The sequence below is a fragment of the Daktulosphaira vitifoliae genome, unplaced genomic scaffold (assembly GCF_025091365.1).
Source record: "Daktulosphaira vitifoliae isolate Bord-2020 unplaced genomic scaffold, ASM2509136v1 Scaffold_5, whole genome shotgun sequence".
Classification (NCBI taxonomy): Eukaryota; Metazoa; Arthropoda; class Insecta; order Hemiptera; family Phylloxeridae; genus Daktulosphaira; species Daktulosphaira vitifoliae.
This window is the reverse complement of record NW_026099576.1, coordinates 30,701,388-30,824,570: the sequence shown is the minus strand read 5'-3', so window position 1 is coordinate 30,824,570 and position 123,183 is coordinate 30,701,388. Positions and strand designations below refer to the sequence as shown.

The window sequence follows — 123,183 nt, the reverse complement described above, 5'->3', positions numbered from 1 at the left end:
GGTTTTGGTTCTGGGCCCTGCGGCACTCGCATACTCGATGACCCGGTCGTTGAAATACGACCGGATCATTCGGCGGAGGTACGGAGGCACCCGGAAAGCTTCCAACGTCGCACGGATGTGTGACCATCGCACGGAGTTGAAAGCGTTCCGGATGTCCAGGCTCACCGCAACGCAGAAGCCCGGTCCGTTCTCGGCCCTGACGGCCAACTGCTGGAAGAAGGAGGCCGCGTCATCCGTCGACCTCCCTTTCCTGAACCCGAACTGGCCGTCCGCCAGCCCACCGACCGTCTCCAGGTGGTGCTCTATGCGGGTGGCCAACAGCCGCTCGAGGATTTTCCCCACGTCGTCCAGCATACAAAGAGGCCGGTACGACGAGGGGACTCCCTCGGGCTTGTCGCCTTTCCGCAAGAGCACCAACCTCGCCCTCTTCCACCGGGGCGGGATTTCACCCTTTTGGAGACACACGTTTAAAACGGTGTCTAACCACTGCGGCGCGAGGTCGTGGACGAGACCCCACACCCGGTTCGGTATGCTGTCCGGACCGGGCGCGGTGTTTCTTCCCCGAACTCTCGCTACCGCAGCGGATATCTCCTCCAGGGTGAAATCCTCAACGGTCGCGTCGTCATCGACAGACGGCCAGTCTCCCAGGGGTGGGAGAGGCGGATGCGTCGGGAACAGCGCGTGGACCGTCTGTTCCAACGTTTCCGCCTCCAGTTGCCCCGAAGTCGGTGGGCCGCGCAGCTTGCGCATCACGACCCTATAGGGTNTCGAAGTCGGTGGGGCGCGCAGCTTGCGCATCACGACCCTATAGGGTTTCCCCCCAGGGTCGTGATTCACCGACTTCACGAGATCTTGTACAGCAACGAGCCTTGCTACGCCTGATGGCGAGCTTCAAACGTTTCCGGGCCTCCCTCAGCAACTCCCTGGGATCCGGATTATCCGGATCGGGTTCTGCCTGCCCACACCTGTTGGACCGCGTCAGGACTCTCCTCGCCCTGACACAGTCGCTTCTCAGGGCAGACACCTCCTCGTTCCACCAGTGAACGGGTGGTCCTCGGGTAGGTGGCGGACGCTTTCTGGGGAGTGCAAAGTCGCAAGCGACCTCGACTCTCCTGTCCAGCTCTTCCGCCACCTCGCCCGCGGAGACCAGTCGATCGGGCGGAGTGGGCGCCGTCCATCGGGCGATCAATAGACCGGCCGCGAATAGATCGGCGTCCGACTCCGGGCCGACTTTCCAGCCGACGCGAGCGCCGCGAGGCTGCAGGTCCGGCCCCGTCCGAGGACGCCTGCCGTCGGTGCACTCGAACGTGATGTACCGGTGGTCGCTCATGTTCTCCACGTGGGANGAACGAGCGAACGAGGAGCTCATTAGGTGCTGGCGCTAGTAAAAATTGTAGAATTTTCCTTTTAGCCTCATTGGAATTCTTTTATGTAATAAGACACCAGACGCTTCTCTCTACTTCAACCACCCGCACTTTATCCTGTGTCTTACATTCTCGTCAATACAACTATTCTTTTGCACTACTGCCGTCTTAGTATTTTTAAACAATTCGTTATGAATCTAAACGCTGACATTGCACTTGATTCAAACTTATCTCATCAGACGATGTGACAGAATCAACGCATTGTGGTTTACAGGTTGGAAGTCAGGAATTTTGTACTCCACAAAACACACTGGAAAACTTGACCAAGAAATCTACAGAACAAATGAATATTAACATCAATGATAACGTAGAAAATAAAAAGACAGTTAAAAGTTTTTATGAAACGTCCCATTATTACAACTGATACGGAGCTAAATGAATCTGTGCCTTCTAAAAAATCATTACACACACAAGATCTGTTAATTCGAAACACGACTGATATGAGTAAGTATTAATTATCAAAATTATCGTATTCACCCATTTTAAAAATGTATGTCACTCATATTCAAATTTTATAGTAAATAAAATCAATTATAAAAGGTTTTGTAAAACATAAATTTTTAAGTTATTGGAAAAAGTCACTACAATAAATTTCATTATGAATAATAAAATATTTTATGCTTATTAAATACATGATTTAAGTAACAAATTAAATCTAATGGCTTCATAAGTTACAATTATGAAGGCATCATGGCTTTAAACAAAAAATGTTCTTTTTAAACATTTGATTTCTCATAATTGTTGACAATTTAAATACGACAGTTTATCTTGTACAATTGCATTGGTTATCGTAATTTGCCACTCGGGTTTTGTTGGGACTTACGATTTAGTGGTTTCACGCAAGAGATATAAGCAAGAAAAGAAGAAGAAGACAAGATTTCGTATAAAACTACTTTTAGAACACTTCCCATTAGTTATTTTCCTGTATATCGCATTTAATAGTCATCTATAAAGTACATACATTTTTTAATACTTAACTATATGAATTACACTTCATTATCGTTATTAAAGTAACTGTGAGAATTAAAAAACTAGCGAGACGGCAAAAATAGCGTTGACTAATATATATATATATATGTATGTTAACGACTGCATTTAATAATTATTATAACATAAACACTTTTTAAGTGTCTTTTTATCACCACTTAAATTAATGTTTTAGTACAGTGATTTTCTCATAAAAAACTAATACACAGTTCTGATCTCTTATAATCAAATTACAATATTGTGTATATATTCAGTATAGTTAAAGAAATTAAAAAACGTTTGACTCTTTAAATTAGGCCATTTCCCTTATTATAAATTAAGATCATCCTTTCCAAAATAAATTAAATTATTTTTAAAATCCTATTTACTCCATTAAAACTTTTTTATTATACTTAAAAATTAATTATTCTAATTTAAGGGGTTATAAAGGATAGATCAGAGCAAAATTGTACATTGAAAATTAGATGGTAGTCTTATGGAAGGAGAGCTTACGACCCCTGATGAAAAATGCCGACACAGCAATTGTGTCCTAGTCAGTACAAAAACAAATTTTTTAGTTTTGGATAATAAAAAAATGTGTCATTTGTAATCCCATCACAACAAAACCCTTATTTACGACTGTTCTGTTTAATTTTCATATTTTAAATAAATAAGTATTTAAAATGCGAAAATTTTACTTAAAAACGACAATTTCGTTTCAAAATATGTTTTGGGAAAACAAAAATTCTAAAGGACCAAGGTGGTTACAGAGAGATGATTTAATTATTATGTTAAATTAAACATGACATAGTTATCAATATTTCTACATGGGTAATTTTCAATTTTTATATAATAGGACCCAAAGTTTTGTTATATCTCTATTAAAAAATGATTTATCAAAATTCGTCCATGTTAAGATGTAAATAATAATGTCATGTTTATTTTAACTTATTAATCATTTTTCTGCGACCTTTAGTCCTACAGACTTTTTGCCCTCCTGAGAAATTTTTTTCACTACTTTTTAAATTATTGATGTCGTTCTGTGGCGCACCTAACTAACTTCGTAACGCACATGTGACCGTCGACGGCTGTTTCGAAAACAGGTTTTGGCGACATTAGGAAATTGTTATCAGTCGTGTGCAGTTATGAAAAAAACAACAATTGTATACTGCATGGAATAATATTTTCTTATTTGTTAATTCTTGTTATTTTCCTGTACGGCTTACTGTAATCGTATATTACTTTTTTTTTTCATGAAAAATCGAATTCCTTTGTATTTAGAAAAAAATCACAATTCATTTTATATTGAACGATGATTTTAAATTTTACAACACTTTCAACTTCATTGAGATAATGCTAAAATAAATCAAAGATTTATTTGATTTTACGTTTATCCATGTAAATAATTTATAATCTTTCAATGATTTTATCGCACTTAGAAAAAAATTTAAATACCTTTTCAGTTTCGCATCGTAACTAAAGATAAATTTTGTAGTGTTTATTATTTTATTCGACAATACATTTAATTAGTCAAATAATGCTATTATTGTTGTGTTTAGACTAATTAAAATTAAAAATTTGTCCAACATTTCTATTTTCAATGTTTAAAAGGTCACTTATTCATACAAACATTAAATTTAATATTTAAAAGTATTTTGGAAAACATCTTTAATGTTAAATTATAGTTTGTGTAATATACTTAATTAAAAAAAAAAAAACTATGGACATATCTTCTATGTGCAAATTGGCGTCAAAGTTTCATTAACCTCGTAAAAGTTTTATAAATAATTTTACTAAACTTTTTAGGCAGAGTTTTTTTAAAAAATGTCAACAATGAGTGATGTTAATTATTGTCAGAGTTATTTTTGGTCCTAATTAAGTTAGGTCACGACTCAATTACAACTATATTTTCATATGTGTAATGTATATTGTAGTCCCTTAAATATATATTTATTTAAGGCTAACACTAGTAAATTTCATTGGAGGGGGAGAGATCAGTACCAAATTTTCCAGTAAACACAATAATGTAGGCTGCAAATTATCATATGCAAAAAACAATTTTAGTATTTTATTTTAGCTTTGATGCGAAGCTAAATAAGTAATGGTTTTACTATGGTGTGTTTTTTTTATGTTTGTTCAAAAATTTTCATCAAATTCTCAGCTCACGCAGAATTGATTTTGTTGCTCTATATATCAAAAAAACTCAATTTTAATTTAGTTGAACTAATCGTCGCTGAAAATTAAAATAAAAACCCCTTGATTTTAAAAATGTATAAAAATACAACATTACACAACCATAAAATTAGATATTTTCAATTTATTTTTTCTGTATTTTAAAACTGCTTTAAGTTTTTTCTAAAAACACTGTTCCTAATGAAATTTTAATAGAGTATACTAGAGAGCTATCTTTTAATATACTTTTATGATCCAATCGAATATCTAGTGAAAAACCTAAATACAGGAAAGAGACCATTCACGCATACACAAAAAAAATTTTAACTCAATTTTTAAATATGTTCCGCGTATCGATAACTACACTAAATTAAATTATTTTTAACGTCAGATATTATTTAAAAAAGGTACGACGATTTGTCTACTATGCGAAAATGTTGAAAAGCTAATTTTCAAAAAGATTTAAACGACAATGATTTTTAATTTTATCAAGACGTTATGTTATATTATTTTTACTTAAATAAATATTTTCTATACAAAATATTTTTGATGTTTCACAACTACTAAACTTTTGGTGACGGCTCACATTTTAATTATTCAAGTAATTATTATAAAAAAAAAAAGTCAAATTATTCAAAATACCTACTGAAAATTTTATGATTTATAATGTTAAATAACTCATAAAACTTAATTTCTATCGGTGTTCAAAACGGCAACAGCAAACAGCTTATTTTTTTAAATAACTTTGAATTATAAAGAGCTTCTTAGACTAAACTCTGATTATCACGTGATAGCCGTAAATTCACACGAATTTTTACTTCGAACTATTGATTACAATAAAATAGAATGTTAGCTTCGATTAGAAGCAAAAAATATATTAATTTTAATATAATGAATTCGTGGCGACAATTTTTTTTATAATTACCTAAGGTATTTCTCTTTGTTTTCTTGTTATTATTAGATAATTTTTATTTTATAAGCTAGTTAAATTTGTATATAGGAGTTTAAAATAATAAATTTTGTACCCTAGTAAGATTTAAGAATTAAATTTAAAAAAAAACTTAATATTTAATAAATAAAGAAATATATAAAATTAAAAATATCAAAAAAAATTATCTCAATATAATTATTATTTAAGAGAAACCAGTAGCTAATATTAAAAGAATCACATTATACGTAACATAACAACTTAATAACTATTTATAATTTCTCGGTATAATTTACAATATTATAATATCAGTCTAAATAAAAATCGGTCAAAAGAATTTTTATAATATTAATTTTATTATACATTTATGTAATTTAGTCTAACATTTTTGATATTTTATAAGTTAAATGACATCAAAATATTTTATTTTGAAATATAAATATGAGATTCTCCAACTACTCTAAATTCTAAATGTTATCTGAACACCCCCCCCCTTACAAAATTTCTTAAAACGCCATTACATTAATTAATATCATTAAATATTTGATTTTATTAGAATACTTAAATAACTTAATTAGTTAATGTTGAGCAAATTAAAGGTATACATATTTATAGTTTCATTTACTGTATTGTTAATTTTCTCACTTATGAAATTGAAATAACTTTTTTCATCTTGCTCATTAAATTCAGAATTTAAACTTTTTTTATTGGGTAAACATATATTAATTGAACAAAATTTTGATGCCGTTGAAGAAATATAACGAAATAATTTTTTTAACAGTTGAATGATTTCGTCCGGGTTATCATAATTTGGGTGAAATGTGTCGTTAAATGTCTCGTGAATTTTATTAAGTTGATGAACTAATGTTAAGCTGATGTAATATCCTGTGTCCATATCGTGAAGTATTGCCAGGACAATCATCATTTTATCTAATAGGAATTTAAAACGACTAATTGATTTTTCAATTAATTGTATTACATTGAGCTTTTCTATTATATCAATCGTGGTCAACGGTTGTTTATTTGGCATCATAAACATATTAATAAAATCAGATACTAGTAACCTTATTAAAGTTAAGATCACTTTTATTTTTTCTATGTACTTACATTTGACCATTTTGATAACTAACTCTAATATATGTCCGTAGTTAGCTTTAATGGCTGATTGATAATTACATTGTGTAGAGTTGCCTGCCATTTCGTTTTTATTATTGACCGTATTTTCAATACTAAAAAGATATTTAAATAAATGGACTACTGAATAATTACTATCTTTGAAATCATATAATAATCTAATATTGATGTTAGAAAATGTTTTCCATGAATCAGTAAACGATAATATATCATTGAGTTTTACGATAAGTTCTTGTGTATTTATTGACTTCTTTGATTCTCCCAAACAACTATTTTCCCGAAAATATAATAATATTGAAAGTAATCTATGTAAAATTTTTGAATAATCCATTTATGAATACACGATTTTATTAGAGTACAGTATTTCCTAATGCGTATTAGATTTAAACATATATGAAAACTAAAAAAAATTCACTAATAAAGATTTTATATTAGTTGGTCGTTATAAATACTTTATATTTGGCGATAAATATATAAGAGTAAATAAGTTTTAATTATGAATTATTGTTTTTTTTTATTTCCAACAATCTAAAAATGAATAATTTGTAGTTAACTTATATTGACTTTTTATTCATTTTAGCGCTGTAATATTGTAACATAACTTTTGTTCCTATAATACTCTAATAAATCAAAAGTATAGGCGAAGGTCCGAAAATTTTTACAACTCGCCCACGAACGTTTTGCAATCTAAGGTTTGAAATTTTGACCAGATTCGCTCAATGACATTTCTCAGATATCATACAAAAATCTATTGAATCCGTTTATTTTTCACCGTTTTACGACATTTTTTCACACGTTCGAGACGCCAAAGCGAGCTGTCTGTAATTCTTGTGACAATTTACGACATATTAATTTAAGTGCAAGCCCAGGGAGCTAATTTCTGCGTATATGTTTTTTTATGACCCTAAATTTGTAAAATATGAATTTTTTAAATTTTCTATTCAATTCATTATTAATATATGTTATTGTTGTTATATATGAATTGATTGTTTTAATTTATTAACTATTTTTTTTTCATTTTGATATAATGTTTGTTATTTTTATTTATTACGTTTAGTTTATTTAGCGTACTTTTATTAAGATACATTGTGCCGATTTCTATTAAATATGATGATAATGCAAATTTGTTAATATATTTAATCATGTTTATTGTTATATATATCTTTTGTTTAAACTTTTGCTTTATAATTTGCTTACTGTTCAGTTGAACTATTTTTCATTTGCGCATATTTTGTATATTTTATCAAAGAATGTTATATGTTACATGTAAATAAGTATTACATAAATTTCAGGAAGGTTTTAAGTATATAACATTGTGCATTCATTATCAGAATAGTACAGTATTAATAATTTTATGTATCTCATATGTGATGTATAATACTGAGTTATTCGTAATAATTGATATCCATCTTTGACAACTTTGCTGTCCAACGTAAAATCATGGTAACCAATATTTTTATCAAATTGAGTCCCAGATATAATAACCTGCCGAATTTTTTTGTAATTATTCTATAATATAAATACAACTATTATAATTAGAATATTAATAATTATCGTGTATACCAGGAGTGTATTTAAGGGGGATATAGGCGATTGCCTCTCTTGAACCTGCGCTATAAATTTTTTTTAGGCAACTTCTAAGAAATAATGATCTAATAACATTTTTTTTTATCATCACTTCGATTTTTAACAAACAAAAAAAAATTTAATAGCATGTTTAACAAAGTAATAAAATTAAAAAACCTCTTAAAGTAATTTTTGATTACGCCCAAGGCTACNTGTGTATACCAGGAGTGTATTTAAGGGGGATATAGGCGATTGCCTCCCTTGAACCTGTGCTATAAATTTTTTAAAAAACAATTTCATGAGATGGATTGAATTATTTTGTAATTGAGCTCTTCTATTAGTTTAGTATTTAATTATCTATCCGATTTAAACTACTTCTTTTTATTCTTTCATTGAACAATCATGCTAAAGATGTTCTTGACATATTTAATAAATTACTAATAAAAATCTTGGTCATTAGATACATAATAGAGTTACTATTGATTTTAAATCATAATTTTTTTAGACATCTAAATTTAAAAAAATAAACATAATTCAATAACTAATAAAACTCCTCTAATTCGTCCAGTCTTACCAAGATTGTTTCGAATTATGGAAAACATTATACTTCTAAGTTACAAACAAGAATTTTACACGATTGAACACTTAAAAAACAAAATAAAAAAAGTGCTAACTTAAATTTTTTTTATAGTGTAAATATTTGTTCTTATAAATTATAAATAATTTTATTTGTGACAGAAAAGAGAACTTAAACTAATCACTTCCGATTAATACAAAATTTCATTTTTTTAAGATTTATACTTGATACTTTCACTGATTTTCTTACATAAGTTTGTTTCAAAAAAGGTTTTAAGGTTATTGCTGAATGCATTTGCGACGACCTTCTCATCATCACTCGTCATTTTTGACCCAGCTGGAGGCTTAACTACAAAATTTGTCAAGACAACATCAGTTTTGCATTCAGTAGTTTTGAGTATATTGAAACTTAATATGATATCAATCCGAGAAATGGTAACATTAGAAACTCCTGTGAATGGTTTACTCTCTTCAATTTTTAAATTAAATTTACCGTCCAAATTGTGTGATGTAATACGGAATTCGACAATTGCACTTTTCGCCGCAGCCTTAACGGTTACTTTTTTCACTTTGTTCTCAGTGTTAGATAGACCATTTATCAGTATGTTATTAACTGTAAAACCCGCTTTAGAGGATAATTTACCGTTAAAAGATGGAACGTCTACAATGGAATCGGTTTTAAATACTATGACAGATTTTACAGCTTGTCGTATAGCAAATGTAATGTTATTATGCATATCTCTAGCCACGCGATCTGCCACGTGTTGAAAAACAATATCTTCCAAAAAGTACCTTTATTAACAAAAAAAAAACATAAACTTAATTACTTTATTATAAATACTTCATAAGTTTTACTGTAAAAGTATAAAAAACTAAAAATGTAATAATATACAGAGCGATTGATTTATTATCAAGCACTCAGTTACTCACAAAATAAATACAATAATGAGAAAAAAATTTTTGATTTTTTTTTGTTACGTATATTTCTTGATTTATCAAGTACAAATTACTTTTTAGAATCATTCCTTATAACTTATAGAGTTGTAAACTTTAATTTTTATTAAGGCAATACACATATTTTGTTGTCTTATTTATTAGTTTTGAACTAAATATGCAAATGAATAATAAAATTAGAAAATAAAAATTTTTGTATCAGTATTTCAAAAAACTATTTTAGTTATCGTTTATTTAATTAAAAATAAGTAAGAAATTATTAAAGATAACTTTCTTAATCCGACATAATAAGAGATTAAAGATAAAAAAAATACTGTAGATTTTCGTAACGTTTTAATACTATAACTGACAACTTTAAGTACAATATTATTTTAAATAAACATAATTCGCAATTTTTAAAATAATAAGCTCTTGTTATGCTCTTATTAATGTTTTTCGTCATGTTCCAAGGGAGTCGACCAGAACCTTATCATTCCCCAATAGGATCTTTTATTTATTATACTTAATGAATATATTGTAAATAGTTAAATAAACAAATCTTATTATATTAATAAAACATTATTCATTTGTTATTCATTTTATTAAAATTTTTTCCTATACTACTCTGTGGATATATTTAATAATGTGACAATTACAAAGTTTATTCATTTGCATTAAAAATGTTTAAATTTTATTATTAATTGAAAATATAATTCTAATTATATATTATTTTTTGTAAAAGATTTTCCAAATATAGTTTAACTTAATTATATTACGCTTTTTTCAAAATATAATTTAATTTTACAAAAATTAAATTTAATACAATGAAGTTTGATAACTCGAATTTCAGAGCGATTTTAAATATGGGTCTAGCCTTTTTTATTTATAATGATGTTTCATATTAATGATATAAATATTAAAACCATAAAACGTAAATAATTATAAAGAACTTATTATAGAGAAGGCAATACAAATGTTTAAAAAATAAAAAAAATGTAATTAATTAGAATAAATTGTATTGTTCTAAAATATTGAATGAATAAAATAATCAATTTTAATTACTTGATATGAGGATCATTGTTAATTTGATTTACATCGGGTAGACCACCAGTAAAAAATGCTTTGGCTGACTTGTATGACATGCTAGACTTAGGAACAGATAATGGATAAGCTGCAGTATTATCTGATAGTGGAGTGTTAGAAAGATATTTCATGTCTTGAATTTGAATGTGATATTTTCCTTGGTTAAAATAAGTACTGTTTATAAAAATATATTTTCCTCTGATGTTTGCTTCTTTCCATACTACTTCTGTCGTTACCTATTTATATGTTAAATAAAGGCAACCATCAGTATTAAAAAAAATCTGTAGTTTTTATTGTTTTATTAAATCAGTGAAAGTTGTTGTTACTTGATCAGGAGCCCATTGAAGGACAATCGAGTTTTTGCTATAAGTTAATAATCCACGAATATTGTTATTAATGAAAGCCAAATCTGATTGAGGTAGAACAGATCGAGTATTAGGTAAAGGCATTTCATCTTTGAAAAAACCCAAAGGAGATTCTGGATCTAACACATGACTACTATATTCAGTAATTATTTTCAAAATTGATTCGTATGATTTTGTCATAGCCTTTTGAATTTCTTCATCGGACTTTCCATACATTTTTTTCAACAAAAATCCTGGGAATGATTCAGGGTCCGAACTCCAATTTACCGTCGGATTGTCTTAAAATTATAAAATTAACTCATAAACCATACATCATTAATGTTTTTTTAAAATTTCAGTTTATTACCTGCAGCAAAAACTACGACAAAGCATAATACTAAAACAGCTAACTTTAAAGATTCCATTGTTTTTCTAGTACTATTCTGCAAAAATATTTTAAGGTTATAGTTTAAATGCGTTTTATATAATTTTAGATAAAAGAAAATGTTTTTAATTTTATTTCAGGGAAATTTTATAGGCTAATGATAATTTGTGTAAACAATAAGACATAATAGTTAATGATCTTGAAATTATTCAAAAATGTTTTAAAAATTTAGAGTTTTGTATTAAAAAACGGCAAATTGTAAACAAAATATCTTAAATCATATAAATATATTAAAATATACATTCAAAAAGAATTAGTAGCTTCTCGCTTTTTTTTTAAAAAATTTTTTTAAATTTAAGCCATAGATTAGGGCCCTATCCAGATTATTATTCAGAGAAAGATCCAAAAATAGTATATATAAAATGTTGAATTGATTAGAATATATATATATATATTAATTACAGGGGTTTAAACGGCTAGAACCCTGATATTAAAACATCTTTGTTATAGAATATAGATATTTATAGTCAGTAGTAAAAATTTATTTTTAAAAATATATAAGTATTCTTTAAACAAAATAGTCATGAGTTATTATGTTTTTTGTAACTATTGAATAAGTCAGACACGTATTTATGGATACTCATCCCTAAATATTTTTAAAACAACACTATAATTACAGAACTATGATAGTATTTTATAGAGCGAAAAATTATTTTGTTTAGACCTTCTCCTTTATGAATTCCTAGCTGCTTGTCTGTAAAAAGTCAATGATTAACATTTTATTACACATAAACAGTAATCAAAGGTTATTTTGTAATCGTTGTTATTGAATTTGTAAAATTTACGCATAATATGAGATTAAATGAAATTTAAACGGATAGCTATTTATTTTTAAATTTCAATTTAAATTAAATTTGCAATTAATAATTTATAAACATTTCAACGTTATTAAAAACACTCTTGAAATATTATAGACTATTTAAGCACAATACAGTGGCAGATTAGTGAGCAGCCTAATTATGTTTAAATCTAGAACCAAAAATATTTTAGGGGATAACAATTTAATTTTTAAAAGTAAAATTAAATATAATTAATACCTAAAATATTAGTTTAAACTTAGCAAAAATATTATTCAACTTACGGGCACTAAAATCTTAATAAGTTACTGGTAGTTGATTATTAAAGATGATTGAATTAAAAGAGCTTAAGTTACAATAACATATTTAACAAATAATACACCAATTGAACACTGCCTGATGTGTAGTATAATTTAGTTTCACGTTTTGTTGAATTTTATACATTTCCAGCAATGATTTATCTTATATTATGAATATTTTTTCATTTGATCTTTAAGATAAAACTACAGAATAAAAGTTTTTGTTGGGTTGGGTTTAAAACCACAAAGCCAAACAAAGACCATTAATCTATCATTGATATATTATTTATATCTAACATTTTCCATATCCAAAGTTCCTTTTTAAGATAAGATAAGATCTTTCTTATATTATTATTTAGTATTATGTCTGAAAATACTACCAAAATATTTCTCTAGTATTTCCAATAGTTTTAATTTTATTTCCCCTAAGGATATTAATATAAAAATTGATAAATATAAATTTATATACACAATATTTGTAAGTATGTATTATATACAATGTTAGTATACAATTTAAGAATCGAATATGATTATAAAATGTATATATGTATGATATGGCTTCTTTAAGTTTTAAATGGCCAAATTCTAAAATTGAAATACCATTCAATGGAAAACATGTTAAACTTAAAACGCTTGCTTACTTTGCTAAATTAATTTTTTTATATTTATTTTAATTAAAATTTTATGATTTAATCGATTTATTTAAAGTATTAAACTAGTTTTACGTTACTTATAAATCTATTTATAAATAATGCTATTAGTGAAGAGCTCAAGGCGAAACATCATAATAATTTAAGTCATAAACTGGTATTACTAACGTTAACTTGACTAACTCGTCTTATATAATATTATGACGTTTTTTTATGTTTGATAAATGGTAATATTTTTAAAAATTACATGTATTTTTCAATTTCAATAGAAATTTTATTACTCCTATAAATTATAGATTTATTTAATATTCATAACATTTAAAAATTATAAGTTTAACAATTTTCCAAATTAATAACAAATATTAATTTAGCTTAGAAGTATCAGTTTAGGTAGGTTCTATGGTGGTATTGTGATTTTATGAAAATATCTAAAATTAAAATTGTATCGATTCTCTTATCTTATATTTCCTTATTTTATCTTTTAATAAAATACATTAATTACTATTAAATTATATGACTTAAACAAAACACTATAATTTTGTAAGCTAATCAAATATGTATGATTACGTTTAAAATTCTAAAGTTGATACAAGTTTAAGAGCATAAATGGGTATAGAGGGTAGAACTATATATTTTGAGTTAAATTATAGTGTGCCGGATACTGATATCTTCTGAATAGAAAAAAATTTTTATCTATTACTTTTGAAGATATTGAGTGAAGCATAGCGAATCATTCTGTACATTACGAAAAATTATCGATAAATTTAGACACATTATAAAAGATCATTAGTACGGTTATAGACGACAATAAAAAATATTTCTAAGATAAACATTGTTTATCCCAGAAAGTAAAATATTAAATTTTACTATTCATTATTACTATAATGAATGTCACAATAAAAATAATTAGTATAATGTCATATAATAAAATACGATACACTGTTTAACTAAAATTTTACATCTAAAGTAGAGAAAAAGAAAAGTTATTGAAAAACATTGATTTTGAACAATGATATTAAAATCATATCATATCAATTGACATGGTAAACAATACTAAATACCCACTAGGGAATATGGGACATAAAAAATAACTAGTACTTCGGGACAATACCAGCTATGTATTTAACTTATTGGCGCCTTCTGGCTAAGCTAATTTTTATGCCTCCTCGATACTATTATTTTAAGAGTAGATTGTTTAAAAATAAAAATATTACACTTTCGAAATCAAATAGCCCTACACTGTTGCCATATAATGACCTAACGAAATATTACATTTATTAGTTTATTATTCTATCATTGAAAATTTTTTCAATGTAAAGACGTCATAGTTTAAATTATTCATGTAGTTTATTTTAATAAGAAAATATATATTTTTAATAACCTGCACCAATTATGAAATTTTTATTAGCTCTCCTGACAAATGGCGAATTTTTTAATGATTTTATTAAAAAAAGTTAAAACATTAATACAAAACCACAAAAAGCTATTGAAAAAACCAGTGGATATGTGTATTACAAATATCGGCACCAAACAGATTAATTTAATTTAATTTTTTTATGCGTTCATCAATGGCAAATTATTATTTTTAAGGAAATTCTTTATATATTTAAATGTAATTTTTTATACTTTTTCATAATTATGTTTTTCCTGGATTTTTGTCATAGCAAAAAAAGTTCTTTTTTGAATTCTTCATAAAATTATTTATTAATAGAAAATTCATAATCAAATCCAAAAATAGTAACAAAAATAAATTAAAATTTTTTTTCTTGAAAAATGTCTATAAAGTACAATTTTAAGGGTCTATAAAGACAGTTAAACTTGATGGATAAGCTCCAAATGTTGCATAATTATTTTAAACATAATCCAATTATGTTAAAAAGTTAATCGAATTTTTTTTTAGTTCTTATAACGATTTAATTGTTTAATTAAATACTTAATTACTAGTTAGTAATTATCTCAAAAACAAGATGTGTTGGAAAAAATCTGAAAGTAGTTTTGGAATTAACGTCCAAAGTCTATCAAGTGTTCATATAAATATTGTAGACAGTAAAATAACTGTTTCATTGAATAATTAACTGACAATTATTATTTTAAATAATATTATTTTAGATGCAATTTAAAATTAAATTTTCATATAATTATTACTTGTACAAAAACCTTTACCACTTTGGATTACAAATTTTCAAAAACAATATGCACAAAAATTTAAATTATTATAGCATAATTTGTTTTATTAATGTATTACTGTAAAAAATTTATAGACTTACCAAATAATAGTTTGTTCATGAATGATATTTGTACTAATCTTTAAATTACGAATTGAATCTGCTTTTATATGAATAATTTGATGCTATAATAAATATTTTTAATCAGTGACACTTCCAAGGTGTTTACAAGGAATCATTGATACAACTTTTTTGTTTTTTCCTTCGACTTGTCAAATTTATGTTCCAACAATTTCTTTTGCATAATAAATTGTTGATTGAATAAATTATTTTTATTTTAAAACACTAATCGACCAACTCTTTACTTAAATAATAATAATATAATTGTTAATACATAAAATTATATTATAAATAGTTACAAATTCATTATAATGACTAAGTTTGACCGATATAATGAAAATAAAATGAATAATTTTATTATATTAAATATTTCTATTGATATTCATCAGAATGAATATTTTTTACTTTATTATGTGATGATTTTACACTCAACTGTTGGTTAGTAAAACTTTAAATGCTTTTTTTGTAAAATTATTAGATATTATAAGCAAATAAAAAAAAAACATAATTTTAAATATAAAAAAAAAGTAGAATTATATTCTTAATAATAAGTCGCCTTAGAACAAAAATATTCTAACGAGAATTTTTACACATTTCAAGCGATTTTTTTTTGTAATATCTTATTAAAAATATTTGATATTTAAACTATATTTATAGAATGTAGTACTAAATAAAATAACCCTTCCAAAAAATACTTTAGTGTTGAATCATCACTGTTGATGCAATCGATAAATTCACAGTTAAAACAATTTCTTTATAATTACCATAAAATGGTCTCAATTTGGCTGTTATGTAACAATATGGCTACTTTGAATATAACTATAAAGCGTTTTGTAAATTTGAAAATATAAAATTGGTTAATTAATTAACTTTTATTCGAAGTAGACAATATCTCCAATTTCATTTTTTTTACCCGAATTATCCAAAGTTAAATAAAGAATTTGTAAGTGACCAATTTTATTCTTGATGATCATTCAGGTACATTTTACAATGGTATAAAATATATAAAAAAATAAAAGTAAAATGAATACTCCGAAAAAAGATTATTACAGTAACTTAACATCAACAAATTCAACATAGATAATTATTAATCAAAATTTGACATACATATATCTATTGCAGAATTGTCGTTAAGTTGACTGGTGCAAAATTTTCGTAGATTCTTGGATATTAATTTCAATATTCATATGTTGTTTATTATGACGATATTATACAGTTATAATGTAACATCTGTGATACATTTATTATTAACAAATTATATATCAACTATTTAATTGTTTTCAGTCAATATTAATAGTATTTGAAAGTTGTGATTAATTTGCAATGTTAAATTTTATAACATCACTCAATCGTGCGTTTAACATCTTAATGACTTTCTTACAAAGTCAAAAAATATTTATTTCAAAGTTAGAAGTTGACAAAGGGCTATTATGCTCGGAGAGAGAGAGAATTTTATTAAAAGATGAGGCAACCATTTTAAACCTAGGAACAGACTCACGTCTTAACATCTACACAAATTATTACTTTTAGCTGATTTACAAGAAGAAGGTTTTAATTTTTTAATTTTTATTCATGTTTCTTTATCGATTATTTATTTATTTATATGTACATTTATTATTTTTAAAACTTGTGATAAGAATTGAAATATAACATACCATTGTAATTAAAATTACAAGTTGAAATAATATTTTAGCATTTTATCATTTTTTCTAACATTGAAATTCTTGTTTAAATGGATTAATAATGCTTATAAATTCCCACTATCAAATCACTGTTACTCGATTACAATAATATTAAATAACTTAAAAAACTTTAGGTTATAAATTTTGTATATTTTTTCAAAAATATTTAAATAGGTTAGAACTAATAAATTAATTTTGAAAATTTGTTTATTTTTATGATTTTAAAGAGTATAGTTTGTTTATAACAAATTGATTTTTAGCGGAAAGTTTATTAAAAAGTCTAAAATAACTTCATTCTATATTTTTCTTTTGATATATACTCATATTAATACTTTTATTTCGATATTTTAGTGTTAACAATATTTATATTCGATAGCAGTATTGATATTTTCTTTCGATATTCTATTTCGAATTATTATTAACAGATAAATACTAATGATCTTCAGAAGAGAAATGCCAATTTTTAAATTATTAACATGTTAAATTTTTAACATGTTTACAAATCCTTAAAAACACAATTGTTAAAATGCCTAACCTGTTAAATAATTGGAGGAAATTATAATACATTTCTTCAATAGATGGATAATTAAATTTTCATTACTTAATGCAATATATTAATAATATCTACTTTCGGAGGTCATTATAATCATGGTTAAAACAATGTATAATTTTTTATTTTATTTAAATAATACTCTTTTATGATGGCTACTCTGTTTTTGTACACCTGATTTGCCTTTATCTTAATTTGTTAAATATATTTTGTACTGCTAAATGACTGTTGATATTGTCACATGGATTATGTTGAGGTTGTCTACCCGTAAAGTAGTGTTCAATGTCTGTAAAGATGGCTCCAAAATTTTACGCTTAGCGTTTCTGGTTCGTTAAATGTTGATATAGTTTTTGCTGAAGTCTGAACTTTTATTATATTAATGAATTAAATTTGATTGAATCAAGTCGCTTATTGTTTTGTTTCCGAACAAATTGTTTTTTTTGCTTGACTAAAGGCTAGTTTTTTTAGTTACTAAGGTATATTTATACTCCTAAAATGAATTATTAAATATTTTAATTGTTTTTAATATATTTCACAGATTAATCATTGTTTCAGAATCATTCAGAAACAAATCTGAAATGCCACCAAAAAAGAAGGTAGTTTCAAAAACTAAAGAAGCCTTGACAGCAAGTAATGAAAATTTGACTAATATTACAGTTAGGCGGCCGATCAAAAGTACGCATATAAGTTTTATATTAGGAAGTAATAGTTACAATATTCATTTTTCATACCTTTGATTCATAATTTTAAACATCTACAAGGTATTGTAAAATAGATATTTCTTTCTTAATATTTGTTTATTAAATTAAAATAAAATGCCAACTTTCAACAGTATATAATAAAAATTGTTCACTTGTGGCTAATTAATTAAGTAAAATTAATAATATTTTTAATATAGTTTTAATTTTACTTAAACAGTATATATATATATTTTTGATCATTTGATGATATTAAAATTTATGGTTATATTGTTATAAATGATATGTATCAATATACTATTAAAGCTAATTTTACTATAAAAAGTAGTATACTTTAAAATAACAGATTAGGATCATGAATGTAGAATTTTCTATAAACTGTAATCTTACAAATAAACACTGCTTTAATATAAGTATACAAGTGTGGCCGTAATCAAGTCTGAAAATAAATATTCCTTAATATTTATAAATCTTGTATCCGCATTATCTTTTAAAAATATTAGAGTCATTCAACTATTTTTTTTACTAACTTGTATTATGTATATGTGTTATATGCCATTTATCTACACAAAAAACTAAACTAAGTTTCCTCTTTATTAATATGAAGATGGTATATTTGTATAAATATTTAATAAATTATTATAACTTTTTTTTCACTAGGAAATATAAGATCAATATTTTAATTTTAGTATGATTTGAATAATGTTAATAAATAATAATTAAAAGATGAAATTGACTCTGTAAATAATAAATCAATTTTTACTAATTTCCTAGAAACATTTTTTCAAGTTCTAATATTTATTTTTCCTTCTAGTATTTAAACTATGCTTGATTTTTTTAATTTCAATGTTAAACTGTTTATATTTGCTTGAAGTGCTTGAGGATATATCCATGTTTACAGTTGAGTTCTAACTAGCAACCATCACTCTGAAGATGGACTCTGCAATGAGTCCGAAACGTCAGAACTCAACTGTAAACATGGATATATCCTCAAGCACTTCAAGCAAAAAAACAATCCATGAATGTTTATATTTGGTTTATATTTTTAAATATTTAAAAGTTGTATTGGTTAATAATTTTGACTATTTATCAAAAAAAAATTAGAAGGGTAGAATTTATTTTAATCAATCAATTTAAGTTAAATAATCTCAGATCATAGTAAATTAAAAATAACTTATTGACCTATTAGTTGCTTATTTCAAAATACTTTTTCAATAAATAAGTTTGATAGCCTGGTGTTTACATCTTGAATATTTTAAAGTAATTTTATAAATTTTAAAAGTTTATCTGGTAAGTGACTAGAATATCTTTACATTCAAAATTAGAGTACACATTTCTTTATTTTTCAAGTTTTACAAATAGTAAATTCATTTTTGTCTTAGAATATTTAGCAGATTTTATTTTAGATTGAGAAGTTCTTTATTTGTATTGTTATCATATTAAATGCAAGTTTGAAATTAAAACTTGTGTATTTATCTAAAAATTACACTAGTACACCCTAATTTATATTTTTGTATTTTTAAATTATAATTATATTAGGTTTAAAAATAAATGTAATAATAAAAATATATACATATATTTATAGACTATGTAGAAGAAACACAACCAATTGTCCAACAAGTATCAGAAGTTGAAAAGCGAAATTTGGATGTAACTGTAGTCATAGAAAAAATGCCCGAGTCGGGTGTATCTGTCTCCCTACCTATTGTTGAATCTGTTGAAATGGAACCAGAAAATGTTAAAAAAGTAGTACAAAAAAAAACAGTGAAATCAAAATCAAAACTCAAAACAAAACAACTTGAAGAAGAAGAATCTAAACCTAAAAAAGGAAGAAAAAGAGCTGTAAGCGAAGATAGAACTATTATATATCCTGAACAAAAAGCAATAAAATCTCGCAAAAAAGCACCTAGCAAAGATGTTAATGATACTTCTTCTGATGTTATATCTCCTATAAAAAGAGGCCGGCGTGCTGCAAGTGTTGATATTTTGTCTTCTGATATAATGGTTTCTACTCATAAAGAAATAAAAAAAACCCGCAAAGCCGAAAAATCATCTAATGACCAAGAAGAAGAAAATTTTAAATATGAAATTCAGGAAGATGATCAATTAAAACCAGCAGAAAAAGCTATAACAAAAGGTAAAAAAAATATTAAAAAAGTAGTTGAAAAACTAGATGAAAAAGAAATTTTTGAATCTGATCAAGGTATTCTGAATGATGTTCCTAAAACATCACAAGAAAAACCTAAATCAAAACGAGGTGCTTCTAAAAACGAACAGGTAATTATTATTTATTTTATAAGAAATATTATTTTTCTAATAATTAGTAGCGTGATGTGGTGCAGTGGATCATTCAGTTGCTGTCTTAGCATTGATATTTAGCTGCACTATTTGCTATTGGTTCTAAAGAGTTTTAACAATGACACACATCTTTGTCTTTTACTAGCTCTTTCAGCTATGTTTCAGGTTGCATCAGGTCTATAGCCGGTGTAAAAATCTGTCACATAGTTGGAATAAAGGCTAAGGTGATAATGATGATTGTTTTTCTTTAAATTTTTAATTTTGTTGTAGACTTCTGAAAGTATTGAAGAAATTGAGTCTACTGAAAAAACCAAAAAAGCAACAAAAACTATAAAGTCAACTCGTAGTGCTCCAAAATCAAAACTGACTGAAGAAAATGAAGTAGAAAAAAAAACAAAACGTGCTCCAAGAGGAAAACAGGTTGTTAAATCCTATTCAGAAGAATCTGAAGACAATGAACAGAACCCTGAAAAAGTTGAAGATTTAGTTATTGATACATTAGAGATATCTCCAGAAAAAATATCTAAATCAAAAACTAAACCAGTTAAAGCTAAAGAAGTCGAAAAGAAAACAAAACGTATTCCAAAAGCAAAACAAATTGCAAAATCCTCTGAAGAATCCGAAGACAATAATGATATAGATACAAATAAAAATAATGAAATAGTTAAAAAATTATCTAATTCGCCCATTGAAAATAATGAGTCAAAACCTGTTGCTCTTGTAGAAGAAAAAGAAGTTGAAAAAAAACAAAAACGTGCTCCAAGAGGAAAGCAAATTCCAAAATTATATGAAGAGCCTGATGATATTAATTTAGAGAAAATTGAAAGTGATAGTATTGATATACAGGTTGAAAGCCCAGAGAAAATTGAAACTAAACCTAAAGCAAAACGTGGGGTTCGTAAAGAAAAACAACAAAATCTAGCGGAATCGAAGCTCATTGAAGAATTGCATCAAAAATTTGCAGAAAAAAATTCATCACCTACTGGTGATGAAGAAAATACTGGAGACTTACCTAATGGTCAACCTAGTACCCCAGAATCTGGGAAAGATGAAGTACAACCAGTTGTTAAACGTAAACCAAAAGGAAAAACTGCAAAAAAATAAATATATTTTGTTTATTATTTATTTATTTTTATGTTATCACTATTGTCAAAAGTTTTATTTAAACATTTATTTTAATATAACTAAATGTTTATAGAACTTTTATGTTATTAAAATATTCTGTACATTTTTTTATAAAGAAAGAATACCTTTTGTAACCCATTAAAATTTTTATCTATAAAACATGTTTAAAACATAAAATTATGTACGATACTCATTATATGTATTGATCATTAAATAATTAAAGTCTAATTTTTTTTTTAATTTAGTTGTTACAATAAAGTTAATTTTGTATTATTAAACCTTTCATTTGTGGGGGTTAGAGCATAATGATATAAATTAATTTTAATAATACTTCAATCTTAAAAGGACTAATATAAATGTTGATTTTGAAAATGCAATTATATTATTTTATAGCATAATTTTATTACAGTCAATAATACCAAAGAAAGAGGTGTTAAGTTACAATTATTTATTAATAGGTTAAACTTATTTCAGTCAAATATTCAAATTATACCACTTTCCCTCTAACCTGCACATTTTGACTGTATTGGTAATTTATTATTTAATTTTGAAAAACTATGCCTATTTAATGTTGGAGAAAAATCTCATAGTTTTAGTCAAGTTTCTATTAAGGCAGCTAAATGTCAAGTTTTTCTATTAAGGATGTCTATCAATTATTAGCTTTATAAATCTTGATCTTGATTAAAAAATGATAAGTCTATAATTTGTAATATTTTCAATTGAGATTTTCATATTTCTTAATCTTTAATCAATTATAAAATATATATATTTAAAAGTTTTAAATATATTTCTTACTAAACTAAAAAAATAATTATTCTTTGGTATTGATTAAGTAAAAACTATGATAATATATGTATATATACATACATTTATTAACAAAATATATAATCAACAATATTACAAGCTAACTATAAAAATTTTCAAAGATTAGTATATATAAATTTTAACAATAAAAATAATATCATTCATTATTAATTTTCATTAATTATTAATAATTCATATTTATTTCTCGAATAATTCAAAACAACCATTTGTACGCTTAACTTTTTCACCCTTAGCTGCTAAAATGTCCTCAATATTGTTACCTGCACTATCAGGAAACCAACCTAAATTATCTGCAATTAAATGATTGTTTTTACAACCGTCACATTCAATAATGACAATTCCTTTTTCATAGGATACTTTGGAGAAAGTTCGATTGTTCTTGGTGTTACATACTGTACATTTAAAAAAAATTTGCATCTTAGCACTTTTAACTTCTTCTGATTGTTTCTTGTCACTGGTAGTGACTGGTAATGTTGTGCAAGGTCTAGTATTGATGAATTTAAACTTAGAGGAAACAGAAGTCAAATGATATTCTGTTGGAAAACTTTTAAGTAATGTGGAAAGCCTCGATACCTTGATACAATTTGTAAAACAGAATAACTTAGGTGCTGCAATCATTTTAAATATTATGTTTCACTAGCGGATTTTGATTAGTTACTTAAAAAAATATTAAAAAGATTAAGAATATAATTTTTTTTTATTTATAAAACTACTAAATTTTAATATTTTAATTATTACTATGTGTAATGAACCTTCTAATATTTTATTGATTTTTGTGATAAAAGAATGTGGCTTTATTGATAATAAAACAATTTTAATACACTATCCAGAATAGATAAGATCTTCGTTCTTGTCCATTATTCCGCTCATTAAGCTGAAACAATGATTATATATGACTATCTATAATCATGGTTGAAACTTTTTAGATGTCATTCGCAAAATCGTTGTTTTTAAGGAATTTGAGATAGAAAAGGGCAAAGTAATCAACATCGATGTTTGATGTATCGATACCATTGAAATAAAAATCATCCATTTTTTCTATATATCTGAGAAAAGCAACGATGTTTTAATATAATTTTATTTTAGTGCTGTTGGGTTAAAAATTAATTTAATTTCAGGTATTATAATCTTATTTATAATATTCGACATAATATTTCAGTTATATATGTATATATATTTAAACTTATATATCACAATATAATATTAATATTTAAGAAATATATATATATATATATATATATAAGGGTGGCTCTTATTTTATAAACTTTTGCTGATCGATCTCCGTGCCCACCAATTTTTTTCGTTATTATATGAAAGTTATTTGGATAAAATTTGGTTTTGATAACTTACCCCCCTTCAGCAGCCGAATCGGGTTTAAAAATTCACTCAGAAGGGTAATTTTTTAGTTTATGATCATTATTTCTAAAACTAACATACTTATTATACATAAGGTATTCACAAAAATTTTCTAAAATTATTTTTACTTGCTCAAAAAAATAAAAATAAAAATGACAGCAAATTTTTTAAAATTCACTTTTTGAACATAAATCATTTTTAACTTTTGAAATAATCACTTTACAATAAAATGTTTCGTAAAAACAAAAGTCTCGCATGTTAATCCTACTTTAGTGTTATTTTGATTTAAGTAATTTTATGTATTTTTTGCATAAATATATAATTTGTCAATTAACAAACGGTTAACCGTTTGTTCCAACCGAATTCCCTACCGAGTATAAATGTATACTCTGCGACTTTTAACTTTTATCTCTAATCATTAATTATGTATGCCTTATACGACATATTTATAATTTGATTGCATGCAAGACTAAATTAAATGTATATAATATAAATTTTGCGATAACAGGAAAACTAAATCTGACTAAAATTTTACATGAGACTAATGTTTTAGAAAATTTAATTTTACTTATTTTTTCACGAAACATTTTGTTGTAAAATGATTATTTCGAAAGTTAAAAATGATTTATGTTCTAAAAGTGAATTTTAGAAAATTTGTTTTCATTTTTTATTTTATTTTTTTGAGCAAGTAAGAATAATTTAAGAACATTTTTGTGAATACCTTTTTTGAAGAAAATATTAAAATTTATTTTTTATACACTTTTACCCTAAGTGTATTAGTTTTAGAAATAATTATCAAAAACTAAAAAATTACCCTTTTGAGTGATTTTTAAACCCGATTCGGCACCTGAAGGGGGGTAAGTTATCAAAACCAAATTTTACTCAAATGACTTTCAAATAATAACGAAAAAAATTTGTGGGTACGGAGTTCGATCAATGAAAGTTTATAAAATAAGAGCCACCCTAATATATATATTTATATATACGTATAACCTCAAATTCCTTAGAAACAACGGTTTTGTGGATAACTTATAAAATTTATAAGTTATCCAGAAAATGATTTATAATATAAATCATTTCCGATTTAATAAGTAGAAATATTGAAATATTGTGCGAGGGTAGAGAGTACAGTTGGGTTGGGCATAATCAGATGATTTCGATAATAAAATTATTAGTATTCGAGACATTTTCATAATTGAGAGAATCTCTCGAAAATTAAAAATCGATATTAAAATCGATTTTTGGTTTTACAAGAATATTCAATTATTTTTACTGATTTTGAGTATGTTTTGATTACATTAAATACATTTATAAGTTATAACCTATAACCAAAATTAATCAAATAGGTAAAAGTAAAGAAATATACTATTACATATTCACTAGTAAATGAATAATTAATTTTAATTTTTTTGTATCTGTTGGTACAATACCTATTATTGATTAAATTCTTATTTGAAAATAACAATAATCGCATTAATACATAACTATTAGTGCATGTAGTGTGTTTATACTATTTTTGAAATTTAAAATGAATGATTTCAATTACGAAGTTAGTAAAAATATTTATTTATCAATTAAAAGTCAAGACAGACGACAATTCGAATCATTTTGAGATCGCGAGAAAATTCGATTATTTTGCTCAAATTGAAATATCTCGATTGTTTCATAATTGAGTTATCACGATTATGCCCAATACTAGTAGAGTACATCAACCTTATCTTCTAAGGCTATATGAGATAGATAAAATAATAAAAACACTGAACTGCCTAAATTCATTTTGAAAACGCAATCATTTGTTGAATGTATTAATGACTTTTGTAAGCTAAAGTCTACTGTAACCTTTCATTAAGTAGTTTAGTGATTATGAATAATTAATAAGAAAATTGTCCTAGTTTAATTATTGATTATTAATCTTGTTATTTATTATCCATTATTTCATAAAAATTTTAAATGTCTTGGTTTAATTCATTAAAAGTATTTTTTACTCCTGATAATAACCCTAATAAGGTTATTGAAGTTAAATCCGAAAAATATACCAATCGTCACATACTTTGTCGTCATGAAGGAATGATTTTATATGCCCCAGATAATAATAATGGCAGTGAAATTGTTTTACATTTATCTCGTACGGAAAGTTTAACATCATGTTATAGGTAAAATAATTAATTTTTATATTCTAAGGTAATGTTATTAATGATGTCTACTTTCATAGTTTATACAGAGGCACAAGTAAAGAAGATGCAGAGATACGATTCTGTATATTCAAGGATAAACTGATCGAAATAATTAATTTAACAAAAGATGTATATTTTATTTTAATTTTTAAAACTGGACCAACTAAGTTCTAAAATTTTAGATTTTTATGTAAAATAAAGAGCTTGTTGGTACATTTTAATAAAAAGGTTTTATTTTAAATTATGATTATTATTTTTCAGGGTTATAACTTAACTTTGATACAGGGGTTATGTGACACACTTATTCTACATCCAACATGGAACAATGCTCATTTAGCAGTTCATTTAACATTAATGGACACATTTTCCAAACCAGAAGTATCTATGTAAATATTTTATACTTTATCTTATTTAGCAATATATATGTATCTTTAATGTAGTAGTTTATTTTAATATGTGATTAAAATTCTATTGAAATTTATTTTTAAATTTAAAATGAGCTATACTTACAATATTTTACTGTTATTATTATTATATTATTAAAAGAAGTTGTGGCAAATTTTGATTTATGTAAAATTATTAATGTTTGCAACAATAAATTGGTAATTATTTAAAAAAAGTAGTGGAATTAAGAGTAGGATTTTTACATTAAAAGAAAATTATAAAAAAAATTAATAAATATGTCCATTTCTTCAAAGTTTTCAAATGAAGTAATTTGATCAAAATGTTTTTATTAAAAATAATGGTAAAATGTTTTTACTAAATTAAATATCTTGACAAATATCAGAAATTTAGAACTCATTTTTCTCTACTAAATTATACAAAAAAATCATACTAATTCAAAAATAACAAAAAGTTATTTTTCTAAAAGTTTGAACTTATCTAATTGTTTTACTAGCCCCTTTAATTTCATTAAAACACAATATTGTGGTTGGCCTCTATCCTTTACGAAGTAAAAAAAAACAAAGTTTTACAGTTAATTCAATTAACAAAATTATATAATGTTACAAATTATATTAATATAATGTGAAATATCAAAGGTTTAGGGGCTATAATTAAAGCATTATTTTTACTACTGTATCAACTTTATGACAGTAAAGATATAATAAATATTTAAGTGAATATGAAAAAAATATTGTGCATTGTTGTTTGTATTACTATTTAAACTAAGTTGTGACTGAAATTTACTTTTTAATATATGTATATAATAAAGTAAATTTATTATTATTTATGTAGTTTAAAGAGCTATAAGGATATTAAATCATAATTTTTAAAAATTTATTTTATTGTCTACTTAAAATAATTACAATATTATACAACTTAAAGCATTATATTAAACTATTTCCTTTAGTATTTTTTAAGATAATTTTTTTACTAAAGAACCAACTTATTATACTTATTTAGAGAAATAATTTTAAAAACATGTTTTTGCCTTATAAGTTTAATGTTATATTTTATGTATAATTGCTATATTTTTTCAGTGATTCTTGTAATTCTTGTTTTTATTTTATTAATTTAGGTTGATAAATATTCCAGATATTGATAGTGGTTTATCTCCATTACAATTAGCAATTCAGAATAATTCATTGTCTGTAGTTAAATTGTTAATACAATTAGATGCTTCATTGGATCATTTAGATAATGAAGCTAATTCTATTTATCACTATGCTGCCAAATCTAGCAAAGAAATTATTCAGGTAAGAAAATTTGATATTAAATATGTGGCTTCATTAAACTATTAAAATTAAATAGTGTTGATAAAAAATTATTTTGAAATTAAAATTAAACAAAATTCCTTTATATCAATTGAGTATTTATACATTTTTTTAGCTTAAATTTTTTATTATGATAAATATTATTTAGTTTTTAATCAAAATCCTCCTAGAAGTAATATTTTCAATAAAAATTTTGTGGTCACATAAATTTTTGAAGTAAGGTCATGCCCCTGGATCCCCATCATAAATATTCCCCCGCTTCAGATATAAAAATTAATTATAGAGTGAAATGAATTCTACTTCATCCAATAAATTTAATTATTCTTTTGAAATTAATTTAAATTGGGAGTTTAAATCTAATTTTTTCAGAGACTACATTCTTTATTTTACTATATAATAGTATATATAGTTCTAAATATTTATTCTTAGTACAGAAAATTTTCTGAGACTTATCAATTGAAATTATGAAAAAAAAAAACAAACATAACACTAATATTTATGTTAATAAATTTTTCTTTTTTAATTTTTTTCAAGGTCTTTTCCTCTTTGAGTAGCAAGTGTCTAAATTATAGAAATGTTAATGGTTTTACTCCTCTTCATTTAGCATGTCAGGCAGATAAACCAGATTGTGTTAAAGCATTATTAGTCTGTGGGGCTGATGTCAATATACCAGCTGGGGCTCCAACATCTAATATGAATGAAAACAAATTACCTGGTATAGTTAAAGAGTATCTACAAGACAACCATAAAAAATTATTTGTTGAGGTAATAGAAAGCTTATAAATACTTAAGTTCCATTAATTCCACTCGTCAGTTGCTCCGGTCTACAGACGAGTGGAACTGTCACATCAGCATTTCCCTCTATGCTAATTAATACGTATTACGAATTAAGTAAATGGAAATAAAACTTGTATTATATAAGTGATAAGAACATGGTAATAAATGTTCTTACAATAAGTATATAATTTTTAATTTGTTTTTAAATCAAAGTTATTTTTATTTTTAGAATGGAAATTATAACTTAATTAGATTCTATAACACTAATATGGGGATAACTAATATTGGAAAACTTCTCTTTGGTAAAACAAACCTTAATAAACTTCATTATTTCTGTATAAGGACCTAGTTAACAAATTCAATTAACTTTAAATGAATTTAATATGGAGAAATTTAAATCAATTATAATTACATTTTAGCATTGTCTATCAATTTTTTGAAAAATATAAAAATGTTCCCAAAATAATTTGTTAAATAGTATTGATAAACATAAATTTAAATATATTTTCAATTATGATCATTTGAATTTTAAGGATATGAAATTTGGAGGAACACCTTTACATTGGTCTAGTTCTCGTGAAGTAATAGATAGTTTGATAGCGAATAACTGTGATTTAAATGCTTTGAATTTTGATAAACGCACAGCTCTGCACATTATGGTAAGATAATAAATTACTTTTTTAAACCATAACATTACTTTAAACAATTAAATTAAACTATGTATTTTAAAAGGTTTTAAGAAATAGATTTGATTGTGTTATGGGTCTTTTGTGTCATGGAGCTAATGTAAATATACCTGATGATGAAGGCAATACACCTCTTCATTTAGCAGTTAAAAATAATTTAATTTCCATGATTCAAGCTTTAATTGTATTCGAAGCTGATTTAAATTATATGTAAGCAAAATAATTCTTTTAGACATAAAAATATTAATATTTTATTTATTAAAAAAAAAAAATAAATATTTTATATCTATTTTCTTTAGAAATAATAGTGGTTTATCTGCAAGACATATTGCTGCTTCTAATGACAAAGATACAGTTTCAGATAAAATTTTATACATATTGCATGCTGTGGGGGCAAGTAGATGTATACAAAATAGTAATATTTTATGTAAGAAGGGTTGTGTGTGGAATCAAAGTTACAATGGTTTACCTCCACCAAAACCTAGTTCAATGCAGGTTTGTATTATAAAAATAATTCAAATATCAAATTTGTGTAAAATCCTATTAACCCATTAAGTCCAAAGTTTACTTTTAAAAATGTTATTTTGAAATACTAGTATAGGATTATAGCTATACACTCAAAGGACATAATGAGTTAAAATAGAGAATACAGATTCTATATGGTTTTTTTTTTTGTTATATTAGACAAGGTGTATTGTAACTGCCATGGAAGAAATAATGAAAAAAAGTATTGATTATAATAAAAATTACAAAGGTGGTCGAGTCTTGTGTCTTGATGGAGGAGGCATTAAAGGACTAATTTTGATATCTGTTTTACTCCATATTGAAAATGCTACTAAAGTTCCTATTATTCACTGTTTTGATTGGTTAGCTGGTACAAGTACAGGTGGAATCTTAGCTTTAGGACTCGCTTGTGGTTGTTCAATCATTTTTATTTTAATGTATTCTAAATAAACATATTAGTTTTTAATTATGTATTAATCAACCGTAGGAAAATCATTGAATGAATGTTTATGTTTATATTTTCGACTGAAACAACAGGTATTCAAAGGTAGTAAACCGTATTCTAGTGAAATTTTGGAAAATATGTTGCAAGAAACACTTGGGCCTGATACATATATGAGTGATATAAAATATCCAAAGTAAAAAAAAAAAAAAAAATTTTTTTAATATGAAATTTACATGTTTAATTTTAATCCAGAATCCTAGTAACTGGTTTACTGGCTGATAGAAAACCTGTTGACTTGCATATATTCAGGAATTATACCTCACCTAGTGATATTCTTGGTCATAGCATTCCTTGTGATTACCCATCACCACCTCCACCACATGAACAATTAGCATGGAAAGCAGCGAGAGCAAGTGGAGCAGCACCTTCATATTTTAGGTAATGTTATAATGAAAGTAAAAATCGACATTTCAAGGAGCTTTAATAATAATTGTTTAATTTAGAATGTTTGGTCGCTTTTTGGATGGAGGATTGATCTCAAATAACCCTACATTAGATGTTTTGACAGAAATAGAAGAATATAATTTAGCATTGTATCAAACCAATAAAGCTCATGAAATGTGTGATCCAACTGTAGTAGTCTCTGTAGGGACTGGCTGTATACCAGTATCTGAGGTTGACAATATAAAGTTTTAACCGTAACTTTAATGAGTACTATAATCTATTTTTGTTAACACAGATTAAAAACTTAGATGTATTTATGCCAAGCAGTGTGAGTGACAGTGTGCGTGTAATGTTAGGAGTATCAGCACTGGGAGCACTACTTATTGATCAAGCAACACAGGCTGATGGTCGTGTTGTGGATAGAGCTAGAGCATGGTGTTATAGATCTAAAGCTGCATTTTTTAGGTAAAGCAGATTGATTTAAAAAAAATGTATTTTTAAATAACACTGATAATTTGTAGCTTATATAAATTAAGTCTTATAAAATTTTAATTTAGATTCTGTCCACAAATATCTGAAGATATAGCCATGGATGAAAAAGATGATATAAAATTAGTCAACATTTTATGGGAAACTAAAGTTGATATGGTTAGAAATAGTGAAAAAGTAAATACACTAGCCAAATTATTGAAATAGAGGAGTGTATATTGTTAAAGTGTTTGATTGTCTTTGTTATTCTTATAATCCAATTAATAGTAATAATCACTTATATATATTTTAATTATACACAAATATTTATTTATTGCTTTATATTTAGACATATATTGTAATATTTCTTATTTCCCAATTTCTATATAATTTTCTATGCAAGTGCAAAATCTTTATAGTCTAAAGGAATACTTGATTACTTGTGCTTTTTTATACAAAATATGGTAACACTAAAATACATTGTTTAACAATAGTACCTACATAAAAACTTAAGATTGTTTTTCATTTCAATTTAAAACCATTTTTACATAAATTGGCAATTAATTTTGTCTCTAATAAAATTAAAATAGTTAATGATAAAAAGTTAGTAGGTAAGACAATATCACATTATATTTGGCATAATTTTTCTTTGTTAGAACTATATGGTGTGATGAATTGAATAATATAATAATAAAACAATACATATCTTAAAAAAAGTGTAACGTAATACATTAACTATACGAGAACATTAAATTTCGATATACTAATTTGTAGTCTAATGTATGTTTTTAAAGTAAAAGACTTTCAAGGATACATTTCATTGATGTTAAAAAATACATAGTAATTAATGTACATGTTAATATCGTATAATTCAACACAGTATGGCATCTAAAATAAATTTTTTACAATGTTATGAATAAAACAAGTCCGTTAAGTTATAACAACAATAAATTTATCATATAGAAACAATTAAATGTTTAAATATCAACAATAAACTCTTTAAGGCACCTACTTTGGACAGAACTTTTCGTTTCAACGATACAGTAAAAAAGAAAAAAAGATTTTACGACGTAATGACTTGAGCAGGTATTTTACACACAAGTCTCTCGATCGACAATGTCTTCAATGTCGACCGAGTTTTGCTGTCAGGAAGCAATAGTTGAACATGAACGAGTGTGGTCAGTGATGGTCGTCTGCTGTTCAGGCTCTTCGTAAGTTTTGTAATCGGGTTCGCGGGAACAGTAAATGAACGCCAATAGAGCAAACACTAACCCGAATAGGGTTACCGCTACGACGGGAACACCGTAAGTTTGTAATGCAGCTTGAACTGTGGGCCACTTAGTTTGACAGTTTAAGTCCGACTCGTCCACACCTGAAGGACAATTTTTATGACCGTCACACCACAACGTGGAGCTTATACAAGCGTTTAGCTCAGGGCAACCGTGAACGCATCCTAATTTGAAGTTGACCGAACGATTTGGCTGGGCAGCGACAAATTCAGGTTTGGAAACCTCCAGCCATTTGAACGCCAATGAACCTGGCTCCAACGCTAAAAACTCGACCATAAACCTGGGACTCTGGCGGCCAGCGACCGGCAAATAGTCTGCCCATTCATCCGAGAACATGTGGATACTTCGCCTATCGTCCCGGACGTCGGCAGGACATATTTGCTTGATAAGCCGGACTGGTTCGAGCTCGTACAACATAACTCGATTTCGAGTTTTACACTGAGACAGCGAAGTGTTCAATGGCAAAAAGTGTCCCCACGTTTGAACGAACATACTGTGGCCGGTTCGAGCTTCCAGTAGCCAGGGTTTATCGTGGCAGTATATATCGTCACGAAGTTGTGGGGGATACACCAACTCGATTTCGCCACCGGAACCTCGCACCCATTGTTTTCTTGGACACGCCGGTGAACGCGTAACGCGGATGTGCACGTTGAAATATATGTTGGTAAAATCTTCGGTAACGGCCAAATTGGATACTCGAAAACGAATCTCAACTAGACTAGAAGATGGGTCATAAGTCACCTGGGAAGCACCCAACACGTTTTCAGTAAAATTCTGACAATAACAGCCCCTTTCCAGTCTTAACCCTTGCCAGTATACTTCGCTAATGGTCAGCTTCGAGCCGTCACCTTCGGGGCATAGAAGTTTACTTCTTATAGTTTTCATTTGTTGAACGCCACATTCTCTGGAACCGAAAGATGCGTTTCTCATAACAATTTGCATACGGTAACCAGGTTCGGCGTGCAACCTGTAGAGACAATCAAAGTTTTTTGCACCGCCTCTACCGTACAAGAACACGTTTCTTGGTTCTGCTATGTCAATGGACTTTCGTACCTTATAGTTTATCACACATCCACCACCATCCGTGTCGTCTCTATCGTATACACTACTGTCTACAAACTCGTAGTGCAGCTTAAAGTTATAAGGTTCCAAAACGGTACCGAGCACCGTGTGAACCTGTAGGAATACGCTGGCCGATTTCGATAAGTAGCTTTCGTCGGGCATCGAACAGGGTCGAGTCTTGTTAGGCAGTGATGCATGTTCGCATAGTTTAGGCGCGTCGCAATGGTCCCCCATCAGTGTACCCGCACCGTCCCATAAACGTAGTCTGGTAGGACACGGCTTAAACGTTATGTAGTGATTGGTGCTTCTATGACCGTAGCTTTCAAAAAATAGCCAAATTTTGTCATCGGGCTTTCCTTGGAATCGGTACGTGCACGTGCTGTTCGGTGGAATCGAGTGCTGAGGGTTGACCAAAATGCCTCGTCTTGACTTGAGTGAGCTGGACGCGTTAATGACGAACTCGCAAAAATGTTTACCTCTAGAATAGTCCAATGAATCTGAGTCGACAAACGCTATTTGAAGGTCGAGTTCAAAGCTGCGCAATACTGACACAGGCACGGGCGACGAAAACGTGCCGGGTGTATCGAAGGTTGCAGACCTGAAAACTATTAGCATGACGGGACCGCTTGATACGATCCGGGGTAGTACTGGTCCACCGCAGTACGTTAACAGTACAGGATCGTCTTCCGTCGGTCCGTCATGAAACACCAATTTGTCTGCATCATTTTTGCACATATCGTTGACTCGAACGATTGCCGTTTCGTTAGACGCCCGCGCTGTCTGCAACAACCGGACTCCATGCTTTTGGCTAAGAGACACCATAGCGTGCTTGCACTTGGGTACCACTTTTTGCCGGACAGTGAAGTGGCAACTCACGTTTCTTGGATACATCCCCGGGTAGTTGGGTGACTGCAGCGAGCACTTTTTTCTGTAACACTCATAAAAATTTCTACTGCAGTAGGTGCCGGGCACGGGTTCACCGCGTTCTTTTGGTTCGTCCGTTGTGCCCAACCGAACTGAAGCTTGTTGGTTGTCCAAAAACTTAAATCGCAAATCGAACCTAAAAGGTATTGACTGAAACAAACCGCTGTACGGTATTCTTAGCGTCATAGTCACAGTGCCAGATTCACTGTAGTACACTGCTGGTGGATTTCCATCAAGTGGACTGAATCCACACCAAGAGCCACCCACGTAAGGTCTACCGAGTTCCAAAATTTGCATTTCACCACCGACGCATCTTCCGTTGTCCAACATCCCCAGACGAAATTCTTCGAAAATCAACTAAAAAAAATAAATTTGTTTTATTTCTGTACGAATAATTTTGTAAACTTAATATTCCTAAACTAGGCTTCGTCTAACTGAGGCTCTGCTTCAAACCCGGGACCCTACGAACCTCACGTGCCTTAAACGAGTAAATCTCTTTGGTCAGTCCTCATAAGTAGGCCATTGATTCTATTATGTATACCGGTGGGCATGTAGTACTTAATAATAATTAAAATACTATAAGTATTTTGCAGGAAAAATTAAAATCGGCGTAACAAAAATATATTAAAAATTTAATTATGAAAATCAAGAAAATTCAAAAAAATTCAAAAAAAGAAAATAGTAAAATGTATTGAGTATATAATTGACGTTTGTTTACTGAGGTATTCACCAAGGGTGTATTCAGTAATCATTTTAGGAGGATTTTTTATTTTTTTGTAATTTGGTAAACATGTTATAGAATTTTTTGCTAAAAATCAAAGTGATAATCAATAAATAAAAACAGTCTTTAGAGCTATATTTCTTAGATATTGGCTTAAAGAAATATTGATAGCACTGGTTCAAGAGGGGCGGTAGTGGCTCATATTCCCCTTAAATACACCTCTGGTATACACAATAATTAATAATATTCTAATTATAATAATTGTGTTAATATTATAGATAAAATTCAATAGGTTATTGAACTTATTCCTAGAACTATCTAAAAACGTCAATTTTGATAAGAATATTAATTACTGTGATATGACATTGTATAGCATAGTTTTCATAGACGAGTCCCAATTTTTACAATAAACAAATAGACTTATACATCGTATATAAGAAATTAAGATTATTAATAGATAATGTATATACAAACTTATATACTTATAATCGTAATGAAATCAATTCTTATCAAACATTCATTGACAAAATATATTGCTATTTTAATGCAAAATCGTATTTTAATATAAACTCAACGTGGACATAAAAAAAAAAAAGTTCAATAATTTTCCTGGAATCTCGTGACCAAGTCCTTCGTTGAAAAAAAAATTGTTGAAAATCAGAGCACGCTAAGTAATTTTGTCAGAAAAACGTTTTTTTCATTGTTCTTTTATGTAATAAGATTTCATTTAAATTAAATATCTGTTTACAATTCGAAACTTAAATACATTCCAGTTAAAATACAAAATTAAATAAAACAAATTCTGATCTATAATCGATATATGAAAAATCATGATCTTAACATGATTTATCAATGTTTGATTATATAAAAAGTAAAAATATTTTCACCAAATCGAATAGAATAGAATAGTTTATTTAATTTTGAAATGATATTTATTAAAAAAAAAAACCTTATTTTTTATTTTATTTTAATAAAACAAAGTATTCTCTTTCCATTGCCAACGACTATACTATGTTGAATACACCAGTTCTTGTCCGATCACTAAAGTAAGGTAACGTCGGGCGTACTTGGATGGGTGACCGCCTGAGAACTTTTCGTACTATCAGCTGTTTTTGTTATAAAACTTATAATAGCAAAATATTACCTTTAGACGATACTTTTATACTATTTTATTGCATAATGTTTATGGATTATATTATTTATTATTATTACATAACAGTATTATAATAAAGTGAACAGTTATTGGCAACTTGAAAGCAACCACTATATTCATTAGCTTCGATGCAAAGCTGAGAAGGTACTAATTTTACTATGATGTGTTTTTTTTAATTTTTTTTTTTGTGTTTGTTACCACTTTTTTTCAGCTCTCACCGAACCGATTTCTTTCAATGATACATCAAAAGATCACAAATCGTATCTAGTCGAAGACATTACCTTCAAAAATTGAAAAACATTCTCTCGTTCCTTGTAAATGGGGGAAATATCCAAAAATATTATAAATTTAAATATGGCTTATTTTCGAAATTTTTTCAATTTTTTTACTTGAAACTGCTATAACTATTTAAAAAATGATCAAATAAATATAATTTTTTTTATATAGATAGTGAGGTACTTATCATCTTGTATATTTTTTTTTATAAATCTGACCCTTTACCTGCCCACAGGGGGATTCAAAATGACAACATTTTTAACTTAACTTTTGAAAGTGTTCCGGAAAGACTAACACTTTTATATAAACCTTAAATTAAAGCTTATGTACTATACTTTATTATGGAAAAATAAATTTCGGACTTTATTCTGTCTTCACGATGAAAATGACTACTGTATGCTTTTTGTGTTAAAATTCTCGATTTTATATTTTTAAATTTATACTTCTATAACTTTGAAAAATGTATAGATCAGTACAATTTTTTTTATGAGAAATAATATTTATATACCTCTTTCATTCGACATGCTTTTTTTTTTTTAATCAGACCATTTCCCTTTATACAAGGGTAGTTGAAAACTTAAAAATGCAAATAGAATTTGGAACTGTTTCAACTTATTTTTAATTAATATATATTATTGATTAAATAATTAAATATATTTAAAATATATTTATTGATTATTCATACGTAACCTAATAATTTAATATAAATATTTGATATATTAATTAGAAGGATTTTGTTATTATTTAGGCCATATGCGCATAATCGGCGCAAAAATGGGTTTAGAAAAGTATATTTTGGTCTCTGATAAAAATTCCTTGTGGACCGGTAAATTTATTTATAAATAACAAACAATTTTTTTTTATGCATTGTATCAAGACCTTCAATTTTTATATACGTTTGCCATAAAAGTAATAACTACTTTATAATTTTCCGTGAAAATTACTGTACTAAATTATTAAGTATCAATTTCATACTATATTTAATTGCTATAATAAATATTTATACATATATTACACTTTCATCAGGATCAGATCATGCTGTTTTTGGAAATAATACATCAATTTTTTAAAATTAAACACTTTCTACAGATTTGCATGGAAGCGTTTTTTATGATAGTGATTTTAATTACTGTCAGATTAAATCTAAACTGTACCCAACTATGGCACGTCCCCACTGTATTGGATTGATTTTTTTATTTATTCATTATTATATAATGTATAATTTTCAAATTTTGTCATTGTAATCGGTATGATTTCAATATATATATATTTTTTTTAATTTATTAGTTTTTCAAAAAACACAGTTATTTTTCTCTAAGTTTATTAATATTCAAATCGCACATTAATTATTCCTCTTTTATTGATAATCTTAGAAAAACAATAAATTTGGTAAGAATATAAAAATATGAGTCTGATTAACTATTAAAGGATTTATCTTTTAATTTGTTTTAATTTTGTAAACTGTGCTCGCACCGTACAAAATTTAACTACTTCTACGCGTGCATTTGTTTTCACGGTGTTTCTCATGTCAATTTTCGGCATTTTTTTCAACCAAAAATACAATGAAGGATAATTACACAATGGATTGCACCGAGTTAATTGATCTGCACCATATCGGAACCCCAATTGTTTTTTATTTTAAAATCTAACGTTGAATGTATTGATAAAATGATAGTGTATGTGCTCATTGCCAAACCCGGTCCAATAACTGTAAGTTTTACCATATAACATTGTTAGCAGAGCCGGCACAAATTATGAAGCTCAAACTCAATCAACGGAATACCGTCTGGTAGTTTGGATAACTTCCATTTGCAATTTTCAAGTTTTCGCAACGTTTCGTGTCACATCCCTCACACCGTTGGTGTGTACACCGATATATCCAGTAGTGCTGATCCATATATATATATATACATTGCGGTCGAAATCCATATATTGGTGAGTGGTATATTTAGCGACATGTTTCTGCTGATAAATTACCGTAATTTTGTGGAAAACATACTTAATCACAGAATAAACAAGAGCTTATTTATTCTATGATTAAAATATCAACTTATTGTAAGAACAGAATGTGTGTATGATATATGAATACATATCGGCGCCACGGTTTGTGATCCCGCGTGTTAATTTATTGCTACCGATTTTCACGCTGCGCATCACAGAGGGATGGCTCAAATCTAATAGTTTAAAGATATGGGGGACGAGTAATTGATGCCTATGAAAACCTTTGACAGATAATGGCAATACGATTCCTGTACTATAAAATCTATAGATAGAAGTTCAAAATCACCTAACCGAAAACATCAGGCTGTCTTAAATGTCAAACGACAGGATACCCGTCGTCGTCCCACCACGGTAGGAAACTCGTAACTACAACAACAGCGATCCACCACCGCTGTTGCAGTTTCAAGACAACCATTTTTATCTTCTAGTTCCCTGGTACCGTTTTTCTAGAATTCGACCAACCATTACTTCACGACGTACCGTGTAACGGAAGTCATTACAAAAATAACGTATTCCTCCTGAATCCCTGGTACAGTTTTTCTAATTTTTTTTCGGCGTGAGCGCAGCATGTCGTCTACAACATATTTAACGCGAAACTCTGATGGTTTAGTTGCCTATAGAAAACGCCTTAAACTGGACTTGCTTATAAACGTAGCTGTTTTTGTCTGCATTATTTCTCAATTTATATTTTCAAATTATACGCGTCTAATAATTTTGTATACATATGCATATGTACATATATATACAATTTTTTATGAGATACATCCTAAATTAACTCTATTTTATTAAAATATTCTCATTTTCTAAAGGAGCTAAACAACCAAATAATATTCAATTAATATATTAAAAATTTATTTTGTATAAAGTTTATTATTAACAAAAAGAACATCTAAAGTTCCATGAACCCTAACTACTAATTAATATTGTAAATTAAATCTTCGAATGATAATTCATATTTTCTAGTATCTACATTCAATATTTAATGAAGATAGTTTATTTATAATAATTTCAAATTTTTTTAATTTGATGATATACAATTTTATTCAGCGTTGTTTATCTTGTGTACTTGTAGTCACGTTCAAGTCGATGTCTATGACGAAACAATAAATAATGAAACTTTTTAAGTTATAACTGACAAAGTTTAGTATCGTTAAATCTGACTTTTTTGATTTTTGACGTGCTCAGTATTAAATTATAATGATCTTGTTTTGATATTGTCATATATCAACCAACAAAATAATGACATTTCTTCGATTAAAATGGTCTATTATTTAGAGATTCTCTAACTAAACTTTGTGGTCTTAGTATTCTCTTGTATACATTAGCTGTCAATTCCATCAGACTTATACATTTTTCTTCGACGTTTCTATGTAATTATTTTGTCTGATTAAAAAAATGGCTGTCAGTGCAACAAAGTAACTGAATGTGGATTTAACAATTAGAGTAGAGTCGAGAAACTTTTATCTTAGTTATTGAATGTTTAATGAAAAATATTAAGGCTTGAAATAAATATTTAGTGTTGAGCTAAAGTAAAATATATTTTAACAATGAATTTTTATGATAGATCATTTAATTTTCTGTTTCATTTACAATTTTTTGGTTTTAATACTATTTTTCACAAAATAAAATATTTTGTTTCTAAAATTAGAGATTAAGTTAAAGCTATTTTTTTTAACATAGGAGTCATTTAAGATTTTACTAGAATGATACAAATATTTGACCAGCCTACAGTGGTTCAAAAATTAATTTTAGTCGGACAAAACTCCGATTTTGATGTGTGCAAATAAAACCAAACCAATTATGAAACATTGATTGTGATTTGTTTCTTAGAAATAATCCAAATACTTATCTACTATACTTATAATAAGTACTGTGTATCTACAAATATTTGTTTATAAGTTCGTGAAATACCTAGTAACAATATTAAAATTACAAAGTAATTTTTATGTATGACTTATTTGGAAACTAATCAATACGATCAATGTATATAATCACAAAAGTTTTATTAAATAAAATTTATAAATATATTTTTAAAAATTCTTTGTAATTATTATATTTACTTGGTAAATCATAAAATTTGAAACACGTATTTGTAGATAATAAATAGATGAATAATTGTTACATTTGATCAATATATGTTATATCCAATCTCAATATTAGAAAATACATTTCAACGAGGAGACTGTTATAGTTGATTAAATATTATAAATAATATAGTCATTATTAAAAATACATATCAATATCAGGTACATTTGTACAAATCTACAATCTTATATTTGTGTCAACATTAAATTTTTGTCATACGCAGAATTTTTATTTTTATTTTGTATCTAGAATAATTCCTCTATAAATTGTATATATGTAGATTTTTTTAAAAAAGACATATTTGCATTTTTATTTATCAAAATATAAAAATCTTGTACTTTCATTATTAATAACCATAACCATAAAATTAAAGATACTAGATGTATCCAAGAGAAAAGTTTCTCGACTCTACCTTATTTATTCATATTCAGTTATTTTGTTGCATTGACAGACATTTTTTTAATCAGACAAAAGAATTTCTGGGAAATGTTGATAAAGGAGTTATTAGCCTGATGGTATTGACAGCTCAGAGATTAATGTATACAAGAGAATACTAAGACCACGAATTTTAATTAGAGAATCTCTAAATAATAGACTATTTTAATGAAAGAAATGGAATTTTCATTATTTTGTTGGTTGATATATGACATTATCGGAACAAGATCATTATAATTTAATTATTTTACATTTCTTTTGCTTCTATAAGCCACAGAAATGTTTAATTATTGAGAAGCCATAAAAATTTAAAAAAATTAAGAAACCATAGAAATGTCAAAAAGTTTGAAACCATAAAAATGTTAAAAGTGAGAAGCCATAAAAACGCCAAATAATGTGAAGCCATAGAAATTTCAAAAAGAGAGAAGCCATAAAAATGCCAAATAATGTGAAGCCATAGAAATGTATTAATTGAGAAACTATAGAAATGAAATAATTGAGAAGCTATAGAAATGTCAAAAAGTTAGAAGCCATAAAAATGCCAATAGTGAGAAATCATAAAAATGCTAAATATTCAATTTCTATGGCCTCTCAATTTTTTTATCCATTTGTACGGGTTCTCTTTTTTTTTGTATTTCTATGGCTTCTTAATGGTTTATTTTTTTTTCAAAAACTAAAAATAAAAATATCATTGGCCAACAAATTCTTATCTGTAGATGCTTAGAAAAAATTCGACAAATAAAAAGATACTCTCTACAATTGCCCTAAAATGTGCTCATTTCGGCCGTTAAGTATAAGTTTGAATACTTCTAAATATAACTTTGATGCGTTTTGTAAACTTGAAAACACAAAATCGGATAATTGGTTAACTTTTATTCGAAGAGACAACATCTCTAACTTTGTTTGATTAAATTATCTGAAGCTAAATAGATAAATTTGGAAGTGACCTAGTTTTTACTTGTTGGCCAATTCACTACCATTTACAATAATGTAAAATTGAATAAAAACAAGTATGGAGTAACAAATGTGGATCGATTGGCCTAAGTTTTTACTAAAAATTGGGACCGGGGCAAATGCTTATATTGTCGTCTACCAAATGAAGTATCTGTTTTAAAAGTTTTAACGAAAAACGAAAATACGGTAATCAAATGCAATGAAATACAATTTATTGTTCTTTCTTCTACTTATTTTATTGATAAACTTTTTATTTTTGAGAATAGCATTTATTTCTTATGTTAATATTCTGTGGGTTTTTTTAAAAAGCTTATAAATCGAGTGGCGGTGTGGTCGACTCGGTATGGCAACAGTGTCTGATGTGCACTGTCTCGGGTTCGAGACTCGGTCGCAGTCGTCTCCGTTTGATGAAAAAAAAAACATTATTTAAGTGATTGTAGTTGTCTTTCCTCTCTGTCAATGGATTTAACAACCATCCTAGTGTATACATGGTTAAAAAACTTCTTCTTAGAAGGAGGACGCAATCACAAAAAATGTGTCCCTTTTTAAAAATTGGTAATATGTATCAATTTTTTAGGAGGGCAAATACTATTTTTGAATTTTTGTGGTAATGAAGTATTAAAAATAAACCTTTTTGGAAAATTAACATTTACTTTTTATCAAATAAATGAAAACTCTATTTTTGTGGCTTATCAACTTTGGGATATAAACTATAAAGTTCTACATTTAAAATTTTGATTTTCTAAATCTGTAATTTTAGTGTTTCTCAAAATAATGATATTCGCAAAAGTTTTCTCTTACAGTTACAATCAAAGTATAATCTTACAGTTAAGGTTACGAGTAAGCTACTCCGTTTTCAATTAACTACAAACTTTTGGGTTTAGTAATTCAATGACGTACTTTTGTGTTTATCTCTTTAGATACGTGTTCGTTTTAAAAATTGTAAATCAGGAAAATAACTATCAAAAAAATGTTTGAAAGAATTTATTTATTATAGTTTATGACCTTAATTTATATAATATAGAATGTAATATAATTATTTAGGTAAACAGAAATATTAATAAGATTAAATATTTTCCAATTCCTATCCTTTTATTACAAAAGGGAATTATTTTAAGCAAAAAATAGACTTTTTTATTTTTTAGATATTGTTATATAATCAGGTTAAAAGTCCTGACTTTCTTGATTTAAATTCAAAAGTTTAATAGTTTCTCGGTTTTTTTTTATTTGAGATGCTCAAAAGTATAGATTACTTTCATGAAATAAATAAAAAAATATATCTTTTAAGCTTCTGTCAGTTATATGTTAAGCTACTACTAATAGTATTATAAAATTTTGTGATTGGTAATTTAACAAATTTATCATAATTAATTTCATAATTGCTCTAATATATTTAAATTGTAATTTTTTGTATAGAATATTTGAAACAAATAACGTCTTAAGACATAAAAAATTGGAATAGTCCCAGAAAATGTTCTAGGGACAGTGGCGTAATTTCGGAGAGGATTTTTCCTTTTAGAAGATAATTTTTTACTATCTCCTTAAGCAAAAAATAATTGTGTTTTCATTGTATAGTTATATTCATCCTGTGGTTGCACATCCTTCTCGCCCCATTTTAATTACGTCCCTGTCTATGGACTAATAACATGCCAAACGTGCCTCGAATAATACTAATAGCTAAAAAATATCGTTAAGAAAATGCATTAGCTTTGAAAAATTGCGAATAACTCCAAATCAACTATTTAGAATTTCCAACCATAATATAAGTACTTAAGATAGGTACTTCAATCTGGCGGTTGGCGTATAATACTATCATAGAGGTATAAATTACACATATACGAGTAAGTATGAAGCCATGTAAACGATAAAAAGAAGTTTTTACACGTATTTTGCGNCTGTAAACGATAAAAAGAAGTTTTTACACGTATTTTGCGTACACATACCAATTTTCATAAATTATTTATTCAGATCCCGAGTCGAGTATAAATATTAAAATACCAGTGTGTGGTACTTACGCAAGTATTCAGACAGGATCTATACCCACGTACATAGTACATTGTGTGATACCTAAACTTTTGGAAATAAGAATCCAGTAAATATTATTGTGAATAAACACAATTTTATTATCAAAAGATAAAATAATTATTTGGTTAATTTTTACGTTTCTATTTACAACATTTAAATAATTTTTATTAGAGTTACTACTTTGATTGAAATATTTAAAATGAAGTTCGGTACTTCATACCGGAGAGAAAAATCAAGAGCTAAGAGCTAATGAAATAAATAATTTTTAAATATTGTCTTCTTTTTGGTATAATTAAATTACTAATTTTTTTCAAGTCTCGCTGGATTATTTAAATAATAAGTAAATTTTTAGTAAAATTGTTCAAATTTAATTTATGAATTTTGTCTTATTTAATTTAATGGTCAATTTTAAATTTGATCTACGAAAAATAATTTTCATTTTATGTGTCGAATTAACATCAATATACTAAAACGCTATTAATATTCACAATTGACTGTATAATCTAAACTTACAAATTTGTATTTAAAATAGTGTCTATTTAATAACTAGTTAAAGTGCGACGGGTGCGGTTGACTAAATAATCGTCATTAGTTTCGAATTAAAATGTTAAATTAATAGTTTGGTTTTGATCTATGAATATTATAGTACATAATTTACTATGAAAAATGTAAACATTTTTCAAATATTTCAACAGTCCATTTTAAAAATGTTAAAACATTGATAATAAATAAAAATTGTATTGAAATAAGGGCAAAGAAATTTTATCTTCAAACAGACGTGTACTCTGAAAATCAAAATGTGTTTTTAATGAATATTTTATTTTTAATAATAAAAAGTAATTTTTACATTTTAGACATGTATAAATTATTTATATTTTAAAATTTTAATTCGTTAAATTAAATAGTTATATTTTAGTATAAATAGGTTATCAAATATATAATTATAACACTAAACTTCGAAAATAACTAATCAACGCAACGTCTTATGAAAACGGATGTATTTTAATTAAAAAATATAGTAACTACTAATAGTAATATAGTAATCTAAACATAATTTTTTTGTAGTGTCAACTTTTGAAATATGTATTAAAAAAAGAAATTACTAAACTATAATCAATAAATGTTTTTTTTTTTAATAAATCATTTTGTATCATGTTATATAAAAGAAAAGGTTAAGTTTTTGAGCCAGTTTTATGGGTTGACCAAAAAAAATATCTAAATTTTAACTATTAATTTTTTGAAAAATTTTGTTTTTGTATTATTAGATAATGTATAATGTATAATGTATATATTTTTTTTTTAGATACATTTTTAAAATATAGAATCTGTATTTTTAAATAAACACAATGTAACATAAGTTAAAACACAATTTAAAATGTACAGATAGTTCCAAGAGTACAAAAATTGTATTTTAATTTATTTGTGTTTTAAGAGTTTAAACTCTTATATTTAATATATAACCAGGGTATTTGATAAGATTAGAGTTATTCAATTTCAATATAATATTAATGATATTAGTGCTAAGATATCACTTAGGCAGATAACGTAGATGTACATACAAAAATAATATTGTATACTATGTATTGTTATAAAATAAAATAAATTTTATGTTACCTGAAAGTTTTAAATATTTGGTTTAGACAATAAGATTAATTGTTAATTTTCTTAAAAAATAGGCAAGTTTAAATTTCGTGCTCATGTCGCCAAGTGTTAATGTAAACGTTATAGTGTCGAACCTAAGAAAAATCTTAAAATTAATTGTCACCCTACTGTGTATAGCAGAGTTTTGCAATTAAAAAATCATCTAATCGAGATAATGACTGATCAATTATATTTTTTAAATTTGTTTTAAGTTTTTTACGATAGTGCTGAGAATGAAGCTCAGATATAATTCTTTTTTTATTTCTACTTAGTCACGATTCATCTCCCCTTTAGGTATAAAATATATTATTATCTTCTAAAATAATACATTAAAAGTTGTTATTGTTTTAATATTTTCTCAATTTAATAGTTTTTAATAGGCAAGCTAGTATAAATTGTAACTTGTATGTTGATTTAATCATATTAAAAAATTATAAAGGGTATCAAGATATTAAAGTCTTGGTATTAATAGTAAATTATAATACTAGCATTATAAATAAGCTTTATTTTTAATTATATCAAAGTTATGAACAACATTTCTCTTTGGAGAGAAATAATTACAATTATTGAGATGATAATGCAATTGCGTTAAGATTTTACGGCATAATCTAATGTTATGAATTTCATTAATATTGTAGAAATTGATACCTTGTGTATAATGTAATAACAAAAGCTGTTCACGAGTACGTGTATATATTAACTAGAAATTATCAGGAAAAACTTGGTATTCACCATGATAATGTTCCTACATTAAAATATGTTTCATTAAATTCATTTTTCTACTATCATCAATAATAACAGTCGTATATGATTGATATTTCTTTTGTAAATAATATTTGAAAAATGAAGAGCAATCCCACTGGCACTATAAAATGCGTAGTATAAATACTAATTTTACCGTATTACTTGTGTAAGGCTTAAAAAAAATCAAATATAATAACTAGATGACAAATACTGAATTACTTTATCTTAAACAAAATGTACAAATTTCATGTTGTCGTTAAATGTCACTCGTCGAGTGACTTAAATTGACATTTGATTGTAACGATCCTTAATATGAAATGTCATTAACGGAATTTAGGCAGTAAACTTCAAGTTTCAACTAAAATTTATTTAAACAGTTTCACTGTAGTAGATTTAAAGTTTCTGACGGTACAAAAATGTTCAGTGATTTATCCATTTAATTATTTCAGTATAAATAAATGTGAATAATTTAAATGTTGTGTGCTCTAAGCATACCTTCGTAAAAAAAAATATTTTAACTTTAGATATAAATGGGAATAAGATTTATTGGGAAATCTAATAAACGTTTATAAATATTTGAGTGTAGATCATTATAAAAAAACAATTGACTATGTTTTACATGTAATAACCAAAAAAGCTAAACTTTTAACACACTAAAATAATAACTTTTACATATTATCACCGGTTAAGTGACAACTAATTTTTTATAGTGTATTTTCATTATAGTTTGTCATGTTGGTATGTATTTTATAGTCAAATTTACAAGTTATTCTCAAGTAGAGGGTTAAAAACCCTAATTTAATAATAATTATTTTACAATCGAATATAATAATTTAACTTAAGAATAGAATTATGGTATTCTATTAAAGTATTTCATTACGTACAAAATCAACTAACCTCAATTAAATCACCGAGCTCTTGTCCACTTGCTGTAAAACTTAAATGACATAGAAATGGTCTATCATCCTTAGTTTTCTTCACTGTCAGTCTGTAAGATTTCCCTATTTCACCATAATACGTTCTATTGCATGCTAAAAAATTATTTATTTTTTGTTAATAACGTTAACAAATAAAATTGTGTAAACAAAAATGAATACAATTAAAAAAATATTGCAAATATTTATTTTATAATCAACGCTTAAATCGTTCAGTCGAAAATAATAGAATTATTGTTATTTAATTACGAGACTAACGTTGATGGAGAAATTGTATTAATGACTAAAACAAAGTATTAATGAAATATTGATTACTCTTAAGCTGACAACTGTAGATTTATAAAAGCCGCAGTTTAATCAGCGTTTCCAGTCGTTCTGTTTCCTTTCTTTTATTGAAGTTCAGATTATCATTTAAATAATTTTTTTTTTTATAATACTTATAATTATCATTATTAAACATATATATATATATTAGAGTGGTCTTTATTTGACTAACTTTAAAAAATCGAATGGAAAAACCCCACATTTTGTTCTATGTAGTAAATTTTTTTTCTCAAAAAAAAAAAAAAAATTGTTTTTCATTTTTTGACAATATTTCTCTAAATATTGAGAATACAACAAATTGAAAGACATAAAATATATTTAAAAATACACAACTAAAAAAAAATGCAATTATGATTTTTTCTATAATACTGAAATTTAAGTGCATAAAGTAAAAAAATTACTTAATTTTTATAAAAAAAAACCAAAAATTATTTCACTATAATTCAAAAAATTTATTTCAAACTTCTATTTGTTTTAATTTAATTAATGTATTATCAACTACTATTTAAATAACCTTTTTTTTCAGCTGAAAATAGATTTATTTTTAACTGCGTACATTAGTTAAATATAATATTATTGTTGAGCATCTTTTGTTAGAATATCTTTTCTATGACTAGGGTAATTTTTACGATATTGCTCTATCACCTAAAATAACAAAAATTGCATTTTAACTTTTGATTTTCAAAAAAATTGTTATTAAAGAACATACTTTCAATACATACTGTTTTTCATTTTCATTTTTAGTAAGCCGGGTGTTAAATTCTTCCATTAACTTTACCCCTCGTTCGGCAGCATCATTTATAACACATAAATGTTTTAAAATATTTTTGGCTTCTACGTAACTTTCAATGTTAGGCTAATTTTTTGAATTTTGGCTTAAAAAATCCACATTTAGTCGGAATTTTTGAATAAAGTTTTTTGATTATTCGTCAATAATTCGACTGGTAAATTTTTCTTTAAAAACGTCTTCGACTTTTAAAATATACCTTTTTGGTTGATCACTGTAACACTAATCTTCTTCTTGAGGGTTTTTTTATTACGAATTCAGCCACTTTTGGGTCATCAATTTTATAATTTTCAAGTCTTCTTAAAAAAAGAATGACATTATAATGTGCTTAAATTGTATATGGGCATCTAAACCAAAACTCTTAACTATAAAACAACACACTGTTTTTAATGATATAATTTCTGCTTTTGTTATTGTAAATTGTTAGTGAAATAATAACATTTATAAACAATAAATTCCATTACACATCCGCCTAGCATGACGATAAGCTCCTGAACGTAGAAAGTGAATACCTCTAGGTGGTCTACCACCCAAAAAAATAATAACAAGTTCCAAAAATTCTTTATAATCGTCTCTCGGTTGATTTTCATTTAAACTTTCTATACAATATTTTACCATTAGTTACACTATGCAATATTTGTTTAACCTCTATATCGCTTTTATAAGTACTAAAACGTGTTTGGTCTATTTGTTTCCAAAGGTTTTTGAAACGTTTAAAAAATAGAAATTTCGGGGCCGGACATTGCTGTTAGTTTGGAGTACGAAAAAACGGATTGCAAAACAATTTCTAAGACATGATGTCAACAAGCCAAAAAAAATATTGATTGGTTTAACATTTGCTCTAAAAGCACACATAATCCATTTAACCTACCACTATTGGAAGCCGTTGTGTCGAAGACAAACGCTTGTACTTTTTCTAACAAATCCCAATCTTTTAATATATCATAAATAGCCGATGATATTTCTTTTCTAGTGCTAGATAATATTTGTAGGACACCGAGAACTGGTTCTACATTTGGTGCTGTTATAAAAACTGGTAATCTGTCCACATTTTCCGTTCCAGTTAAATTTTGTAGGGTTTTTGAATCCCAATGACGTCTGCAAAATTTAAATTTAACCAAAGGAAGGATTTTTTTATTTCAAACTATAATTGTTCACGAAAAATTTCGCGACTTTTTTTTATTGACGAACGATTTATTGCGTAATCTTTTACATTTTTTTAAAATATTTCGACAAATGCTATTATTAATTAAATTTATTGCATCTCTGTCACTAATCTTACATTTATCTAAGGCNTTATTGCATCTCTGTCACTAATCTTACATTTATCTAAGGCTGATGCTAAACGACTAGACATGATTTCTTTTCGGTCTCTTTTAGAACTCAGAGGCACTACGATGTCTTCATTTTCAGAACTTAATATATTTTCCTCATCATCGCTTGAAATATTATTTTCCAAGTAAATTCTGTTAGATGGGTCCAAGCAAAAAATAAGATTACAAATAATTGGCATTAATTTTTTTAATTTTTCAGGAATTAATTTATTTACCAGGATTCATAGTAGATGTTAGATTCCATATTACTTATCTTAAATTTTGTTGAGCTCTCCGCTTTTCAATTTCACTCAGTTTTTTGTCTACGCCTCCTATACAGCAAACACGCCCTTTTTGCCTTTGTAAAATTAAAAACTGTTTATCCTCTTCAATTTTAATCATATTCAAAGCATTCTCATGAGCAATGTTAAACAAATCATTTAAATGGTTTTTAAACAAATTTTCATTGGTCTGTTTTTGTTTTCTCAACATTTTCTCGATTTATTTTTTTCTCAACTTCGCCAATATCATATAATTTTTTTAATCTTCGAACTATATCACAGTAATATTTTGAAGGTATTCTTGCCTTTTTCCAAAATAACAAGCTTTAATCAGCAACAAGAGCAGAACTATCATTAAAACTTAAGTGTACAATCCGCATATTGTAAAATAATGCACGTAAGCAGTCAAAATTGGAAGATAATTTATTACCTGTTATTTGACTGATTATATGACCTATAAGAAAAATAGGCTGTCGCGACATTAAAAAAAAAAACTATGATACACTAAGTTAAAAAAAAATCTTGAATATTAACTTCAAAATAGCGACAGATTTTAAAATGAAAATTTAAGTGATAAGATTATTATCATCTTTTACATAGTACCAATAATTTAAAAGTCATTGGAATAAGGCAAAGAAAAACTGAATGAAAATATGATACAAGCCGATAAATATAATCATTTAATTTCAAATATTTACAAACAAAAGTTATTTATAAATATTATTTAAAAATATAATTGAAAATAATTTATTTTAAAATAAGAAAAAGTTATAACTAATTTTTAGTATTATAATAATTTTACTAAAAATATTATTATTAAAAAAAATGAATTGTGTTATAAACAAATTAAGATACTGAAATTTCACTAGGTATCCTCGGTTACCAGGTAACACAGTGGGAAAGCTTTAGTCATGATGGTGAGGTAAATTAGGTTCAAATCCCAACCACTAGAAAAAATTGTTTCAGTTTCCAAAATTTTTTTTAACGCAGCATTTGAAATTATTTTATTTAAAATTGATTTTGAGTAATAAATTAAAAACTACTTAGAAAAACATGCACCTAGTAAAATAATTTTTGGTTTTTTTACAAAAATTAAATGAATTTTTACTTTATACGCTTAAATTTCAGTATTATAGAAAAATCATAATAACATTTTTTTTAGTTGTGTATTTTTAAATATATTTTATGTCTTTCAATGTTGTTGTATTCTCAATATTTAGAGAGATATTGTCAATAAATTTTTTAATTTGTATGCGGTCAATGATAAGTAAATATATGTAAGAACCTTGTATTTTGCTAGTATGTTTTCCTACAAAATTAATTCTATAGTTTTTTCTCTCATCTTAATATTTTAAAAGATATACGCAAAATACTATAGTTCTACCCCTTTTCGTCATTTTTCAACCCCTTTGAAGCATGTGAAGGTGTTAACCTAGAATAATCAAATTTTACGAAAAACTTTTATTTATTACAAAGAACAAAATGTGTGATTCTCCCATTCGATTTTTTTAAATTGGTCAAATAAAGACCACCCTAATATATATATAATATAAATATATTATATTTATACATTTATTAAATATTGTTAACTATCATGCATTAATATGTATATGTAAAATGTTATTAACAAAAAAATGTCATTAAGAATTGTGTAAATATGATGATTTAACTGTGAAAATATGATACAAATTTTCTTAGTAACATAATAGAAAATATAATTTTACTTAAAGTGCTACTTTGACATTACGTGTACACAGAAGACATTTTTATAAAAAGTAGTTTTACTACAACTAATAACGTGGCAGGTTAATGTTATGTGGTAACTTTTTATTACTATTTCTATCGCCAAAATGAAACATTTCGAGGAATGTGGATGAGAATGCATTCATTTTTGTCTCAACTACAAACTTAAGTTATAGATTACTTACAAGAAATTATATTGGGGGATATTGCTCCTGTTTTATATTCTACTACTGACCGAGAAAATAATTTTATAACCTATTTTCTCTTATTTGTGCTTATAGATGTAAACGCACACGCATAAATAAATACATAATGATACAGCCATTATTTTCCAGCTAAAGACAAAGTTAAATGTTTTTTTTTTTGTATACTGTTAATTTTATAATATTAATCTTAAATTTATATATCAGAATTTTGTTAGCAGTTTCATTTTTATATAATATCAGAAAGAATTTTGTAGAATTACATTAAATGTTGAGTTGTTCAAGAATTAAGTAATTAATTATCCTCATAACATTTGAATGCTAAATTTATTATACTTTTACATGAATTTAATGCTATTTGCCAGTTTATAGAAGATACCTGTTTTGACCCTTGAATATAATAGTTTATAATAGATACAATGCATGAATAACAAAATTTAAGTGTATGAGAGCAAAAAGGCGCATCCGGTACTTTTGGGTTGATGTTTTTTAGTATTAAAAACGTTGTGGCCTTGGGGAAAACGAACACCATATTAAAAGCATTAATATTTATGAACAAAAATGTACATTATCTTTAAAATTAAATCAGTTAATTTAACACTTAAAAAAATATTTAACTGAAAACCCTATTAAAATCTATATCTTTTTTAGTTTTATTTTTTTCTATGAAAAAATTTGATAAAATATGTAACTAAAAATTATACTTATTAGTATGATTTTTATGAATGTAATAAATTTCATAACGCTCATTATTAATTGTTATAATTTTTTACTGTGAATCATTATTAATATTATTTTTAAGTTTAACTTGAAATTTGTTAAAAGACAATATTTTTTCAAAATTAATTTGGTTATAAATTAAAAACTTTTCCCCAGAATTAAATTTGGTGGTTCACGTTAAGTGCATTACCTAGTAAATACGCTTAGGCTGTGATGAAAACTCCCAGAAAGGTCTTGTTATTACCGTGCAATTTACGACCGACTAATTAGGGTAAAAGATTAAGGTATCAGTCCAACTCTAATATAGTTTCCGGGCTATTCTATGATTTTCATCATCATTTTTTTCATTCTGAGAAAGAAATAATGTAAAAGCGAAAATAAGATTGATGCGTATACTCATAACACAAACAATTACGTTTTTGAGAACGTTTAAAAAACAAGTATTTTTTCGCTCGGCATACAATTTTTATTGTTTTTTCTCTCGGGATCTTTTTGGTTAAATTTTCAATAATCTACGCCGGGTACGGCCACGTTAGAAAAGGAGAAGCCTTTTGTAAATTTTTAATTATAATCAAAAGAGAAAAATTCAAAGCTGATTCTTATAACAAAGTTAAGAGAGAATTACATTTTCCCGTTTGAAACTTCTAATTCAATAATATAACTCAAACACATAAGTTAAGTACAAAATATAAGAGAATTTAATGTAGTCAGCAGTGAAACAATCCCAAAAACTTGACGTTGAATCCGCAAAATTTAGAACTAAGACGTTGAATTAATCCATCTCGAGCATCTGTTGAAACCGATTTAAATCAACAGATATTATTCTAATAACCCTCGGCTTGTATACATACAAATATTATTAAACTCTCTCCGTAGAAAAATATTATAACTTTGTCGAGTATTACATTTAATCGAATAAGGCGACGTTTAAACGAACAGAGGCGCAAATTTGTGGTTAACACCAACGCGATACACAGGTAAGTTGTACGGTTTGAATTTTAGTCCTAATAGTTCACTGGATATAATATAATACTTGAATACCTTTGCCTAGTCACTACATCTCATAAACAAGAAAACTCTATTGTAACAATTATCGACCGCAGTTTTGTCGATAGAAATATGTTAATATAAGCAAACATGTGTCGAAGTCGGGCAAAAGCCATTACCAAACTTTGAATAATAAACATCCGTACATAACTATTGTGTGTTTTATTAAAAGGTCTAGATGGACTTATTCAAATATCATTGGACGTTAGTATGAAATCGTAAAAACACAAATTATTGTTTTTTTAACAAGTATTAAGATTCAATATTATTTCTATTGCGTCGATCAATATCGCACAGGAAATATAAAAATAATTTCACCTGAAGAAAAGTTTTTGTAAATAATTAGTGAAGAAATTAAGTTTGAACAGTATTTCATGAAACTTTAACTCGTTTCGATGGTTGTGAATAGAACTAACGAAATAATTTACTACCTCAAATGTGTCCGACGATAGATTTCAGCAACTAAGAAACTGAGACATATTTCAAAATTATTTGTAATGCCACACACCATTAGCATTATTATTTCATTTTTCATTGCAGGACTTGAATTATTAGGTGTAATTTTATTCAATAATTAGTTTAATAAAGCATAATTGGACTTTAAGTGAAATAAAATTGCCTTTCCCTTCGCACAATCAATTGTTTTGACAGTAAATTAAACCAAGGTAGAAATATTATAAGGTTTTTTCCTACCGGTGCACTGAGGAGGTTCGTCCGATCTGTCAGGGCAATCGTTCTTGCCGTCACAGTATTCATCCAATCGGATGCAACGATTTATGGACTTGCATTGGAATTCGGAAATCCGACAGCTCGACACTGACGATGACCCTCCTACTGTCCAGATCAATACCGTCATCGCCGTCAATCCTTTAATTACGCTCATGTTTTTCAGGGATCAGATCTGAAAGATAATAGAATTGAAACATTATTGATGACAATCAATAAATCATGTGCAGCTCGGATTGTCATTGTGAGTTATTTTACTACGACAAAATATAGACATTTCAAGTACCTTTACAAACCCATAAAACGTAGGAGAGCCCTATTTTTTAGCGAATCGTTATTGAAAGTTTTATAGGTATACCACGTCAACTACGTGAATTTGTCAGAATTATTTCTTTTGATCAGTACACACTTGGGGAGAAACTGAGTCTCTTGACACGTTCTTATCGAGTGGTAACATCAACGGCGAGGAAATCAATTGTTAGTGTTAGGAGGAATTTTTAATAACACTCATTACATATTTTATGATCTATAAACTCGACGGCGGCATGTGACGGAAATATATAAAAGCACCTGAAGACGTGCGGTTTGATTATTAAAAATAAAAGTCTATAACTTCTTAAGTGCGTACGTTACATGGACAACGTAATCGTAGTGGTGCTCTTTCTGATGTGTTAAATTGCATTATTATTGCCGTGAAAGAATGTTGAAACGCCATACATTGCGAGTTATCGATGATAATTGGTGGCATTACTGTATTATTATTCCCCAAGTATCGAAACCGCACACAGCATCAACTATAGGGATTTGACCCACATTTACGACGCACTTACCCCGTATATGTCACATAATATTGTACATCTATTACAGAGATAAATCCCGAGGCTTCATCCCTTCTCCTAGTCACTGCTATTATACTTTATAATATGATATATTATACGTCAAACGGAAATGACGGAAAATGTACCGAACAACGACCGACCAGATCTTTATCAGACTATTTGAATGTAAAAAACGCTTTTAGACTCATATAACCCAACTGAAAAAAAAAAAAAAATCAATTAAATTTAATAAAAGACAATAAAAACCGAGTTTAAAATAATTGTTATTTTTTTTGATCGCAGTAACGTGATATATGAACACGTTTAAATATTTACATAAATAAATTTGTTAACACTTACCGATAGAGTCGATGTCGCGATAAATGATTTTGGTCATGGAAGGGGTCCATATCATACGAGTGTTAACTGTGTCGGGTCAACATACGATGGCCGGTTTTGCCATGATGAACCCGAAAAAAGTCCATTGGACCCGAAGAATGGCCGGACGTTCGACAGAGGCGGTGGATCGAATAGTACTGCCTGCCGCCAACATGGTGAGAATTTTTCGTGACGACCTGGGAAAACGCGGTCGACCCTTTGCGCGCGCCCGTCGCCGCCGCCTATTTTCGATCCCGTCCGACGCCTTTCCGCCGCATCATCCACATAATAAAATACCGTCTAAAACTCCATCCTTACACATACTCCATTACATCTTCAAAAATTTAATCATAGTCCGGGCAGCTGTTAGTTCCGCACTGTATGAGTTCTGACCACCACCGACCACCGTATTTGTATTGCCACAGTGGAATAACAATTTCGCCCTCGAGTTTTCCGCCGAGACGTTGTGTTATGTTAGCTACATGGCGTTTTCATCGAATACCAATACTTAATCCCACAGTGTAATTGTCTGGGCGAATCTCTCTTCAAACGACAACTATTACAACACAATTGATCCTACACGTTCAACAATAGATACGTGACGGTCTGTGCGGTTCGGATAGATCTGGCGGCGTGTCACTGTGAGCTTTGGATAGCAATGCACTAATCCGTGTTTTCTGTACATCATATTGTATTCGCTTGTTTCGTTATCATACGAACTTAAGTCGTTCGTTTATGCGATAAAAGCACAAAACGTACACGAACCGAGTCGAATTCCGAATCAACCCGCGCGGATGGGGTAAAGGCGAACGGTGTTATTACACGGCTGCATCGTCTCCAATCACAATCCCCGACCGCATGTTTTCTCGGAGTTATTCCTCCTTATGAATTATTATGACGAGCAAAAAATAAATAAAAACACAACCTTTGGAAATAAAACAATGGTGAGATTATCACCAACGGTGGGATTTTCGATAGCTTTATGAAATTAAATTATGACGACACTTAATGAAACATACTCGCCGAGACCATTTTATGATGATAAAAACATGTAGTGTACCATTTTGAATTAAATCCCCGAATGTCAACAAATATTTTGTCTTTTTTTAATGGCAATCAAAACAATTAGTTATATCAACCCGTTTAAGGCTTTTAGATAAATATATTCATAACACTTTTAATAGTGTTTAAATAAACTTTTTTTTTAACAACTAATTTTAAAGATGAATAACTTGCTAAAAATTAAAAACATTTATTATATTATGCTATGTTAACATTCATTTGATAGATGCAAAACAACAAAATCTATTATTAATATAATAACAATTTACATCTAATGTGTTCAACTAAATTAAACTAATATAAAAAGAATTTAAACATCTATTGAAAATACTTTGAAGATGACAATTTCAAGTTTTCATCATTTCCGAAAGCAATTGTTCGTGACAATGGCATATATTTGACTGTCGAGAGTAAAAGGGATTGCTTTTTACAATACATTTATTTTATTACAAAAAAACTGATTTCTATTGTGACAAAAAATTTAACTATGTTTATAAATTTTATTACTATTCAAGTAGCGAATATTGAGTTAATAACGATGGGGAGATAACCTTGAAATTTTAGACATTTTAACTAAGCTTTTTCAACAAAGAATTTTTATATTTTCATGATTAGGAAAGAAAACTGAATCGATTTAAACATTTTGTTGAAAAGACTCGATCAAGTTGTAAATTGCACTTATTCTGGAAGTATTATTTTGTATTTAATTTGACTAATTTTTTTTAGCATTATTAATTATTAAGTTTGTATAAAACAATAAACTTAAAATAAAATTCATCATTTTATTCCTTCGTTTAACGGCAAAAACGCTTAATAAAACATTATGTATTAAAATAATTTCTTATTTGTTAAAAAATGAAATAGAATAACTTTAAAGTTTTTTAGCTTTAGGATGATTGTGTTGTAGTGTGAAATCGTTAACAATAAAGGGACAAAAATAAAAGAGCTTTACAATAATGGAATAGTTGAAGAATATCTTGTTGAAACTTTTTATGGTTAAAGGTTTGTGTGTAGTTCATGAATGCTTTGTTTAAAAACGTTTCTGCTAGAGAAACAGATCTAAAAAATAAACCACAGAGTACATTGTATAACATAACACAAAAATTACCTTTGGTTTCAGGGACGTTATTATTCTCAAGTTGTACACAAAATAACAAACTAACTGAGTGCTTAGCTATTAATAAATAACTTGCTTATTACTTGATGCGATTTTTATCAGTTAACTTGACCTAGTAATTACCTTATATAAAAAAAGGCTCATACCGTAAAAGTTTTACAAGATAATAAAAACATTATATGAATATTAAGCCGAGGATGAATGGTGGTTGATTAAAATAACTGTGTGCTTTCATTGTGTTACAAACGATGCACTAGGTATCTCAACTTGTTTTATTCTGTAAAACTTTGATTAATGTTTAGAGAAAAATGAAGACGGAACAAAAAAGTGTACACACTTTTTATTTATATGGGTGTAAATTGAAACGTTAATTAAAAAATATCCCATCACGTATCGTTTATTACTACGATACATTACCATTATATATTTTTTATTGATTTGCTATTATCACGCACAGTTCATTTATGTATCTGTTGTGGATAATAATTTTCATGTTTCTATGAAATCGTAATAAGAAAGTCTAATATTTTTTGAATAGAACTACTGTCACTATAATACAATTCATTATTACCATATAATAATTATTTATACCCTTAAAAATGCTGTAGTTATTTACGATTAAAGTTAATAAAGTTATACATTTATTAATTTCTAAGATACATATGTATACCTTTATTATTAAATATAGGTAATAGTTGGAAAGCTCAACATTTTTTACTTCATATTACCTTAAATGAATGATAATTAAAATCATTGAAACGATTATTGTCATTTATTTCGTTACAAAATTTGTAAAAAAAAAAAACATTTAGTATTAACTGTTTAGTGATTTTATGTGAACCTATTAGTGAAGAGACTAAAAGATAAATTTGTTTCTGTTTACGTTAACGAAAAGCCATGTTTAAAATAAAATGAAAATGTGATCATTTTTTCCTTAAAAATTCAAAAGGAAATTTCTATTCTACTACCAAATTAATATATATTGTTTAATACAAGCATAATGGTTGCAGTATCCTGTTGTTGCTCATTGCCAAGATCCGATTCTGCCTGTTTGACACAGTTGCCACACCGTCCGTAGTCATAGCACAGGCGCATTAAAAAAATCGTACGTGTGGTATCTGCCAAAAAATAGTTGATTCTTATCCTTAATACAAGAGTTACACGCAAAACAACATTTCTATCGTATTTTTTTTTTTGCGATTCTTATACACTACTCTAAGGTTACTGTATGTTTTAACGCAATAGTTACAACGACTATAGAAAGAATGGATCACCATGACATTAATTGTAAATCTCTTTGAACTTATAAAAGAAATATGCATATTTATTGTTGTATAGAAAAATATTATACAAATAATTTTCTTTGTATTCGCGTTGATTTATTTATTTTTATAGTATTTAAGATTCCACTTTCAAAAATGTTGTAATGACCTTAAATGGGCTGTGAAAAGCGAGAAAAAATAAAGCAAAATGTTAACACGAAAAATTTGATGAAATTAATTTTAACATTTTCTATAAAATTGTTAATTAATCAATGGACTTCAGTCAGTTTCAAATCATATTTTATTATATGTAATGATAAAAGGATATATTTTATAAATTAGCAGATATACTTTTACGATACAAATAATTTGATAACGTAAAAAGACGTTTATGTTATGAAGTTCTTTTTATTACACATCGATATAAAAAACTTCAGACAGCAAATTAAATATGTTCAAGAATGAAAAAAATCATATTTTTTGTATTCATTAATGCAGAGACTTATTTAAAAATATAGCACACGAATGCTAATGTATTGCCATTTTTTTGCTCATAAAAAAATTTCACTAATAATTAGAATATTGATGAGATAAAAAAAAAAGATATCGAAAAAAAAATGTTTTGGATGGGCGTCTGAAAAAAATTTTATTTATTTGTGAGCGGAATTATAACACTCTTACTCTCCTTAATATTATTAAAAACAAAAATATAATAAACCATTCGCGATTTTCCATTTTACCAACATTATTATTGAATACTTAGAATTAATTATTTTCACAGAACAAAATGGTTTACACAATTTCATAGTAAAAATTCACACTCAAATTGTTAAATAATTATAATAACCTTGTAGTATAGAGCCGTAGATAATAAAAATCCATTGTTTTACTTACTTCAATAACTGTTCTAATTGTGTCACCATACTACTGTGAATACAACTCATTTCTGAATTATTTTCCTGTAGAATATACTCCTTTATATAGTACTGGTTGGGTTCCAGATATGGAAATAAATAATATATAGCTCTGTTATCTACAAATATTGTCTGTATCCATGGAAATGGTGTTAGAATCTTAGTTAATTACTAATAAAAAAATAATAATAATTCATATTATTGGTTATTAACAGAAAATGTGCTATGTGATAATCTTATGTTTGCTCAGGGCGATCCCTCCTCTAGTCCTTTCAAATAATGCATTTTTGTTATAAAACTTTATCTAATCGTTTTATCATATATTAAATATTTTTTTAATATAAATAAAAAATAAATATCAAAGTGATATTTTTCCGATTTAACAGCATATTTGAATAATAACAAAAACGTCACTTTCGAACTAAACTGTTGTTGTTACCTTTATATGATATATCATATACATGATACATATGATCTTTCAAAATATTGTTGGCTTACAACAAGAATTCACCAACAGAAAAATTTATTTTATTGTTTTTGTTTTTAAATCTAATACATGACAACACTATTGGCACCAGTAAAATGAAAATAAAATTCTTTACTATCTTGTGTTAGAAATTTACTGATCTTTAATATATATAACTCAATATTTTTCAGTAGATGAAGTCGAAAATGTATAAATGAAATTTTATTTTTAGAGCTGTTGTGCAAAGCTGGCTATGTATAAAATAATACATGAAAGAAGTTAAAAAGTTTATGGACTAAGATTTGTATAAATTAAAAGTACCAAAGTGTTCTAACTAAATAAATCAAAAGTTTTTAAAGTAAAAATTTTTTTTGTTTATGACTAAAATATCCAGGATAAATTTTTATATTTCTTATGTTGAGTATTAAAACTTAAATAAATGAGACGTCAAAACATAACACTCCGTTATGTTTTCTGACATAACCAATTAAGGAAGTTGTTAAACAAAACATTTAATCAAGTTAAACATAAACTCACTCAACTATGTTAAGTTTCCTCTACCTACTCAGTTTAACATAAAATGTGATTTTTGTTTCATTTTAATGGTTGGGACTGTTCCAGAAACAACGAAAATTAATAATTGAAAATAAAATAACTACAGAAAAAATATTTTGGTAAAAAATGTATCCACTCAATCGTGAAATTAGTTAGCCTAAGGTGTAACTTTTTTCAACTGTTACTGTTTTTTAAACTGTAGTTTAGCTTCGCAGAAAGTTTAGTATCCCCAATTTGAATACGGTTTAGTAGAGTTATTTAAGCTTGAAACATTTGCATTTTAACTTGTCTCAATCCACACGTGTGTAACAAAAGTTGTGTAAAAATGGAGTACTTGAAGCGTGAGCTCTATTTCCTTGGGGCTTATCACGATAAATAACGATGCAAAAACATACATATACAAGTCTAGAAACAAACCATCGCACATTTTAAATCAAATTATGTTGCTCGTAAATTTTGTTGGTATGCTGTGTAATGCTCCGGTGGCGTACAAAATATTCTCCGAGGACACCCAAAGGACTAACCTGAACAACCGAACAAATCGTCCCTTAACCAAAAGTATCTGTGTTTTAGTTAAATTTTTATTATGCTGATTTCATGAATTACAGGGATATGCCTAGAGGTACATTTTATAATTATCTTTTTGGTATCTCTAATGAGAATAAATCAATTCAACATTACAAATTCACTCAAATTCATTTTCGAATTAAGATTATTTTTCGCTTGATGAATTCGTGTCTGTGCTTGTTAGATGATTCAATGTAAAATACATTTTCCACAGATACATTTTAGCAGTTTATAGATTCCACTTCAAAGTAGTTGGGGATAAGAACTCATGGTACTTAATTTAAATACAACCGAAGCGCCGCAATGATAATCTAATACAAACTTGCAACTAGAATAATTCAGTCGAGTTAAACTAATAGTTATTTAGCAAAGTTAATCTTACACTAGGTCTTTGATGGATAAAGGTTAAAAAATCGCCTATTTTAGAAACGAATTGCTATTTAAACTGATTTGCGTGTATATCTGAATATTAAAAACTTTTCAAATAAAACAAAAGTTTAGGTTTTCAATTCCACACGATAAAAATATACCATACCGTCATACATAATATATAAGGTACTACGTTATACATACACCAATGCTCGATTGGAACAAAGTAATTTTATGTTGTTTAATGATAAATGCAGTATTACAAGCAGAAACATTATTTACACGGACGGTTCTCGACAGACAATTTTTAACGAAGATAAATATGAAGAATTTAATGTACAAGTATGATTTTTCAATATACTTTTAAAGGTTTCTTTGAATGAAATATTGATTTTAAAATCATATTTCGTCCACAGAAATTTTCGAAGTAAAATTTGGCTCCGAATAAACACAGCTTTGTTTATCTTTCCAGTATTTTCCATTTAAAAATCGAGTACATAATGAAATAATATTTAAAAAAATCAATTATTAAATATAAATGATTCACATTACAGTTTACGATGAACATAAATAATTTAAAAATAAATGTGCATAAAAGTTACAATTTAAATCTAAATAATTAACAACACTTATTTAATAAAACATATTTTGAAAATTTCAAATTTAATAATTCAAAAATTTCGTTTATTATACTAATTGAACGGTAATTGCCATAGAAATATAATACATACATTAGTTACTTTATATTAGCCGTGTATTACAAAAATGGTTAATAAAATATTTCATTACGGACATCGAATGTTCTTTGATAATAAAAAAAATGTTCAAATTCTTACGATAAAATATGATAAAAATATCGAGTTTTATATAGGGTTGATAAAAAAACATATAAAAAAAATTACAGTTAAACCATAATTAAACAGTTTAAATTGTTCTATAAGACTAATATAAATTTTGAAATTACATTAAATATTAACAAATATCGTTATTGTATAAATCACAATTTGTTAATTTTAAACATATTTAAGCATTATATGTTTAAAACGTAACAACCCTGGTTTAATATAGATTTTTATTTAAATTAAATTATAATTAAATACTTTTTATAAATAACTGAGTATTTTATAATTTTTGAAAAATAAAAATTTATTTATATGTCAAAGTATTTTACTAATTTATTCGCAAAATAACATATTACTTGAAAGTGTAGCCAAAGTTTTTAAGAATATTTTCAAATCATTCAGGTACGTTGTTTTATAAGCAATGAAAGGCTCTTTTGATGTATTAAAATTTGAATTGCAATCTCTTACAACAAAATAAGTTATCAAATAAATATAAAAAAAATTAAAACATTTTCTTATCATATAGTTTATTATCAAAAAGTAAAATAAAATTCTCACGCCAATTATAGATTGTCAAAGTAAATCAATGAATGAAAAATTCAATAATGCACCGTCCGTGAAAATAACTTCATTGATAACATCATATTATTTAAAGAATTTGCTTCCCACAACTAGTGTGCTCCAATAGTAGCTTTGGCGATTCTCTTACCATCAAAGGTATTTGCTTATCTCAATAATATGCGGTGCGTAGGTGAACGGTTATTGGAGCTTAAGATTATTAAAGCAGTTAGATCGTGTGAACTCGGCTGGCGGTGTTGGTTTAATATAAACACAAAATAATAAAGTCTACAGTTGACGCTAATATCTTAGTAAAATATCGTTTTAATTTACATATTAAATAAACTCAAAACACATTCTAGTGTAGAAATAGTATGGCAAACGAGAATATTACATGAATTAGTTTACAAACATTTTAATTAATAAACATTACACAATAAAAATTTTTAATTATTAAAATAACATAAATAGTACCTTAAATATAAAAAAAATACTTTCTATTTCTTAACAATAATTATATAGTGTTCTTTTAAACAAATTAGTCCTTGCATATCAGTCAAGAGTAACCATTTAGGTACTGTTACATATAGTGTATTATATTGAATAGCAAAAATTGGTGTACCAAAGTGTTATTTTGTTTTATTTTTAATAGTGATAAAATTCATAAATATATTTTATTGAATTTATGAAATAAAAATCATTTAATTATAATTATTAACCATGTATTGATAATTTAGTGGTTGAAATGTGGGCTGGCATGCCGGAAAGTTTGACTTTCCGACAACATTACCATTACTGTTCGGTTGAAGTTCATGGTACCTGTTGTGGTGATAAAATTGTTCTTGGTCCGGCCATACTCCAGACGATGTGGACGGATACTGTCTCAGGTATTGATCCAGTTCTGAGTTATCTACCATGTCGGCACCTATAGCTTCGACAGCTGGTAGATCATCCATTCTACCGAAATCTAAACTATAATCTATAGCAGCCTCGGCTATAAAAAAATATAGTAAAATTAATTAATTTTACAAAAAAAATTTTATTTTATTTTCATCTAAGAAAATGATTGCTTACAATAAGTGTTATACGGAGTGTCACAATAACTGTTTCTTAGAGGTTTGGCCGGGTAATAATTAGGAGTAGTGGGTGGAGTCAACGGTCCAGATGGAGAACTAGAAGAACTGTTACTTATTGATGGTGAGCTAGAGTTAATTATTTCTTGTTTAATGATTCGGCTACTGTTGCTAAAAGAGTACATTTAAAATTTAAATCTGGATTCTATAGTAAAGACATATTATTAGGATTATGAACCTCAACATTTAAATATAGTATAAGTAACTAGTATAACTACTTATATAAACTTAAACACTAATCATAGAAATATTAATAATAATAATAATAATAATAATAACAATTAACTTATTAACTTATTAAACTTGATAAAGAATTCAATATAATTTTGGAATAGAATTAAAAATAAAAATGTTTTTAAACAAAATATTCTAATCAATAAGGCTGCGAATTATCTATATTTATACATTTTACTAAGTTAATTCGAACACATCATCAGCTAGTGAATATTTGTATTAATTGATTTGAAAACTTATTAATCTGTTTTTTACGATTTTATAGTTTGAGGGGGATTAGAGGATTAATTCTCCCTAAAACAAAAAAATATTTCTGCGTTAATATATAATCCTACAATAAAGTTGCATAAATTTGGTATCCTTCAAAGTAGTTCAAATAAAACTTATAAATACACATAATTCACAGCCCTTCTAATAAGATAACAATAAGTAAATTTTCTTATAATAAAATGATCAGTATCGGTATGCTAATAATGGTAAAAATTTTCGAGTTGTATGTTTTAAAGTTTTTAACATAAAAATTAATTTTCCATTTTACCTGGTGTTATGGCTAAGCTTTGTACGTTGGTTGTATTGTTGTTCACATTGATCATTTTTGTCTAGTTGGCATTTATCCTGAGATTTATTCACGTTTTTCGGTACTTTGCGCCTGCGAGGCTGATACTTATAATCAGGGTACCTTTTTTTGTGAATGACCCGAAGCCTATCAGCCTCTTCTATAAATGGCTTTTTGTCATTTTCGCTAAGTAATCTAAAATAAATTCAATCGCAAGTTAGTGTTTTATTATCATTAAATATTAGTTGTGTAGTTTAAGCTAAAAAAATAATTAGTTATATTAAAAGTTTTAAAATTTCAATTTGGAAATGAATGATGATTTTTTTTCTTATATAAAATAAAGTGCACTGTATAGAATTTGCATAGAAGTAGACATATATTGCCGAGTTCTAAAAAAATTAGAAATTTTTTTCTGGGGACGATTATCAAAAACATTTTAAAAGCTAATTCAAGATTTGTTAGCTTTTAAAATTTTTATTATACATACAAAAAATTATTGAAGCTTAGTTTAATTACAATTAAATTCATGTTGTAAAATTAATTTAATATATTGAATTGGGTAATTTCTATAGTATACCTACTTAGAGCTAAAATAAAACTAAATCTACAATAATCTAAATCTACAACTATTCTACAATTGAAATTTATTTTAATAATCTTATGGATTCTTCTTCTTCTAAATATATTTTCTTTTCCATTATAAATAAATTAAATATATAACTTTTTTTTTTTTTTGAAAGAGTTAAAACTCTAAGGTAAACACTCATTTTAAAATTCAAGAACAATACCATAAAACTCGTACAACTGCAGTTGGAAACTATCACTCACAATTATTTTTTCCCTAAATAAGCAAGAAATTATACTTGTTTTTTGGTTCAACTAACTTTATTGTTCATAAAAATGCCTCTATTAATAAATTTTTTTGCATTATTCGATTTATTTATTGTACTTTGACATATTCGTATCAAAATTGTTCAAAATATTTTGCTGGCTTTTTCATTATTTTTGAAAAATAGTGGAAGACTTAATATTAACTTTAAAAATATATTGTTTTCTTAATAGATAATGTGTGGCTTTTTTCAATCTACAGGGTCCATACGAGGGATATTATTAAAAAAATATTTTATACTGTCTATCTAGTACTGCTGGTGTTTAGTGTGAACACAATTGAAGAGGAAATCGTACGGTTTTAAAACATTAGTTAAATTACTAATAAAAATCAAACATATGTCCATTAATGTTTTACTTCCATATGTATAAGAATTTATACGAAATTGCAATTTTTTATTATTGGTGTTTTATTTATTTATCACAATGCATAGTTCTTTTTGTAAACTATTACCATGTTTTAAACACCTGTTGGCTGTTGTTGAATTCCGGGAGGGGTAGGTATATTATTACACTAATTTTCACATTTATATACACCCAAAGGGTTAACATAATATTAGGGGTTAAAAATGAACGGACAATTAAACGTACGTCCGATTTATCCCAGATGTTTCCCGGTGCTTTGGTGGTTTATACGTATAATCTATGACACTCCTCATATCATGTCATATCATTTTGTGTGTACATATGAATATGTACGTGTATTTGAGAGAGTTGTACAGTAATTAAGCGCGGGAGTGTCTCGCACTCTAGAGTACGACCTTTCCCATTTAAATAATAATATTTACGGTCCATTGCTAAGTTGAAGAGCTGAGTTAAAAAAAAAATAACTTCAGACAGAAATGCTTACTCGGCTACATCATTAGACGGAAGTATGAACACTATAGGGTTGAAATTTGCTATCGTATAACACAATATCCAACCTCAATATATTAAAACAATTAATAAAGCGAAAAATCCTGATTTTATACTAAATTAAAAAATTAATATATTATTTAGCCCATTTGATATATTTAAAAAAGTATAAATTGTTATGATTAAATGATAAACTAATTTTTTTTTTAAATGAAGAGTACTAGGGAAAATGGTAGTAGTCTATTTTTTATTTATTTTTTTATTTTATGGTTTGATTTAATATCCCATTAGCAGTAGCATTAAGTAATGAAAGTAGTGAGAAATGTTTTCATTTTGCTAATATTAGAGCGTCTTTTATTGTTTTACTACTAAAAGGATAGAAATTTATAACTTAGTTTTTGCTTTCATGAAAAATTTCCCAAATGGAATAGCACACTTTTCCCCTGCACTCTTAATATATTTACACACTCAAGTCTATGCCATTAGGAATCATCACTGAAGATTATGTTGCACTTTTCTATGTTATTAATATCATAATAAAAAACCCAGTACAGTGGGGTCACGGCAACGTTGCGCATAGTTGGGACAAGTGTAAATAATATCAGACAGTAATTCGAAACACTGTCAAACGAACCAAAAAAAAAAAACAAACAAAATATAAAAAAATGCTTCGAAATAAATCCGTAAATAATATTTAACTCAGAGAAAGAATTATTGAGTTATTTCAAAAACAATATAAACTCCTATTCCTTAATTATATCCTGATTACATTATTTTATGATTCAAAAGTACGATACATGAATAAATACTTATTATAATAATTAATTTTAGTATTAAATTGATATTTAAAAATTTATTATTATGATTTTTATGAAAAAATTATAATAATTTATAAAGTTGTTGTATACAGAATGATTCTTTTAGTCTTGACCACTTGATTTCTCTTAAAATAATAATTATATTCGGAAAATTATTTTCGGTAATTTTTAATTTTATATATTTTTTGATTTATTAATTATTAAGTTTCTTTTAATTCATTAAATATACATTACATAAGACTTTGTTTTTTTTAATAGCAACATACATATCTAACTATAGTTTATATAAAAAAAAAAATTATTTAATTAAAAAAATACTGATCGAAAACAATTTTAGAAATCAAACTTTAGAAGTTGACATTTTAAAATAAAAAGTGAAGGAACAGCGGGACAGAGTAATGCATAATGATAAAAATAACATAATTTACACTTCACCTCCATTCCTTATTTTGAAATAGTTATAACTTCCGAAATATCGGGTAAAAAGTTGTCATCAACCAGTCATTTCTTAATTAGATAATTTTTAATTTCATAATCAGGTAAAATACTTAGGTACCGTTTAAAAAAAATAAGTTGACACCCTTAAAAAGATTTTAAATATAATAATAAATCGAGTGGCTTTAAAGTAATCACTCTGTATTTTGTTACCTCAATTTAGAATAAGCCATTGATAGCATTTTTTTTTTGTGAAAGGGCAGCTTCGTTTCTTTTAATATACTATATATATAAATAATATAATTCATTTTTTTTAAATTTATGACAGTTTTAAATTTAAAAAAATGTCAAAATTTACCAATTTTATAAATTGTAATTTTTTTGGAGATTTCCCACATTTACAGATAACGAGAGATCTTTTTTCAATTTTTAAGGGCAATTCCTTCAACTAGATACAATTTGTGATCTTTTGACGTATCGTTGAAAGAAATGTGTGTGTGTATACAGCAGCTATTTAAATTTGTACTTAATTTTTGATATAAATAACGCAAAGGAAGATGCTATAAATATAATATAAGAAAAAACAAATATATGAGGGTAAAAAAATATATAATTAATGCCGAGAATTGAATACATAAACTATGGGTGTTTATTTCAGAGGGATTAGCGATGATAAATTAATTTCTACCCGAGTGGCTTACCATGTTGCAAATAATGGGTTTAATTATTTTTACTTATAACGTCTATTTGTTTTGTATAATAATACTTCCACAACAGTTTAATTTATACAAATATTTATAAAAAAAATATATATATATTTAACTTAATTTTTTCAGTCCCAAAGGAATGACCTTAAAAGTACTCATTATTATATATAATATTTATAGTTATATTGGATATTACTGAAGCATGACAATAGTTATTCAAAGCTAGTTTTTTTCTCTCAACGCTTACTAAAAAAAATTGTATCTACTGGCAGACGATACATGTTTACTTCTTTTATTTATATATAATTGACGACAAAAGTACGTATTTTTCAAATCGCAAACAGTGCAATTAAATATAACGATTTGTATATGTCTAATACAACATAAGTTCCGGAAAAACGTGTGCCAAAAACGGGTCCTCTAATGTTTCATTACACGAATCGTATGGCGAAAAGATTTATTTGTGGCAATTATCCAACACGCTAAAGAGACAACTGAATACACCTGAAAACAGTAGTCTACCCTGTGCACATAGTAAACATTTAGGGCATTAATTCGTAATAAAATGATGTATAGAAAAAGAAATGTTTTATAATGTTTATAAAAATACCAGCTTATATAGTAAGTCACGACGCAAACCGAAACTGCTAACATTAGGCGATCAATTCTTAAGGGGATATTTTAAAAATTACGTTCCACGTTGGTCAGCAGTATACGTCCACGTGTGTATAATATTTTGTGCTGAATTATAAACTGATCACTGATTTTATCTAAAATGATCTTTGTATTAAATGTACCGCAGAAACTACACAAGAAATAAAAATAAAATAATAACGAAATGAGCGTCTGAATAAAAAAAAACATTAACGTGTGCATTTATAAATCGTTAAGTCTGGAAAATAAACTAATGGAAATTTTTGTTTTAAGAAAAACTTAATGATATAAAAAATTTAAATAACAACTATCAGCAGATTTTTTCAAAATATTTATTAATGTTCAAAGTACTTTCTAAAAACTATTACTAGGTAGGTGCCCAATTTCCACCGATTCTTTTTAATGATAATCTAATGATTAACATAAGTGATTTATTTCATTTTTTCATAGAAACTTTGCGCTTCAAAAATATTTGTAATTGCTTTGATGTGTTTTTCAATCAAAATAATAATTATTTATTGATTATAATCAGTAATTATCATACTAACATTGCTAAAAGAACAACAAATAGATATTATTTATTTCTATCTTTGTAGAAATACGAATGGTGTTTCTACAGGTATTCAATAATTAAGGAAACGTATTTCTATTGTTCTCATTGTTTGTAAGAATTGAACCATTTCTTTACTTACTAAACACCCTGTAAAAATGTGTTTACGTTGAAAATTTGTTTAAGTCAAAGTATTAGTGATTAAGATGACTGATTAGGAACTATAAATATATTTTATTTTACCATTCAAATAAATACGAGACTTCAAAATTAATACCTATTTAAAACACAAGATCGTAATGAAAAATTATAATATTTTATGCATTTTTTTCTTTAAAATTATTATTATTTCATATACCTATGAAAATACTTATTTCTTCATACTATTGTAAGATATTTAAAACACAAGGAAATAAATAATAATAATGAGAACATATTAATACTACATATTTTAAATAAGAAATATTTATTAATACTATCCTTAAAGGCAATATCATGATGTAAAATATTGATGCCTCCTTCTACAATTTTACTTTCAAATTTTTGATCACCGGGATGCTAAGCCATCGAGCATATAACAACAGTGCCTCAGTACTTCATTCTCCCGAAAATGTTTTTTTTAACTAAATTCTGAACTTTTCTGAGTAATTTGGCTTAAGTAATAAAAACAGACTCTAAAAATTATATCATCTCCTCACAGATCTGTTTAAGTTGTCTTTACAACAACGCCATCCTAACCCTCTAATTTTAATGGATCCATTGAAAAAAATATATAATCAACAATATTTTTATTTTTAAATCAATCATATTTTTGTTAATGGAACTAAATATTTGTTTGCATTATACATTTTTTATTTTACTAAAAAAAATGTTTGTTTAACCAACAAAAAAATTGTTTTGCTTGTATATTAACAATAAAATTGATGATACAACTAAGGTTGTTTTTTTCATTATAGTTATCGTAGCGGGTGGTTTTTTTAGTGTAGTTATGGTGGCGGTTGGTTTTTTCGGTTATCTGTAACCAAAATCAATGAATCAATTATAAAAATACATCTTCCCCTTTTTAAATTACAAATAATTACTTTAATTATTATTTACAATTTGAATTCGTAACTAGATATTTTACAATTACTATAGAAAAAATTATAATAAAAAATTTTTTCGTAAGTCAATCAACGGAATCATACTTTCACCATTATTTAGTTATGAACACAAATACCCAACCCTCGCTCCATATCCTCTCTAAATATTGTAATAATTGTTACTCAATAACTCCTACAATTGATATCGATCCATCAGAATTGTTGCTAAGGAATAGACTAACAATGACTATTTTAAAATATTTTATTTTTTCTAATTAGTGGCAAATGATAAAAAATTTACTTAATACGTAATCTAAAAAGATAATAATTAATAAAAAATTTTTAACAAAATGATAAATGTATCAAGTTATAGCTAATGGGGAATTTCCCCTACTAAGCGTTAATTATTATACTTATGTCGATACTAAATAAAATACAAGATCTTACCTCCAAAGTTGTCCAAGCGTTTTACTGAGCTCGGCGTTGTGAAGTTGAGGATACTGATCGGCAAGTTTGCGACGGGCAGCTTGAGCCCACACCATAAATGCATTCATGGGCCTTTTTACATGGGAATTCTTCTTTTCGGAAGGTGGCCTAAAAACAAAAATTATGAGTAATAGAGTAGAGTAATTTGAAATAGTTTTCAATATAATTTAGCATTAAATATTATTAATATAAATATATTTATGGATATATTTAATTTATGTAACTTCGATGCATAGTTGAGAATGTATTTTTTTTATTATGTCATGTATTTTTTGTGTGTACCATTAAAATACGACAAGTGCTGTGAAAGTAAAATGATACTTCAAAAATCACATCTAGTTGAATCTTTTAGCGCCATAGTTTAGAAAAATTTCTCTCGATTTTCACAAAAAAGGGAAATGTCACAAAAAATTACAAAATAGTTGATAATGATATACTTGGTTTTCACTTTATGTTGAAATCTAATGGATCATAACGAAATTGTCAGTTGATAATATTTTAAATATTGACCTTGATAACTAAACATTTTTTTTTAAATCCAAATATTAACCAAAGTACTGAGAAGCTTAAACATTATGTCAAAATATTATTTTCAATTTTTGATAATGTTCCATAAAACCTGCATTCTTAAAACGCATGTTAAATTAAAGCTAATATAATGAAAAAATAAAAACTATTCAAGACATAATTTCTACAATTTATCAGCTAATTAGTCAAAATATCATATATATTTCAGTAAAAATGATCGACTATGGAGTGTTTTTAATAGCAATGGAACGTTTACATTATTGAAAACTAAATAACATAAAATATTTTCTATGTACTATAAGACTAAAAGAAAAATGTTCTGACAATTTTTTATCAATGGAAATTTTCTGTTTTTACAAGAAATTTTTACTTAGCTATAATTTTTTAAAATACACAAATTTCAATGAAATTTTTATCAGTGAAAGACAATTATATATTTTTTATTGTGTGTTTTATAAAAATCTTATAAACAGTCTAGCACACGAACTATTATAACTCAACAACATACGTACACACATTTTTTTTTATTCAAATGTTAATAATGTTCCGTGACGTCTGCGTCTTTTAAACCTAAGCCAAATTAAAGCTTAAATAATTTACTTTAAAATTAAAAAATAAAATATCCTGATTAAGATAGATAATCCTGATTTAAGAAAACTTTTCATTTTTATGTAATGGATGGCGAAGTCAATATTTGTGAATTTTTCTTTAGAATCTTTTAATTTTTCTAGTCATTATTTATAAACAATCACATTGAAGAGTTTTATGCTAATAACGTTAATCACTGTCAAATTCAATGTGTACTGGTTGTATTAAGCTGAGTCCCGATTGAGTTGCGCTTTTTAACTTCTTAACGAATATATTAATCCTATTAAACTTTTTGTTCGAAAAATTGTCAAATGTGTTTGATAATTATAAAAAAACCAACCCCTCAAAAACAATTAGGAACCTAGATCTTAAGTACTAGATATCCTTTTATAACTAATTAGCTGTAGAGAGTGTATTTTTAAGAAAATGTTTCATTATTCACTTCAATGAAAATAATAACTTCACTTAGTAATTATTTTCGTTCTTTGGAATAAATATCCTTACCCCCTTAATATTTTCCTTGCTCAGGAATGAAAGTTATTTTAGCTTCGATGCGAAGCGGAGAAGGTATTAATTTTACTATGATGTGTTTTTTTTTTTTTTTATGTCTGTTGCCACTTTTTCTCAGCTCTCACTGGACCGATTTCTTTCAAAAATACGTCAAAAGATCACAAATCGTATCTAGTTGAAGACATTACCCTTAAAAATTGAAAAAAATTCCCTCGTTCCCCGCAAATGGGGGAAATATCCAAAAAAATTACAAATTTAAAAATCGCTAATTTTCGAAATTTTTTCACTTTTTTTTCTTAAAACTTCCATAACTTTTTGAAAAATCAACAAATCAACATAATTTTTTTTTATACTAAAACCTTAGATATTTACCTTTCATTTGATATCATTTTTTTGAAAATCTATCACTTAACCTGCTCATTGGGGGGGATTTAAAATGGCAACTTTTTTACAAAAATTAATTTTTTCAACTTAATTTTTGAAAATGTTCCGGAAAGACTGCGTCCTTTAAACATATATCAAATTAAAGCTTATTTTATGTACTACAAAATGAAAAAAAAAAATTTGTCCCGACACTTTTTTTTCTACATTTAAACGGCTGCCGTAGTTAAAAAAACACTATTTTTGTGTTAAAATTTTCGATTTTCGATTTTAAATTTTCAACTTAAAAATGCTATAACTTTTTGAAAAATGTATATATCAGCACAAATTTTTTTTTTCTAAATACATTATAAGTACATCTTTCATTTGACATACTTTTTATTAAAATTGGACAATTTCCCCTTATATAGGGGGCGTTCAAAACTTAAAATATTGTAAAAAACATAGATCTTTTTCAACTGAACTTTTGAAAATGTTCCGGAAATACTGCGTCCTTTAAACATATATCAAATCAAAGGTTATGTTATATACTATCAAATGAAAAAAAAAAATTTGTCCCGACATCTTATCTTCTATGTGCAAATGGCTGTCGAAAATTTAAAAAAAAATGTAATGTTTGCGATAAAAATTACATTTTATCGGGATGTTTTTTGTACTTAAAACTGCCATAACTTTTTCAAAAATGAACAAATAAAAATAATATTTTTTTGTATTGAAACCTTAGATATTTCCCTTTCATTTGATATAATTTTTTTTGAAAATCTAACACTTATTCTGCTCACTGGGAGGATTTAAAATAGTAACTTTTTTACAAAAAATAACTTTTTCAACTTAATTTTTGAAAATGTTCCGGAAATACTGCGTCCTTTAAACATATATAAAATTAAAGCTTATTTTATGTACTACAAAATGAAAAAAAAAAATTTGTCCCGACGATCTATCTTCTATACGCAAATGGCTACCATATTGAAAAATATACTATTTTTGTATGATAATTATGGGTTTTGTATTTTATTTTAATAGAAGTTGATGTTGCTTTTGCAATTATCCATCAATTTTTTAAAATTAAACACTATCTACAGATTTGCATCGAAGCGTTTCTTATGATAGTGATTTTAATCACTGTCAGATTAAATCTATACTGGACCCTACTATGCAATGTCTCCACTATGCCACGACCCCACTGTGCTATTTATTTTATAATTATTTTTAAAAAATGAAATTTGTGAATTTTTATGAAAAATTTGTTCAATATATTTCTAGTAAAACTATTTTCTTAAATAGTTATGTTTTAACACATTCGTATTTTCTTAAAAATAAAATATTTGTTTTCTAAGTTGAACGAGTTAATATGGAAATTTTGTAGTTTATTAATATTTCTCGCGTCATAAAAATTGTTTTATGGCATTTCTTATTTTTAAATTGTTGTTTCAAAATAGTATACACAACCTACAGGTTATACTAAAACGATCTTGTCAAACCTACGACCCCGATATGATCTTACCCCGAATGATTTATGAGTCTCTAAGAATTTTGGTATACATCCAAAACGCACATATTTCCCAGTCGTAGTTAAATCGACGAATGTAAATGTCCTTAATTAATTTGTGTAGACGTTTTGCTAATGACGTGTTGATCATATACACGAAATTAGACACTTCAGTGATTTCAAAAACATAATGTTCATAAACTGTAAAATTCCCAAGAATGAGCGCAAGTACTTCTAAATGCGTGTCGTCGCTAAAAAGAAATATTCAAGTTATGCTTTTCCAATTTTAAACAACAAGTATAATAAGAATCGAAAATTCCTATAATTGAATAATACAAATATTAATTAAAACTTCAGAGAAAAGCTCTTGGAAGGGTCAATAAACTGCCCTGGCTTAACCAGAATGAACGATTATTATACGTAAGCACTTTCTACTAATTAAACTCGTCTTAGATTAAAGTTCTACTATATTATCGGAATGCGTAATGATGATTAATTGTCCATCGATTATGGCGAATACTATTGAATTAATACTAATTTTATATATAATAATCCCTCAAAGTCTAATTAATTTTTTCTACGGCTTATTGCGTCCGTTTGCCCTGAATTTATGGTTTAATTATACATTTTATATATTTAAAAATATAAGATATTTGTAAAAATTGTTAATCGAAATTATTTATTGATCACATAATTATTTCATAAATGTAAACAAATAATCTATTTATTGAAAATCGTGTCTTTCATTATCTACTTATCTATAAATGGTGAAAATAAATTATAAATATATTGAAAAGAAAAATTATTATTGTAACTTATTAATAAATTCTAAGGAATCAATAAAAGTATAATTTACATTAAGTAACAGGAGTTAATGAAAAATGTAAATGTATTCCTAGGAAAGAAATAAGTATTTTCAGAAATACTATGCTACTTTAGTATGTTAATAGAGTCGATTCTATACAACGTCTCAGGTTCTATCAAGTTCTACTAAATTGTTGATCATTTTCGAAATGTGTCCGAAAATTGGCATTAAATAAAATGTCATTTTTCTACAAGATTGAGAACAATGTTCAAACAATATTAATGGATAGTGAAATTTGGCAAAACATAAGACATTGGACTTTGATTATCAATTAAATTAAATCTCAATTAAAACCGAATAATTAACACTGTTTTCGATGGGTAATACTAAATTATGTAGTTGATATTAACAGAATATCACAATAAACAACATAATTCAATACATCTAAAGTGAATTCTTCGTCTTATAAATCGACTCGGTTTAAAAAGTAGTTGCCCATGAAAATTTTTCAAAAAAAGTCCTGCACGTTATTCTTAATGAAAATCCGTTCTATACAATGCGATTATTGGATCATTTACGATTGGTTCATAAGTGTAATGTCTAAACAAAAATTAGCTGAGTCTTGTGCGTTTGAAATATTGATCCTCATGACGCGACACAAGGCAACAGATAAAATTAACAAATATTTTACAGTTTTTTTCTTTTACTATTCGATTTAGATATTTTGTGTTTGGAATTTCGTGGGCGTCGTTCACAAAGACCGCTATCAGAAGTTATATGCTGAATCTATTTTTTTAAATGTTCATAACATACGAAAATGTCGTATTTTATTCAAATGCAAGAAGAGATATAATGGCCTATATCGCATTGGGCTTTGAATATACGCAGCTGGTATCTTAGTTAGCAACTTCCGGTCGTTTCTTATCTTCCGGTAAAATGAACATAAACATAATAAGAAAAAATACACCGCTAATGTTGCAAGCGAGTTAGCATTATTTTGTTCCGCTGAATACTATACCACTATTAATGAGTATTTATTAAAAGATAAATCGAACTTTGTTTTTAAATACATTTTACCAAGTTTAGTTGAATTTTTAAATTTTAATATACTTTACAATAAATTAACGGGAGAAAAATCCAAAATAAGCTTAAAGTTCAATAAACCAATAACAGCGCTAGCTATAGGATGGCTGATGGAAAAGTATTAAATGAATAAATAAATAAGATATTAAATAAATAGGATATTAGAGTGAAAAATCAAAGTGCATAGGGAAATAAGTTAATCATAAACTAAATTCTGTATTCAGTTAATCGCTAAGATATATTGTACTCTAGTGTAGTAACTCGAAATTTGTCAATTTTGAGTTACTTGTTTATACATGTCTTTTTAAGGTAAAAATACACAGTTTCTTTTTAAGGTAAAAGCATATTGCTGTATCTATAAATGAATGAATGCGTAATAGTAATAAATAATATTGTTTTTCAATAACAGAAATGACTAACTCGTGCCATTTATTAGTACGATATATTTTGAATTACTACGCTAGAGTACTCGCAGTACGGTATGCAATATGCATTTTTTATTGAAAGAAAAGTCAATAAGTTATATGGAAGCTCAAAATCTTGATGAATATTTTTTATATCACTTTCATTAATGAACCTAATCAGAAAAATTATATTTAAATTTGTTTTATTTGAAACACGTTATGTTTGAAAAAATATTTTAATGTTTTTGGGCGTTTAATAACTACAAAATCCTCAACTAATTACATGCAACTTCTTAGTTTAATTTAAAAAACATTTGCGGTTAGTTAACAAGTTATTACTTGTTTAATGTTGAGCGATTTAATTTGTTCTGAATTAAAGCTTAGTGAATGTTAGGTTAATATATACCTACATCATGAGGTATTCAGTAATAATTTTTCGATGTGTACTTCAAGAACTTGTGATAATATACGAATAGACATACAGATAGTAATGACTATTGATGGGAGATGTCATTTATAAATCCCCGGGGAGTGTTGAAATAAACACATAAATCGAAAAATTAAAAAAAAAAAAATGGTTTTTCAGTAACAATCAACAGAAAATCGGACAGGGTCCAGATTAGAGTGATATAAATCTATACTTGTGTCAAGCAGAATATTACGGCTACTTTCTTCTCGAGTAATAATTAATCTATATAGTCATTTTGAAAATCATTTTCTCATCTCATAAGTTATATCGGCCAATACTTCAAAATAACTGAATACAAAAAATATCTATTGATGAACTTAATAACAAAAATTATTTATCAAAGTAAGAAAACGTTTTACCGTATCTGTGAAATTCATTCAAAAGAGTTATAACCTTAACGCGTAAGTAACTAATTTCGGGTTAATAATAGGAAAGAAATTATGTCTACTAACCGTGTTAGGAATTTATGTAGAAATCAAATTTGTATTTAAAGGGGTAATTTTTCACGTTGGCAAACAAATACGGTTTAATTTTCAATGTTATTGTTTATTAACGAACAGAATCAATAAGTAAATTGCATGGCAGTTGTTTTCAATTTAAAATATTATTGTCAAAACTGGAACGCGATCATGTTTTAACTGGAAACTTTAAATCGTACAAAATTGAATAATCTCGTAAAACGCGCACAGAGTTTTTTTATTGCAGTGTAATTTATTTACGGTTAATATTGACAATTAAGAGATAGCTTGCGCTATATTTTTTGTTGTCACACAAAGTTTATCCATAATTCTTTTTACTTAGTTAGTTAGTGCATTATTATTATAAAAATGTCTTTGAACGAGTCACTTAGAAACACTTAAATGGAAAACTTACTTAGCTGCTACCGGAACTAATGTCCAGTCATATCCTTGCAAGACTTTGCTGACGGCGTCGTTTATTTGTGCGTTGTCTTTTAGAGCTTTGTTCATTGCCGCTTTGGCTGCCGCCGTCACACTTGCTGCCGCACTAGCCGTAATCGTTACCACCGGTTTTCCGGACGGACCCGGTTTCACTAGACTTTCTTCCATATCAACAGTTGATTTTGACTGATAATAATTCAATTAAAAAAATTGTCTCCACTAAAGTTCTCCAAACACCACAATCACAAAATATACCAATTAAACAGTCGACTATTCGAACTAGCAGAAACAAGAGGAAAAGACGTACTGACGTCTAGAGATCTAGCCGTTCGTTTACTCCCCGTAGATCTTATCACCGCAACGTTAGTAGATCTCTTTTTCTCCCACTGCGTGTGCTGGACCAGGCGGAGCGTGACAAAAGTCCCTAGTCCCCTCTCGAGTAATTATACCGAGAGTTTAAACGGTCCGTTTAAAATGATAGTATATGTGAGTATTTTTTTAATTTGAAGACTAGAGTAAAAAATTATCTTCGGGTAACTAAAATAAATTTCGTAAATGTTACACTCGCTCAAACAACCAAGAAAATACTTAAAGTGGATAAAGATACAGATATTCCTAATTTCCAATATTTTATTTTTAAATAAACGGAAGCGTAACAAAAATATTCAATATTATTGTTTTCTTTTTCAAAATTACTTTTGACTCGGTAGAATTAAATAATTTATAAAAGAGTAAATTTAAAACACGTGCATGACTCAGGGTGATTTATTCTTGTTTTCATTTATATAGTACGGCGTTTAAAGTAAAATTGAATAACTATGTTTAAAAAAGTATAACATTTAAGTTACACTTTAATGGCGTTACTTTTATACAACGTCATAAATCAGTAAAATATTTTATTTTATAATAAAAACTATACCCCATTAGGGAAATGTGTGAATATAATTTAGGCCTTTTTTAGCAATTTCAAAATTTTGTAAGCACACCATCGTATTTTATTTTTACTTTATGCGTTAAAATCAGTCGAGGATATTTGCGTAAAGCCAAATCTTATATTAATAAACAAAAAGGCAAAAGTACACTTTTGAAAATATCAAATTATAATCGAAATTCGCATTAATTCAATGAAAAATTATTTAATATCGTATTTATGAAATTATTTCCATTTAAAATCATAATAAAATTAGTATAATATATAATTAATATATTACTCATTATTATAAAACTATTACTGCTATACAATTAGAACATTAATAAATATTAAAAATATTTTAATGAATAAGTTATTATTATAATCGATGATTAAATGTTAGATGAATGAAACATAATCTAAAACGATGATAAAATGTATTCCTAGTTAATTAATTATTATCAAATAATACTTTTATTGAATATCGTTTTTTAATTTATTTGATTCAAGATAAATTTATATAAAACTTAATTAAACATCATATAAATTTATATAATTTATATGATGTTTTATATTTTACTAATATGAAGGATAGAAGGGAAAACGGTAACAGTCTATTTCTGTAAAATTTTCAAGAGAGCAAAAACAAATTTATAAATTCCTATCTGTTTAATAATGAAACAAAAATTGACGTTTTAATATTAGCAAGATGAAAAATGTTTTCATCAAATGGATTGCATTACTTTATACCACTGCTAATCGAATCAAACCATAAAATCTAAATGGAAAAAATGGACGACAATTATCGTTTTTCTTCTTTATCCGTCATATGTTTTCCTTTGTCACTATAATCAATTTGTCTCACTATCCAATACTATTGAAGAAATTCTAAAAAATATAGGTGTAATTATAAGCTTCGGAGTGTAAATTGTTAAGTAATTTATCAAGGTTACTTTCTGAGTAGTACGAATAATAAAAACCTTTTTTTTATGATAGAAAAAAATATTAAAATAAAATGAAATTATTTTAACTCGTCAAAAAACATTCGAATGAATTGAAATAATTTTTAATTTTTCAAATGATCATCTTCAGAATAATTTCTTTAAATTGGTTCACATAAATAATATATTTCCCCATAAAGAAGTTTTACTCATGCATATTATTTATATTACTTTTAAAGTAGTAACTTGAAACTTTAATTTATAACATATTTTATGAATTCTCTTGGCGTAATAGAAATAACACCAACGATTAAAAAAATAATGAAAGATAATTTTTTTTTCAATTATACTTGTCAGCTTTGTGTTCAGGAAATTATAACTTTGAAAATAATGTTGATTATGTATTTTATCTCCGTGTCGTAATTCTGGTAGGGGGTGTATAAAGGAAACGTTTTCACTTTGCTTTTCACAAGAAAAAAACTACATTTTTACCATATAAATATTTGTGTTCTGAGGGATCTTTCCTCCCCTGATTTTATCATGCAAATTTTTATAATTTGGTTACAATAAGTAAAAATAAATATAAATTATTAGTTTGTATTTATTTAAGTCTTCAACGTGCATTGTTTCAAAATTAAAATTAGCCTTATTATATTATAAGACATTGAAGGTTCAATATTATTATAATATTTAATATTATAAATATTACAAGACTTTCAGGTTTTTTTGTAGAAATTTATTACGTGAAAAAATGATTCCACGGTAAACACCACTGTTGTGTAATTTTTTATTAGATTAAGCAAAACTTAAAATTATTCTATCCCCACAGGCGACATTAAAACCTTAACAAGTTTATTAATTATATTTGAAATATCATGTTGGCTTATAGTAATAATAAACACATCAACGTTTATTATTACACCAAAAATTGACAAAATGATTACATGGTAAAATATTTTATATATAAAATTATAGTCTTGCAATTAAAAGTTGTAAACAATTGTTAACATTCCTAAAAGTTATTTTAACAGACATAATATAATATTGCTATTCAAATTACATTAATAATTACATTTTGTCTGTTAGTCGAAAACTGTCAGTAATTCAGTTAGACGAAAAAAAAATCCCTGAAAAATTATTATAAATATTAAAATTACTCCAAGAATACGTTTAATCAAAACCCCAATACTCAATATTTGAAATTTATTAAAATTTATAAAATTAATATTTTTCGTGGATTAAAATTACATTATCACATATAATGTTACACGATTGATGAAAAGGCCTCGTTCATACAAAACTTGATGACCTAACTACGTACTTAACTATTTAGTGCAATGTATTGAGAAAGATTCTTTTTAATATTAACCCACAATGAGAGGCTCGAAATTAATACTCCCTTCAGCCGTATTTCTCATATTAATAATTCATAAAATGAATAGTTCATGAAAGCCCTTGAAATGTATCCCGAAACCACCGCCAAAATAAATATTTTACCTTAGCCGAATGTGTTGTAAGTAAGCTAATTATATTTGAGCTATTGGATTTGACTTCAGCTATGTAAAATATTGTTATGAAAATCATTGACTGTAATGTTTAAAAGATAACTTAAAACACTTTTAAGAAAAATTACCATTTATATAGAATAAGAGTAATGAATATTTGAAATTCATAAGGTAAATAATACTTCTGGTTAAAAAAAGAAACCTAGGGTATAATTTAAAAGCAAAAGAAGTAAAAATTGAATTTTATTTATCTTGTAAGTTATTTATATAATAAAATTGATCACTCGTGGCTCATAATATTGTTTAAAATTAAATATATTAATTTAAAACTAAAAAATATTTAACCCAAAAAACAACAAAAACTAGTATAAAATCTCGGATACGTATTTTGGGAATAATGTTTCTATTATCGCAAGAGGAGGCTGTGATCTAAAACAATTTGATCATTATATTTTTAAAACTCAAAATATTTTAGAGAAATTTTAATGTGAACATTTAACAAGCATTGTGAGATATAATAAGACTAGGTGCCTACTAAATTAAGGGACTTAAGCCATAATAAAGAAAAGTTATATCATTAAATACAGGTCTTCTTCTTTTTCCTCGCCTTAATCCCAACTACTTGGAATCGGCCACCCTTTTCCTAAACATCCACTTGACACGATCTCCCCCCACATCATCTACGCTCACATCAGCCGTCTTCACATGGCATTCAATTACCTCTTCTTTCTTCAACATTCATTTCTATAACTGTACTTACAGCTTCCGATTCTTCTCTCCTCATAACATAACCAAACCATACTGTGTAATCAAATACAGGTACTTTTGTTATTTCAATAGATAATTTAAAGTTTATTGCGTAGTATAGAGTTATACTGCAAACTAATATTTCATGATGGAGTATTCCTATTTGGTTATATAGTTTTAAAGAAAAAATTAGACAGTTAAATTTTTTTGAATAATAGAAACTGTTCACAAAGACGATTTGTGAAAAAAGAAACTTGTCGAAATAATTTGCTCCTAAATACGATTTTGAAAAATTGAGAAACTTTTAAAATTAGGTTTCACATGTAATTGTACTTACAGAGCTATTTAGCGCCTATATAGGTTTGATACTTATTTTTAAATTATTGGTATTTTACAAAATGATCAAAAAATAGTTATTGGCGTCTTTATTTTTCCATAAGAACTACAAATGTTATTTAGATTATTGTCCAATTTTAATTGACACACTTTTAAAAACGTATTTAGTGCCTTTCAAAGTCAATTAAATATTTAATTTTTGGGAAAAATATAAAATGAATAATCTGCCTAATTATTTTAAAAAAAATTAATTTTAAAATTAAGACACACCTCTACCAATAACTGTACACGTTACTCTATAAAAAATTGTCTCTTGCAATGCATCGAAAATTTGCCACCGCGAGCACAGTGTAATACCTACCCTTTCTCAAATGTGATTCCGTGTATCAGATAAACAAAAAATAAACATTATTTTTATACATTCAAATTAATTACTACAAATAAATATTTTAACCTCCTTTTTTTGATAAAATTTATGATCTCTGTTTTCCTTAATAGAAAGACGATTTTTAAGACTCAGTCGGTCTATTTTGCTTTTACAACGATATGGATTTCATTTTATTTGTATAAACGTATAAATTACATAACAATATTGTACCATTGGGACTATTTATGCAAACGTGTAGTTACATTTGATAATCTCACACCGCATGCGACGTCCCATTGTTATTTTAAAAAGTAGGTATTTTTTTTATTTACAGTTAAAGTAAATAATCAACATTAGCGGTCACCAACGCGGCGTGCGCTAACCAAAACTCAATTACTCAGATTGTTTCCATTGGGGTAGTTCCAGTGATTTAAATAAATTTCGGACAGATATTATTATAAACAAAATTATGTCGCATTCGAAGGACCATGTTTTTATCTGCGTATAAACTATCCTGTTCAGATCTTGACCGAAACTTGTTTACATTAAATAAGTAGAAGAATCGGTTTTGTTTTCATATCTCGATTATGTCAATGAATTAGGCGTTTACATGTGGCCCGACAAAATAAATCTCGAATTCCATACAATTCTGTGTGAACTCTATTCATATAGCTGAAAATAATTTGAATCAACCTAAGCATGTTTGTTTACTTGATAATTTCCACAACGTGTATTGAAATGGCATGTGACGCTAACAACAAGACAATTAAAATGAGTTTTCGAGTGCACTATTGTGGTCCTCGTGTCATCCGTATACAAATCCAAACCTCGTACACTGTTGACCACGATTTCATTAGGTTTTAACTAATATAACACGAGATACCGACTATAAAAAATCATTTATTTTAATGTAATCTATTAATAAGAAAAATGATTTTCCAACGACCAGTTTATTAAAACACGTATTGAATTAATTAATTAATGTCACTAAAAAACGCAATTTATAAAATTTAAAGAAAGATCATTTGATTTTTAATACCAGGGCTATTAAAATAAATTTACTGCAGAAGAAGTTATTTTATACTCTCTGTCGTATTTAATAACATAAATAAAAAATCAAGTAAATTTACAGAATACGCGTAATCAGTAAATCAAGTGACGCGTCATTTCAACGAAGGGCATTAGCGTAGTTCACATGGAGACTGTGGTGGCCTCAGGCTCCCCAAACGAATGGAATTTTCGGGTAGAGTGAGGGTGGAGGTAAAACAACGTGGCTGATGAGTTTTCCGTCAGGTCTATTATCCAATACCAACAACAGGGTACGGGACTACAGTTACTACAGGCAAATTTTTTGATCTACGCCCATGTTGGAGTGAGAGTGTAATTTTTGTATTGAGTTAATTAAAGCTAAACCGCTTAGCATACACTCTATGAAAGATTACATTTCCGTTTTTTTGCGAAACTGAATATTATTTAAAATGTAGTAATTTGTTATTTGAACACATACACCGCATATTGTTATTAATAAAATTGCAACTGTAATGTAAAATATCGCAACCATCATCGAAAATTGGTATTTGAATTATTCTAAATAAAAATACCGAGTCGGTTCAACAAAATCGATAAGTGCGTACGGATTTCTACGTACAGTTTTTTACTCGGTTTTCTTTCTACTTGCAGCTAATTTCGAGTCGCCGTAAATGTCACCGCCTATTAGCATTTCGTGTTCACAGGCATTATGAGATAATAACGTCACACATGTTGCTGACTGTAATTTTAAATTGTATTATTATTACACTGCGTGGTCACCACACCACCACCACAAACGCCGAGCTGGTTGACCTACGGCATCTGGGCGTTTTGACTGCTTTCGTGGCCACACCTCGAAGGTCTTCATTGGTTTTTCATATTTTCGTGATGACGGTCCGTATGATTATTTTTACATTATGTTCGAAATGTTCTAGAAAACTAAAGTGGCCTATTTTTTACACGTGCAGCACCGTTGAATTATCGCCTGCTACGGTGTTTTTATTCATTATTGGTTTTATTTTCGAGAACGTTTTATTAGACAGTTAAGGCGCTCATACAAATCTAGCTGCGTTTTTTAAGAGAAGACAGAGCAAACACAAATGTTGATTAGTCTTTAACCAATCTTTATGGTTAATGAAGTATTTTTATGAAATTAGACTAATATTTGATATTCCGTTATATAAAATGATCTTTTTTCGTGAAAGTTTTGTTTAATTATTTTATTAACGCTAAATAAAAATTGAATAGTCACATTTATTTGAAAGTGTCAAAACAATAAATGAAAAAAATACGGTATTCCAAAACGATTAAAACGATAATGGATTTAATAGCATTACATTCGGTCTTTGTACTAGGATTATATGACGAGTAGTGTGATGACATATGCTCATAGTTTTAGAGATGGAATTTTTTAAAAGAACTTATTTTTATTTTTTAAGAATTTCGATTCCGGTTTAAATCCAATTTCATGTTTTCAATTAATACACAACAAGCAGTATGAATAACTCAAATAATTTAATCGATTGGCTTTTAAATTAAGTTTCTTGAAATTTAATAACAAACAGATGAGTACTACGGTTTATTTGCCTAAAGGGTTCTGCGTTAAGGCAAGATAAACCAACAAAATAATAAAATGAAGATTAAACTTATTGCCTTAAGGCCATAAATTATGCAATGCAAAGTTATTAATTAATAACTTTCATTTTTACGAATTTACTTTATTCGATCTCTAGAAGTTTCTAAAACTTTTAAATAGTAATTTTTTAGTCATATACTTTGATAATTATCATTTTTTTTAACTAATTATAATCGATAAAAATGCTAAAAATGTTAAAATGATAGACAAAATATTAATAAAATATATAATATCCTATTATATTTTGTCGAATTTTGTTTTCAATCAGTTGTTTTAAAATAAAATTTGTTTCATTGTAGTACTAGAGATTGGTCAAAAACGCTGTGTTGATAAAAAATACATAAAAAATTCAGTTTAAATGTTTAAACAGACTGGTAAAAAGGACACGGATGCTACATATTTTATTATTTATGACAATTAATGTTAGTTTCCAATAATAGATCTAAATCTCTATCTGGGGATAACAACTTTCTTATTAAATATTCACAATATTTTTTTTTAATTAGAACACTTTTAGGCTGAGGTGGCTAACTATATAGTGTTCAGTAACTAAAGAAATGGGTTTCTATTGTTCTATAAATTTTGTAATTGGTATAAGTCTGAAGCGAAATAAAATGTTACGAATAGGATTAAGCATCAACTTAAACAATTACTAAGTCCATAAGTTATCAAAGGTTATTTTCAGTGGTATCTACTTTCTTAGTTACAAAATATGAACAAAGATTATAATCACCTAACAAGCTCATACATTTTCATTTAACGACTACCTTTTTAAAGAAAATGTTGATGGTACTGTTAAGCATTTTACATGGTAGTTGGGTTTAGAAACTATATTAAGTCTTAAATGTTAGACATGGTTAAAAAGCTATTACACTTAATGTTTTTCAATAGTTCTAAAAAGGATTTTTTAGACTTGTTTACACTTAACTTAAAAAATTGTTAAAAAAATTATAGAGCTCGTATCAATATTAAATCATGTTTTTTTATTTGTTTAAAATGAAATTTTTTTGTTTGATTTGATTATTTAGAACATAATAATTCTGCAAAAAAGTGGCATTTATTTTTAAATATTATTAACCTTTTTAGGGTGACATATTAACTGGCGTTTCTTTGATTTAATAACGATGCCGCCAGGAAATACAAAACATAAATGTATGATATATTGTATAATTATATGAGTATTTTGTAAACATTTAAATAAATTTCACCTTATAAAAAACCTTATAAAACTAAGAAAAATAATTAAAAAATATGCATTATCATTAAATTTGAATGTATACATTCTTGTAAATGTCATCAAAACTAAAACATAGTTTATATTCCATTAGGAATATTCAGTGGTGTTTTGAGGGATATATGATGTATACTCACTAAAAATATTTTTAATTAAAGTAAATCCTAAAAAAATAACACTTATTTACTACTATTTTTATAACTTAAAAACTATACGTAAAGCTTTCAATATAAATAGTAAATAGAGTACGCTCGCATATCAACGTATACCTTAAAATGAAAAAAATGGTTTTTTTGTGAAAAAATCACTGGAAGATCTCATAAATAGTATAAAAGCTAAAATAAAGACATGAGAAATATCATACACAATAAATGCAACTTAAATGTGATTATACTGACATGTTGAATAATTTATTATTCAACATCATTTTATAATTTATAAATTATTAATAATACGCTTTCGAACACAAATAGCGTGAAATTTTTAATGGCTGCGCTTTATTGATATTTTCTTTTCTATGTACACTAAGAAAAATGTTTAATTTAAAAAAAATTGTTTACTCTCCTTATTTTATTGAAAAAAAATAATAATATTCTGCACTTTTACCAAGACAATTTGTTTAGTCAATATCCTAATGGAATAACGTTAGGTTAATAGAACCATATTTGAGGTTTAAAACACAATGGTTTAGGTTCGTCACAACCGGTGTATTAGATTATACAAATCCTATTAAAATATATTGATTATTTAAAACCACTGTAAAGTTTAATTTGAAACTTTCATCCGTTATCGTATTATTTACGTTAGTAATACTCAAACAATTAATAAATATAATTAAAAAATGTCGGTGATCCAATAAACTACACAAAAAACTCATTCTTGCTAATGAATATTGAATTATTATTATATTTAAAAGCTACAAATATTTACAACACTAATAGTGTAACAAACCAGCGCATTGGTAAAAGGGACATTAGAGCATCAACAGAGTTAAATTAATTTTTGTCGTGGAAAGCATTATAGTTTCACTTAACCAAATTATATTTTTAAAATAATATAATGGTGGTTAATTATAAACCCAATCCTTCAGAATACATATATTCAAAATGCTCTCCTAAATTCTCTATACCTACGGCCTAGAGCATGAATTTATGCTTTTTGAGTTTAGTGACATTCCTGTATATTCAACAAAAGAGCACTTCTTGCTTTTCCAAAAAGTGTTTATCTACTAAATTTGCATCCCAATTAGTTTTGTGTCCTAGACCATGCATGGCTCAGGACACAATATCCGTCTGGCTAAGCGAGTTAAAGTAGAGTGTTTTTTAATCAAATTTCTATTGTTATCATACTGTTTTGTATACAGCAGAAGTCATTAATGACTTTTAATAGACGCATACTATTATAATATAATAGTATGCTAATAAAATTGTATGGAATAAAATTCCATACAATTTTATTAGCATACATTGTTGAATAACTAGCGTGAAAAAATTATCTTGATAATTACCATAAGAACTATTTATGGACCATTGAAATAGATTATTGTTGCCTTCAGGATTACAAAACCAAATTATAGATGAATTGTTATTTTGAATCCAAATCTTTAAACAATTTTGAAAAACAAACAGTTGAACGGGGAACAAAAAATTATAAGAACTAAATGTTTATTTTATCTTATAATCAAACTATAAAAAAGTGGTTTATGAAATGAGACTCCCATTTAATATCAATAAGATTATATTTGAAGAGATGAAAAAAAATTATTTAACTAAATATTATTCTAAAGTTTTTTTAATAAAATATTATTTTTCTTTATAAAAATTAGAAGTCTTCAATAGTTTTCAAAAAAATGAGTGTCTTATCTTTAACAAATAACTCTGTAGCGTTAGATGTTTTGACAAGTAAATTTTAAGGATTTTAGGATTAAGCGATTTTTTAGATATTTAAAAACAAGGCAAACATTTTTAATTGACTTTTGAGAATTTATTTATTATTATCTCCCCGGAAATAATAAAATGTTTCTACTGTTTACAGAAATATTTTTCAAAGTGGATAAAGAATAAATTTAATTTACTGAAAAACATATTTGAAAGTAAATATTTTAATAATAAAAAAAGCTCCTTACAACTAGGAGAATTTTTTTTACAGATTACGTAAATAATAAAATTTTAATTCTATATTAATTAATTATTTAATAACATATTTTAATGTGTTAAAAACTTTATGTACTATATTTTCAAACAATTTTTAACTATTTAAATTTTTTATATAGGACTAATTTTTAAGTTTAGCAAGTATCGAGAAAACTTGGAAGTTAAATTTTTTTTTACTATTTATTGTTTTTTACTTAAACCTTGAAAATGACTAAAAGGTATTCAGATCATATATTAAGTCATAAATCATGATTACTTATACATTACTACTACAGTAATAAAGTAAACAAATGTTTTGTTGTGATAAATTAATAAAAAGAAAACTGAATAATATACTATACAGTTCTTTTGCATTACAAATAAAATAGTAAATAAAAATTAAAGAATGGTATAGAATCATAGTTAGGAAGGTCTTGACCCCTTTCAAATTGAAAGAATGATTCATATTCATGTGTATATTTATCTATGTATTTATAATTTTCAATATAAATCGCTTTGTTTACATTTTTCGCGTACAGATATGATTGATGTAAACATTACACGTTTTTTTTTTTAATAATAAAATCACTGCATTTTATTTATAAAATTTAATCATTTTCAATTTATAAGAGTAGTTTGTACTTGCTATGATTTAAGTAATCAAATATCTATATAAAATTACTTACTTTTACAAAATGTACGTATTTAGCTATACTTTTAAAGTGAATTTTTTTAAAATCATCAGCTCTTTATTTGTTAATATCACTCGATTTTTGTATCCAAAACACATGAACTACATAATAATATAATATATTATTAACTACATATATATGAATATTGATTATATGTATCATATTGATACTGTTATAAAACATACACCACTCATTATTCAGTAGTCTTTAAATTATTGTCTATTACTTATCAAATTAAATTTAAAATATTCATGTCAATCCTTTAAACTATTCCGAAAAATATGTCTAAAAGTGCATTGATCCATATCTAATGTAATAAATATAAGAAATTCTTTACAGTGCCGGAGCAAGCAGGGCACCTGCCCCGGGCCCCGCGGTTGGTTTAGTTTAATTTGTCTTTAGCCTATCTACTTTTTTGTCGATTAAGCAAAAAAAAAAAATTTACTTCTAATGGGGCCCCCACGTCTACATTTCCCCGGGCCCCGCAAAACTTTGCGTCGGCACTGATTCTTTAGTTGTGACAAATCATCTTTTTTAAGTAAAATAATATGTAATAAATAACACAATTGAGTAATAAACAGATAATAGTAAAAGGTCGTGACACTTTTTGCACATATAGATGAATTAAATTTAATATAAAAGGGCATAAAAACTGTCGATCTCTCTCACTACTACTTCACCTTATAAATTTTCAACGAATGTAAGAAATGGCTTGACAAAATAAGATTTTTCATAGAAAATTGAAGTATATTCATTATTCAACCTTAATCCTGACATCATTAAGGTAAATTCATATTTCACAGAAGATTTATAAGGTTTAAACTTAAGCATAATGAGTACATAAATTAAGTAGGGAAGCAGAAAAATAAAGTGATATCTAGAATAAAATATTGTCTGAATAAATTAAGAGAATCAATAACGATTGTACGAAGTTAAGCCAGCCTAGTCCAATCTTTGAGTGGGTTACCTGCGTAGACAATACTAATGAAGACTCTCTTGCGGAGATAGAGAACCCACTTGTGATTCTTATACTACTCGAGGTATTTATTGACACGACTCACAGTCAGCACAAGCCTAGATAACTACTGGTACGAGTGACGTTGTTAATAATCTATGTATGATAATTAATCACAATAATTTCTATTTCAAATTATTATTATACATAAATAAATGTTAATAAATGTATTAATAAATGTTCAAACATCACTTTTCTTTATTTTATATCTTCTCATAAAACCCTTGTACACATATCCCGAAAGAAAATTATATTATATCATTTTATTCAATAAATATTATAGTAACTCAATTATTCTCATGCTCATACAAGACCAATAATTTGACTAATTTTAATAAATTATTTATAATTATTAATTTTATTTTATATTTCTTTTTTTGAGTTATTATAATACATAAATTAAATAGTTCAATATTAATGTGATTAGAATTATTCATTATATTAGCAAAAAATATTTGTAAATAAATATTAAATATGTCAGCTAAATTATATTTTGATTAATAATGGTCATTTTGACTATTATGATCTAACCAATATCGATTCAAATATTTTTAATTTAATCAAATGATATTTTTATAAAAAAAAATATTGAAGGCGTGGTATGGGCGACCAATTAATCGCCGCCCTAGCACTGTTTGTTGTTAGTTCCCGGATGGGTGACCATACAGACATAATGACAAACGCCTTGTCCCTATACTAGCTATACATAATGAGGTTGTGTAAGGTCGTCAGCCGGTGTAAAAAACCTATCAAATCATAAGGTAGAGCCGACCCCAAATTGTTGGGATAAAGGCTAAGTAGATGATGATAATTTTAGCATCAACTATTGAATATTTAACAACTATAGAATATTACTATCCAATAGTTTTTAAAACTGTTTGAACGTTAAGACTATAGAATAGTTTCGATAATTATCGAATATTTTTACTATTGATTATTCCTCATCACTAATTTTAACCAAAAATAATGAGGGAATCGGTATAAATACTAAAATTTTGTTTTTAAAAAATAGTCAATTAATAATAATTATGAAAATTTTAGTATTATTTTAATTTTAAGTAATTAGTCACTAGTGATCAATGATTATTATATATAATATTATTTATTGGTAAACGATATCAAACAAGTTTAACTGATAGTTTTATAAAAATATATATTTAAAAGATAAAATACAACTATCAAATCATAATTAATAGGATTTACAATAGTGTTCTAAAAGTTTATCCTAACAAAAATAAGAATTTTGATTTATACAGTTATATTTTAAAAGAAAAATGATGATGAAATATTTTCCAATAAATAATATTAATGATATTCCATCTTAATAAATGAATTTGTGAATGTATGAAATATTTAATATAAATTTGATTATATTTTTACTATTTTTAATGATAAAACCTAAAAAAGGATTTTTTTTTTTTGAAATAGCAAAATTATTTTTTGAGTAGATTAACAAACAATGGGTAGGCTCTTAAAAATTTCTTTAAGTTTGTTTTTAACGCATTTGTTATTAACAAAATTAGCATTACCCATTTTGAAACGTAATAGTTTAGTAGGAATATAGGAAATAATAATACTACTAAATAATGAAGTGTATTAATTACTATAATTAACACAACTAATTAACAACCAGGTGTTTTATCGTTTTATAGATAAGATAATTTTTTGTTTTTAATTAGTTGGCATTTTTACTAACTCATTTTACTACAATTTTTGTTGTCATTCATAACAACTATAAATGCCATTATGTAAACATCTATTAAGATAAATTTGTATGAACATTTTAAAAACTAAGTAAATAAATCTAATTTACTTACTAGAGGATCTAGAGATTTAGGGAATTATATGACTTTTAACAATCAAATATTAAGGGTCACCTTCAATTAATTATTAAGTTAGTTAATAATTTTTCAAATAAAAGAGTTTAATACCACCTAAAAATTTGTCTTGAAAACGCATATAAATTTTCATATTAAGTAATTTTTGAGAATACTGGTCAAAAATCAACTGACAGTGAGTTTTGTCTATGTTTAAAAATAAAATTCGTTTTCTTACTACAATTATTCAAAATTATGAATGATATCAAAACTTACATCTCTGAAACATAAAGTTTATTTTTATGTACAAAAAAATTATAATAAATTAATCATATACTTTAAAATGAATCAAAAAACTTATGATCATTGTATTTTTCATGATCTTTGATAGTCCCAGAAAACGCAGTAGTTTGTATAAAATAAATGATTATGTATACCATTTGTAAATTTTATACTTTACATTTATTTTTTAATCTACTCAGACTTCCGGTGTCTAGACATTAAATATAATTATTCTTGTGGACATCAGCAAACATCAAACTAACCGCTGATGATGATTTCTTATTAGTTAATATTTATCCTCATTTTTTATTTATAAGAATTTCTAATAGTTATGAGCTTAATACAAAATATACTCATATACCAGAGTTTATAATATTTAAAAATTTTATTTATGTTATACGATCGTATACATTCAGAGCTAAATATAGACGAAACTAGGCTGTACATTTGAAAAATCAATTATTTATCCAAAACCGTCATCATATTGATTTTTTTATTGTTCTAAGGGCCTACAAAGGTATAGACATGTTAAGTACTTATTAAAAATATAATCAATTGGTAAATGTAACTCCTAGCATGGTCAGTGGCGAATTTACAAGAAGGTTTGTGGGTTTGGACAACTACCGAAGACCGATAATTTTACATTAATTAATATGTAGAGTAAGACTTTGATACTTATTGCAAGTCATTTTTATTCAATACCCTCCTCCCAGAAATATGTTGAAAGTCCGTTACTGAGTTTGTATGTAGTCTACGTTGTTTTTTTTAGCGAAGTTTATATATATTGGTATCTTTGGGTATATCGTGTTTGTAATTGAAAACTACCAACTCCTTACACATAAAAGTTTTAAGTAATCTTCATGCGAAAATGATGACTACAAACTTTCCCGAGTTACCACAGCTGTGGTCAAGAACTATGTGTTAAAAATATATGTGTAATATAAAGTTTGCACCTGTGTAAACTATAAATTATTATAAAGGACGATAATATAGGATAACATTGCTTATAGTTGTTAAAATTTAATGAGTTTCATAAGGTTAGGTTGAAAGCTTAAATTTCATCAGCTTAAAAATTAAATTTAAAAAAAAAGGCAAATATTTTTATTTATATATTGAACAAACCCTAAAACGGCTACTCTATATACTAGGACCGTATTATTTATTAGGCACTATAGGCACTGTAGCTAGGGCACAAACAAATTTGTTTTTAAGGTATTTTTTTTACTTATCATCCACGTTAAAGTACTATTTTCAGTATGAAAATATAATATAACAAAATAGTTAGTTTCTTATAGTCCCTAAGTACTTAACAAATAGCTTAATCCGATCTTGTTTCTCACAAAGCCTCGCAAATAAAGTCGATTTGTAACAAAAAATTCAGTTTCTCAATCCAATTAAATAAATATTATTCTTCATTGCCCATTAATACAATATATTTTTAAAAATAGAATTGAACACTCCGTAATTATAATGCCGACATAGTAATAGAAAAATGAAAATAAAAGGTGACATAGCTGTTATTTATTTAAATCATAACACTTACTTTTTAATGTGTTATGGCAGTTAAAATAATATTTTAAAAAGGCGCTAATTTGAGGTTAAATAGGGTTAAGATGCAAGTACAAAGGACTTTCGTTGAATAGAATTCGGCGGTTCGTGCCAACAAACAAACCATGCATTTCTTTCCGGTGCACTGTCGTTCTTGCCGTCTTTTTAATATGAGTATGTTTTCAAAGAGGTATTTTCTTGACGTTCCCCTTGCTATTGCTGACAACACTCTTTACGTCATTATAATAATGTAAAAAATAATAAACTCACAACATTTTTGTTGGATAAATAAGCACATTCTCTCACTTGTTAAATGGTCCATCACCTACTTAATTGGACGTTATGGTGATTAATATACTTTTAGCTTCACCGGGCCTTGCAATAACACAATAGTATAATATTGGAGTTTGACTACATTTAAAAATTTCATTAGATATATCTGACAAATAATACCAATAGGTATTTTAAGGAAAGGAGATATTTGAATTAAACTTCACAAAAATTTTTTTCAAATAGCGCGTATATTCATTTGAAAAATAGTTTTATCATGTATAGAAATTATTAACAGCTAGCAAAAACCCAACCAGGAGCGTTTATATACTACTTTGCTTATAAATAAAGGAGTTTAAAGATATAAGTACCGTTTTACCTTCGATAAAATATTCCAAAATTGTTTCTAGGGTCATCCGATACATTTGCATTAAAGCGTTTTAACGAATAATGAAAAATGTGATTTTTCCTAAATACATTATTTGATAAAGTTGAACTTAATCTCCTCCCTTGGTAAATACGCTTCTATTAATGATTCCGGTGGTACTCGGAAAAAACTATCTAATTCAAAAAATTGTCAAAATGAGCTTATGTAAAACATTATTAAAAAAAATGATATCAGATAAGTATTAAATACCTATTAAGCACAATTTCATTACTTTGTGAGGAAAAATAAAATTTTTTATTCAATACCTCAACAATTTCACATAGAAGTTTTAAGCTTATGCGCAAATTTAAGAGTAACTATTTTTAACAACAAATTTTTTGTTTAAAATAAAAAAATGTCTCTCTTTAGTTGTATTTACAAAATAAAGTAAAAGTCACTGATGATTGTAAATTTTATTATGAATTAATTTCATTTTAATAAAAATTATAAATTAACAAGACAATTAACACAAATATGCTAAAACGATAAGAAATGTTAAGTTATGATAAGCTATCATCAGAGTGATATCTAGCTATTTTATTGTACATAAGAACACATGGTATTTCAGTTTTTGGTTATTGTATTCTTATTTGATAGTAAGAGAAGTGATTAAATGAGTAGTATTTTCATTTTACTCTCGTTATTTTAATTTTAATTTGTTCTCTAACAGTGTTGGATAGTTTTCGTGATTGTAAATTTTATAGAAAAATATAAAAAAATGGGTAAAAAAAGAAGACGTACCGATGAAGATACAGAATTTGATTTAAGCAGAAAAGCTAAAGAAGTGAAAGATGACAATGAAAAACGCTTAATAGTAGTTCTAGAAAACGCTCAACTTGAAACTGTTAAAGTAATTTTTTAATTAGTCGTATAAGGCTGTTTTTAGATATTGATTTGATCATATTTTTTATTATTATTTCAGGTTGGAAAAACTTTTGAGTTATTAAATCCTGATGAGCATGGTCATATACTACGCAAACATGGTCGCGAGCTTGGCAATTGTAGGCCAGACATAACTCATCAATGTTTGCTCATGTTATTTGACAGTCCACTTAATCGAGCTGGATTACTTCAAGTGTATATTCATACTGAAAATAATGTTCTTATTGAAATTAATCCACAAACAAGAATACCTAGAACATTTAAACGGTTTGCTGGATTAATGGGTAAGAGTTCTCGTCAAAATTTTATACTGCTTTTTTTGTCGTATTAATTTTTTTTTTTTCAAAATTTCACTATACCTGAGGTTAAACTTGATAGTATATGGTGAAGGAAGATTTTTTATAGATTTCTTCTAGAAATAAAAACCGGGCTACATGTTTTTTAACACACGTCTTAATATCATTTTTAAAGTTTAAAAGAACGAATTATAATTTTCATAACATTTCCTTAAGTTAATTCATAAATAAAACTGAACTAATATTTTTAAACGTTATTTATAATATACTTTAACACAATTTGCTCACTCCCTTTAACAATGTAATGTATCTCAAAAAACTTTACTTTTTAAAAGAACGAAATTTAAAATTTAAAAAATATATTAAAAATAAATGATTCTCAAACAGTTAAATATTGAATTTTAACTTAAACAACATTTCTGTGATCTATTACTTGTTTTTGTATGTTCTGATAACAAACATAACTCAAATACATCAAATTTTGATATCCGTCATTGTTGTAATAAGTGAAAATATTGTTATAATTGTTCATTAAGTAAATATGATATGTTGTTTTTCAAATTACTTTTTTCTTGTCATTCATTATTAACATTGTAAAATACTTGTACATACGAGATTTTTCTAGAATAATTTAATATACTAGATATTATTTTGAGAGAACTATTTTTTGCATTCATTGAAACTCATTTCAATCAATTTAGCTCATTATTAATAGGAATCGTAGAAATTATTATCACGCATAATGGATGAACCTCTTTCTGTTTCTGTTTCTTGTTATATCACAAAATAAAAAAAATTGTCTGAACCTCCTTGATTAATATGTATACCCAAAAGTTATCCTGTAGTACTGAATAATTTTCTGAAACAGAATGTTTCTGCTAGTCTAGTAAAAACATCCTGCTTTAATTTTTAAAACCTAGAAAAATTGTCCATTGATGACAAAGGTACATATAATTCATACATTTTATTATTAAAAAAATAATGATTTTGTATTTCTTAAAATTTTAAAAAATAAATTGGAAAAATTTATCCTATTCTTTTTATAATTTATTAAAGTTAAAATTTAATTTTTTATTTGATATATATAATTTACTTATTATTTTTTTTACAGTTCAGTTGTTACATAAATTTAGTGTAAGAGCTGCAGAAACATCTGCCAAACTAATGAAAGTTATAAAAAATCCTATTACTGACCATCTACCTGCTGGTTGTAGAAAAATAGCTACATCTTTTTCTGCAGGTAAACCAAAAAAACCTTTAGAATTTGTCTCTCAAGATTCACCAGTTGCCATAGTTGTTGGTGCAATGGCACATGGCCAGGTATTATTGATGAAATATTTTAATACTCAGTTATTTATGTAATTCACTTTGCTTCAGATAAAAGCTGACTATGCTGAAGAAACTGTTTCAATAAGTAATTATCCATTGTCAGCTGCCTTGACATGTACAAAAATATGTTCTGCTTTTGAAGAAGGGTGGGACATTCTGTAATTAAGACTTCTTATTATTTTATTGGTTTTATTTTAAAATATAATAATTTTCTTTTTAAGTAATTTACCAATTAAGATAACTTGCTTTTTAATTGAATACAAAAATTAACAACCTCAAACTTAAATAATTATGTTTACTATAAATAAAAAACTAGAAATGGCACTTTAAATTATACACCAAGTATAAAACAAACAAAAATTTAAGATTTATATGTAATAGATTAAGCAATCATTAACCATATTAACTGGTTGGGCTGACTGAATCGTTTAATATTCCAGTTGTAACAATAGCTTTGAAAAATTGATATGATGCTTTTGGTACACGGGGTCTTTGAGGATTATTGAAGTCTATATTAACTAGTCCAAAATGATACCTACAAAAATTATAAATATTAATACTCAAACATTTAATTAATACATTGTTTGCTTTCATATGTATACCTATAGCCGTCCATCCATTCAAAGTTATCTAACAAAGACCAGCATGTATAGCCTATTACATTACATTTATCGTCATTTATAGCTTGAAGTGTAGCATATAAATGGCTCTAAAATAATATTTCAATGAACAAATTTTGTTGTTTTTAAAATAAATCATTGTATATTACTTTGATGTAATCGATTCTTTCTAAATCATTTAGTCGGCCATCATCAGCATATCCATTTTCTGTTATGATGATAGGTGGGTTATTGTATTCATTTTTTATCCAAACAAGAAGTTTATGCAAGCCTTCTGGTACAACCTTAAATTATATTATGTTTAAAATATGAAATATATGAGAAGTTAATAATTATGTTAATTAGCTCGTTTGATAATTTGTATTACTATAAGCCAAGGTGCAATAGATACTGGCCATGACTTGTCAACTGAAATTATATATTCTGCATCAGGATTGTAATTTGGATTTGGATTTGGATCTATACCATTAGTTACAAATCTAGTAGAATAATGATTTAAAGCATAGAAATCAGCTGTGCCTAAAATATAACAATAAAAAGCTTTTAAATACTAATTTATAAAGTTGATTTATAATTGAAAATATTTAATGAAAACTTAATAAGAAAATGTACTAATTTTACTATAAAATTTTTAATCTAAAGATAAAAACTTTAAATAATAAACATATTCAGTTATTTTTAAAATAATAGTACAGAAATAACAGTTACTTCAATATATGAAAATTACAGCAACAAATTTAATAATGTTTATTTATTAATTATAATATTAATTAAAACTGATAATAAGAAAATTATAATAAGTATGAAAATTAATATTTAACAAATCTATTATGTCATTCTAATGTTTTTAATCACCTTTAAGTAATTTAATCTCTTCTTCTGAAAATGTTGGTAATGTAGACCATGGTCGTCCTTCACTTTTACATTTTCTATCTACCCATTCTCTCATTACAGGTGGATAATCACCCTTATAAATTGGATGACTGAACCATCCTCTCTAAAATAAAAAAAAACCTTATCTTTGATATTTAATTTTTTTTGTATTTTTATTGGAGTGTAATTGAAGCACATGCTTGAAATAATAATAAAAATTGAAATAAAAAAAATAATATTTTTATATATTTGCTAAAATTCTGTTTAACGGGAGGCCTGTAATCATTGGGCATTAGTTTTATTTTATTAAAACTCCTTTTACTTTTAACAAAAATCAGCCTTTATCTGGATGTACAAGGATATAAAAATTATTAAGCCTATATCTTATAGATAGACAGAACTATAAACAATTGGAATGATTCCAATTCTAATCAATCAAACTAAGAATCAGTCTAATACTTAGTTAAAATAAAGTAGAATTAATTATTACAAAATTGATTTAATACCTCAAATTGATTAGCTCGTTCAGCAGTTTCTATGTCTTTTTCTGAATCAACATTTTTTGGAATAAAAAACATTCCATTAATTGATATACTTATTTTACCTGAAAATTAAAAAAATAGCTCAAAGTTCATGTAAAAACTAAAAACAAGCAAACCTTTTTGTTTTTCTCTGAACATGTCATTGTATAAATGATAGACTTTACTATGAGCTAAAAGTTGTGTATGACCAGCCCTATAATAACCAGTGTTACTTAAATTTAAGTAGGGTGCATAATTACAGAATGAATATCCTTTACATGTTTCCATTGGTTCATTAATTGTTATCCACCATTTCACCTAAAGATTTATAAGTAATACAAAATAAATAAATATCAATAAAATTGATACCCAATAGTAATCAAAACTAAATAAATTTAAAAATATTACCCTGTCACCAAAATTTGAAAATAAAACTTTTGCGTATTCTTTAAAATAGTCAGCTATTATTGGATTGACCCAACCTCCAAGATCTTGTAGATATTGAGGAAGATCCCAGTGGTACATTGTGACCTATACCATTCAATATTGATGAATAAAAATTATTAATTAAAAAAAAGTATGTTGAAACATTTGCAATTAAAAAAAATTGTTTTACTAGTGGTTCAATGTTGTTTGCAAGTAGCTCATCAATTAAACGATTATAGTATTCTATTCCTTTAGGATTAATCTTGTGAGCTTCTCCGGTTGGTGTTATACGAGTCCATGATATTGAGAACCGATAAAATTTAAGCTAAAATATTATGCTATCAAAATGTATAAAATAAAAATAAATTGAAATAATTTACTTACATTAAGTGCTTTGGCTAATGCAACATCTTCTTTATATTTATGATAAGAATCACATGCAACATCACCATTAGCACTATCTTTGATCAATTCTGGATGAGTATGGACCATTTTATCCCAAATATTTTCACCTTTACCTAAAATTAACAAAATCACAAAATAAGAAATTTTAAAATTAAAACTTCCTTCAAATAAATTGCAATTACCATCTTCATTCCAAGCTCCTTCAATTTGGTAAGCAGCAGTGGAAGTTCCAAACATAAATCCATCAGGGAATTTATTCGATGACTTAAGATTTTTAGGCATTATTAGTGTTATAAAAGCTGCAATAATTAAATTATAATACAAAATTTAGAAAGAATTAATTTTACAATGAAACTTAAAATACCTAACGTAAAATAATTAACTTAATTCTATATTTCTCAATTTCTAATAATTCTTTAAGTGAAACATTTACCTGCGCAATTATATCAAGATATTTGTTAAATTTCTTTGTTTAAAATTACAGTTAAAGAATTTAAATTATATAGTATTTTAGAATTATATTATAATGTTTTTGTAAAATTACAAGTTATAAACAAACTATTGCAATAAATTATTTTTAAAACTCAGAACTTTTCATTATTATTGTCAATAATAACGAAAACAATATGTAAAATGTATGAAAATTTTTTGTTATTTATATTTTAAGAATTAAATTCAAATTTGAAAACAATTAATTATAAAAGTTATATATTATATTTTTGAATCTAAAAATTATTAATTTGAATATAATTAAGGAAATAGAAATTGATGTTGCTTTTGTAATTATCCACCAATTTCTTAGATATTAACACTATCTACAGATTTGCATCGAAGCATTTCTTATGATAAGTGATTTTAATCACTGTCAGATTAAAACTATACTGACCCGACTGTACCCCACATCATCATTATGCTACCGTATTAAACTTCAATTACATTAATTCTAAAAATATAAATAACAAGATATTTTCACACATTTTAAATAAATTTAAAGTAATCAATTTAGTAGTATTTATTAATAGTAATTCTCGTTTAACCACATATGACAATTATTTTGTTTAGTATTACAAACTTGTTATAATAATTTGATGTATCAATAATTTTATAGCACCTACAGTGAAACCTCTGACGGAATTCGACGGAAACATCTCCTGATCATAAAAAATATTTAGACCCAGTTAAGTTTTCCATAACGGAAAAAAGTTTGTTCCCCAGTATTTCCATTGAATAAAGATTTCACTGTATTATGTATGATAATATAAATTCCATTACTTTTACAGAAAAATATATTACTGGTTATAAAAATATTTTATATAATACTTGACTGAGTTAATGAAGCACAACACACAAAAGAACTAGAATTTTTTTCCAAACAATTTTATAGACAACCATTTCAACATTAAATAGTAATAATAAAATAATTTTCTTAGTATTTTTTAAACATAATTACTATTAATCTCAAAAATTTTAAAAAAGTCTCAAAAAAAAAAAAAAAAGGCTCTGCAAACTTGGGTTTTATTCAGAGAATTTCTCATGAATTTCACCTCTTAAGACCACTAAAAAATCTTTTTTGTTCACTGGTTCGCTCTATCCTTGAGTATGGTTCGGTTTTATGGGATCCTTACACAGCTACCGACTCTATGATGCTTGAAAGAGTACAGCGTAAATTTTTACGCTTTGCGGCTCATATCCTTAATATCCCCATCTACCTCATGACTTAACTCCTATTCAAAATTTCTTACAACTTCCTTTCTTATCTGCTAGAAGACATGATTCTAATATTCGTTTCCTTTCTAAACTCTCAGCTGGCTTGATTGATTCTCCTGTCCTACTTTCTAAATTGAACTTTCGGGTACCTCCTCGTTCAACTCGCTATACTGCCCCTTTCCTCATTCCTCATTCATCTTCTAATTATATTTTTCATTCCGCTCTCCCACGTTTAATGCGCACTGCAAATAACTCTGCAGTGACCCTGATTTTTTACATTCTTTTCATTTTTAATATAGTCATTTAGCCTTCCTATTTAATATTTAAATTTTGATTATGTTTAAATTTTTCTTTTTCTCTTTATCAAGCTTAAGTTTATTAATGTTTCATTTTTAGTTATTAGATAATTTTAAGTTGTCCAGTTAACTGTCTAGTACATATTGTATTTTTTGGGTTATTGCCTGTATAATTTATAATAAATAAATAAATAAAAATTTAGTTTCAGTCAAACTAATCAAATTAAATAATAACTTGACAAAAGATGAAAAAGTAAACCGTATTTTTATTATTACTAAGGTATATTTTTAGTATTTTTAAAACATAATATTTAACATTATTAATTTAAGGGCTAAATGTGGTATGTCAATGTAACCAATAGCATGATAAATAAAATAAAAATATAATTTGCTCAAATTATTTTAAATATTATTAATTTTTTTAATTACTGTAATATTATAATTTATTTATATATTTAAAGTTTAAGACACCAAAAGAAGTAATGATTACAGATATTGAAGTTTTACAAAATATTGTACAACGTCAACTTAGACAATAGATATACAAATAAAAAAACAATAATAAAATATATATATAGGGGCATCATTTGGGGGAGTTGGTCAGGGTGTGCGGTTGTATCCATACTTTAAAGACAGTCCCAATTAGCCTTCAGAAATAATACAATTTTTTATAAATCAATTCAAATTTCAAAAATAATGTATTATCATAGTTATATGGGCCAATAAACAAATATTCTGTTAACAATTAATGGAGTAAACAATAAATGAGGGGTTAAGCGCAACAGTGGCCTAACCCTCAAAATGTTAAAAATTGAGTTAATGAAATAATTTTGTTGAAAATAAAAAACATTTTAATGCAACAACGGCCTATTTTTGTATTTTTAATTTTACACTAGATAATAACACTATTTATGTTGTTGTATTAATAAATTGTATATACTTGTAAGAATTTTAAAAGATGTATTACACACATTAATTGTTTTGTGGCATAGGCCACTGTTGCGCTCAACTCCTCAAATATATTATACTGAAATATTGATATTTGTACCGGACACAAGATAGTAATATTGATGTTCGTAACAGTTTTTATCACGACTTTTTTGTTGCGCAGTTAACAGCAATAATTAATAACGGTAATGAACTGATATAATATTAAAATAGTAAATATTTTTATAATTTATATTTACTACTTATGTTGATTGCGATTCATAATCTATGGAAAAATTAAAAGAAGAATTATTTACTTAAGTAGGTATATCTATTTTTATATGGCCCAATAAAATTTCAAAATGGCATACTTGAAATCTCGCACACCCCAAAAAAAAAACTGAAATGACGACCCTGTATATATATATTCAATAAATACATGTAAGCATAATAACTATTAATTATTAAATTTATTAATTAAATTAAATTAAATTAAAGCATAGTTTAATATAACGGGATTGAAGCAAAATCAAAATTAAGTACATTGTTTTATTTATCTATTTGCGATACTCCGGACTATAATTAAGAAATTTGTAGGGCATTGAAGTATTATATTTTTATTTAAAGGTTGAAATTTAAAATTTTATTTTGCAAAAGAATTCGAGACAAGATAATTTACCGTTTGTCTATTTATGAATAATAGTTTCGTCGTTATATAATCTAGGGCCTACGATTCTATACCCAATTCTAAAGCTAAAATATCTGGCAGATTTCTTTACTTAAATACTTTCTTTATTTTCATGAACCCTCGTACTCATACCCTGAGAGATATTATTAAAAAAACATACAATAGTTCTCTCTGCCCAACTTGCCATAACTTTTTTCTTTTGAGTTACTATATAATAACTTAAGATAATTAATGTTTTTTAATTCGGTGTAGTTTCTATTTATAAAACCAATGACTTGTAGATATTTGCTATAAATCGTGTCAATATAGATATTGAATGTAAGTCAGAGGCTAATAAAACACCCAAATCTTGCACAGTAAATGATATTTGCAATTTAAAATTGTTTATTTTATTCAGAGCTAGGGTTTTATCTTATTGACGACTAAAGGAGACATATTTGCACTTAAATTGGTTAATTGAAATACCGTTTCAATTATACCATTTAGATTGTTTTGTAATTGGTGTGAGTTTTTATTTGTATTAATTAATAGATAGATTTTTAGGTCATTAGCAGGTAATAGATATTTATTTTCATGATTTGAAATTGACTCCAATGTCATTTGTAGGTATACTGAATAAAAAAGGAAATATTCCTTTCTTATGTCTGATGTTCGTTTGACCTATTATATAATTGCAATGTAAATTATGATAATAACTGGTAATCTATATCAAGTTTATTTTTAACACCAAGATACCATGATCAACCAGATCTGTGTAAATTGTATCTATTTGACCACCAATTTTTTTTATGTCAATTAGATAAGTATATTATACTATTAAATTGGTTTCTATTGATTTAAATTTGAGAAAGCTATGTTGTTCTATTACTAAAATGTTCTTGAATGATTTATATAATTTTTGTATCATAATCTTTTTTTAAAGCTTTTGGGAGTGTACTTAACTTGGATATCGGACAATAATTTTCAATAATTGATTTATTTCTACCTTACAACAGAGAAGTTATGAAGCTTAATTTTCATTTACTCGGGAAAATATCAGAGTTTAGATATAAAGATAATAATTATATCGATCCACAAGAAAAAGGTTCGAAATAGTTAAAGCGTATCATCACATGTAAAAATAAAGATGGAACTGAGTGTGAGTCTGAAATAGGTTTATAGTCTACACTTAATAGTTCATTAAACACTTCCAGTTGATATAGTACAATTGGATAAATCAACTTTTTTAAATCATAGAAAACATTATCATCAACAACCTTTGGCGTGGTAAAAACTGATGAGATATGTTCGACAAAATAATTAACATGGATTACTGAGCATTTGTATTATAATATTACGTTAATTAAAAAATGTAATGTATACGTTTAATGATACAATATTTCTAAAATTAAACATTTTCTTATGTTTAATATATATTTTTTTTTATAAATAATGGTATTTTACTTTATCATTTATTGTTTAACGTTTTTTTTATGTATATTTTTCTTTTTTTTAACGTCATAGCCATCACTTACAACGTTTTTAAACCTCGATTATGAGGATCCTCATAAGCAAGATCTTGCTTCAGTAAAGAACTAATTTTTATTTAATATTTTATTTTAATTAAGTATTATTAATTACATAACTTTAACCGTAAGCGCGATTGGGAAAGCCTTCAAGGAGCTTAGCCTCTCCAAACATTTTGTTGAAATTGTGCCTATTCCTTCAATTTTTATCTAAAAATATAGTACATTTTGTATTAATCCCAAGTTCCTTTTGTATAAATGACTTCAAAAGAAAACTAGAGTGACCTCACAATTAAATATTTTATCAAGAAATATTTAAAACTAATTTATTAATATAATTTTAAACTCTTTTCAAAATAACATGGGAACAATTACACAATTGTGTTATACAGAAAGTCTCACGATGTTTTGACAAATACAAATACTTTTCTTATGGCAAATTAACAGAATATTTTATATGATAGTCAAAATTTTTCATTAAAATTACTATTAATAGTATTTAGAACTATGATGAACCAATACTAATAAAACTATGAATTAAACTAATACACAAGTATATTTGATAATGAATTAATAATGTTATTCTTAGAACATGCATTTAAAAATTATGTAAGTTACATATAAGATCAAAAATTACAAATTAAAATAAAATCTTACCTGACCTAAGATGTATTGCGTTGAACTAAACTTGTTCTGTACTACTAGAGATTTTTATGTATAAGACATTAGCAATTAAACTACAGTTTATCAACAAAAACACCGTTGAAAACCCAAAAGATTACAACTTAGAAGAATATTTAGATTTACCTATTGTAGTGTTCAAAGGTTAACGTACATTTGTAACAACCAGTATTTATACTTTTCAATTGCAGACACAATCATGATTATGTACACTAGGACATTTAAATCTAATTTCATACATGTATGCATGTATTGTGTTTAAAGTGGTTTTTTGATTTAAGTATCTTATTTTAAACAAAAATCAAATATATTTCACCCAACCAATTGTAAATCTAAAAGGCATGTAATATGATGTTACATTTAGCGTTGCCAATCCCTATAAACACGTATTACGGTTGCAATACATTGTTTATAGTGTTCACTAAATAAGGAAACGGGTTTTTATTTTTCTCATTATATGTGACAATTGACCTGTTTCCTTATTTTTTGAACACCTGTAAAAAATTAATGTAATATAAAGAAACACGTTTATTCTAATAAATATAGGTATTTTCGTAAAAAATAATACCTAAATAATAAAGATTGAACAAAAAATAGATCATAAAAAAATTTGGTGATGGTAGTATTGCAGTCATTTTTTTTTTATCACGCAATATAGGGGAAATTGAGGCAAAATGGATATACGGGGTAAAATGGGACAGTGTGTTAACTTGAAGTTTAAGGATCAGGTATTATTATAAAGTATTTAAAACATTTTATTAATTTTGAATTTATCATTTTTAATAACATTTTTATATTGAGCAATAATTTTTGCAATACTAGTTAAGTATCCAATAAAAAAAATTATAAAGTAGTTAATACTTTTATGACAAACGTATAAAAAAGTTAAAGGTGTATTATTATATTATTACTTATAATATTATATTATCATTTGTACATGTATGTCACATATTATGTATAGTAAGTACAAGATCACTAAAATAGGGTTCTCTCATTTAAAATACAAAATAACCCGTTAATTATTGGATAAAATCTACTTATTGTAGAAATTATTTAGTAACGGTAGTGATCGCTGAGCTACCCCCTTCAGACTATAAAAAGCCATTTTCCCCCGTCTAAATCAGTTCTCTCGGCGATTTTAAAATACACAAAATCTATGATACTCTTCTCAAGATTTCACTCTCCCGGGACTTATCGGGTAGCTAGTCTGGTCGATAATGTATTTGTTTTAACAAACGTCGCAAACAGACAACGCAGAGAAACATACAAGTATATTTGCAGTGTTTAATTTTTGTCTTGATAATTATTGTGCCGCATCCTTTCAAGGCGCTAGCGCCGAGACACATTTTTTTTTTTAATGATTTTATCGGCTCAATTTAGGGCCACAGCGGCCTCTCCCAAAGGAGGAGGTTTTCTTAACCATTTACACCATTTATAACCTAACCATTTATACTCCGGGATGGATGGTTAATCCGTCGTCGGTGAGAGGAGGGTGGTGACTCCAATTACCGAACAGATCGTTCGGCAATGTGTCCTCGGGTTCGAACGAACCTGAGAACACATTGGGCCACCACAATTCCGCCTTGTTAAATTTTTTACATAGATATAAATATTTCTGAATCTTGTTTTGGCTGGGTCAGTGGAAAATTTAAGAAATGTTTGTGTCGATCTCTCAATAAAATATACTCTCTCCAAAAAAATACTTATTCAATAAATGTAAAAAAATTATTAAGGACAGTTTATAAATTATATTTCTAATAAAATATAGAGTGTTTAGAATCTTTCACAAGTAATATCAGCCATAGACTTTGTGTAATTTAATCATATTATTTAAAATTTGAATCGTTTTTGTAAGCAATTATATTGACTATATGACGTATAGTGTAAATCATATACGTAGTAGTGCATCAACATTGGATTACTTGAAATATTATTGCATTACATAGTACATAAGGTAAGTACAATTTAACCTATGATTTCTAACATCCAACAATCTATTATGTAATAAAACATTAATAAATTAATAAAGAAATTATATAAGTTTAATAAAAAAATTATAAATATTAAAAAAACATTTAACTTCCAATATTCCACCCAGCCAGATCTAATCAGATCTTCTTATAATATTATCTAATTATTTCTTCTTATTATTATTATTTTTAAGTTCTATTTAACCTATGCTTCCGCTTTTTTTTCTTTTCCCTTTTAATTTTCGGTTTATTACACTTGATACATAAAAAAAAATTTTTTTGTTATTTATAAATAAATTTACTGGTCTACAAGGAATTTTCATTCGAGACCAAAATATACTTTTCTAAACCCATTTTTTAATTTCAAATCTGCAATTAAAGTTTCGCATATGGCCTAAATAATATTAAAATCCTTCTAATTAATATTAAAAATATTTATGTTTTATTATTAGGTTACGTATGAATAATTAATAAATATATTTCAATTGAAAATAAGTTGAAAAAAGTTCTATTTTCTATATGCATTTTTATGTTTTGAACACTCTCCCTGTTAAAGAGAAATAGTCCGATTTAAAAAAAAAAGTATATCGAATGAAAGAGGTATATAAATAGTTTTTCTTATAAAAAAAAAATTGCATTGATCCATACATTTTTCAAAAAGTTGAAGAAATATAAAATAGAAAATTGAGAATTTTAACACAAAAATAGCATTTTCACCGCGAAAACAAAATAAAATCCTAAATTTTTATCTATAACAAAAGGAAAAATCGTTCTGCTGATTTCAATTTCATTAAAAACTTCATCACAGGCGACTAAACGTGGGTCTATGGATACAATAGGACATAAAGTCATACATTAAATACATTAATGGACAATGGCTTCAAGATGTAGAGGAAACTAAAACGAATATGGTAACACAACTTAAAGCACTTTGGAATAGTTTCAAAGGACTTTTGAAAAATGACATGATTGCTGGAACCATTGCATTTCGTACGGAGAAGAGTATCTTGAAGGAGATAACTTTAAATTATGTGTAATTTCAACTTTGAACTAAATATTCAATTAAATTATTAAAAATAAAATATTGGTACTTTTCGAACAGACTTCGTAATATTATTTTTATAAAAATGTGTACACAAGTATTTAAAAATACTTACAGGTATATTTCCGAGTATTTAAAAAAAATATAAATATCTTAAAATCGTTTAGATTATTTAATTCGCTGGTACAAACTTGAAATGTATAAAATAGCTTGCTACTATTTTACTGTTCCTGCGTAAACTTGTTAATAACTTTGTTTGTTTATATAAAATAAAAAATTTATTATCTGGAGTTTAGTATTGAATGTAAAGATTTGAAATTTCTATTTTGAAAAAAAAAATTTAATGAACTTAATTTAAATGTTTATTCAAACCCTATTCTTCGATTATGATCTAGATAATTTTTTAGGGGTAGTGTAAAAGATAAGTAGGGGAGAATGGAAGTTTTGGACGAGTTTTCAGATTAAATTATCAAACCATATAATAAGATCAATAGTTTATTAAAATAGTTCATTTATTATAAACTTTGAGACAATCATAAAATGTTTAAGTCTTCACTATGTTATTTCATAAAATTAATTCATTAGGCGGGAAACATCTATTCTTTTTTTATTTATAAAAAAAGTTACTTTCACCAGTCAACATACTAAACATATAACTACATTGTCTAAATTTATTATTAATCATAGATGCTCCTACTAAAACCAAATTTTCTAAAATTTGAATTGGCTTAATTATTATGAGAACTCAATGGTTTCATTAAAAAGTAATACATTGGCCCAATCAAACTATTAAAAATACAGATTACAAACCATTTTTTTCATAGTATATAACTGGCAAATAAGTGTGTACAGTTAATATAAACTGTAACTGGATTATTAAAGTAATTATTTATTATAATTACACTTAATTTTTCAATTATTCAAATATCATATATGCAGTGGCCTACCAGCGAGTATGCATGGTAGATCTGTTGGTCTACCCGACCAATTTTCAGATCTATTAAGTTTCTAGGCTCGATCCCTATGAAGTGTTTTAAAAAAAACGAATATACGATAGCAAAATAAACGTCATTAATATGCCCCCGGAGAGGACTTAGTTTCAATCCTATAGATAAAAATTACAATAATTATAACCGGGCGTGGTGTGAATTTTAATCCTGGACACGCCACTAGATTTTAATATGCTAAAATCTATCGTCAACCACTAGGTGAAATTGAAAATAAAAATTTATAAAAAAAATAACATTTATACTTCTGGCTGAAAGTAAAATAATAAAATATAATGGCCGTAAATAAAATAATAATGTGTGCTAGCTGAAAATAAATTCGTATATGTAAAATCTATTATTTCAACTCAAATGTTGCTAAGTGACTGGAATTTTTTTTCCTATAAATACGGTAAACATTCAATGAGAGTTTACGGTCTGCCGTTACTTGTGAACTGTCAATTTGTCGTCGTGAATTCATTTTGTATTTTTTGAAAATCAAGCTATTCAACAAGGTCATTATGGAATCGCAAAATAAGAAAATTTCAGAAGTAACCAAGCAGATCGAAGGAGGCCGGGACAAGTTGATTGAACTCCTCATTGAGACCGACAAAATATATCGACTGGTGATAAAACTAATTAATGATGATTTGAGAGAAATGGAATCGAGCAATCCATCCCAGCCTCCCTGTACCACCTCCGTCGTGTTGCGAGACTGTTTGAAAGATCAAAGAATGAACATTTTCCGCGTTATGGACATCTACCTTGACAATTATGATGCCGAAGAAACACAAAATATGCGGAATATTAGATCAGTGTGGGAATTTTCGCATACCTTGATCCAATTGGTCATTCCGCAATCTACCTCGTCTGAGCCCAGCATCTTAAACAATCACGGACTATTTATATTCAGCAGACTTCGGGGTATAGCTGATCAGATGGAATCTGTAGCAGGTAGAAACAAGATGTTGATGTTTAAAATGAATTTAATTCAACGTTATACTAGCGGATCGTCATGTTCAAGTTGCCCATCGTCACGCCGCAAACGCTCCTTACGACGGAGTTTTCAGTGAGTCGATCCTCAAATATTTTCAAAATCTGCAACATTTGTTTTTCACTCATTTGTGGTAGATTATTTTAAACACTTAAGTTTTTTTTTATTTATTACACATTTATGTGTTTCGTTTCATGAACACTTGTTCAATCTTTATTGTTGTTTGTTGTTAACTTTTTCCTGTTTATTTTGTTAATTTTTTTATTTAATTTTAAAATTTTGTTTATTTATTTTTTTCTCATACAATAAGACAAATTTCATTTGTAAATTAACAATGTCAATTGTTTTTTAAATAAATAAAACTGTATTCTATACTTAAAAAATATTTGTTAATTATTTTATTAATAACATCTTCAACATATATGAAACTTAGTTATAAATATTAGAACGAGATTCTGGAGGAACAACTACTTCCAGTGGCATGTCCAGCGAGTAAGTCGAGCAGGCCCGACTTACCTAAATCATGTTATCAGATCCATGACTGGACTCCATAAGATGTTTTATGATTGAAAAAAAATTAATGTCATTAATTGATGCGTACGAGGCAGCTATACCGTAGGACGGTTAGTTGTGCACCGCACTAGAATGCCGTTTTACCTTAATCCTGTTTAAAAAACGTTATTATTCATGCGGGATTGGGTCACCTAGGAGATGACGGCTAACTATACATCCAATAAGTAAACGAAAGTAGACAATAATTAAATAACAAATAATCACATAGATTAGAAATCCCTTTGAGAGTATCTTAAATTTAAGGGGTCACGGGGGGCCTTAAAATACTATTGGCCGGTGAAGCGGCATAAAACAAATCTCAATTAAAACAAACAATAAATAATATTAAAAATAATATAAAACTCAGCTGTATAGATGACGTTGTTGATAGTGATGAATAGACTGTATGAGATCTTGTGGTAATGGTGTCGAACATCTGAGTATGACGAGTCAGAGTGTAAATCCAGGTACGTAATGGCAGATGAGAACAGACTACGGCAATGATAATGTCTAGTGATGCTCAGGGACCAATCACTAGTGCCGTGCAAGGGCACGTAAACTTTGAGCACAAGGTTGCAATAAACAAGTAATAAAAAACTATGGCGTACAACAGCCGAAAAATTTTACCATTCAAGCGAAGGCGCTTGTTACAGAGCAAGGAGTGACACAAAAAAAAACAATTTACTGACTGACTTATGACAATGAACTGTACACGGATGAAAACTGACATGGAAGTCATCGATTTGCCGTGATGGGTGGGCAAGGGGGTGAGTAAAGCAAGATGCTGGTGATCAGCTGCCCCACGAAATAATATAATCAATGAACTTTGTAACAACTGGTCAACTAGATTCTTCTAAAGGCGTTCTGTACCATACAGATACGATTTGTGATCTTATGACGTATCGTTGAAAAAAATCGGTCCAGTGAAAGCTGAGAAAAAGTGGTAACAGACACAGAAAAAAAAAAATGCATCATAATAAAACCAATACCTTCTCAGCTTCGCGTCGATGCTAAAACATGATTGAACCTTATACATTAAAGGTCAAAATAATATTTGAAAATTAATTTAAAAACCCATTGTAAAACAATGTATAATTAATGAATTAATAAGAAATTTATAAGTGCACGTTTCTCGTTATTTTCTGCACTGAGAACATGGTGTTTTTTTGCCACCGAAAAAGAGCACGTATGGTCACCCATCCGTTCACCTACGGTGGTAGACGAGGCTTAACAAAATTAATTTTGAATAATAAGTTATAATTTATTTTTCTCGTATACAGGGTGGCCCACCACTCACTGACAACTTAAATAACTTTTGATCCAGTTAATATTTTTAGCTGATTTTTTTTTTAAATAATAGTTATACGTTAGGTCTATAGCTATATTTCAATAATTAATTTTTCTAAATTTTATTAAAAATATTAATTATTTTTTAATTTTAAATAAAAAGTAAAAAAAAAATCTAAGATAGCTATTTTGTAGAGTAGAATTTAAGAAAAATTTTAGTAAAAAAATATCTTATTAATATTGAGTAGTAAATATTCTGTAGCGTTTTGAAGTTTGTGAAAATTTGAATTTTCATGTACTATTTTACGGTATTAAACATTGAAATACGTATTGAGAAAAGGACAGAAGAAAACGCTATCTTTTCAATATACTTTTGAATGAGAGTGATAAGCAGGGTTCGGGACTTATAGCACTTAAAATCATCAAAAAAAGCGCTTAAAGAAGCACTATAAAACATAAAAAAAAGCACTCAAATAAGCAATTATAAATAAAAAAATTAATCAAAAAATCCCCAAAATTTCTTAATTTTCTTTTAAATAATAAAGTACTAAATATTTGTAACTGTGCTGAATATACTTTTTTAGGACTTTAGGATTAAATACCATTAAAATGAAACTATTTCATTGAAAAAAAAATACGGGTGTTTAATTAATTTATTCTTTTATTAATTATAAATTAAAATTAAAAATACAAAAAAAAAATATTCAAAAAATTAATTCTGAAAGAATCAAAATTAGTTGAAATCAAGTTGAATGACAAGAAATGTTAAATAATATCTTGTTTATGGATTTTTTGAAAAATTAAATATAAATTTGTGTTGATATCCCAGAATGCCATAACGTTCTAAAAATATTGTTTACCGAGAAATCCATTATAAAAAGGAAATCAACCAAGTACCACACTAGTATGACACTTCAACCAAAGCTAAAGAAGTTAACGATGCCGAGGACGGCGTTGGCTATCAAATAGATAAGATAACAAAGACAAAACTCTACAAACAAGGAAGGCAATTGAATTATTTTCCTTATTAGATCTATCAAAAACCGATAAAAAAAAACCTGGGTAGGCTGCGTCATAAAGAAAATATTTTAATGTACAAAAACAGAAAAAACAAGAAACAAGCATTTGTATTTTATTAAATCATCAAAAAAAGCAGAAAAAACTAAAAATAAGCGTTTTTTGAAAAAATCATCAAAAATAGCAAAAAGAAGCATTTTCTAGCAAATGCTATAAGTCCCGAGCCCCGGTGATAAGTAATAATTGCCTTATCTAATTTCTTATCATGGTATTAATGCCAAGTTTGTAATGTATACACATTATCATCATATGTATACACAATAATCATGAAAAGATACTCTACANAATATTAATAAGATATTTTTTTACTAAAATTTTTCTTAAATTCTACTCTACAAAATAGCTATCTTAGATTTTTTTTTTACATTTTATTTAAAATTTAAAAATAATTAATATTTTTAATAAAATGTAAAAAAATTAATTATTGAGATATAGCTATAGACCTAACGTATAACTATTATTTAAAAAAAAAATCAGCTAAAAATATTAACTGGATCAAAAGTTATTTAAGTTGTCAGTGAGTGGTGGGCCACTCTGTATATTAATACTTATATTACTATTCAGGTTTCACAAATAACACTTTTTTAACTTTTAATAATATATTTTATTGTATACTACATTTAGCGTTGATTATTTAAGGTAATATTTTGTTCATTAAAGTCTACATTAATTAACAACAAATTATCTTAAATGATTATATATAAACATGTTTTTTTACTTAAAAAAAAAAAAAGTGTGTGGCTTGTATACGTAATCTTTTTTTCGTTATGTATATATAAATTGCATAAGTCCTTACTGTAAAATATTTTAATTTATTAAAAACTGATTATTTTTTTTTTTTGATCAAAGCTAATAACTTTTTACGCGTAAAAGGTAAGTAAAATCATTTTTTTCTTATAAACTATAATTAACTATTTATAAGCATGTATAAATTATTATATTGTATATTTTTTTTTACTTATTTTATATATTTTATATTTATTATAGAGTTTGAATTGTTGATGAAAATTTTATAATTAAAATTTATAATTTAATAATATAATTTATAATAAAATAATTTAATTAACTAACTTAAGATTACTTTAAATAAAATAATTTTAAAGTAGTTTTTTTATTAATTGACATACTTGGGACATACTAAATTCCTGACGTAGGGGAAAAATGGGATATTTGACTTTTTTTAAAAATATTTTGTTATAAATACATACATTTACATTTTAACTAAACAATGGTACATTTTAGTAGTTTATATATATAATACTAAAAAGACCAGAAACAAGAACCTTAAAAATATTGTTTTAAAAATAATGACTGATCATTAACAGAAAACATTTATAATCTTCAATATACTAGTTGAAAATTTATAGAGAATATTGTAACATCTAAATTGAATTGTAATCGATGAAAATATAACAAATTGGGCAATTTTTTTGACATACTTCGCTCCTTATACGTTTCAGATATAGTAAAATCAAATCAATTATGAAAAATTTATTTTAATATGTTCCTTAGAAATAATCTTAAGCTTCAAGATTGCACCCGTACCTGTTAGTATTTAAAGTTTAAAGTTTCGAATTTAGACAAAGTATTAAAATATTGTGGCTAAATAACATTGAATTTAATACAAAATATATTTAAGACCTAATTGACAACGCTTATAACTTTTTGTATAATTATAATTATGTTAAAACTTTTTTTAAAGTAATCGTTGTCTTCTTAATGTACACTCAAAAATTTTTTTTAAAATTATTTATCACTAACAAGAAAAAATAAATAAATATAATTTTTTTTTTTTAATATTTTAAAATAGCCATGTTTAACCTTTTTGTTTTACAAAAAAAATTTGCAGGGTCGATAACAATTTTAAGACAAGTACACATTAAGTTACATGCATTTTAATACATAAAGTAATATCGCAGTGAGAGTTGGTGCAGTTTGTATTGGTGTATGTATGCTTTCTCGCATTACATTCTCACTCTATATGTTATATTTTCCTATAATTTTTGTCGACACATAAACATTTACTGTAAAAAAAAAGACTAAAAATAGCTATTTCGAATTTTGAAATAAATAAAAAAATGTTATTCTTTTTTTTTTTTTATTAATGTTAAACGATTTTTGAACGTAGTCAAAGGAGATGATAAATGTTTAAAAAACATCGAACAAAATGATAATTTTATCAAAAGTTATATGTTTTGTCAATTAAATTAAAGACAAACTACATAATTAGAAAAATTTAGATATAATAATGTTACAACTACAACAAAAAAAGATGCATATTGAACATAATTTTTTGGAGGTAATATACTAACTAATACTTATAATTTCAATTTTTTAAATTAAAATAATGATTTGTTTAAAATTATTTTAAATCATAACAAATGTTTAATTGAAAAAAGTTAGACATACACTATACAAATGATTACCCAATTAAACATTTAACTTTTTAGTAGTAACAATTTTTTTGAAATATTGATATGATGCTTTTGGTACTCGTGGTCTTCGTGGATTATTGAAATCAACACTTACTATTCCAAAATGATATCTTTAAAAGTATAATGAATAAAAAAAGTTTTAATGTTTATATATTATATAAACACTCATATAGGTGTATACTAAGGAAATATTTTCTTCATATATAGAGTGTTCAGTAAGTAAGGAAACAAGTCAATTGTCACAAACAATGAGAACAATTGAAATCCGTTTCCTTACTTACTGAACTCCTATATATTTTCTATATGGCCATTACTCAGTTGTAAAAGTAAAGAAACATTTCTTATCGATTACAAATAACAAAAATTCAGCACAGTGGGTACGTGACATAGTTGAGTTCAGTTTATGGGTCTGACAGTGATTAAAATCACTATCATAAGAAACACTTCTATGCAAATCTGTAGGTAGTGTTTAATTTTAATAGTTTTTAATCTCATATCAATCTAAAAAATTAAAGAATTTTTTCCAATATTTGGGGATTATGAGTTCAATAAGATAAAAACGTGTTATTTTAACGTATTGGTCATTAAAATTAGTTTAGTGAGAGCTGAGAAAAGTTAACGACAGACACAAAAATAAATCATTTAGTAATATATTTTAGTATGAATAAGAAAGTCCTTCTCACAAGGTGAGACTAAAGTGATAGGATCCTCGATATCATTGAATATTTTGATTGAATGTTATTTATTATTATTCATTTTGAATTTTTTTTCCACCTCAAAAAAAGAATTAAGAAAAAAATTCAAAAAAAATTATTTCGACTGGCGTACCCCAAGCGTGCAAGACTGTAAAATTCATGACCAAGCCACCATACACTATGTGTATGCATAAATAAAAAGAATTATTTAAACTAAATCAAAACTTCAAAGTCCCTTTTTTTAATTTTAAGGTGGAAATATAATCAAAATAATTGTAAATTTATATTTAATGTAAGTCAGATTCATGTAACTTTTATAAAAACTGGTGGACTCATTACTAGGTTAACCCTTATAAAGTATTATAACATAATTAAAAAAAAAAAAGTTTGAACACAAAAATAGCATGTTTTTTAAATACAGCAGCCATTTGCACGAAGAAGATAAAGTCGTCATTATTTATAAAAAATTTTTTTGTTATTTATAGTATGTCACATAAGCTTTAATTTGACATGTATTTATAGGATGCAGTATTTCTGGAACATTTTCATAATGTAAGTTAAAAAAATTTACTTTTGTGAAAAAAAAGGAAAATACCTTTGGTTTTAATATAAAAAAATATTATTTTGATTTGTTCATTTTTTTATAAGTTAAGGGAATTTTTAGAAAAAAATTCAAAATTTACTGATATTAAAAATCATAATTTTTTGAGGGATTTTCATCATTTATGATGAACAAGAGAAAAATTTTCAATTTTTGAGGATAATGTCTTTAACTAGTTACGATTTGTGATTTTTTGACGTATCATTGTGAAAAATCAGTTCAGGGAGAACTAAAAAAAGTTGTGACAGACACAAAAATATAAAACGTCATGGTAAAATTAATACCTTTTCAGCTTTGCATCGAAGCTAAAAAAATTTTATTGTTTACAATTTTGTATGAAATTTATAAGGAATTTTGACGCTAATTCTAATCATCGATTGAGATTTTTTTATCTAATTTTTAAGATAATTACTAATTAGTAATCAGTCTTAAATTTTTTAAAAATCTTGTTAAATGGCAAGAAATCATTTTAGGAAAGTATAAAAAAAAATTGTATGTATATTTTTTCGACAGTTTTATTATGTTTATTTATGTATTATTACTTAATTACTAATTAGTAATTATTTTAGAAACTAGATGTTAAGAATCTAGAATCTTATCCTGTGCTATCAATGTTTTAATCAATGTTTTTCTGCAAACTATTACCTGTAACCGTCCGTCCATTCAAAATTATCTAATAACGACCAAATTGTATAGCCTATGATATCACACTTGTCTTCATTAATAGCTTTAAGCGTGACATTTAAATGGCTCTGAAATAGTATTTCTATGTATAATTTTATTGATGTTAGATATAAATATTCGAATTTACTTTAATGTAATCAATTCTTTCCAAATCATTTAATCGACCATCATCAGCATATCCATTTTCTGTGATGATAACTGGGGGGTTATCATATTCCTTTTTTATCCAAACAAGAAGTTCATATAAGCCTTCTGGTGCAACCTATAATTAAAATATTTTAAGTATTAATGATCCAAGTAGTCAATAAAAAAAAAAATGTATTATTAATTAATAAAAAAAATGATTGTACATTGTCTATCAGTAAATGTTATTTTTAAATATTCTTTTAGAATTTGAAAGTAGTAAAAAGTGCACTATCTTATCAGAATATATGTTTTCTTTTCCAAATAATTACCAAGGCATTTTAGATCTCGGTGTTTGTTTCCTTAACCTAGGGTGTAAAATTTTTAAGTATGTTTGTTTTTATTTTTCGAGCCAAAATATAAAAGGTGAGATATTTTTGATATTAAATTTTTAGCGTTTAAATAATACCATTTTATTTTAAAATTATAAATAATAATAATATAATAATTAAGGGTTTTTTTGTGATACGTAGTATTTTAGTATTTTTTTGTATGAGACTAGTTGCAACTGTAACATGATATAGTTGCACAGAGGATATTTGTAATAATATGTTTATTTACTATAATAAGGTTTTGCTAAATTTTATTAAATTAAATAAAGTTCTAACAATTTATTTTATTTAAATGGGAAAACTTCAGACAGATATTTAACTTTTGAGGTAATATCTAAAATTGAATACAAAAATATTACAGTCAGTATATTTTTTAAGGGGAATAATATAATTACATAAAATTGTATTCCATATTTTATATTTTCATACTAATATTTTATTTTATAGCATAAGTTGTTACATTTTGACTAACCCCAGTATAACATTTTTTCTTTGATATTAAAAGTATAAATTTATTGAATAGTTTATATTTTCATAAAAGCTTATTACCTATAAATTTAAGTTAATTAAAAAAAAAATTAGGTAACTGTTAAGGAAAAAATAAAACTGTAACAATTAGTATCACTCTGCCTATGTTATTTAGTTTTATTCTTTCCTGAAAAATTAAAAAGAAAGAAGTTGTCCTCATTTCACAGTTAAAAATTCATGTTATTTAAAAATATTTTTTAGAGCGGCCATAATCTCATTTTAGTTTCTAATTAATTTTTTGGTTTCGATTCATAGCTGAGAAGGTATTAATTTATGATGATGATCAATACGTTTAAGTTGAATAAAAAAATAAAAAAAATAATTTTAATTTTAAATGTTTTTAGAAATATCATACCCAGCAAAAAAAAAGCACATTTAGGACATTACGAGTTTTTTTTTGTTTTCAATTTTTAACGATGGTCCGGGACATTTGTAAAAGTTATTATAATACAATTTATGATTAAAAAACAATGCCCTGACCGTTTGTCTTCGATGAGTAATCGGCTGTTAATATCTAATATTTCTGTTAAAATTTTTCAATATTTTTTTTGAACATTTAAATATAAAAAGTTTATATTTTGATTAAGCAAACAAAAAATAAATAGTTTTAATAATGAGTTTTTAATAATATTTTAAATATATTTTTTAATTTCGTATTAAAATGTGTTTTAGGAATTAAATTTTTTCATACATTACACTTCAATTTCATATTTTAGTAACTACTCGTATAATTATTGTTAGTAAAATTAGTCGCCTAAATTAATAAATTCATAATCATATAAATGAGAAGGTATTCCTTACATTCCATTAAGTATGTTTATTTTTAGTAATATTTTAGTTGTTAACTTATAAGTAAATAAATTGTTTTAAGTTATTACTATAAGCCAAGGTGCAGCTGATACAGGCCAAGATTTTTCAATAGAAGTTTTATATTCTCCATCTGGGTTGAACACAGGATTTTGATCATAACCATGAGTTGTTAATCGAGTCGAATAATGATTAATAGAATAAAAATCAGCTGTTCCTAAAAGAATGGACTATTTTATAAATTATAAGTTTGAAGTTAAAAATTCTTCAACAATAAAATATTTTAATTATTATATCTATTAAAACATCCTTATATAAATTAATAACTAGTTAAAGTTTTTTTAGATGAGGATCCAAATATTATAAAAACATAAAAAATTAAGTAATTTTAAATAACTTACCCTTAAGTAATTTAATCTCTTCTTCAGAAAAAGTTGGTAATGTAGACCATGGTCGTCCTTCACTTTTACATTTTTTATCTACCCATTCTCTCATTACAGGTGGATAATCACCCTTATAAATTGGGTGACTGAACCATCCTCTCTAAAAAAAGAATGACATTATGCTAATTAGGGTTTTTAGTGCCGTAAAATGTTTGTTTATATTATAATAAAATAGTGTCCATTGTAATTTTGAATATCGATCTAAATTCATCGATATGTTTTATTAATTAAAGAAAGGTCTATTTTTACAGATTTTTTTTATTTTTTAATTTCAAACTTCATTTATTTAAAAATTAGAAGAAGAAAATTTATTAAACAATAAGAACTCTTAATTTTCATTAACTAATAATTAATAGTGAAAAATTTGTTAGTATGTTGAATAGATAGCTGAAATTAAGTCTAAAACTGTTAAAATAATTAATAACTTACTATTAAATAAAAAAAAAATATTAAAACATGATTTTGCAGATATATAATTGAGAGAGGAGAGGAATAAAGTCTTCTATGCAAATTATTAACATTTTTCATTAAGAAGTAGTAATGAAATATTTTATTATATTTATCCTTCACTCATATTAAATACCAAAAATGGGTTTATACACATTAAAATATATCTAAATTAATATTGATTATTGAGTTAAATTTTAATTTAAAAAGATTGTTTATATACTAATCTACCAAAAATTTTCCATGATTGTAAGTAGAGCAATATTTGTGGAAACACTTTTCATACCTTTTTATTGGACCTACTAGAAAGAGAGGCCCAAAAAATGAAACTTTATTAATAGTTGGTGATATAATTAAGGGGCTAAGTACTTTAACTTATATAACACCCACGAATTGGTAAAACAGGTAATTTTTGATTTAATACCATAATGTTTAAATAACATTATTATATTTAAATTTTCGTAGAAGATGAAAATCATGGAGTATTATGCTAATTTCATTACTCAGAATTTTCCTTATACCTCAAATTGATTAGCTCGTTCAGCAGTCTCTCTGTCTTCTTCCGATTCTTTATTTTTTGGTAAAAAAAAAACTGTATTAAGTGCTATACTTATATTTCCTAGCATAAAAATATTTACATCATTAGTTGAAAAATTAATTGAGAAGATTAAAGGATATTTAGCTTTTTAGTGATTAATAAACATATTTGGCTTTCATAACTAACCGAGAGGAGAGAAAAAAAGTACTATCTGATGCTAAATACTCTACGTAATTAGACGATTTTACCTTTCTGCTTTTCTCTGAATATTTCATCATATAAACGATAAACTTTTCCGTGGGCTAAAAGTTGATAGTGACCAGCCAAATAATGGCCAG

General features: G+C 26.5%; 9 protein-coding genes across 21 annotated transcripts in view; 3 read left to right on the top strand and 6 right to left on the bottom strand.

The window, feature by feature from the left end:
- Positions 1-8,646: 8,646 nt before the first annotated feature.
- LOC126906616 (uncharacterized) lies at positions 8,647-15,770 on the bottom strand. 2 transcript variants are annotated; one of them, XM_050687290.1, is made up of 5 exons: positions 15,585-15,770; positions 11,494-11,569; positions 11,109-11,425; positions 10,762-11,018; positions 8,647-9,558 (listed from the first exon to the last, which is right to left on the bottom strand). In XM_050687290.1, exons 2-5 carry the CDS (start codon positions 11,549-11,551, stop codon positions 8,979-8,981), a joined length of 1,212 nt encoding a protein of 403 aa, XP_050543247.1. In that variant the 5' UTR covers positions 11,552-11,569; positions 15,585-15,770; the 3' UTR covers positions 8,647-8,978. The 2 variants fall into 2 exon arrangements, with proteins under 2 accessions (XP_050543247.1, XP_050543246.1); XM_050687289.1 differs by lacking the exon at positions 15,585-15,770 and adding an exon at positions 12,653-12,895.
- Positions 15,771-18,064: 2,294 nt separating this feature from the next.
- Positions 18,065-22,195, top strand: LOC126906615 (ABC transporter F family member 4-like). 6 transcript variants are annotated; one of them, XM_050687287.1, is made up of 4 exons: positions 18,065-18,288; positions 18,373-18,464; positions 20,118-20,809; positions 21,101-22,195. In XM_050687287.1, the coding sequence occupies exons 2-4, from the start codon at positions 18,413-18,415 to the stop codon at positions 21,932-21,934; spliced, it is 1,578 nt and encodes a 525-aa protein (XP_050543244.1). In that variant the 5' UTR covers positions 18,065-18,288; positions 18,373-18,412; the 3' UTR covers positions 21,935-22,195. The 6 variants fall into 6 exon arrangements, with proteins under 6 accessions (XP_050543244.1, XP_050543243.1, XP_050543242.1 ...); XM_050687286.1 differs by having other exon boundaries at positions 18,065-18,310; positions 18,390-18,464; XM_050687285.1 differs by having other exon boundaries at positions 18,065-18,310.
- A 610-nt stretch (positions 22,196-22,805) lies between these two features.
- On the bottom strand, positions 22,806-23,668 carry LOC126907605 (DNL-type zinc finger protein-like). Its single transcript, XM_050688999.1, has one exon. It carries the CDS (start codon positions 23,396-23,398, stop codon positions 22,958-22,960), a length of 441 nt encoding a protein of 146 aa, XP_050544956.1. The 5' UTR covers positions 23,399-23,668; the 3' UTR covers positions 22,806-22,957.
- A 2,181-nt stretch (positions 23,669-25,849) lies between these two features.
- LOC126906574 (85/88 kDa calcium-independent phospholipase A2) lies at positions 25,850-31,701 on the top strand. The gene is made up of 14 exons (XM_050687160.1): positions 25,850-26,289; positions 26,349-26,439; positions 26,572-26,696; positions 27,830-28,007; positions 28,560-28,790; positions 29,336-29,461; positions 29,535-29,698; positions 29,788-29,983; positions 30,173-30,404; positions 30,480-30,630; positions 30,690-30,875; positions 30,941-31,112; positions 31,177-31,346; positions 31,439-31,701. Exons 1-14 carry the CDS (start codon positions 26,087-26,089, stop codon positions 31,575-31,577), a joined length of 2,364 nt encoding a protein of 787 aa, XP_050543117.1. The 5' UTR covers positions 25,850-26,086; the 3' UTR covers positions 31,578-31,701.
- Positions 31,702-31,785: 84 nt separating this feature from the next.
- Positions 31,786-56,112, bottom strand: LOC126906572 (uncharacterized). 5 transcript variants are annotated; one of them, XM_050687158.1, is made up of 5 exons: positions 54,706-54,802; positions 48,628-49,001; positions 48,433-48,563; positions 47,557-47,690; positions 31,786-34,981 (listed from the first exon to the last, which is right to left on the bottom strand). In XM_050687158.1, exon 5 carries the CDS (start codon positions 34,952-34,954, stop codon positions 32,495-32,497), a length of 2,460 nt encoding a protein of 819 aa, XP_050543115.1. In that variant the 5' UTR covers positions 34,955-34,981; positions 47,557-47,690; positions 48,433-48,563; positions 48,628-49,001; positions 54,706-54,802; the 3' UTR covers positions 31,786-32,494. The 5 variants fall into 5 exon arrangements, with proteins under 5 accessions (XP_050543115.1, XP_050543116.1, XP_050543113.1 ...); XM_050687156.1 differs by lacking the exons at positions 48,433-48,563; positions 48,628-49,001 and adding exons at positions 55,569-55,774; positions 55,917-56,112 and having other exon boundaries at positions 31,787-34,981; positions 54,706-54,913; XM_050687159.1 differs by lacking the exon at positions 54,706-54,802 and having other exon boundaries at positions 48,641-49,001.
- Positions 56,113-63,326: 7,214 nt separating this feature from the next.
- LOC126907294 (transcription factor Sox-9-B-like) lies at positions 63,327-79,760 on the bottom strand. The gene is made up of 5 exons (XM_050688463.1): positions 79,175-79,760; positions 72,006-72,152; positions 65,552-65,764; positions 64,721-64,890; positions 63,327-64,640 (listed from the first exon to the last, which is right to left on the bottom strand). Exons 1-5 carry the CDS (start codon positions 79,366-79,368, stop codon positions 64,348-64,350), a joined length of 1,017 nt encoding a protein of 338 aa, XP_050544420.1. The 5' UTR covers positions 79,369-79,760; the 3' UTR covers positions 63,327-64,347.
- A 16,907-nt stretch (positions 79,761-96,667) lies between these two features.
- On the top strand, positions 96,668-98,819 carry LOC126908403 (ribosomal RNA small subunit methyltransferase NEP1). The gene is made up of 4 exons (XM_050690431.1): positions 96,668-96,938; positions 97,011-97,254; positions 98,378-98,586; positions 98,644-98,819. The coding sequence occupies exons 1-4, from the start codon at positions 96,807-96,809 to the stop codon at positions 98,755-98,757; spliced, it is 699 nt and encodes a 232-aa protein (XP_050546388.1). The 5' UTR covers positions 96,668-96,806; the 3' UTR covers positions 98,758-98,819.
- A 54-nt stretch (positions 98,820-98,873) lies between these two features.
- LOC126908400 (myrosinase 1-like) lies at positions 98,874-107,367 on the bottom strand. Of its 3 annotated transcripts, none has more exons than XM_050690425.1 (12): positions 107,221-107,367; positions 101,623-101,739; positions 101,420-101,553; positions 101,226-101,360; positions 101,018-101,140; positions 100,747-100,927; positions 100,595-100,692; positions 100,071-100,212; positions 99,583-99,734; positions 99,365-99,499; positions 99,198-99,304; positions 98,874-99,130 (listed from the first exon to the last, which is right to left on the bottom strand). In XM_050690425.1, the coding sequence occupies exons 2-12, from the start codon at positions 101,720-101,722 to the stop codon at positions 98,998-99,000; spliced, it is 1,440 nt and encodes a 479-aa protein (XP_050546382.1). In that variant the 5' UTR covers positions 101,723-101,739; positions 107,221-107,367; the 3' UTR covers positions 98,874-98,997. The 3 variants fall into 3 exon arrangements, with proteins under 3 accessions (XP_050546382.1, XP_050546384.1, XP_050546385.1); XM_050690427.1 differs by having other exon boundaries at positions 107,226-107,351; XM_050690428.1 differs by lacking the exon at positions 107,221-107,367 and adding an exon at positions 101,874-101,894.
- Positions 107,368-117,211: 9,844 nt separating this feature from the next.
- Positions 117,212-123,183, bottom strand: part of LOC126908401 (myrosinase 1-like) — an 8,695-nt gene continuing 2,723 nt past the window's right edge. The window contains exons 6-12 of the mRNA XM_050690429.1: positions 123,094-123,183; positions 122,829-122,926; positions 121,819-121,960; positions 121,489-121,634; positions 119,695-119,829; positions 119,529-119,635; positions 117,212-117,697 (exon numbers count right to left, since the gene is read on the bottom strand). The exon at positions 123,094-123,183 is cut by the window's right edge and continues 91 nt beyond it. Coding sequence (XP_050546386.1) covers positions 117,583-117,697; positions 119,529-119,635; positions 119,695-119,829; positions 121,489-121,634; positions 121,819-121,960; positions 122,829-122,926; positions 123,094-123,183 — 833 coding nt within the window. The 3' untranslated portion in view covers positions 117,212-117,582. The remainder of the gene's footprint in view (positions 117,698-119,528; positions 119,636-119,694; positions 119,830-121,488; positions 121,635-121,818; positions 121,961-122,828; positions 122,927-123,093) is intronic.

What these genes read in the sequence shown, in the direction of transcription:
- LOC126907294 (XM_050688463.1), bottom strand. Translation starts at nt 79,368, where the DNA reads ATGGAAGAAAGTCTAGTGAAACCGGGTCCGTCCGGAAAACCGGTGGTA. An exon ending in ACGCTTGGACAACTTTGGAG is followed by an intron (nt 65,765 to 72,005) that starts GTAAGATCTTGT and finishes AATTTATTTTAG; the next exon opens with ATTACTTAGCGAAAATGACA. An exon ending in AAGCTTAGCCATAACACCAG is followed by an intron (nt 64,891 to 65,551) that starts GTAAAATGGAAA and finishes GTACTCTTTTAG; the next exon opens with CAACAGTAGCCGAATCATTA.
- LOC126908400 (XM_050690425.1), bottom strand. Translation starts at nt 101,722, where the DNA reads ATGCCTAAAAATCTTAAGTCATCGAATAAATTCCCTGATGGATTTATG. An exon ending in GTTCAGAGAAAAACAAAAAG is followed by an intron (nt 100,693 to 100,746) that starts GTTTGCTTGTTT and finishes TTTAATTTTCAG; the next exon opens with GTAAAATAAGTATATCAATT. An exon ending in CTATTGCACCTTGGCTTATA is followed by an intron (nt 99,500 to 99,582) that starts GTAATACAAATT and finishes ATATAATTTAAG; the next exon opens with GTTGTACCAGAAGGCTTGCA.
- LOC126906572 (XM_050687156.1), bottom strand. Translation starts at nt 54,895, where the DNA reads ATGAGCGTAATTAAAGGATTGACGGCGATGACGGTATTGATCTGGACA. An exon ending in CGAACCTCCTCAGTGCACCG is followed by an intron (nt 47,691 to 54,705) that starts GTAGGAAAAAAC and finishes ATAATTTTTTAG; the next exon opens with CATGCAATAGAACGTATTAT. An exon ending in AGCTCGGTGATTTAATTGAG is followed by an intron (nt 34,982 to 47,556) that starts GTTAGTTGATTT and finishes TATTTTTTTTAG; the next exon opens with TTGATTTTCGAAGAATTTCG.
- LOC126907605 (XM_050688999.1), bottom strand. Translation starts at nt 23,398, where the DNA reads ATGATTGCAGCACCTAAGTTATTCTGTTTTACAAATTGTATCAAGGTA.
- LOC126906615 (XM_050687284.1), top strand. Translation starts at nt 18,413, where the DNA reads ATGCCACCAAAAAAGAAGGTAGTTTCAAAAACTAAAGAAGCCTTGACA. An exon ending in AGTTAGGCGGCCGATCAAAA is followed by an intron (nt 18,510 to 20,117) that starts GTACGCATATAA and finishes ATATATTTATAG; the next exon opens with ACTATGTAGAAGAAACACAA. An exon ending in GTGCTTCTAAAAACGAACAG is followed by an intron (nt 20,810 to 21,100) that starts GTAATTATTATT and finishes ATTTTGTTGTAG; the next exon opens with ACTTCTGAAAGTATTGAAGA.
- LOC126906574 (XM_050687160.1), top strand. Translation starts at nt 26,087, where the DNA reads ATGTCTTGGTTTAATTCATTAAAAGTATTTTTTACTCCTGATAATAAC. An exon ending in GCACAGCTCTGCACATTATG is followed by an intron (nt 29,462 to 29,534) that starts GTAAGATAATAA and finishes GTATTTTAAAAG; the next exon opens with GTTTTAAGAAATAGATTTGA. An exon ending in CAAAACCTAGTTCAATGCAG is followed by an intron (nt 29,984 to 30,172) that starts GTTTGTATTATA and finishes TTGTTATATTAG; the next exon opens with ACAAGGTGTATTGTAACTGC.
- LOC126906616 (XM_050687290.1), bottom strand. Translation starts at nt 11,551, where the DNA reads ATGGAATCTTTAAAGTTAGCTGTTTTAGTATTATGCTTTGTCGTAGTT. An exon ending in TGTCGTAGTTTTTGCTGCAG is followed by an intron (nt 11,426 to 11,493) that starts GTAATAAACTGA and finishes TATAATTTTAAG; the next exon opens with ACAATCCGACGGTAAATTGG. An exon ending in TTCAATGGGCTCCTGATCAA is followed by an intron (nt 11,019 to 11,108) that starts GTAACAACAACT and finishes ACATATAAATAG; the next exon opens with GTAACGACAGAAGTAGTATG.
- LOC126908403 (XM_050690431.1), top strand. Translation starts at nt 96,807, where the DNA reads ATGGGTAAAAAAAGAAGACGTACCGATGAAGATACAGAATTTGATTTA. An exon ending in CTCAACTTGAAACTGTTAAA is followed by an intron (nt 96,939 to 97,010) that starts GTAATTTTTTAA and finishes TTATTATTTCAG; the next exon opens with GTTGGAAAAACTTTTGAGTT. An exon ending in GTGCAATGGCACATGGCCAG is followed by an intron (nt 98,587 to 98,643) that starts GTATTATTGATG and finishes ACTTTGCTTCAG; the next exon opens with ATAAAAGCTGACTATGCTGA.